A 144,179-nucleotide genomic window follows, 5' to 3' on the forward strand; every position below is an offset into this window, starting at 1 on the left:
TATTTATCTTCCCCCACATGGGTGCCACTACAGATGGCAGCAGATGTCCAGCACATTGAGATTTTGGACATTCCAGATCTTGGCTGCAGTCATCAAAACTTAAAAAGCTCGCAATTAGTCCAGTTGAACAATTTTCAAAATGAGTGTTGCAGTGAATGTTTTGAAGATCTTTTCCCAACATTTTTCTTAGGATAATTACAGTAACTAAATGACAAATTTACTTAGCCAATCAGTAAACAAAATTGTATACTTGCTAATACATCTTTATTTTTGCTTTCAATATATTTAATACTTCTTCCCTAAAAACAAACCTTTTACTCAATCTCTGTTTCATCAATTTTCTTTGTTCTTCAATCATACCTACAATCCATTCCTCAGTGTCACTTCAAGTAGGTAAAGGTTTAAAACATATATATATGTTTTCACAAAAATATGTTAAGACATCATTAGCCAAGAGGATAATGTAAATAATATCACAATAAGAAAACACACAAAAACCTATCAGAATGACTAAAAGTACAAAATAGCGTCAACACCAAATTCTGGCAAAGATACAGTGAAACTGGATCACTCATACATTGCTGATGAGAATGTAAAATGGTACAGCTCCTCTGGAAAACAATCTGGTCGTTTCTTATAAAACTATATACACGATTCCCATATAACCCAGCAACTGCACTCTTGGATATATATCTAAGTGAAATGAAAACTTACATTCACATTAAAACCTGTACACTAATGTTCAGAGTATTTTTTTTAACTCCAACCTGGAATCAGCAATAAAAAAAAGGAGCACACTTTTGATCCACACAGCAACTTGATGAATCTCCGGGAAGAATGTTTAATGAAAAAAGGTGATCCCAAAATGTTACTTACTATATGATTCTATTTACATACATTTCGGAAAGGACAACATTTCAGAAATGGAGAACAAATTAGTGCTTGCCAGTGGTTCAATATGAGGCAGATGGTGAAGTGGGAGGGAGGTGGGCTTGATTATAAAAGGGTAACATATGGTATGCTTGTGGTGATGGAATTATTCTGTATCATTTCTGTGATGGTTTCATAAAGTTATAAATTTGCACAAATTTACATATATGATAAGAATATATATGATAGAACTAAATACAACACATAATGGTAGATTTTATCAATGTCAATATCATGGTTGTGACATTATACTATAATTTTGCAGGATGTTATCATTGGGGTATTTGTAGTCTTTGTGAAGAATCCATGGGTCTCTGAGAATTATTTGTTAGACTGAATTTGAACCTACTTTCACTTCAATAAAAATTTCAGTTTAAAATTGGTTTATTCAAGAAACTAATGGAACAATAAGTGCCTAGATAGTAGTAAAAAGTATAATGTAAGTAAAATGAGGTCTTCTTTTATTTACTTTTTAAATTTTTATTTATTTTTTTTTATCTTTTTAAGTAGGCTCCACCCAGTGTGGAGCCCAACAGGGGGCTTGAGCTTAACCTGAGATCAAGAGCTGAGCTGAGATTAAGAGTTGGACACTTAACCAACTGAGCCACCCAGGCACTCCTAAAATGAGGTTTTTAGAAATAGGCAACGGGCCTAACATGATGGCTTCTGCTGATTGTAATAGGGACTTGAATCTTACTATAAGTTCAATGAAAGTATATTGTAGGATTTTAAGATGAAAATTTATATCACTTAATTTACACATTAATAGACCATCCATGTTTCTGAGGGAGGAGAACAGGTGGATAAGAAGACAGTGGGAGGGGCGCCTGGGTGGCTCAGTCGTTAAGCGTCTGCCTTCAGCTCAGGTCATGATCCCAGGGTCCTGGGATCGAGCCCCACATCAGGCTCCCTGCTCCGCGGGAAGCCTGTTTCTCCCTCTCCCACTCCCCCAGCTTGTGTTCCCTCTCTCGCTGTGTCTCTCTCTGTCAAAAAATAAATAAAAATCTTTAAAAAAAAAAAAAAAAGAAGACAGTGGGAAAGTTGGGATAAGATTGTAATAGACCAGGTGAATGTAAATAGTGGCTTGGACTAAATGACTGTAGTATGTAGAGAAGGAGATGGATGTGAAATATAGTTTGGATATATAATGCTAGGGCTTAATTTATTTAGTTGTGGATAGGGAAAAAGTTAATCAAAAATGTTTCTTGTATTACTGATCAACAACTACATAGGTAATGGTGGCATTTACTGAATTAGAGAAGATTAGATTGGGGGTGGAGTAAGAGAAGAAACAGAGTAATTCATTTTCATGTAGGTGATATATTATCTGTGTATACTCCTTGCTTATAAGTGCTCAGTATTCCTATACTTATTTTTTATTGGCGTTTTAATTAGCATGGGTGACATATTAATTTATACTAAATATTGCATCATTTGCTCAAATGCAAATTCCTATTAATTAAACGTAACTAAATCCACTGACAGGTTTTTAAATTTATTTTTTATTGAAGTATAGTTGACACACAATATTACATTAGTTTCAGGTGTAAAACACAGTGATTTGACAAGTTTATATGTTATGCTATGCCCACCACAAGTGTAGCTACCATCTGTCACTACACAGTGCTATTAAATACCATTGACTGTATACTCTATGCTTTGCCTTTTATTCCCATGGCATATTCATTCCATTACTGGAAGCCTTTCTCTCCCATTGTCCTTCACCCCTTTTGCCCATCTCCCTAATTCTCCTCCCTTCTGCCAATCTGACATTGTTTTTAAATCAAATATAAAATTCTCCATTATCTTGAAATCTAATTACACATTTAAATTATATGCATATCATATGTAGCAATTAAACCATTATTAATAGAAGCAATTCTGAAAATTATCAATTATTTGTTTCACTCAGGGATTTTAAGTAAATTAGGTAGAGAACACCTGCTATAAGGCAAGCCTTATAGTAAATGTTGGAAATCTTCCCTCAAATAGCCCACAGCTTCTCCTGGACCCAATGATTTAGAACATTTGCTAGAGGGGTGCCTGGCTGGCTCAGTTGGTAGAGTATTTGACTCTTAATCTTGGACTCATGAGTTCAAGCCCATGTTGAGCATAGAATGTTTGCTAGAGCCAATTCTTCTAAATTTACATGGATAAAGCAGAAACCTGAGATACACTTTTACTTTATCTCCAATACTTTTAGCAAAAATGTTGAGAGGTCAGAAACTAAAAATCTCATCACCAAAAAGGAATACCAAAACATTAATACAGAGCAATGGCGTATTATAACAACACAACAATAAAAAGCAAACAAGTAAACAAAATCCACAATACTACTTAAAGAAATTAAAACTGGTATAGAATTTCCTGGGCCAGACCACATGTGTGAAATGTTAAAAAGTATTGGCAAGTTTTATTTATTTATTTATTTTTTATTATTATGTTCAATTAGCCAGCATATAGTACATCTCTAATTTTTGATGTAGTGTTCAACGATTCATTAGTTGCATCTAACACCCGGTGCTTATCACAAAACTTGCCCTCCTTAATACCCATCACCTGGTTACCCCATCCTCCCACCCCCCTCCCTTTTGTAACCCTGTTTGGTTCCCGGAGTCCAGAGTCTCTCGTGGTTTGGCAAGTTCTAAAGCATGGATATTTTGATAATTTGGGGAAATTAGAAAATATACAAATGATTACAATTCTGGAATTTTTTAAAGTTAAAATGATTTTATTTTCCATCTAAGATTTATTAATTTTAGAACAATGTGGTATTAATTCAAAAATCAACGCTTTGAAGAAACAGTGTATAAGGTATTGCATGAGGGTCACCAGCAAAATACATGTGCGTATATGCTGAAAACTGTATGAAAATATTCATCCTCATATCATGGTGTCTAGGAAAACATGATCATTGGTTCCAAAATTTCAAATACAAGACACTTAAAGAGTAGTGAACAATATCAAGTTGTAAAATTATATACATTCTTTCAAAGGAATTTTGATAATTAAAATTTAAATGTGCCTACTCATTTTGCAGCTTCTGCACATACATAAAAATTAAGGACAGGAAGATATTTATTTCTGGTTCACAGCATTATTTTTCTATAGTACTAATTTAACTAGTTGTCATTAAAAAATTAGCGATATTTTAAAAATATTTTCCTTTTAATAACTGAAACTCTTAAACAGGCCTGCATGTACGAAACAAACCAATAAGATGTTGTTGAATCATTGGGTCTTAAGGCAAAATATATAACAGTTTTCTGCCTTAATTTTCTCATTCCAAATGTTGGAATAATAACCCATGCTACACAAATACAATTCCAGATTTAATTTCAAGCACCATAACAGCAACATGTCTTTAGGAAGGAACTTATTTTCTATGGCTGAGTCTATAAGATGCCGCTAAAGCAAAAGTGTGAAATTCAAGCTGTTAAATCAATTACTGGTTGTTTCCACATCTTCAGTGAGTTCATCTAAGGGGCTATAAGGGGAATGCTTCATGAATATAGAATTATGTTATAAGAACTTGAGAATCATAATTAATCTTTGATATTTATTCAAACAAAAGCAAAAGAAAATTACAGTAACAGGATTAAAATAAACAATTATTTGTGAATTGTATTTCTTTTGAATAAATGCCTCTGTTTGCCATATCCCAAATCCCCTTCTATCTATGTCTTTCAGATAAAGCCTGATTTATTTCTGAGCATGCTGATGTTTCATCTGTAGCATTAATCACACTATTTCTTGCAATAAGAATAAAAATAAATTTACTCCTTTAAACTATATTATTGAGAAGGAGAAAAGCAGTAGCTGACATCCAGGAGCTGGCTTGCTACTTCGGCTAGGCTTTATTGTTCTCCTCTTGAAAATAATTCACAAAACATCAACATCAGAAAAGGTCATTCTGTGACCATGATAGACCAAGACAAAAACTACAGCGTTCTATAATCACATCTGAACAAAAATAAATAATAAATATTTTCCAAGATGCAAAATATCAAACCTTCCCTCTCAGGAATAGTAAGAGTGATGCATCTTTACAAATTATAGTTTAGCTTCACTCTAGTGCACCCTCCCAGAGGTAAGATTTGTTGAGTTGCTCAGTTGGAATTGTGTCTGCATCCTACCAGCACCCTATCCAATGTAAACCCCTGCTTCATTGGACAGTCTCCAAAATCACCCAACCAAAACCCAAATCCTACCATAAATCCTTTGTAACACCCTCTTACACAGATGACATTAAAAACCAAGTCAAATTTCCATCCAAAGGTTTCAGGAAACTTAATGTCTATACATTTATTTCAGGAATAAAGAAAAATACATATATGCTATTTCTAGGACTAAATCCATCTCTACTGCAAGGACCAAAATATTTTTGCCCATATGTCGTTATGTTTTTATAATGTTCTTTTATATTAGAATTTGATACTCATTTGCCTAAATTACGAAAACATCATTGCTGATTTATTTCATTCCTTCTGTGTGCTCATTTATCTGCTTTCTGGTAATATGGAGAAATGTTTTAAGTGATCCTTTGTTAAATTATAAGTTTCTTGAGCTCAGATATTATATCTAATCTATATGTTTAGTTAGCTATGGGATTCTTTTATTGGTGTAAGTGGTAGCTAAACATTGAAGTTATTCCATAAGAAACAGGAGCTGGCTGATGCATTAAGCTATTAACAAGAAATGCATAGGAGACAAAGAACTGTATGAAAGTATATGAATAAATGCCAAATTGCATAACATATATTCATGATGCTAACAGGAGGAAAGAACTTGAGCCTAAGTTCATGCAAACCTCAGAGTGACAGGAGGACTCGAGAACTGTACAGTCATAAAGGGGTAAGAAAACTGTCAAAGAATTTGTTAGCAAAAATTAAAAAAAAGAAATACAGAATGTAATGTAATCACTTGGGAACAGTGAGGACATTGATGTAACTGGACCAGAGGACTTGTTCATTCTATCTCTTAGTAAAGTGTGATACTCATTGAAATTGCTCAACATTTAGCTTAATAACTGCAATGACTAGCTAAACAAGATACAAAAGAGAGTACTGAGTCAGAATATCAAGAAGAAAATCTTAACCTATTGGAATACTCAGTCAGATGTTTAAAGCAGATTTTTGGGCATAGCAATTATATGAGAAAAGAGGAAAGGCATTAGGTAGATGACTGGAAGCAAGTGCAATAAATATTTGTTGAGCATTTTAGTTCAATTTCTTCCTTAATGCAGAAGAATGTCAATGAATGAAGAGGACATGGAAATAAAAAGAAATTGGAACACATAATACAAATAAAAGAATAATCTATTAACACTGCTATCATGAAAACTCATTCTTATAATGGTTTGTTTGTTTCATTTAATTCTCATTTCCTAAACAGCTTATACTTTTAGAAACTGTATCATATATTTTTAAACAAATTCTTTACTGTTGAAAATCAAATTGGAATATGTGTACTCTGCCTTAGGCAAATATTTTTGCTCTGCATTTATACTGAAATAATAACAAAAGTAAACATACAGACATAAACACACATATACAGATAGATATTCATTTCTATCCATTTCATGGCTCATATGATCATGCCACCTACACCCCAGGCTTCAGTTGCAAAGCAAAATGTGAGCATTGTAAAAAATCTTTCTCATTCTTCACATTATATATGTGAAATATACAATTAATCCCCACTTGCTTTTTTTAAATTTTAGTATAAAATTGTGGTTTTCTTTTTTAAAAAAACATGATTTCTAATGTTTTTGAAATGACGTTGTTTACATTTCAATCATCACAATGCTTGCTCCTATATTTTCATTTTTCCAGTGAAATTAATGTTAATCAAGTTAATGTTATTCCTGCTGTAAAACTGACTCGCATTGGAAATGATTACATGTAATACAATGATATAATATTTCATACAGACTAATCAAGAAATCACATAATAAAAAGCAATCAATAATACTTTTCAGGGTGTTTTTATCCTTTTCCTTTTAACTTGAAATAACTGCATTTTCCTATTTTAAAATGATAACAGTGTATTTTACCATATGTCACAGAAGAGCCTAAGCTTATAAGTAAGCAGTCTACCCACACAAGTAGTACCCCCAAATTGCTGCCAATTTTTTTCTCTGATACTCAGATGACAATAAATGTTAATTACATTATTAACATTAAATGCGGAACTTTAAGACTACTTCCAAATTCATAATGCTTAAACTGAGGAAAAATTAACAATACATGTAAATACTGTTATTGTTTAGATAATTTTTCGTTTTTTCCTACTGCATAGCTGTACCTCTAATACTGCACGAAATGTCTGTACTTTCTTTTTAGGTCCAATAACATTTGCCTTGGCAAGATCTCATCTGATGGAATTAAGATCTGGAAAGTCTGGGAAAAGCTTTTGTTATCAACCACAAGCTCTGCCCTCTGCCCTCAGGAAAGTAATTAGCAGCTAAAGTCACTCCATCTTTTCAGTTCCCTATAGAGTTTCAACTTTTGGCTGAAGGCACCCCTCCTCTGTCAATTGTCCCTAAAGTGAACAAGCAATTCATAGCCTACAATTTAAGACAGATCACAAAATTCAAAAAATTCCTCAATTCAGAGACAGAGCAGAATGGAAGATGATTATTTGTTCTTTGAGATTTGCTTTTAATATGGAATAAAAGTCTCTTAACCCATTAATTGATTCTGGTCTTTGAGTGTCTTAATTTTTCTTTTTAACCTTAGGAGATATGACGAATAATAATGTAGTATGATGGGCTACTGAAGGGCATTCCATAATTTTGTGCAGAGCCTAAAGTAAACTAAGGGTGCCATATTTATTTAGGTAAATTTATCAGCCAAGACTAAAACTTTACTAGTAGGTATATCATAATAAGTCATAATAAGTCATTTTTACCAGTTCTAAGTATTTTTAAGCCATTTTAGAGTTTCTAACTTGCCAGTTTAAACTGCTGGGTATATCATTTTTCTTGTGGTCCAGAAATATCAATACTACTTCAATTTCCCAATTTATCTCATCCAACTTTAACCTTTCTACCAACCTACACTATATTTGTTTTTCATGTTTCTAAATAAGCATCATCAGAATAATCAGTAATGCCACAAATTTGTCCCTATCCATCTAGCATTCAGGGTACCCAACACAGTGAACAAAATATTTTGAGACTATGGAAACATAGATGTCTCTGTGAAGTAGAATATATTAAAGTGTGCAATTTTACACTCCTCCAAATAATTTATATCACTTATATATACACATATATACACATACACACATATATATCCATCTATACCTCAAGGATTATGAATTTACTAATTTTTTAAAGAGTCTTGATAAAATAAATGAAGCATAGTTTAGATGAAGGGTTTGAGAGTCATATCATTTAGATTCTGATCCTAAATCAATCTCTCACTAATAGCTGTACCTAATTAGGGTTTCTATATGTGCCTGAAACCTCCTATTTTCCTGCTAAATCATTATTTTACCTTTCCGAATACTCCAGACTGCTCTCAGGAAGGTGATCTTCAAAGTGGATTCTGGGATTGGTGCTTATGTATTTGAGGAGCACAGGAATGGGCTCAAAAAAAAAAAAAAGAAAAGAAAATGAAAAGAAAAAAGGCTTGTCCTCATTATGGTTGATATGGCTACTATCACAACTTGAAAAAACAAATTGGAAAGTAGCAGTGGTGTTCTGAAGCGCCTACCAGACCTCAAAAGTCAATTGTGAACATTTTTTTCTCAGTTTTATTTTTCAAAACATCAGGTTGGTAGCATGAAATCATCAATGGTGAGAATATATACACAATGGAAATCAGGAAAACCTACAAATCTCAGATCTTTTCCCATCTGAGAAAGCTGATTTACCAATGTACACAATCAGTCTCAGCAAGTTACTAGCTGGCAGATTGATTATATTGGATTCCTTCTGTCATGGAAAGAGTAGTATTCTGTGCTCATTTAGAAAGTCACATTTTGGGTCATGGATTTGTCTTCCCTGCTCATAGACCCACCAGCATCATCTCTGTGATCTTAGTGCCTTATCTATTGCTGTCATAATCCATACAGTGTTATATTTTATTATGAAGAGATGTGACAATAGACTCATGTGAATGGAATCTGGTTTTATAAGGAGCCCCACCATCCAGAAGGAGCTGGCCTAATAGAAAGGTTGAATGGCCTGATGAAGACTTACTTACTTCCCTACATTGGAGACAGCATTCTGAGGGCTGGGGTATCTACTGGCTGCAGTATCAGGACATCTTAAAATAATAGTGTATGCACATGTCCAAGAATCAAGTAATGTAGTTATATGTGGTTCATCTCATCAATACCCCCAATACCTGCTTGAAGAGTTTTGATTATTGTCTGTGCTTTTGGCCTCAGTGGATTTGGAAAGCCAAGGGTGAAATGTTCTAACCAGGGGCCCAATGAATTGGCCATTTTGGGTATCTCATGTGCCAAACCAATGCTATGGCAAAAAATAATGAAACGGTTGACAAGAATGAAAGGGCAGAAGAAAAAGTAGTGTTTTCAAACATGGCGCTCTGTTTCTCCTATCATGTTATTTAAAATGTGCATAGTAATTGAATATTTAACATGCAGGAAAATAAAAACTTAGATTGGTTTAACTTGCCTTTAATATTTGATTTTATGGTAGTTTGGACTGGAGAACAAGCCATTGGTTTGTGAACTTAGTCCCTGGGTACAACTGGAAAAAAGTAATATCTCAATAAGTTTTTGTTGAATTAAAAATACATGATTGGTCTTTTTCCAAATTGTCAAGTTTTGTTACTACACTGTGACATCAAACACATTTTAATAAAAGGAAAGAAATGATTGTTTCTCATATGCTATTAATAAATTCTACTTGTAGCCCTTCTCTTTTGTTGAGACAGTTGCACAAGTTTTGGAATAATGCTGAATTATATTAAATGGCATTTGCGGTCATCACTATGATAGAAGCAATAATATAGAACAACTATAATAAAAATGAAGGCTTCCACATTCTCACCCACCTATGTCTGTGTCATAGCATTAGGACTGATGGTGAGATATGCAATTGTGTATCACATCTTTTGTTAACCTGCATGGTATATTGCGAGCTAAGGGGGAAAAACACAAAAACCAAAAAACCTTCAACTTTCCACTAGTGGCAAATGTATAATGAAGTAGAAAATAAAATGAAGCTCTTCTCAGAGACCTCTTCACCTATTCCTTTCTAGGCCAGTTCAAGTTTTTTTTCTTGCCATGCATGCTTTAATAACCTGATCCTGTAATTATTGTTTATCATAATTATGGGAGTAGCATGTTATTCTGTGAGCTATTTCATTGAGATATAAAAATGAGGTCCTGACCATCTCATTATTAGAGACCTCATGTTACAACATGTCACATAAGAGTGTTGCTCTTTTGAACCAGGCCTGAAGTTGATTTGATAATTGAAAATCTGCTCCATGAAACGTCCCTCCTCCTTTCCACAGGTATGAATGGTATAGGATGCAGATATTTGTTTAAAGATCTCTGGCTTTTTTAGCTGAAGAATGGTTTGCAGGAAGAGTTTGCAGTAGTGGGGAAATGAGCTAGATTTGAAATAGTCTACCTATTTGCTTGTTTTTTAAATAAATTATTTGGTGCCCGAGGAATAATATGAATTGACCTAATTCAAGTTTTCTCTCCTACTTTGATAGGTTAGAATTATATTAATTATATGTAGTACTTTAATGCAAAGAATTGTCAATGTGGCTAAGACAAAGCTTTTGTCTAATAGACCACAAAAGCAGAAAAAAAAAACTGTGGAAATTAGATTCTTTTCTCTGCCCTAGTACTTCCCCAAATAATATTTGTTTAATTTTAAAATTAGGCTGGCAAAGGATGATAAACACCTTTTTATAAAGTGTCCTGTTTCTGAGTGACCTTAATAAAGTTCGAAGAAGTCTATAGTCAAAACAGAAAGATTTAATAGAAAAGTAATTGAACAGAAAGGAACCATTTGGAAGGATGTTGATGAATCTGTAACTAACTGAAAACTTACACAAGGTCAGGCACTCTAATAAATTATTTGGATAAGTCATCTCATTTAACCCAGTGCCAACACTGTTATATCAGTCGCATTACCCCTTTCACAATAGGAGATGGCTTTAGAAAGATCAAGTTACTTACATGAAGTCAAAAAAAGTATCAAAAACAGGACTTGAACTCAAGTCTTCTTTAGTCTCCAGGCAAAACTGAGGGGAAAGAAAAGATAAAAAGCCACTAGATAGACAGTGGTGCTTTGACTTACTGATTTGTTCTTAGTTTTAGTAAACATTTACATGGAGAGACGTATTAAAGTGTTAACAGGTCTTTGGCCTTTTCTTGCGCATACATTTGAGAGTAATAGCTCGAGAAATAAAATCCTCAGGAATTCAATAAAAGTGGCAACAAATCTCCCTGAACACGCTGACTCAGGAGATGTTTTACTTTGTGATAAACATTTCTCTTGCCTGAAGCCTTAGAAGTTGTTCCTTGTGGCGAAGAGCTTCATAAGAACCGAGGTTATGAAATTTCCACCGATTTATCCCCAAGGTAGGGGTAAGCTTTTATAACTGTTGCATTATAAGTTAGGGAAAGGAAAGAGAAAACTGTCCAGAGTGTATTCGGCAGTACATTCACAGATTTTTTTATTAATCACGTATCATTTGTATTGACAAAAATATAAATCTTCAAGTAATATTATGCAAAAGTTGAATAAAGTCTTATATAATTTGGCTTTTTAAAAATAAAGATGAAATTATAATATGGATATGCTCTTATTCAAATACATAACATTAAGGTTAAACTAAATGAGGAAGTACCCTTTAAAAATGCATATGCATGTGTGTATAGGTGTAGGACCCATATGACGCCTGCAGTCACTCCAGAATTTGTCCAGTGATGTTGTTCAGGGAAGTTGGAAAGGGAAAATTGACAAACCAAATAGAAGCCATATTATTGAGATTGATACATATATAAAAATGATAATCAGAGTTTTGTTTTATGAGTTATCCAAATTTCAAATCATGACTTTTATAATTTTGAGAGTATTTATTCCATATACTCTGGAATGCTGTGTACTTAAAACTGAGCAGAAGGCTTCATCTAAGGCCAAAGAGTATTTTGTAATTTGAGATTTCCCTGTCAAATTAAGAATGATAACTAAGATTTAAAGAGCACTGACTTGTATATACCACATATTAAGCTATGTCTTCCATCAAACTTCTGATGTAAGTGACTTCGGAGCTCACTTAGCGTTACAGGCAGAAAAATGCTACTGCCCTACTCACAAAAATGCATGTCCTAATCCCTGAAACCTATGAATATTTCACCTTACATGCAAAAGGAAAATTAAGGTTGAAGATGGAAATAAGCTCACTAATTAACTGACACTGTGATAAGGAAATTGTCCTGGATTATCCATCTGGGGCCAACGGAATTACAGGGGTCTTTAAAAATAAGAGGCAAGCCAAAATGATTCAGATGCTGTTCTGAGTCACAGCCCACAGGAACGTGTTCATCTCCAAGTGATAGAAGCAGAGAGCCTATTGCATTTGTTACAAATGGTCTCCTCGGTGTCTTTTTTTTTACATTTAATTTTTTTTATTAATTTTTTATTTGAATTCCAGTGTAGTTAACATACAGTATTATATTATTTCAGGTGCACGATATAGTGATTTAACAATTCCATACATCACCCGGTGCTCTTCATGAGAAGAGCCTTCCTTGATCCCCACCCTCCTCTGTGACTTTTAAATAAAAGCTACTGTAGGAAGGGAAGAATGAAGGGGGAGAAATCGGAGGGAGAGAGGAACCATGAGAGACTATGGACTCTGAAAAACAAACTGAGGGCTCTAGAGGGGAGGGGAGTGGGGGGATGGGTTAGCCTGGTGATGGGTATTAAGGAGGGCACATTCTGCATGGAGCACTGGGTGTTATACGCAAACAATGAATCATGGAACACTACATCAAAAACTAATGATGTAATGTATGGTGATTAACATAACATAATAAAAAAATGACTACTTAAAAGAAAAAAAATAAATAAAAGCTACTGATTCTAACTGCTCTTCCTATATGTCTGCATGTCGCACTTTTTTTCATTAATTATCTTGTTACATTGTTTATTTATTTATATACCTCATATTTTTAAAGAGTTTTGAGTTTAAATTTTTTTTTTTTTAAAGATTTTATTTATTTATTTGACAGAGAGAGACACAGCGAGAGAGGGAACACAAGCAGGGGGAGTGGGAGAAGGAGAAGCAGGCTTCCCGCGGAGCAGAGAGCCCGATGTGGGGCTCGATCCCAGGACGCTGGGATCATGACCTGAGCCGAAGGCAGACGCTTAACGACTGAGCCACCCAGGCGCCCCGAGTTTAAATTTTGAATTACTGATTAAGCGTCCATATTTTGAATGTATATGACTGTGGCTCATTACACATTTATGTATCACACATTTAAGGTTATCAGATTGTGTGACCAGTTATTAAAATATATATGTGTATGACACTAATATATTCTCAAGTTCTCTCAAAATAATAAAACCAAATCACATATTAATATACTAACCTATTGGCCAAGTTTAATCAGACTAGTTAAGTCGGAAGAATCTGAACCTAATAGAGTAGATCAAGTACCTTCACATTTCTAACAAAAGAAGAAAAATAAAACAAATAACATATAGCAAATTGCAAGAAACAGTGTAAGTAAATGAAAAATTTACAGGTTAAAAAAAGAGTCTGGGCAATCTGGTAATTTATGTTGACATTATATGATGATGGAAAAGGCCACATTTAGAAATCATGGTATAAGGTAATTGACTGATGGTCTATGTCCTAACAGAAGCTTCACCAAAACAACTTAAATCTGGGCTCGGGAGAGGCTTTGGCTCCATTTGGCTCCATTCACTTTATTTCTGTTACTAACCATGTTGAAAACTACAATTATATATTGCACATTATATATAATTACATATTATAATTATAGTTTGTGGAAATAATTTTTTTAAATTATCTGGAACAATTATTTGTCTGGAAATTACCATTTCTGAAATATTTTTATCTTTCCAATATTCACTATGAAAGTGTTTAAAATAATTAATACAATAATGAGTCCTATTCAAAAGTCAGAATCCAGTAAAGCACTCATTTTAATCTGGAAATAGGCCTATTTGATATATTATCCAGTAGTTGTATTTTATAGCATGTATGTAGCTTTTTTGTTTTTATTTTTGAAAGACAGAGAGAGAGGGAGCATGTGAGAGCTGGGGGGAGGGAGAGAGAGAGATAATCTTAAATAGGCTCTATGCCCAGTACAGAGCCCCATGCTGGGCTCCATCCCACAACCCCGAGATCATGACCTGAACTGAAATCAAGAGGCCAATACTTAACCAACAGAGCCAACCAGGTGCCCTTGAACGTATGTAGCTTTGAATAACACACTATATTTCAAAAAAAGATTATCACTCCCAGTATAAAATCTGCCATATTAATGATTAAATCAATTGATGATACAGTAATCATATATATTTCAATTGATGTATCAGTTAATTTTATTTTTATCATATTGAAATTCATACATGCTCAATAATGTGTTTTTGGCTAGATCTATAAAATTTAGAGAAATCAAACATGCATATGTTTTACAAGTCTACAAAGCATGTATCCAGAAACTTCTATCATTGGGCTGTAAAATATTAAAATATTACCTCAACATCCTATATTAAAAGGAAAAAAAGGCACAAGGGTCTAAATTTCACAAACAGAATTTTAGAGGAAAAATAATAAAATATAGGATATTTCAAAACCAGGAACTAACACTCTTTTTCTTCATATATTTCTATAATAGAAGAAAGTTAATATTCACATTAGGTATCAAATGACTCAACACACTTTTCTATCTACATTCTCAGGTTTGTTCATTTTTAAGTCAGTTCACTTATATAGTTTAAATGATTATGCATTCAAAGTAGAAAATTAATCTGGAAGATATTATAATATATCTAAATGTGACATCATATTACTTTGCACATAGTAAGTATATTATTAATTAATGCTTATAAAATACAAATAATACAAATAGACATTGACCTTTGGAAACCAACACTGGTAACTGAACTAAATCAAAATGTTTGAATAAGGCTTCTTATTACATACTTTATGTCAAAACATCTTTCTTCTTCTAAATTATGAAGCTATATTTTTATACAAACTATAGAAGTATCTAAAATTGAGAATGAATTTGTAGGTAGCCTTGCCCTCTAATGAAACTTCATTTATTCTTAATAATTTTCTATCTAATGGTTTAAAATGGGATTATATTACAATTTTATTTTTTATTAACACTTTTTTCTCCTTAAGAATTAGGATGCTTTCATTTACCCTTTAAATGTTTGGAATGTGTATAGAGAAGATGGAAGAAGACAAAGTAAAGGATGAAGCATTAAGGAATCCTCTGTTGGTCTTCACTGTAGGCCAATAATTATCCCTTATCCCTCCCCCAACAAAAAAAAATGTCTGACAGTTCTTTTCACTCTGTGACTTTCAGAATAAAATCCTAGAAACTTCTGACAATATGGTTATGCACAGCCCTAAGATAATCTACGCATTTCAGCAATATTCATTTCTTCCAGAATGTAATGAATGGTGTTGAATAAATAATGATCATTAGCAATACGCTACCGTTTCATCTACATATTTTTAAGTCTTTCCCTGAAACAGTGAGCATTAATTCATACCCAGTTGCAATTATGTAACTAAAGGTCAGACCTCCACTAATTTAAATTGAATCCACATGCACAAAGCTGAATGGATCTGGGAAGAGTTCCAACCATAACAATTTGTCAAAAGAATCAAAGCTGTCTGTCTACATGACAATGTCTCTGATACTGCTGGTATTTATAGATTTCTGCAAAGATGTCATGATCCCTAAATTTAGTCTTGGAATATGATTCTTTGGGAGTTCTTAAATATTCTATTTTATGGGTTTATTCCTATTTTATGTTAATTTTTATTGGTTCATAATTAATCACTCTAAATAAGTGTTATTTATAAAATTAAACGTAAAGTATTACAGTATTCTACATATAGCCATATTATTTATTCAGAAAGATTTTATCAAGTCTATTATTTACATCACAATTAAGTCAATAAATGGCAAAATCTAAAATAAAGCTCAAGGGGGTGGGAGGGATGGGGTGGCTGTGTGATAGACATTGGGGAGGGTATGTGCTATGGTGAGCACAGTGAATTGTGTAAGACTGTTGAATCACAGACCTGTACCTCTGAAACAAATAATACATTATATGTTAAAAAAAAAAAAAGAAGAAGATAGCAGGAAGCGAAAAATGAAGGGGGGGAAATCGGAGGGGGAGACAAACCATGAGAGACTATGGACTCTGAGAAACAAACTGAGGGTTATAGAGGGGAGGGGTGTAGGGGGATGGGTTAGCCTGGTGATGGGTATTAAAGAGGGCATGTATTGAATGGAACACTGGGTGTTATACGCAAACAATGAATCATGGAACACTACATCAAAAACTAATGATGTAATGTATGGTGATTAACATAACATAATAAAAAAAACAAACATAGAAATCTAAATGTGAAACTGAATTCAATAATGTTCTTATGTTTAATTTAAAATAAAAGGAATCATGTTTGAAAAAATAAAAAATAAAATAAAATAAAGCTTAGAAACAATATGCACAAACATGTTGATCATACTATTTTTCACTATTCTTCACTATTTTCTTGATCTCAGTCTCCTCCTTTCTCTGATTAAATTCCATGCTCAGCCTTTATACTCATGCTCTTGCCTATAGCTTCCACACTTCGCTTACTTCTCCTTTCATTCTATTCCCTTACCTAAATGACCACCTTAGCAGAGTCATGTGCTCTACCTGCACTCTAACTGCCCACCACAGTGGGTAATGGCTGGAAAAAAATAGACAAATATGATCATTAGCTGGAAAAACACTTGATGTAGATGGAAGTCTTACAGTATTTCTCTAATCCATTCACTGCCTTTTGCTCCAAGATTAAGGACTTCATTCTGTTTCTTCTCAAATCCTCAGTACCTCACATGTATTCCCTGACCTTACCCTAAACTGATGACCTTGTATCCTATTTTACTGAGGAAATCTACCCATCACATGGATTGATTATGCTACCTGGATCTGTGTTCACATATTTTGCTCTCATTATCACTGTGGAAAACAATCAGGGAATATTGAAATGGTCTCTTGTCTCTTCAGCATAACAATACATTCCCTTTTTCCTACTAAAGAATGTTTTTGGCAATTTCTCCCTCTTCTGTATCATTACTTGTTCATTCTCCTGGATTTTATCAGCTTAAAAACATGGTATGACCATTCTAAAGTCCACCAAAACTGTTCTGATTTATCATGGTCCTGGTAAATATAATGCTAATTTCTTAATCCTCATCTCACTCAATTTATCAGCAGCATTTGGCACAGTTGATCTATCTTTTTCTTGAAACATCAATTCACTTGCTTTCAGTCACACCACTCTGTCCTTGTCACTCACCATACTTTCTAATCTCACTTGGTCTTAGATGGTATTTCTCTTTCTGATCTCTGCATATGGGATTGCTCCATCTGTTAATTCTTTATCTCTTCTATTTCTGTCTGCACTTCCACTCCTTCAGTAGTTACATTTGGTCTCATGGCTTACTAAGCATCTCAAAAATTAAATAGCTCAAATTGACCACCTGCCCTAAAACAAAACGATAACAAAACACTTTTTTCTCCTGCTTTTTTTCTCCCCCAATGATAGAAATAAATAATTGCTCAGGTCCCAGATTCTAAAGTCATACCTGTGACAACTTTCTAACACCCCATGTGTCATCAGTTGGTATTTCCTGTTTGCACTAACCATGTATCCAGGATTCAGGTCAATCTAATTATCTTTACTCTTGCTACCATCTTCCACACTGATTTCTTTTATATGAACTTTTACAATAGCCTTCCCAAAGCTCTCCCTGATTGTATCATTGTCCCACCATCACCTAATAGAAATTAGTCTGTTACTTTTGTTTTCATTCTTAAAACGTTTAATTTAAAAATACCAATATTAAAAAACCACTTTGACCCAAATATAACTTAGGAAATTATTACAAATCGAATACTCTTACAATCCACACCCTAGTAAAGACATAAAATTTTTTCAGCCACCCCAAGATGCCTCAATTTTTATCTCTTTCTAACTCAGTGAGATGGCCATGTAACAACAGGGTGATATTCTTTCTTAAGGATGGGATGACAATTCACAAGTATCGATGTGATAATAGCCAGGGGGTCCAGGGGACAACCAAGTCAAAATCACAGTTTAAATTAAAATTGATTATAGTTAGCCACAGCAAAACCAGTAAATCAATTCATTCATTTGGTAAGACAATCCGTCTTGGCTGTCACTCGGAACAGCAACAGAAGACTAGAGGTAGCCAAAACATGGCATCATGACTTTCAAGTACAAAGTAAGAGAACAAGAAAATAAGACAAACAGGTCAACCAAAAGTAAGGAAAGAATCACAGGGACACAAGTTGAGAATCTGCAGTCTGGTTTCTCAACAGAGCTCTGCAAAAATTCTGAAAATAAGCAACAGCAACAACAGCAAAACAACACCATCATCAAATAAGAGGAAAAACACAAATATTTCAGGAAACTCCTGCATGGGCTTGTGTCAAGGAATGTCAGTGCGCACAAGTAAAATTCAGAATTTTGGGGATTTTATGAAAATACAGGTGCCTAGAACTCACTGCTTAAGTGTTAATTTCAATGAGTCTTGGTCATGACCCGTGTGTGTTTTAAAGTTCCATTTGAAATTCTGGTACATAATTCATTTTGAGAATCATTCATTTGAAGGCATAGATGTTTAGGCCAGAAGAATCGTGAGTCTCTGAATATATTTCTCAATTTCCTTTTCTACAAAATGGAATAATATTAGTAGGACTCTCAATGATGTAGTGACTTTTATAGGGAAGGCATTGCTAAAGCATAACAAATTGCAGCACATAGTAGGAGTGTAATAAATATTGTCATTATGTTATATAATTCTGAGTACTTCTCATAAGTTGGTTATATTTGCTATTTCCTTTGCAAGAAAATTTCAAACTATAATCTAACTGTTGCAATATTTTTATTTAAAGAAATTCATGACAAATTGCACAGTTAAATTTTTTTACATTTATTTTGGCTTATTGGCTTTGTACAAATTTCACTGACGTTCAGTAAACTGTCCGAATGAGTACATTTTAAATAAATGAAAAGATGGTTAAATTTAACTCTGGCATTCTGGTTATCTGACATACCATTAAATCATTTTGTACTTGCATTTTATCATAAGAATATTATCAACTCATTGCAGTAAGTGCAATGCATGCAAATCTTTGAAAACATTTATCTTTTGCTATGATCATCATTAAATATATTATTCATTTACCATTAACTGAAGATAATCCTTTAGCAACTTTCTATGAATAGTTTAATGATTAGTTCCTAATATAATACATAATCATTATGCTTTGTTAATTTTTCAGGTAGATTTTGCTAATGCTTAATCTTTTAATTACTATGATAAATAATGGAACTTTTGAAATTTGTAGTAGAATAAGTATTAAAAGTTATTTAAGCCCACATTATCATCTTACATTTAAGTAAACAGCGCTGCTTCTCTCTTTCTCTTTCTCATTAACTTCTTACTAAAGTAAAACGTACATACAGAAAAACGTTTGTGTAATAGATTAACAGCTTACGAATTTTCACAAGTTACATATACCCAAACAATCAACATTCAAATCATAAAATGCCAGAAATACCTCTTTGGCTCCTTTTTTAAACACTAACCTCCAAAACCTCCCACGATCTCAACTTCTTACAGCAAAGTTCAGCTTCTCCTTGGACTTTATATAAACAGGGTTGTAGATGGTCGGCTTCTTTTTCTTAATATTATATATTTTTTCATTTGCATGTATTTGTGTATTATTCATTTCCATTACTGAGAAATGTTCCATTGTGTGAATACTGATTCATATTTGGTTTGTTCCCTCTTTGGGAATATGATAAACAGTGCTATTTTAAATAATTTAGTACACATCTATTTTAATTCTACATGTAACTTAATCTTGCAATCATAACATTTTTAAAAACAGTATCTATTTAAAGTTATTATATGTCTCTCTTCTGATGTTCCTTACTCCTATAAGTATTTCCACATTTCTTTCTGGTATCATTTTATTGTTTCTAAAGAGCTACTTAAACGTTTTTTTTACTGCAGTCCTACAGACAACAAATCCACTCATCTTGGCCTAAAATCTATTTCAATTATATTTCAATTTTAAAATAAATAAATAAATGAATAAAATATGTCTTCACTCTACTTTTATATAGAGAGTATATTTTGTTGAGCATATGATTTATTTTATTTCATCATTTTAAAGGTATCATTCCAGGGTGAATGGGATGTGTTAAATAGGTGATGGGGGTTGAGGAGGGCACCTGTGACAGGTACTGCATGGTGTAAGGAAGTGTTGAATCACTATACTGTACACCTGAAACTAATATTTCCAGTATGCTCACTGGAATTTAAATAAAAACTCAAGAAAGGTATCATTCCATTGATTTCTATTTGCCGTCATTTCTGTTACTAAGTTAACAATTCGTTATAATTTTCTTCCTTTGGAAGCATTGTGCTTTTTTCTAGACCAAGTTCTGAATCTCAGTGTCTTAGCCTACAATTTATTAAGCCTAAAAGTACAATTTATAAATACCTGAAGGGGAGAAAGACAGCTGCAATAACTTATATCACTTCACTATTTCTAGTCCCTTTAGTGTTTCTTGATTCTATAGCACTCTTACTTTTATAATTGGAATTTTGTGATATATTTTGCTTTCCTAGTTGTTCTCACTGACAACATTTGCCTATTGTAAACTGTTCCCTTCTATGAATATGCAGATTTTACACATACTTATGTGTAAGGAATCTGTGTATGTGCATATATGTGCTATCTTCGAATAAAGATGAACTAGAATGAACATCTATTCTTTCTGCTACTACTCCCCTATTCACCTCCTTCTGGTAATCCTATAATAACTTTCTTCTGAGGAAATTTCTGTTCACCTAGGATTTCAGTAAAGTTTAATACAATAGTTACTTTCACTCCAGGAGAAGAACAGACAACTTAGACCTAAACTGGATAGTGTATCTGAAGATACAAGATTTTTAATGGAGTTTTGGGGAAGAGATTCAAACTTAACTACTGGATCTAAGTTTGAGGGGATAAGATTTCTGAAGCAGTAGTATCCTTTTACCACATGGTGGTGGAAAGTGAACTCAGCATAGCAATGAGACAAGAAAAGGAGAGGAAGTAACAAGATCTTGATAACTCCATTTGAGTCCTAGATCCTTAGAAATATATTCTTATTGGACTCAGTATATTCTAATATATTCTGTTTTTTTCCTCCATAGTTTGACTTAGATGTTCTATCACTTTCAACAGAAAAAGTCTAATTAATCAATGCAGTTACTAGGCAACTTTTTAAAAAATTTTTTATTGTTATTTTAATCACCATACATTACATCATTAGTTTTTGATGTATTTAAGGCACTATTATTGGGGTCTCTTTTTAAAATTTTCTACCTTGAAACTAAATACTAACTTCAGATTGGATTTTCTAGATTCACTGTATTTGCTAATAGTGATTAAATTAGGATTCTATAAATGTTGAAATAAATTTTTCACCAGAATTAAAAAATAATATGCAGTTAAGATAAATAAGAAAACATTATCCATTTCATAATTTGTTTCTCCTGTGATAATCCCCTACAGGTAAGTATAAAAGTCAGGGAATATTTCCTTGTAAACTTATATAACATAATGCAATTTATCATTCCATAGTATATTTTTGTAGGAACAATGTGCTTGTTCTGAGATTAATATGTATTCACATTGACTGTCAGTAACCATATGTTATGGATGTGTTCTTTGTAGTGATTAGAAAATAATTTGAAGAGGCTATAAATAATGAGAGTAATCCCTAGATACTTTAAGTGACATAATTTTTTGACAATAAAAGCACTGAAAATACAAAGATATTGTGAATGCAAAGATTGAGGACAATGTACATCTGTAAACTTTGACTACCCAAAGACATCAAAAATTTTAAGTCGGAAAACAAGATAAATTAAGGTCTCTGAAAAACCACACTAAATATATTTGAATAAGAATATATTATAAGGATCTGACAACCATATTAAATTCCATTGAGTCCACATAGTAAGGTACAAATATTTTATTTAATAGAAACCTACTTCAAAGTAAATGTAATTTTACTTTTCACAATATTCATAGATTTTAGAACATATTTTTCCAAGAGGAAAATGATGAATTATTTGCAACTTTGTTCCACTTCTGTGTTATATTGGAAGGCTAGGATAAAAGTCTTTAAAAGAGTCAGTCTTATCATAAGCATTGATCAGATTTACCTAAAGATATTTTTAAATGTGTAAACATGGGTATCTCTATACATTTTTAAAATTCAAAAGAGAATTCATAAGTACATGGTTGGTGGCATACCACTGATTAAGCTATTGATTAAGACTGAGTTTCCAAACAGTAGGCTGTACTCTCTTTAGCTATGAAAAAAAAAGGAGGGGGGGATTTGGAATACTAACTCTGGCAAACCGTATCTTCACTTTGCTCACAATTCCCCCGGCCATGAGCCCTGACCTCTGCAGGAGGAAAGTGTCTGGTGTCCTCTGGTTAAGACTGCAGACAGTAGAACCAGATGGCCTAGTTCTTATCTCAGTTTTATGGCTCAAAAACTACAGACTTACCTGTGTTAACGAGAACTCTTTGTGCCTCAGTTTCTTCCCCTGTAACTCAGGTTAGTAAAGAGCACCTACCTAATAGTAAGCAGATTACTACAGAAATTCAGAGCAAAAACCAATCAAGAATGTGGTATCTTGGCTGCTTTTGTCATCTCTGGAAAAAATGAAATTAACTTAGAGCCAAAGGCTCCCATATCTACAAAATTACACCAACAATCCTATCAGTAAAGATTATAGGAATGGTAGGGACAGCTCATTAAGACAAAATCAAAATAAGGATATATTCAATCAAAGCTACTTTCAGTTAAGTCAATTTGTAAATGATCTGAGCTACTTCTTGATGAGCCTCTATTGAAATAGATTTTCACATTGGTGAGAAGAGTGTTATTTCCCTTTCATTCAATACCACTAAATAAGAAGTTATATTTGACTCCTTCAGCATCCTCAATTAGCAACACAAATGTGAATAAGTGGACAAACTGCCAATCTATTGAGCTGGATAAAGTAGGGAAGCATAAAATGTACCTTGGCAAGGTTACTTATCCAAGTGCATCCGTGGCTACCAAATTGAGTATTTCTTTCAGGATTTTTTTGTGTGTATTTGTTGCAGCACATATTAGGTCAGAAATAGGAGAGAGAAAGAGTAAGAGCTAGAACAAGAGAGATGTATATCACTATAATGCATCTAAAAACCAAAATTGGGGTGCCTTGGTGGCTCAGTCAGTTAAGCATCTGACTCTTGATTTCAGCTCAAGTCTTGATCTCAGGGTTGTGAGTTCAAACACTGCATTGGGCTCTATGGGTGCAGACCCTACTTAAAACAAAAAATAGGGACACCTGGGTGGCTCAGTCAGTTTAGCGTCTGCCTTTGGCTCAGGTCATGATCCCAGGGTCCTGGGATCGAGTCTGGCATCGGGCTCCTTGCTCAACAGGGAGCCTGCTTCTTCCTCTGCCTGCCGCTCCCCCTGTTTGTGCTCTCTCTCTCTCTCTCTGACAAATAAATAAATAAAATCTTAAAAAAAAATAAATAGTAAAAATAAATAAATAATTTGAAAAACAAAATACTCTATAGGGTGCCTGGGTGGTTCAGTCGGTTGAGCGTCGGACTCTTGATTTTAGCTCACGTCATGATCTCAGGGTCCTGGATCAAGCCCTCCATTGAGCTCCAAGCTCAGCAGGGAGTCGGCTTGAGGATTCTTTCTCCCTCTCCCTCTGCCCCTACCCCTGAGGTTTCCCTCTCTCTCTCTCTCTCAAATAAATAAAGAAATCTAAAAATCAAAGTGGCTTATGATATCTTAGGTTTTAGATATTTCAAGCATTCCATCTAACTTAGGAAATAGTATGAGTGATGGCAGAGAAAGGATGAAATAAGCTGAGATTTTAAAAGTAAATATAAATGCATATAATACCATAAAAAACTTTTTACATTATGCCAATGAGTTTGGAATTTAGTAAAAGTACAGAGTGAAGATATTAAAGGACTTTTAGTAATGTAGCAATAAAATATTACAAAAAGTATTTGCCCTTTAAAATAAATGGTTATAAGATTGATGCTTAATTAAAAAGCAAAGAAAGATTGACAGGAAGGGCATTGGTTATCAAACTATTGTAATATTTCAAACCAAAACAGGAGACAGAAATCATATAATTAAGATAGTAGCCATCTGCATGGAAAGTTTAGACAGGTACTGGGAGTGTACAACCAATGGGGATTGGCATTGAGGGATATGGTAGGCAAGAAAGAAATTGCAGACAAGTCCCACATGCCCAGTTTGAATAACAGAAAATTTACTAAACAGACAGCAGATCTGAGAGGGTTATAATACATTTTTAATTAAGCAACTAAAGTTTAAAAGTTTAAATTATCTGTGTAATGCAACATTTAGTAAGGTATAGTAATAATGTAGTTGAGCTTAACTACAAATTCTATGTTTATCCCAATGTGCCAGGATGGACAGAGCTGTAAAAAGAAGAAACAGCTAAACTTTAGAGGGATCCTTTTCTCAAAACATCTCTGCTCATATTATTTAAAATTTGTGATCTCTGAATTTTTTTCATTTTTTCAGATAAATAGCTATATTTGACTTTATGAGAATCTTGAAGTACTATAAAAATATTCCCGTAAAGATTAAGTAGTTACCATTTAGTTACGTGTAATCTGACTTAGTTTATTCAAATAGCTTTATTCAGGTCATTTAGGCGAGATGAGATTTTCTGTGAAAATTGGAATTGGAATGACCTATAATGGTAAGAAAGTAACTTGTAAAATAGACAAATACAAAGGAATGGAGGATGTAATGGTACAGCCCAGACTTAAGGACTTTCCATATTTTCCTCTCCCACGATCCACGCTTGTTTTCACCTTAAAATCTTTATATTGTAATTCTTTCTGTCTAAAAAATTTCATCACCAGATTTTCACATGAGCTAGATAAACGTGGGGCTATATTATATGTTTATGTTTTTCAAGTCTCAGCTCAACTATTGGTTTCTGATTACTCAAAGCAAACCCATCTTATATCGTTGTAACAGCAGCACCTACAAAGATACTGGGCTCACACACAGAAAATCTTAGTAACTCTGCTGAATAACTGAAAAGGAAAATTATATCTTTTTTTATAAAAAAAAAAAATTGGTTCATTGATACCAAGAACTCAGTGGATTTTGGGTGTTGTGTTATTTGCTATTTTAATATACTAACATGTACTTTGCAGCCTGGAAAAAATTTAAAGAAGCCAGGCTTTAGAAATTTACATATTAATTGGTTATAAAACATGAAGTGATTAAATAATTTTTTGTGACTCATTTTCCCTGTCTGTACAAAGGGAGTATTTGATTGAAGGGTTGTGATAATTAAATGAAATATCTTGCAGGGTGAATATAAAGGCCAAAATACAACTAACCCTAACTTTAACCCTTTCCATCTCTGACCCAAGATTGGACAACTATCTATAATTTACAATAATGTAGCTGCAGGAAAATTAACTCTTAATTTAAATTAGCCAGCCTTAAAATAGATTTGTTTTTTTCTTGTTTTGTTTTTGAAAAGATTTTATTTATTTATTTGACAGAGAGAGACACAGCGAGAGAGGGAACACAAGCAGGGGGAGTGGGAGAGGGAGAAGCAGGCTTCCCGCGGAGCAGGGAGCCTGATGCTGAGCTCGATCCCAGGACCCTGGGATCATGACCTGAGCCGAAGGCGGACACTTAATGACTGAGCCACCCAGGCATCCCTTAAAATAGATTTTGTAACAATTATTTTGAAATGGTATTTTTCTTAAATTTCACTTTCTCTGCCTTTTTATAATACTCTTCTTCAAAACTAAAATAATCTTTTCCCTTTACAATTCTTCCCTTTGAAAATTTTATAAATCCATTTATTTCTCTCCTGTGATAAAATGTATTTAATATGTAAGCACAATGGCATATTTATGCTGTCAGTTTAATGAAACAATCATTTGTTAAGTTTAGCAAGTGTATTAAAGTTTCTTAGTTAATTGGATATTGTCTACACTTTTGATTTGGACTTGGAAGGCGAAAGAGTAAACTGCTCCTCAGACAAGTGTTATTAATTGTGGGAGCTGGGTTTTCAGCTGGAAATCAGCACATGAATTCTATAGTCAATCTGTAATACTTTCAGGCAAAATATTCAATTTTCTCTGAATCATTTATAAACTAAAACACCGTCTTCTGATTGTTCATATACAATGAGGATTTGTGAAATTACTTATTTTTTTAAAGATTTTATTTATTTATTTGAGAGAGAGAACTAGCAGGGGGAGGGGCAGAATGAGAGGGAGAAGCAGACTCTCCCCTGAGCAAGGAGCCCGACAAGGGGCAGGGAGCTTGATCCTAGGACCCTGGAATATGACCTGAGCTGAAGCCAGATGCTTAAGGGACAGAGCCACTCAGGTGCCTCAATTTGTGAAATTATTTAAACAATTATTACTGGAGTAGCTTGAAATGCACCATGATTTGAGAGAAACACTTTTAAAAAATACTAATTAACTGGAAAACTGCCTTTTCCAGTTTCGGACTCTAGCATTAACTCAATAAGAAATAGTGTGTTTTGCATTTGTAGCAGCTTTATGTCCTATAAGTCTAAACTAAACAATTTAATTTAGGTCTACAATATTTATAAATACACTTTTTAGACCCTCTAAGAAGAGAGTAAGACAAATCAAATTTTAAATGCACCACTAAGAATCACTGTCAGAGTGAACCTGTAATGGATGAATTGTATTGACCTTTTCAGGTACACAGAGGGTGTTTAATATTTTCCCATTGTTAAGCAGTAATAACAATATTACAATATTGTTACAATATAGCTTTTTTATTTTCATTACAGGTACTACTATCATTTCTAATTTGTACAAAAATTACAGAATTTGCTTAAGTGTCTTAACCACATCAGGTATCTCTTGTCCTACTTACAGAGTTAATTGAATTTAATTTCTAAAAGAATTATCAAAGATCTTTTAACAGACACCACATAAATAGAAAAAAAAATAGTTACATAAAGAGTTGTCTAAGAAACATGATTTTTCTTTTAACAATAAAAATGAAATCACAATACATGTGTAGAAGAAGCATTTACATTTAAAAATAAGTAATAATGAACAAAACTGAGGTTCTTTATGAATAAAATGTTGTATTTACACAATACCCGTCTTTCAATTTTAAATTTGCCTCCCATGATCTCACAACACCATCATCTTCAGAATTCTCTGTGAAAATGATAGCTTCAACTCCACAGGGGCAGAAAGAGCAATAACTCACTAAAATTCCCACATTTGATTGATAATTTTATATTTTCTGGTTTTTAATACATTAAAGCATGACTAAATAAAATATTAAACTTGGATCATACCACGAACTATACAAAGATCAAATAACTATTTTTTCTTATCAAGAGTTGTATGCTAAAGTAATTCATGTTTATTCCAAATGTTTGCATCTCTGATGGATATCAATGGCTTTATTTTTAGTGAACACACATACCAAACGCAAATTAAACAACTCAACAACTTGGGATACATCTGATATCTTAGATACAACATTTCTTCAAGGAAATATATAATTCCAGGGAATAAAAGAAAAAAAAAAAACAAAACCATGAAAACATCAAAAGGTAGTTTACCATGTCCTGAGTGCATTTCCAGCAACCATTTTCTCTTTTGCTTTACTTTCCTACCAGCTTTTTAAAAGGAGTTCATTTACTTCTAGTAAACACAAAAGATTAAACAAGTATTTATGCGCTCTGCTTCTCATAAAGCCCGCACTAAGATTATAAAGGAATATTTAATGAATACATGCATAAACACAATTGAAATGGAAGAGTGAATGGCAGCAACAAAATTCGAAAGACAGAGAGAAAATGGGCAAGGTGTCGTTGATGAACACACCATTTTCTCTGGTAGTGGGTTTGGCTGAAGCAGGCAAATCCATGATGCAGAGTTCCCGCACAGCTCAGTTCTGAAGGCACCAACTACCTCCGGAAGTAGGAGCTGCATAGAGGTCTACAGACCAAAATCATATTTGAAAATATGTTTCAATGCTCTTAGATTTTCATATTTCTTCCCTTACAGCACAAATGAAAGGCACAAAGTCTCAATTTACCCTCTGGAAGTGTTGCACCAGGGAGGCAGGGAACTCTCACAATAACACAGCAGGGAGATCACACTGAAAAAGGAACGTAAGTTAAATGAAACGTTCTATCCTGGACTGAGAACAATCCTTCCCATCTCCAATGGGTCTGAGAAAAATGACAACACGACTTGAACCAGGACACTGGAGAATTCCTTCATGGGAAGACTGAGTACCAGAAATGAAAATCTAACAGATCCTCTCAGGTAATGGTCCCTCAAAAACATAGATCAGACACATTGCTCTAGAAGCTCATTAGTTGGCCTGTTTTAAATAGAACCAAGGAATAGTCATTCAGTGTTTTGTTCCTCACAGCTAAGTATGATTGGAGAGCTAAGATACATCTGATATTTGAGGAGAAAAAATTCATGGAAACCAGAAGAAACATGGGAGGACAAGAAGGAGTAAATACCCACTTATCTGTGAGTAACAGCTTCAGAAAGGATCTTTTACACATAGAAAAAGAAAAAAGAATCTATAATAAGGAACAACAAGTAAGGATACTTTGGAAATATAGCTATAGCCACAGATAGAGTTAAGGGTACATAAAGGTCTCAGAAATGAAAACTCCAATGGGATGGCAGAAATCAAGTTAAAGATAATTTGCAGATGCCATAATAGGCAAAAAGACTGAGAAAAGGAGAGATTGGATATGAAAAAAAAAGGAATAATTTCAGGAAATTCCAATATCTGAACTTTTATTCAGACATAGATAAAAGATGAAATGGAGAAGTAAATTATCAAATATCTCATCCAGAATATTTCACAGAACTAATAGCCTTGAAACACAAAATTGAGAGACTTACACAATGCCTAAAGCAATGAATGAAAAGAAATTCTCGCCAAGCACAGTACATTAAAATTCAAAATGCTGGGACAGCGATACGTTACCACAGCATCTGGAAAGAAAGAAACAAGTCTCATAAACAAGTGTTCAGAAATCCAAATGCCGTTTGACTCTTAAAAGAAACAAACCTGTAAGTCAGTAATGTTATTAATGTTCTCCTTTTTTCTTTTTTTTACTTTTTAAAGATTTTATTTTTTTATTTGGAGGGGAGAGTGTGAGTGTTGGTGGGGGGACAGAGTGAGAAGGAGAGAGATAATCTCAAGCAGATTCCCTGCTGAGTGCAGAGCCTGTGGCGGGGCTTGATCTCAGGACCCTGAGATCACAACCTGAACCAAAATCAAGAGTTGGAATCTTAACTGACTGAGCCACCCAGGAGCCCCAGTAATGTTTTCCAAGAGGGAAAAAAAAAAAAGTATTACAATTTTAATTTCTATACACAAACAAATTATAAATCAAGTATAGGTACAAATAGATGGCATTAGAGATACTCAAGATCTTGTTTTACTTGCCATAATCCATTCTGAGGAGGCTATGGGAGTATGTGTTCTATTAAAAGACAGTTAATCCTGGGCGCCTGGGTGGCTCAGTTGGTTAAGCGACTGCCTTCGGCTCAGGTCATGATCCTGGAGTCCCTGGATCGAGTCCTGCATCGGGCTCCCTGCTCGGCAGGGAGCCTGCTTCTCCCTCTGACCCTCCCCCCTCTCATGTGCTCTCTCTCTCATTCTCTCTGTCTCAAATAAATAAATAAAATCTTTAAAAAATAAATAAATAAATAAAAGACAGTTAATCTAAAAAGAAGAAAAAATATGGTTTAAGCAAAAAGGCATTCATCACAGGACAACTGGTGTTTAACTTTGTACCAGGTATAATTTATGGACTGGGACATGGTACATGGGAGCCTTTGGGAGGGCAGGACATGTTCTGTATCTTGATCTAGGTAGTAGTTACACAGGATTCATAGGAAAAAAAAAACCTGACTGTACATTAAAATCTAAGCATTTTACTGTATTTTTAGTTATATCAATATGTAGTAAGGAAAAAGAAAACAAAAACTAAAGTATAAAAAATGACTCTAAGATGGAGGATCCAAAGGGTCTTCCTAATATGGTGGTGTCTCAGCACAGTAGATGAGATGCTTGAGACTTCATTTTCTCCTTTCTCCATGTGACCTCTCCACCCACAGTGTAGTCAGGCAGCTGGCTATTAAAATTGTGAAATGGAAGCAGTGAGACCTAGACGTACGGTCACACATTGGCAGTTCCAATGCATGTTTTTGATAAATTGCATCATGGCGCCAGCCCAGGTTCAGAGGAAGGGGGAACAAACTCCAACTCTTACTAGTTGCAACATAGACCATACAGCCCAGAGAGCTTAAAAAATTTACTCTCTGGCCCTTCCAGAAAAGTTTCCAGATCCCTAAAACAGAACATTATTATCATTCAAAAATATATCCTCATGCCCCTTCCCAGTCAGTACCCAGTCAAAACATAATCACCTCTGTTCTGATATTAAGCATAGATTATTTCCCTTATTCAAAAATTTTATACAAATGGAATCATAGAGAATATATGTTTTTGTGTGCAAAATTTCTCACTAAGCAAAATCATTTCTTGGCTGTATCAATAATTTATTTCTTTATGTTGTTAAGTAAGATTATGTTTTAGGAATATACTGCAACTTGTTTATCTGGTCCTTTGAGATTCAGTTCAGGCTACTATTTGCAAACTGCTATAAACATACATGTCCTTATGTAGTGGTAAGTTTACATTTCTATTGTACATATCCATGCTGTAGAATAGCTAATTCAAAGAATAAGTTACTCTTTATAAAGAAAATGCCAAATCATTTTTCAAAGTAGTTTCTCTTATTTAGCATCCCATGGACAGTATATAGGAGAACCCAAAATATAATAATGCTTTGGATGGAAAAAATAAAAGTTTGCTGGATGTCACTGGGACCAGATGGAACTCATTAGAGAAAATCATGTAAAAGTCAATGAACACCTGAACAAAACCAATGGAAGGAGGGTAGATTTGGAAGACAATAAAACTGGAGTTGTTTTGAAGGATTGTTCATGAAAGGTAAGACTCAGAAAGGAAGCAGAAATACAAGTAATTTTTAATGTTCTATCTGATAACATAAAATGCCGATGATTCTGTTTTCAAACAACCAGGAGACAAAAACATATCTGTGGCAAATCAGGTTGAGTTGTGTTTGGAATATGGAGTCGGAGGAATCTGCAAAGCGTACACCTGGATACATAGTTGAGGAAATTTGAACTCACAAGCCAATAACCACTGAGATTTCAAAACTAAAAACTCAGTTTGTACATGTCCCTTAAATTTATATTTGACACATAAAATTTGAGTATAAATTAGGAGTTAGTTGGAAAGAATGCTACTTTTAATATTGGAAAAGAAAGAAAAGTGAAGGGAGATACTCCTGGATAGAGTACTGTGAGTTAGTATAATTAAAATCAGGGATTCTAATCCTTTATACCTGTACCTTTGGTTATGATATAAAGTTACTGAATAGTACCTACAAAACAGAAATACGTGGTGTTTTTAGGCCTCTGACCACATGGAAGACATTGAGGCAGATTATTACAATTATTATTGTATTAATTGATACAAGAATTAATTCCTCCCTTCTTCCACAATGCATAGGAGTGTGCTCTTACGATGACACCATTTTTCCAACAGACACATGAACCCTTGATGTTCTTTGTTCAGTTGTATTAAATCCCAACAAAGACTCTAATGAAAAAGCAATATTACTGTTACTCTGCCATCAATATTTCTCTGTGTTCTTTCTAAATGTCTGGGTTTTCATTTCCAATTATTTTGCATACAGTTTTACAAATGAGCGTGTGCCACTAAGGAAATTAAAAGGAGACCTAAATTAATGGGAGACATAATATGTTCCTGAAAAGAAATACAATATTTGAGAGATAAAATTTTCCACTCAATTAATTTATAAATTAAACACAATTTCAATTGACATACTGTGTTTTAATTGCTAAAAATTCTTAAATCATGTGAAAGAATAAAGGAGTAAGAATAGTCAAGAAAAATTAAATGCTAAAGCAAATTTTCCCTAACAAATATTAAAGACTATTAAATATGCATGATGCTAAATATAGTGTGCATCTGACACAGAAACTTCAGATAAATAGAATATATAAAAATGTAATGAAATAGACCCTGTTTTGAAAGAAAATTTATTATGTGGAAAGGTGATATTTTAAAATAGGGGCTAGATGAATCATCCAATAATTGTAATGTGACAAGTGTCTAATTGTTTGGAAAAATGATAACCTCATTATTACTTAAGTGGATGGATAAATCATTCAATAAATGGTATTGAAAACAATGATTAATTGTTTGGAAAAATATAATGATAACCTCATTTTTAATTAATTCATTATTAACTTTGCTAACTGCCATAATAAACATACAATAAAAGTATAATGACCTATATTATAGCCCATATAATTGTTCCTCATCAGAGAGCAGCTTTCTTCCTGGCTCTATCTATACTAACCTCTGCCATACACAAGAACTTTGAAGTACTTCTCACCAGCAAACCAATAGAGAGAAGGCAAATCCCCCGGTACTGTGACTTGTAAGATACAGTATTTTGACTCAGCTTCCATTTTGGTGAGGAGTAGTCATATAATTCAACCTGGATACAAATCATAGTTATAAAACATAATCCTTGGCAGAAAATAGAGGATGAGAGACATGGACTTTGATAAATAGCTAGCCCGATATGTCTCATATGGAGCACCAAAATAAATAACATAGACATTACATATTTAAATATGAAGTTAACTTACTAGAATAAAATGTTATATGTATATCATATATATATAATGATTTAGCCATTCATCTATCAATGGACATTTGGGCTACTTCCCTATCTTGGCTATTGTAAATAGTGCTGTAATAAACATAGGGGTGCATATATCTTTTTGAATTAATGTTTTTGATTTCTTTGGGCAAATACCTAGTAATGGAATTATTGGATCAAATGTTATTTCTATTTTTAATTTTTTGAGGAGCCTCCATACTGTTTTCCACAGTGGCTGTACCAATTTACATTCCCACCCACAGTTCACAAGTGTTTCTTTTTCTCCATATCCTTGCCAGTACTTGTTATTTCATTGCACCTACATGTGAAGTCTAAAAATAAAGTAAGTGAATAAACAAACAAATGAAAGGCAGAAACAGACCCATAAATACAGAAAACAAATTGATGGTTGCCAGAAGGAAGGAAGGTGGGGTGGGTAAAATGGGTGAAGGGGAGGGGGAGATACAGGTTTCCTGTTATGGAATGAATAAGTCATGGGGATAAAAGGTACAGCATAGGAAATACAGTCAATGGTATTGTAATAGTGTTGTATGGTGACAGATGGGAGCTACACTGGTGGTGAGCATAGCATAACATATAGAGTTGTTGAATCACTATGAGGTAGACCTGAAACTATTGCAACATCATGTGTCAACCATACTCAAATAAAAAATAATAAAAGAAAATAAAAGAAAAATAAAAATTAAAAGATTACCTTAAAAATATTTAAAGTAGCCTTTAAAAAAATAATTCAGAAGATAAACCATAAAGGAAAAAACTCATGAATTTCACTAAGGAAAAAATTTTAAGGTCTGCTTATGAAACAAATCAAAATTCCATGAACAAATTGAAAGCAAATTACAAAGCAATTAAAAAATTATCCATATATGAAAAAAAATATGTATGCCAAAATGCATATAAATCAATACGAAAAATCAATGCAAATACTATTAACAGACAATATGCTAAAGAAGTAATTTAAATGATAAATACATATAGAGAGAAGAATACTGTTATCCATTAAATTTGTAAAAACTTAACAATTTATAATACCTGGAGTTCCACTTTCAAATATGATGAAGTAACAAAAACTGGACTTCACTACCAACAATAAAAACTGAAAACCTTGATGAAAGATATGAAAAATTATTTTCAAACATTTAACGACCAGCCAGCAGAGGAATGAGGTCTCCAAGAGAAGGGAAACAAATTAGGAGAGCAGTGCCATTGTCCCTGTCTTCTATCTCGAGGTAATTTCCAGATAGTCAGGGGAACAACAGAGGGTTTGGTCTTCTGGATGTAAAGAGATGGAAATCAGAATAAGAAGCTGAGATGCCTGGAAGTGGCGGAGCAGAGTTATGGAAAGAAGGACGATATGATACCTAGAGAAAGAGCTCCAGACATCTGCTTAGACATTCACTCAAGTGTTAGCTGATTATTAAGCTGTATATGCATAGAGTGAAATTCCATAAATCCAGGCAAAAACCCCAAATTGGGTGGTGAGGTGGAGGGATAAGCTTAATAATTTTCAGAGTTCAGGGCGCCTGGGTGGCTCAGATGGTTAAGCGTCTGCCTTCAGCTCAGGTCATGATCCAAGGGTCCTGGGATCGAGTCCCGCATCAGGCTCCCTGCTAGGCGGGGAGCCTGCTTCTCCCTCTGCCTCTGCCTCTCTGTCTCTCTGACTCTCATGAAAAAAAAAAAAAAAAACCATTTAAAAAAAAAAATAATAATAATTTTCAGAGTTCAAATGAGGAGACATATGTCAGCTATAATCAGCCAGTCAATAGTGCTCAATGAGCAGCAGGTGGATTTAGTGAAGACCTTAGAGATGAACTTTATACATGGTGAAAGTCACTCTAGAATCAAAATAGCAAAGCTTAAGAAGAGACCTATAAAAGATTAAAATGATCAAGAAGAAATGTTAATTCTTCCCCAAACAAAACTTTCTACCTTCTAAAGGAACACACACAAAAAATCCATAAATATAACAGTGCAATACCACAATGTTGAAAAACTAATAAATGTTACATTATGCTAAGTGAAAACAGCCAGACACAGAAAGATAAATACTACCTAATTCCACTAGGAATCTAAAATAGCAACTCGCAGAAGCAAAGAGTTGAACTGTGGATGCTAGGGCCTGGGGGAGGGGGAAATGAAGTATTAGTTGAGGGTACGTTTAGTTTTGCAAGATGAATAAGTTCTAGAGATCTGTTGTACAGCATAACACCTATATTTAATAATACTGTATTGTATACTTAAAATTTTGCTAAGAGGATAGATCTTATGCTGTGTTCTTATCAAAATAATAATAATAAATAGAGAGGGAGGAAATTTGGAGGTCATGGATATGATTGTGGTGATAGTGTTACAAGTTTATACTTATCTCCAAATTCATCGAGTTGAATATGTTAAATATGCACAGCTTTTTGTATGCTAATCATACCACAATAAAGTGGTTAAAAAATAGTATGCATAGAAATTTAAAGGAAGACATGGTCGGAATGTGGAAGAAAGGACATTATTAAAAAGATCAAATGGAACCTCTATAAACGAAATACTATTTAAAAGGAAAAATATGTTAGATGGAAATTAATAGCATATGAGACAATGTAGAAATTAAGACCATGGTAAATATCACAGTAGAGTCTATTAAAAATGAAGGATACAGAGAAAAAAACTGAAAAACTTAAACTGAGCTTCATTGATTGCTGAGATGTTACCTTGTAGTGGGCGTGAAATATAGGCAGTTTGAGTCCCCAAAGGAGATAGTGGAAGAGTAAATATTTGGCAAAATAACGGCTAATGCTTTTCTAAATTTGACAAAAACTATAAAGCCATCCATCGAAGAAGCTCAATGACCTCCAAGCTTAATAATAATCACAACCCGAATCATAAATCATCAAAACTTAAACATAAAGATGTAATTATCTCCAAAACATATCATTATCAAATTATTGACCATCACTGATAAAGAGAATCTAAAAATAGCCAGAATAAGCCTTTGACAAAACTCAACACCTCGTATGATTAACAAAGCCTTAGAACCGGGGAATGGAACGGAACTTCCTCAACCTGATAAAGACACCTGTGAAGTACCTGTAGCTAACTGTACTCAATGATTTCAGTTTTAATTTTTCCCCCTAATATTAGGAATAAGACAAGAATGTTGTTTTATAACCACATCAATTCAACATAATACTTTAGGTTCTAGCTAGTTCCATAAAGAAAGATAGAAAAAGAAAAGATACCACCTTACACAAGTTAGAATGGCAAAAATTGACAAGGCAAGAAACAACAAATGTTGGAGAGGTTGTGGAAAAAGGGGAACCCTCTTACACTGTTGGTGGGAATGCAAGTTGGTACAGTTACTTTGGAAAACAGTGTGAAGGTTCCTCAAAAAATTAAAAATAGAGCTACCCATGACCCAGCAATTGCACTACTGGGTATTTACCCCAAAGATACAGATGTAGTAATAAGAAGGGCCATATGCACCCCAACGTTCATAGCAGCAATGTCCGCAATAGCCAAACTGTGGAAAGAGCCGAGATGCCCTTCAACAGATGAATGGATAAAGAAGATGTGGTCCATATATACAATGGAATATTACTCACCCATCAGAAAGGATGAATACTCAAATTTTGCATGAACATGGATGGGACTGGAGGAGATTATGCTAAGTGAAATAAGTGAAGCAGAGAAAGTCAATTATCGTATGGTTTCACTTATTTGTGGAACATAAGGAATAGCATGGAGGACATTAAGAGAAGGAAGGGAAAAATAAATGGGGGGAATTCGGAGGGAGAGATGAACCATGAGAGACTATGGACTCTGAGAATCTGAGGGTTTTAGAGGGGAGGGGAGTGGGGGGGATGGGTTAGCCTAGTGATGGGTATTAAGGAGGGCACGTATTGCATGGAGCACCGGGTGTTATACGCAAACAATGAATCATGGAACACTACATCAAAAACTAATGATGTACTGTATGGTGACTAACATAACATAATAAAAAGAAAATTAAAAAAAAAAAAAAGAAAAGGCATCCACATTGGAAAGCAGTAACACTCAAATCCTGGTGAAATGATTATGCGTGTAGAAAATCCTAAGTGAACACACCAAAATAAAACTAACTGGAACTAATCAATGAGTTGAGCAGGCCATAGGACACATGATCAATATAAAACAAAAGCTATTTCTCTATAGGAGAAATAATAATTGCAATCTGAAAATATAAAAAAATCATGTGTAATAGTGTAATATTAAATATTAATACTTAATAATATTAAGATAATTTACCTATATGCATAAACTAGAAAATACTGGTGAGACAAACTTTTAAAAAGCCCAAACAAATGGAAGCTAGGGTATACTCATGGATTGAAGGACTCAATATGTTAAACTGATCATCTTTTTCAAATTGATATATGAATTCAGCACAATCCAAACAAAAAGCCATGTAGGCTATATTTATTGTAAGCACTGAGATGATTCAAAATGTCTATGGATATTTAAAGGACTTGGAAGAGACAGCAAAAGAAACAGTCAACAAAACCAAAAGACAACCAACAGAATGGGAGAAGATATTTGCAAATGACATATCAGATAAAAGGCTAGTATCCAAAATCTATAAAGAACTTCTTAAACTCAACACCCAAAGAAAAATTTCTTAAGAGAAGTACAGACTAGGAGAATTGACATTCTGTGATCTTAAGACTTACTCTAAATTCACAGTGATGAAGACCAGTGATGTTAGAAGAGATCTCTAGATGACTGAAACACAAGGCAGTGCACAGATAAACTCACACATATATGATCAATTAATATTTATCAAAACTACACAGTAATTCAATGGAGAAAGGAAAATCCTTTTTGATAAATATGATTCCAAATGTTGGTGAAAGGGTGAAGCCACTGGAACTCTTTCATGTTGCTGCTGGAAATTTGAAATTATGCAACCACTTTGGAAATTAGTATGGCAGTTTTTTTTTTAAGTTAAACATACATTTACCATATGAACCAGCAATTCTATTTCTAGATATTTACCCAAAATATATAAAAACCTTTAAATAAAGATTTGTATCTAAATGTTTATAGCAGCTTTTGCATCATAGCAACAAACTGCAAAGTACCCAAATGTCTATCAATAAGTTAACGGATAGACAGATTGTGGTGTAATCAGCAATAAATATTAACAAACTATTGAAAACATTATGTTGAGTGAAATAAGCCATGTGGGAAAGAAGATGATTCTATTTATATGTAAGTCTAGAAAAGATAAACCTAGTGGGTAATGACAGAGAATCGGTGGTACCTGGGGCCAAGAGAGGAAAAGGAATAAACTGGAGAGACACGAGAAAATTTTCTGAGTTAACATGAGATTTCTGTTTCTATAGTGCTGGTTGTTTACAGGAGTGTTTTTGTGAAAGTTCATTGAAATCTGTTATTTAGATGGGTACCTTTTATTGTATGTGAATTATAATTCAATAAGGATGATTTGAAAAAATATTTTAATTAACATCTATTATTTTATTTTCCACATTTTTACCATGTTCTGGAATCAAAATGCTTCTTTTGGGATTTTTCCTTTTTCCATCTTTTACATCTTTTGGTTCTAGCAGACTCCAAGAAAGAATTCTCCAGGCCAAAGAATGGACATGTAGCCACATCTATGAATATTTATTCATTCTGTCATTAAATTTCCCTTAATTTGTCAGTTCATGACAAGGACTCTACTAAAGAGTTAGACAATTTTGGGGCACCTGGGTGGCTCAGTCAGTTAAGCAGCTGTCTTTGGCTCAGGTCATGATCGCAGGGTCCTGGGATTGAGCCCCATATCAGACTCCTTGCTCAGTGGGGAGCCTGCTCCTCCCTCTGACTGCCACTCCCCTTTCTTGTACATGCTCTCTCCCTCTTTCTCTCTGTCAAATAAATAAGTAAAATCTTAAAAGAAAGAGTTAGATAATTACATTACTTTCCTGGACATATTCAAATCTGTTCTCATAAAAACATCACTCTTCGATTTTGGGGCATAGATTATAAAATGTGAGTCTGGGTGTCATGTCTCTTTGTCATATGCAAGTTATCCTGAATTTGGATGCAATGAAGCTGACCCAGAGAGAAAATCACCCATGTCAGTTGTGAGAAATGATCCAAGAGCTCTGGATGAGGGGTTGGATAATTAGATGGAAAGGTAAGGAGGCTATTTTTTTGGCTGCGGCAAGTAATCTTATATAGATAGATAGATGATGGATGGATAGATAGATAGATAGATAGATAGATAGATAATTTACAAAGGCAACCCTGATGAAAGTGTAGACAACCTTAAATTTATTGTTAGCAAGAGGATTTGGATAATAATAGACAAACATAAACATAGACAATTTATAACGTAGATTAATTTTTGACTTGTAGAGTATTCCTGCCCTTTGGAGTGCTAGTTCATTGCTAAAAATATTTCATTGCTATTTCATTGCTAAAAATTGCCCTTTGAAATGCTATTTCATTGCTAAAGTTTATAGATTTCAAAATGAACAAAAATAATTGGAAGATACGGTTTTCAAAGTTTCTTTCCAATCAAAATATATTAAGATACCTTGTTGAAATAGGCCAACTATAGAGGAATGTTACAGTGAACATTTCTTCCCTTCTAGGGTCTTTGGCTTGCCTAATATTAAATTGACATAGACAGATTAATAGGCGAAAAACAAATTTAAGTTCATAGGAGCTCCATAAAAAAAATGAGACTCACAGAAGTGACCAAAGCAGGCAACTTTTACACCTTTTAGACAATGAAACAATAAATCTGTAAAGAATTGACAAGAAAAAGAGGCTTAGGGCTTAGGATGTTAAATTAGTAAAGAAGAAACAATGTTTGTTTATACAGTTTCTTAGCACCAAATTCCCTCTCTGGTGTTAGGAATGCCTTCTACCCTCCTGGTATAGGGAAAATACCTGTCACATGGGAGATATACTTCTTGCTTTCAGGGGGACAAGAAGGGTCAGTGTCCTTCTTGCCCTGGCTTTTTAAGTAACTTTCATTTAAAACAATCACTATGCCAAAATGCATATTTTGAGGTGGCATATTCTGCTCTCCTTCAGTGTATGTATATGAATATATGATGCATATATCATATATACATACATATGTATTTATTTATAAACAGATTTCATATACAGTACAACTAAGCAGGGCAGCAAAATCTACCTGGTATCTATTTATATTTAGAAAATAATTGTATAAGTTCATCATTTAAAATTAAAATCAGGTGTTACTGATGACAAATGTCAATCAAATACTAAATTTATAACATTTCTAATTACTTAAATTATGGCGATCAGTACTTGAGTATCTATTGATTGAAACTAAAGTTGATTTTTAAAAAGTGCCAAATATATATTTTAAATTCCAATCAACTCTTGATTCATTTTCATTTATTTTAGGACAATCAGATAAATATAAATAATCGAATTGAAAGGATTTGAGTTTAAATAAAGCATAGAATGTAATCCCAGAGAGTTTAAGCACAAGCACATTTCTAATTACAGAGTTACATGGAGGAAATTGGCTTTCTGCTGGTTTATTTTGCTCACAGTGATGAATATTAAGGAAAAATTTCTGGAGTCTCTCTGTTTTAGTAATTAAGGCTGGTTGTCTCCCTCACCTTTCATCTGAATATCTCTCATAAGCATCAAACACTGGAGTGAGGGATATAAGATGAATAGGTCACTTTGTGTCTTCAAACAGGTGACAAATTCTTTGGATTGCACTGAAATAAAAAGACAATTTACAATATGGTGTAACATGTGCAAAATATTGGTCAGCATAGCAGAAACCGAAAACAGTGCCTGGACCTAAAACTAGGCTAGAAAACTCATGGGAAAATGTAAAAAAAAAAAAAAAAAAAAAAAATTAAGAATTCTACCATGTGTCAGAGTAGGCTATACATGGGTATGAATTGTTAAGAAGCAGAGAGAGAGTACAAATGCCTGCAAACCAAAAATATAGAGTTGAGGAACTGCAAGTGATTCTATTTATTGGAAGTACATTGATAATAAAGTCAAACTAGGAGGAAATTTTGTCTAGGATTGTTCGGTGGAGAGAGAATAGAAGAGATTATTCACCATTATTCTATAACTCCTCCTCCTATTCAAAGTCATTTCATGGATCCTTCCATTTTGTCTATAAACATGTTCAATCTTCTCCAACGAATTATTTTTTAAAAAGTTAGATTTCAAAGTCATTCTATGGCACTCCAGTGGATTTTATTTTATTTTTTTTGCCTGTAATATGGACATGCAGGACCTATATTCAGCAAATAACTGAGGATATTTATTTTGAAAGTACAAAAATTCAATATAATTCGAATAATATTTGAAAATTCACTGAGGCCAGGGATTGTTTATATGTCATTTATATCAGGACTTATATATAAAAATCATTTAGATAGAACCAAAAGAGTTCTATCAACAGCTTGATCTACAAGTTATTTTAACATGGGAATATTTGAGGACAATAACTTCTTCTTTCTGATGTGGCGAAATAGTGGAAAAATTCATTACTTAATTGATTTGTTTTCAAAATATTATGGGATAAGCCATGAAAGCCTAATGCAGTGTTTAATTTGCTTCTATATGTAGACTTTTCTTTAGCTCGTTAGTGTTTTTATATAACTGAATTGAAACCAGAATGATTATCAGACTATAAAAATTGGGAAAATATCAGAAGTACATCATATACTTTGTCCAGAAACATGTAGGTGTTTCCAAATTAATTGAATTTAATTAAACAAAAAGTTTTGTGCACCAAAAATGGTTTTTGTGTGAGTGATCTAGTTGTTGCAGGCAATATAAGATAAATAGGACATCAATATTCCCATTTCTAACTTGCTTTTCTTACTTAAAAATAAATCATGAGCAATCTTCCAGATATGTAATGTAGATCTAGGTCATTCTTTTAAACTGTGTCCAAGTTTTCAATTATATGTTAAATACATAGAGTGCTTGAGAACATAGACTTCAGAAACAGATTGCTTACATTCTCATCCAATCTCCCCACTTAATTTATGTGACCTTGGACATGTTATTTAAATAACCTTTGCTTCAATTATTCCATCTATAAAACAGGGATAATAATGTTGCCTAACTCATACAATTGTAAAATGCTTAGGAAAGGGCCTGACCCATAGAAGCTGCCAAGTAATAGCTGTTACCATAATCATCAGTACTATACATAAAATGTGATTATACCACTATAACCCTACTGATGTGCTTTCAAATTTTATCTATTTTGAGCTATCAACTCTGAGCAGTATCTTGCAACTATATTCTTCTTTACAAGTATATATAATTTTTTTCTTGGTTGTTCTACAAAATGCAATGTGGCAAAACACATTCCCACCAGGAATTCATGAGAATATCCACTATTCTCCATCCTCACAATCCCTGGAAGTTCCCACTGTGTTTAATTATTCCCAGTCTAGAGAATAAAAAGCAATACTTAATTCACACAGTCTCAAGAACTAGAGATGTTTGGAATATCATTTCACAAGCTTATTTGTCAGATAGATAATCCCTTCTATGAACTGCCAGTTTTTTAAAATTCTTTAAGAAATCTTAATTATAAATCAGTAAAATTATTTATAACATTTTTCATAGTAACATTTTCTCTTTCCTATGAATTGAGAAAGAAGATCCATAATATGGGCACCTACTCAATGCCCTGTACTTCAGTGTGGGCAAAGATGATAGTTGAATGAGAGTTGATATATTTTTTTTTTTTTTTTAAAGATTTTATTTATTTATTTGATGGAGAGAGACACAGCGAGAGAGGGAATACAAGCAGGGGGAGTGGGAGAGGGAGAAGCAGGCTTCCCGCTGAGCAGGGAGCCCGATGTGGGGCTCGATCCCAGGACCTGGAATCATGACCTGAGCCGAAGGCAGACGCTTAACGACTGAGCCACCCAGGCGCCCCGAGAGTTGATATATTAAAGGCCTCAAAAATCAGTATCAAGATGCCATCCTTTTAAGATTGCTCCAATTTTCTTTTTGTTTTTCTTTTCTCTTCTTTCTTTTTTTTTATTACCCATTAAAAAGCAAAGCAGAACAAGTTGGGTGAAGTATAGACAGCTGGATCACAACACAAAATTTTGTAATCTAAATTATTTTTATCAGTCCATTATAAAAGCTAAATGTGCATTTATAATGCTTTACATTGTTAAATTCATGCATTCTTATTTCAAAATCTTTAAAAATTAATAAATCAATTGATCTATTTTCACATTTAAATCCAAATACTACATGCTATAATATTATATTTTCTCAGATTCAATGTATATTCAAATTATAAATAAATTATTTTGACTGACTAGCCTAATTGATTTTATCAGAAAATGTCAAATTAACTTGAATATGTATAATTAATTTTGATTTGATACATTGTGTATATTGCACATTTGACTGACTGGACTTGTCATGACAAAAATCTGGCATAAATGTGTGTGTGTGTGTATCTATCTATCTATCTATATGCAACTTTAGTTGATTATTCAAAGCATTTAAAATAACAGATACCTCAAATTCAAATCTAGCACACTTATTTAATTATCTTGGTATTTATTTGGTATTTTGTTTTGAAATTTAATTGAATTTATTTCCATATCTGATCATTGACTTAATGGTGATATACTCTATTATTTTCAGATAAAAGTAACACTCTGTGAGAAATGTACAGACTGACAGTTTAAATGTCAGTCAGAATTATGCTAATGCAAATTGAATTTTTAAAATAACCATACTGTGATGAGAAAGGCCATTTGGAATTATGTGGCATGTAGTTATTTTTAAATGAAGCTCAAAAGTGTAAATGGGATCCAGCTATAAATGTCATAAGGTATAGAATTTGCCTAAAAAGAGTCTTTCCTAATCTTTTGGAATTTATTTCTCTAAATACCAGTTATATCATTAACATTTAAACAAATGCCTGTTCCTTAAAAACAAAGCATTTTATTTCTTAATTGTCTCACCATTATGTCTTTTTAAAATTGAGTATGTAAGAAGATCTAGCTGGAAATTCGGGAACGAGTACCTGCATCTACTTATATGCAAGTCAAAATCCTGCTCAGATCTCAACTATCTCATTTCCTTATCTCAGTCTAGACCTATGGCCACATTAATATTATTTTTCTCAAAACAGTTTCCCTTGCTAATTCCACACTTCCGCCATTTGCCATTTTAAGTTGAAAATCTTGTTAGATTTTACACTGCTTCTTCTCTCTACTTCCCTCCAATATCCTAGTTTCATTATCCCATGATAAATTTCATGCCCCAGCTTAGTCCAGAATCTTACCATCTGCTACAGGATTATTGCCACGATCTTTAGCGGATGTATATATCATCTAGTCTATACATTCTTCAAACAATTTAAACAACACAGTCCCCTCTCACCGAGACACACCTAAATTCTGATGTTGCTCTTCTAGGACTCTTAGTTTGCACTATACGAATAGTGTACCTATCACCCACACAGTGTCAGAAACCGAGCATTCGAAAATCTCCTTTGGTCAACAGGGATATTTGCTTTAGAGACTTCATGCAAAGTTAAATTGCTAAACAAATATACAAGTAAATGATCTAAGTGTGAACTCTTTTGAGATTAATTTTAGCTGTTGACTTAAGCATTTTTAGACAATACTTTTTTTGTGTGAAAATTTGATGGAAAACCTAGAGAAGAAAGTATCTTGATTAATTAATTGATTGATTGGTCGATTGAATTTGGCCACAACCAACTGACTAACAGTTTTGTTAGGTTAATATTTTTTAATCTTTAAGGACTTCAAGATAGAAACAAATTTACAGTTGCCGTGACAAATGATCAGTTAAGTCTGCATGACAGAAATATCACTTAGACTCTCAGCAACTGCTCAGACACCTAATTTGCTTTCCAATTTGTATGAGACTGATCAAATGGAATTTTTGCCCATAATTAAAAAGCATAAGAATGCACTCATCAAGAAATGGAAACATAGAAAACCCCTCTTTTACCCCACCTCCTCATCCTTTTTTATTAAAGTCCTATTTCTCTGAGGCCACAATGATGAAGAAATAATATGTTGGAATTTATTTTTATTCTAAGAAAAGTTGTCTAAACCCTGAGCCCCCTGAAAATTACTAACCTAGGAGAGCAGGGCCAATCTTTAGCCACTGTCTTTACAACTCAAAAACCTCCACCCCCATGAACCTGCCATATAGAGGCCTAATGTTCTTAAAACAGGTCACTTTGACAAATCATTTAGAGAAAAAAACCTTCAAAATGTTCTATTCTTGAGGCACCTGGGTGGCTCAGTTGGTTAAGTGTCTACCTTCGGCTTGGGTCGTGGTCCCAGGGTCTTGGGATCAAGCCCCACATCGGGATCCCTGCTCATCAGGGAGTCTGTTTCTCCCTCGCCCCCTGCCTGCCATTCTCCCTACTTGTACTCTCTCTCTCTCTCATTCTGTCACATAAATAAATAAATACAGAAATAAAATATTTTTTAAAATGTTCTGTTCTTTTTCCAGATCAAGTAGAGAGATACACATTTTGTGTGTTTTATAAACACTCTATGACTTACTGGATAACTTCATAGTATTTTGTTTCTTATGTGTTTTCATTATGTACATATTGCCCCCAAACAGAACATCTTAACTGACAGTGTATTCTTTTGCATGGATCCATTTTATTTTTTTCTGTCTTCTTGTTGGCACAGGTACTGTATTCTAGGCATCATGTCATATGGTTGCTTAATATTTGACTAATGCTGACCGGCATGTTCATAAATAATTTATGTCTTATAAGGCAAAATATTAATATATAACAATTTATTTATTTTTTAAAATTTAGTTAAGAGAGAGAGACTGAGAGAGAGAGCAAGAGCAAGGGGAAGGGCAGAAGGAGAGGGAGAAGCAGACTCTCCACTGAGCAGGGAGCCCAATGTCGGCTCCATCCCAGGACCCTGTGATCATGACCTGAGCTGAAGGCAGACGCTTAACCAACTGAGCCACCCAGGCACCCTGATATATAACAATTTAATACAAACATATTTTAAGACTGATAAACAGCCAGGTATAAAGTAGGTCACCGAGTCACTTTTTTTTTTCCTTTTCTATTCACTAATAACTTAAAAATCTATTACAGAATATAGGGGACAAGGAGCTAAGGAAAATAAGATATTTTTCCTCCTGCTTTAGTGCTTACTTAGCATAAAAAAGATTTCTTCAGACAGTTGACAAGAGAAGTCAAATTTTTAATTAAAGATTATTTAAGTCATGATTCAGTAGAGAAAACAGAAACTGCATCATTTATTTACAAAGAGAAGTTAATATAAAGAACTCATGACCAGTAGTGAGTCAACAAATGAAAAGCAAAAAGAGGATTCTGGTGTAACACATGGGATAGTGATTCTAGAACTTCTCTGGCAAACAAAGGGAAGATTTTAGGCCATTAGAACCTAGAAGCTTGGAGAAGAGGTTCTATGGAGCTGACCGTAGGCCTTCTGAAGTAGGAATGCTGCCAGTTGGTGTCAGCCCCCCAGAAGTGAAGAGGGGGCTGCATTTTCAGGACCCTTGTTGCAGGAGTGTCATAGTGCTGGGGCTTCTATCGGTAAAGGAGCTTCTGGGAGTGGAGAAAAACTGGACATTAGACCTAAATGCTGGGGCAAAGGGCCACTGTTAAGTTCACTTTGGCAGGATCAGGACGACACTAGGAAAGGGCAAGACCGCCTCCTCCCTTCTCTCAGATTTCCAGAACACTTCTCTAGTTCCCATGAACACATCTGCTCACTGACAAAGAAATGTGGTGGGCAAAGTCTAAACCCCAACATCACAAACCAGAGCTAAGAAGGATCAGTTTGGGGTCTGACAGATAGTAATGCTAACTGGTACAGACAGCTAATTTATTAATAGTCCAAAAATATGACTTTATTTAAGATTTTTTCTCATTTTCAGCACGTGAGTGAGTATATATATATATATATATATATATATATATATATATATATATAACATCTTAGTGAAATACAAAAAGGGCCTGAGTTTCTTTAAGGAGCACTTCCTAATGAATTTTATGCACTACTAGACTACAAATGCCATGGCTCGGCAGACTAATGACTATTTAAAAGTATCATATTGAGTAGTATTTCATGATAATATATTCCTCCCTCTGTTTGATATAAGAATATAGGCGATCATATAAAATTTCCTATGGATTTATGACATTATGAAATATATTTGACTTCAGGTAAAATGTCAGTGAAGAAGTATATTTAGAATGAATTCATCTTAAAGTATCTATTTGGACTGAAAATATTATTGAAATTAATCTTTCCTACATCAGAAGTATTTATATCTTATCAATATTTTACAATTCTTTTGAGGATAAACTGTTTAGCACCACATTACTATAATACCTGGCACAAGTACCCATCTTTGTAAAACTTCTTCCAGAGTTGCCATTGGCATAAGGGGCTCAGAATAAATTTGAGTGACATAGTTTGAGAAACTGATGCCAATAAGCTAAACTCACTCTGAAAGCTCATTTGTCACAATACTCTTAAGAGAAAATGATTTAAAAGAAAAGTGGCATTTGACATTACTCAGGGAAAATACAACAGTCTAAAGTCTGTTTTCCACAGTAAGCATCCCCAACATTACAGCACTTAATGAAGAGTCTTTTGGATTTCTTGCTAAAATGATCTTCCTGTACAACATTTTCTGCAATCATGGTCTGTGCCTTGTGCCGGTTAAAGCTATCTTTTGTTTGACCAATGATAATTCTGTAGAAAACTCTTGTATGATCTATGTTATACATTTAGAATTGGCCTAGAACATAAGGAACACTCGGTAGATATATTATTGTATATGTTCTTACTGCACATTCTTCCACTTGCCACCATGTTCATCACAAATGAAATTGCATCCTACGAGGAGCCTGAGTGCAAACATGCAGGTTACTGGTTTCTATTTTGCAAATAATTCATGTTAAAGAATTCATTACCCAGAATTTATTTCCCAATAATTTAGATACCAATAATAAATTTATGACAATTCAGGTAACAGTCATAAGTATATTAATTGACATTAATGATGCATCATTATATATTTATTATAGCAAGTTATATACCTCATTGGTTTTAACTGACCTCAAACATAAACTATTTACTTCCTGTTTTCTAAACTGCAATATATAAAACGCTGATATTCGTTTAAGAACTATATATTCAGTACCTACTCTAATTGTTTGATTCTGATTATGTCTGCATATGTAGTGCATATGCAACTTTCGTAACTTGTTACTCCAGAATTCTAGTAAGTGAGGAAACCTTGGTTTCTTTTTTGCCACGTCCACCCAATTTTGACTTGCACTATTCATAGTTCTTGAGGCCAGCTCATCTTGGTTCTTGTCTTTAACCTACTTCTTCTGTCTCAAGCTTAAATGGATAATTCTCTTCTACTCTGACAAAATTCTAAAAATAATAATGACATTTAAAGATAGTCAAGTAGTTGTTATTCTCCATTCCCACACTAAACCAAAGGGAAAATGAGTTATATCTTATTTACAAAGTTTACTTCAGAGATAGAAAAACAAATTAAGATAATAATTAAGATATATGCTGTACGCCAAAGATCTGCAAGCTTTTTTTGTAAAGTAAATATTTTAGACTTTACATACCATTCCTGGTCTTATTGCTGCTTCTGCTTCTTCTTATTCTTTTTTACAACCTTTAAAAAATGTCCTGTAATTTGGCCCTTGAGCTGTGTAGTCCATGGATCCTTGCCCATATATTATTGCTTCTTTTGCTGTTTATTTTATTTTTGGCAGCTAAGTTAAAAAACACTTTTAAACTTAATAATTTATTCTCCTTAGTGTATTTAATAATAATTTTAAACCTCTGTTAACATGTATTCTGATAAATTATATTATGAGCAATAACTTCTTTGTTGCCTCATCCTCCCACCTCCAATTCATCCATTTTTCAATGTTAAGGAATGTTTCCTGGGGGACATGGGATGTCTCCATATTGACAATGAAGTCAATTTTTCTGTCTATAATACTCTATTACACAATTGTTTTTACTCATATATTTAAAGTACTTGTATAAGCATAATTGATTGATAAAAGGGATTTCTTTTTGAAAACACAGCAAATTTCTTATCTATCAAATTACTTTTCTTTGTCCTTAGGCGATGTAGTCATCAGCTTCTCATTTTCAAGCATTAGTTTTCCAGAGCTTTACTTACTCATCAGGTTAAGGCGAAAGGCAGCCTTTATATATTTCTTCCAAGATTTCATATCTCACACTTTTTAACACTTGAGAAAATATCTTCTATGGATCACAAACCTAGAGGGGCAGCTATAAATCTAAAATTTTAAAAGACAAAAAAAAAACCTGTTTCATTGGAGAAGAGGAAGAAAAGTAGACATAAGTTTTACAAGGCATAGGGAGAAAATAATCAAAAGAAACGGAGACTAAAAACAACTATAAAAAGCACAAGGTAAAAAAAAAAGACATAGAACTGTCAGATATGAGTGGCAGTATTAGTATTTTCATATGCTCAATTATTTAAAATGTATTATACCATTTAGTCATACATATAATACTATAATGAAATTTTATTCCAATTTATAGCAAAAGACAAATTCACAGATCATATGAAAGGCAATAGGAATTAAATCCAAAGTCTTCTTTAGTCCAAAGTTCACAGTGTCTGTATTACTATATTATCTCTTTTGCTGCAGTATATTTTCAAAATGTCTCATAGTTTTTCAAATTCTGATTTGCAATTTTGTAGATTCCATATGTGACCTCCTCACCTCTTTTTTAAGTGAGAGGTATACTTCATGTATAAACAACATAATGAAGGGACTTCTATTTTCTCTGAATTTGAGATAAATGGTTGTATTTTCAAGAGAGACAGAAGGCTTTTATTCTAGTGTCTTGATAAAGTTCTAAAATGGTATTGTATTTAACTTCATTTCTGAAATAAGTATTTTACAAATAAGAACTGCCTTTGCCAGTTACTTTACATATAATATCATTTAATTTTCACAACAGCTCCCGAAGCTTTTACTATCATTACTACTGTTTATTTGGGACACCTGGGTGGCTCAGTCGGTTAAGCGGCTGCCTTCAGCTCAGGTCATGATCCCAAGGTCCTGGGATCAAGCCCCGCATCAGGCTCCTTGCTCAGTGGAGAGCCTGCTTCTCCCTCTCCCTCTGTCTGCTGCTCCCCTTGCTTGTGCTCTCTCTCTGTCAAATAAATAAATAAAATCTTAAAATATATATATATACATATATATATAAATGAAAAAAAATGCACCTGGAAAGGTGATTTGATCAGATTCATGCAATTATGATTCAAGCTCAGAACTATCTGGCTTTAAAGTTCATGTTTTAGTTTATACTATTTCAGAAAACTCAGAAGTGTGGGAAAAAAATCCATGTGACTGGATCTGAGAATTTTTATACTTCATATTTGTATTATCATTTCACATGAGATTAATAGAATAAACAAATTAAAGTTGCCAGGTCAACAAGTGAAAATACAGAATTCTTAATTATATTGCATGAAATATATTTGTACTAAAAATTGATTTGTTGTTTATTTGAAATTCAGAATTAACTGTCATCCTGTATTTTATCTACCAAGCCTAAGAAGAATACCAATAAGTAGGCACACTCAGAATTTGAGGACCAGTCATTGTTGGATGTTATCCATGCATGAGAACTGGGCATTAATTTTTATATTGATAAAACTTTTTACATTGGTAAAAATGACTGAATCTTTCCAAATAAGGGTATTCCCCCACCCCAAAAAAGAAGGAATAATGAAAGGAAAAAGTAATGAAAGAAGAAAGAAAAAAAGGAAGGAAGGAAGAAAAAAAGAAGGAACAAAGGAAGGATGAAAGGAAGGAAAAAATAAAAGAGAATAAAGAGACAAAAAGAGCAATAAATAAAAGAGTATCATTGAAAATAAATATTAAAAATGTATCCAGTGTTGACACATAACAATGATACAGTTTTTTTAATTTAATTTTATTATGTTCTGTTAATCACCATATATTACATCATTAGTTTTTGACGTAGTGCTCCATGATTCATTGTTTGCATATAACACCCAGTGCTCCATTCAATATGTGCCCTCTTTAATACCCATCACCAGGCTAACCTACCCATCCACCGCCCTCCCCTCTAGAACCCTCAGTTTGTTTCTCAGAGTCCATAGTCTCTCATGGTTTGTCTCCCCCTCCAATTTCACCCCCTTCATTTTTCCCTTCCTACTATCTTTTTTTTTTTTAACATATAATGTATTATTTGTTTCAGAAGTACAAGTCTGTGATTCAACAGTCTTACACAATTCACAGTGCTCACCATAGCACATACCCTCCCCAATGTCCATCATTCAGCCACCCCATTCTTCCCACCCCCCACCACTTCAGCAACCCTCAGTTTGTTTCCTGAGATTAAGAATTCCTCATATCTGGGCGCCTGGGTGGCTCAGTCGTTAAGCGTCTGCCTTCGGCTCAGGTCATGATCCCAGGGTCCTGGGATCGAGTCCCACATCGGGCTCCCTGCTCGGCAGGAAGCCTGCTTCTCCCTCTCCCACTCCCCCTGCTTGTGTTCCTGCTCTCGCTATCTCTCTCTGTGTCAAATAAATAAATAAAATCTTAAAAAAAAAGAATTCCTCATATCAGTGAGGTTATATGATACATGTCTTTCTCTGATTGACTTATTTCGCTTAGCATAATACCCTCTAACGATACAGTTTCTTAGTCCACTAATCCCTGAAAATGTCTAATAAATTATAAACCTAAAATATTTGATCCAACCATAAATTGAAAATTAGCCAAGACTCACATTTTCCATGTTCCTTCCATATTCCTATCCCTTGTTGCTTATTATTTCAATTAATGTCTTTCCTTGTTATATCATATTACCTTTGTGTTATTATTTGGATCACATCAATTCTACTTTTTGGCAGAGATTTGGGATAGCTTTATATATATTTTTGTGTATGTGGATCTCAATGTGATGTCTTAGGTGAATTACATGGCGATTTTCTAGTTAAAACACAAGATACATGGAGCAATTTTCAATATAATCAAATCAAAATCATGTCCTTCATATCTTGTGAACCTGCTAGTAATTTTCTTGTCATTAAAATCACAACTAACAAACATACATCAAATGCTTTATACCCTGCTAATTTAGGCTGTGGAGAAAAGTTTAAAGTTAATATTTTAACTTTAGAAAATTTAACATTTCTTATTATAATCAAAGTATAGATTATCTTTTTTTCGTTCTGGAAAAAAAATGGCTTAGAGTTGTATTGGAATTATAGGTTATTATTCTTTATACTTAGATATGTAATTATCACAGAGATGCTACTAGAAAAATTTAGAAATTCAGGGCACTGAATTAAAGACTCCTGTTAGGGACATCCAGGTGGCTCAGTCGGTTAAGTGTCTGTCTGCTTTTGGCTCAGGTCATGATCCCAGGGTCCTGGGATTGAGCTCCACTTTGGGCTCTCTGCTCAGTGCGGAGTCTGCTTCTCCCTCTGCCCTGCCCCTGTTCATGTTCTCGTTCTCTTTCAAATAAATAAATAAGATCTTTAAAAAAAAAATAGAGTCCTGTTATGCCATGATATAAAGAACAACAAATTTATGTGAATATATTAAGTTTATAATTCTATAATTTCTATCAGCTGTGTGATCCTGGATCACTCGCTTCACACCCCTAGGGCTTTGTTTTTACATCTAAGAATGAAGATTTTTGAAATAATTGGTTCTACATTTCCTTCCCATCTCAATTAATTGGGGGATTTTAAAAGATGAAATTATTACACTTTTAACATTTTTTTTGTTTGATGTGCTCAATGTAGATGATTTGGAGCCTCACATATATTAATTCTGTGACTTTACTCACTGTATCACTGTAAGGCAAACTACATTTAGTAGAGAGCAAGGAGACCTTGGAGAAACTTTAAATTCCCTGACTCTCAGTTTTCTTATCTTTAAGTAACTTTGATTGTGGTTGAGTTACACATTCAAGCTCCCTTCTTGAATCATAAATAAAATAGACCAAATATGTAGTTGCCAAGTCACCACTTTACTTTCTGATGTATAGACACAGTCATTAGGTATGAAAGAAATGATCCACATGGAGGTGATGCAGCCCACCTTAAATCTGAGGAAACTGCATTTCAACAATGAAATCTAATAAGCTCGAGATTCATAAAATAACTGGAGGAAAGCCATGCATATGAGCAGACTAGCAATTTAGACGTGGCAAACTATGGATGCGGAAGTGTTTGTACACTGGCCAAACAAAGAAAATCATTAGGCAGTATCATAAAACTTCCCCAACTCATAAAATGCTACTATTTTACTCCTGCAAACAGCAATTTCACCCCTTTTTTCTGTGTATTTTATGGCATGGGACTCTTTTATGGTGTCATATACATTTAAATCTAGTTTCTTTAAAGATTTTCTACTCTTTATCTTTTGAAAATACTACAGCTCACAATGGAATAATCAATATTTCTAAAGCAAAAAAAAATCTGTTATATAATGTGAATTGTTTTAGAACAAAACAAAATGCATTTCCTATTCAATATAAAGCATCATTGTGATGTTTAGAATACAATAATGAGATTGGTATTTTACTATCTACTTATTGATTCAATAATTGTTATATTTGTCTTGTTTTCTTTCGGGTATATTTTCTTCCTTTACTACTGAGAGGGTTGGCATAAGGTCCTGTGTGTAATATAGAAATTGCTCCCCAAAAGGCTTTGGTAAATATTGGTTTCCATTCAGGTACTATGGTATACGTCTTTCCTTTTTTCATCACAACATCCTGGGATCCAATGGCAGAATAAATCACTAAATATAAGTAATTAGTTGTTACACAGTAAAACTCTTGCCATCAGTGTTTGTGATTTTTTAATCTGAGAGCAAATTTTGTGCTAAGTATCAATAGAGTTAAAAACATTTGTTTGTTAAGACAGTACTTTTTTTTGTCCTTTTAATAAATTATAAAAATTTTAATACCTTCAGTATTTCTCTTCAAAATGTTATGATCAGAAAGAGTCAGTGTAAATTTTATTAAACACTTTAAGTGTTGATCACCATCTGAGGTTATCTAGAAAATACATTTTTTTTCCCCTCTGTATCTTAATAGTCTGTCTTTTATGGTAGCTGAAGTAGTATTAAACAACCTTTGTTCTTCAACTCATCTTTTAAAGACAACAGTTTACCTGCTACTATGGTAAATACATGTATGCTGACAATATCTCCCCTTGTCTGTGATTAGCATATATTCCCTGTTTCTTTCCTAAAACTTGTCTTTCACCACCATATGAAATGATCTAGAACATACATATTCTGATGTTCTGATAAATGTACAAATCTAGAAATATGAAGTAATTAACATCTTATGGGGTAAACCTTGTAAAATAATAGTTGGGAGCTAGTGTACATATATTTTCTGTTTCTCAAAAATAAAAATCAAAACCCATTCAACATGGCTCCTCACTGAGTCCCGGGCTTGAGATCCAGTTGCTAGTAGTGATGACAAGTTTGGTCATTCTACTTTTCTTCTACCTTTTATCTTTCCATCTGTTTGTTCTTATTTCCAGAGATCACATGCCAAGATCATGTGTATGGCTCATTTCTGAGACTAAGGTTTTTGGAGGAAGCCAAGCTAATAAAGCTTCTAGAATGCATACTCTAATGATGACATTCCAGAGCTAGATCAGTCAGGGCCAGAAGAGTGATTATAGAACCATTGCTAATCATAAACTGGGCAGGTGAAATTTCTAATGTGCAGTAGCATCATAATTGTCAAGATTTTCATTGATGATAAATTGGAATGTGATGCAGGTAAAATGTTGGCTTATGTAGGGTGGTGGTATAATACAGGAATGGGAAAATGGATAAGACTGGAATTGACTAAATTTTGTTAATGGCCCTGGAAAGAATATATGTATGTATATGTGTATTATAAATACCCATAGCTAGGGGCAACCAGTGTTAACACTTCACCTTACACTTCTGTTTGTGTGTATATATTCTGTTTTACTAAATTAGAATGATAACCATTTTACAGCCTCACTTTCTATCAAATAGAAAATGGTGGAATTTCAAAACTTCAAATATACTAGAACACTAGGGAAAGTGAAAACTAGAAGCAAGGTTCAAATTATTAGAAGTATTTAAAATAATATGAAGACCAGATGTAGTGAATTATTTTAGTGACATGTGAGAATTATTGGTTTAAAGGTTATACATAGTGTAATAATTAATGAAATAGTCTAGAAAATGAAGCCTAGGAATTGGACACATACATGGAAATTCTAATAGTTTTCTTTAGTTTAGTCAATATTTTAAAAATCATGCTTCTTTTTTAATTAAGGAAATTATTGAAATTGTCCTTTGAAAAAAAATTTGTACCCACCTACCCTATACAGGTTCTATTCTAGATTTCAAAAGAGGTTTTAAAGAAATAGATGGTATACTTTTAACTCTCATTGATGCTTATACATTAGGTAGGAGATTGCATATAAGAAACAAGCATGCTGTTTTTCTCTTAAACAAGAATTGAAAATACATAGCATATAAATCAACCCCACTAAACTTGCATTTGATCAATTAACCTATGAAATAAAAAATAGGGAAGCCTGGGTGGCACAGTCATTAAGCGTCTGCCTTCGGCTCAGGTCATGATCCCAGGGTCCTGGGATCAAGCCCTGCATCGGGCTCCCTGCTCCGCAGGAAGCCTGCTTCTCCCTCTCCCTCTCCTCCTGCCTGTGTTCCCTCTCTTGCTGTATCTCTCTCTGTCAAATAAATAAATAACATCTTAAAAAAAAAATCAAAAATAGACTATGCTTTGGGATTATAATTCTGAACATTCTGAACAAGTATATCAAGTAAATGATAGGTTAGCAATGAAATAAAGAGAAAATTTAAACTAAATTTCCAATTATCAGCACATTCATTACCACTGTTAAATAACAAATCCCCACAACATTTAGCAGCTTAAAAAAATTAAACATTTTTATCGCATAGATTTTGGTGGGTCAGTAATCCAGGAAGAAATTAGCTGAATGATTCTGGCTCAGGGTCTTTTATTAGGTTGCAGTTAATCTTTCAGCTGGGGCTGGCTTATCTGAACCTTCATCAGGACTGAATATCCTCTTCCAAATTCATGCACACGGCTATTGGCAGGCCTTAGTTCCTCATCATTTAGATGTCTCCATAGGCTGGATAAGTAAACCTATAATGTGGCTTTTGGCTTCTCCCAGTGTCCTCCCAGGACACCAACATTAGTTCATAATATTTTTTGGATTAAGATAAAAAACTTAGAAGTAGTGGTGGCAGAAAAATATCTAACCGACTTGTGTAGCTCATCTTTAGTGTTTTGGGGGCTGGTCCACACATGACTTCATTGAACCTTTAACTCTGAATAAAGATCTTCTCCTATCATGTTAGTAAAAAAAACCAAAAAAACAACATCTCTACTAATACTCAAGAACTATCATGGCACACTTGTTCAACAGATTGATGATTTTCTTTATATACTTTTTCCTGGGTGAATATTTTTATCATTAGTAATTAACTGCATAATTTCTTTGATATTTATTTATTTCTACCTTACAAACAGAACTTAAACCTTTTACAAAAATTAACTCAAAATTTCTTCCATACATTTATTAAAACCCATAGAATATACAAGTTCAAAGAAGGAGTTCACATTTTAAAAACTCAACTATTTTTAAAAAATAATTTTCTCCAAATCTTTATTCTGAAGATTTTACATTGTCAACATAGAAATAATGTTCCCTCAGACAAAGACAAGTCCTCATGAATAAATAAATGATTAGAAAAATGTTCAAAGGTGGTTTTCTATTATCCATTACATTTCTTTTTAATTTAATTTTATTTATTTTATTGTATTTTAAGTAGGCTCCAAACCCATAATGGAGCCAAACATGGGGCTTGAACCCACTACCATGAGATCAAGACTTGAGCTGAGATCAAGAGTCGGATTTCCAACCAACTGAGCCACCCAGGCTCCCCTATGCATTACTTTTCTAACACTCTAGTAGTACTTTGCCTAAAAATATGTTTCTTAAAATCTTTATTTTTATCCCATTTCTACTTCATTCAGTCTTGAATTTTCAATGGAGGAAATACATTCCCATTGTACCAAAGAGTCCTTTCACAGAAAACAGCAAATTTTTCAATTTTTTGGTGATAGTTTATTATGTTCTACTTATATATAATATGTCATCACTGACAATATTGCCAAGATAATAGCAGTGAGAATTCTTCCTTCTAAGACCATCTGGCTTGTCTGGACATGTGCTTCTCTTAGAGACAACCAATGAGAAGGAAAACAGAAACAATGTCGTTTTTGACCTAGGCACAGGACTGACAAGCTGTCATTTCCATTTTACTTTATCAGCCATATCAAATCATATAACAGCCCAAAGTCAAATGGGGGAGACACTGAAAAGCACAGCAACCAGCTGAAGAAATGGGGCTATTCACGCCATCTACCACTCAACATTAGAGACATATTAAAGAAACTCACCGAACAAAACAAAATGGATTTTGATCTAACTTTTCCTAAAATTAGGTATCTTAGTTCTGTTAAGTGAAAAATAATCATCTTTAATAAATTTGGGTATGGATATTAAAAGGATACAATTTATTTTATTTTTTTTAAGTAATCTCTATACCCAACGTGGGGCTTGACCTCACACTCCCAAGATCAAGAGTTGCATGCTCTACCAACTGAGCCAGCCAGGTGGCCTGATAGAATTTTAAATAAGAAAACAAGGGGCGCCTGGGTGGCTCAGTTGGTTAAGCGACTGCCTTCGGCTCAGGTCATGATCCTGGAGTCCCGGGATCGAGTCCCACATCGGGCTCCCTGCTCAGCGGGGAGTCTGCTTCTCCCTCTGACCCTCCTCCCTCTCATGCTCTCTCTGTCTCTCATTCTCTCTCTCGCAAATAAATAAAAAAAAAAAAAAATAAATAAATAAATAAATAAATAAGAAAACAAAGCTATAATCTAAAAAATTATAAGCAATTAAACTTTCCTGGATAAAGGATGTTAAAGTATGGTTTATAGATAAATTCTTACAGACAGCCCACAGTTACGCATTTTTAGATATTTAAGAGAAAAATCTGTTAATGAATAGCCAAGAAAGGTAGAAATCTCTCGTTTATGTCTGCAGGACATAAAGAATGAATAATATTTTCTAATGAGGTTATGTTATGGACCATGAAATGTAATGCTCTGGAATTCTTCACAAAGAAATATTTCTGTTAAAGGTCAGAGAATATATTAAAATTGCTATGAGCAAAATATAGCAAAAATATATGCTATTTGAATGAATGTCAATAAATAAGAAACAATTATTCATTTATATAGATTTGCATATTAAACAAGGTATATTTTCAAGTGATTACTTTTTATAGATATATACAAGTATGAAAAAGTATTTTTATCAGTCACCAGATATTTAATAAAAAATATTTTCAGTATAATCATGAATTAGTTATTATAGCAAACACATGCAGAAAGAATTGTTTTATATATATATATATACACATATATATATAAAATAACTGTGTGTGTATATATATGTGTATGTGTATATATATATGTGTGTATATATATACATATATATATATATATATAAAATAACTGGCCAATTTCTTTAACAGCTGTTATCATAACTGTCAATGTTTAATTTAATACAAAAGCAAATTTTGCCAAATCATAGTTAACATTTTATTTCTTCAATAATCATGTAATCATTTATTTATTTATATTTATCTTATTGCTGTTTTTATTTTGATTTTTTAATATAAGAAAGTGATAAAAATTAAAAAACGTAAGTATATTCAGTGAAAAATGATCTTCTACTTGAAACTTGATGTTCTTATTTCCAAAGCAACTATTTCTGTATTACTTCACAGATTTATGCATATGCATTTTTATATATACATATTTATATATATAAATATTCATATACATAAAATGACAAAATAGTTAAAAGACAGTTCTACACCTTAGTTTTGTTTCATGAGAAAATGTATCTGGGAGACCATTTCAAAGTCAGTACACAGACATTAGCCGAGACTCCTACTAACCATGCATTATTAGTATGTCCATTTCTTTACCTATGACTTTTTAATATTCTATAAATCTTCAAAGATGAAATGCACATAAAAATAATATCATGGTACATTTAACTCAGTAATGAAGACATGGGAGAAAACTGTACATTTAAATATCAGGATGTTGAGATGGTTTGTCTTGGGGAAAGTGCAAGAGACTGATTCTAAAATATTCATGTCTCAGAATTTAGCAAGATCTGTGATCAGAGATATTCAGGAACTTCATGTAATGAGATAATGAAGCAGAATTCTGTTAGAGTCTGTAAATCTGTTAAGTCAACCCAGTGTTCCTGACATGTGTACGGTTTGTCCAACCAACGCTTTTATATTTAGAACATTTCTCATCATTTCTCTTAATCATCTGAGGATTTTAGAGTAAGAAGAAACCTCCTCCTTGAGATGGATGTTAAATTGTGGGGAAACATACCAGCTAATCGCTGAAGACCTAAGAAACCAAGCTGTTATCATCAATAATAACTCTTAGACACTCTTCACAGGGAAGAACATAGAGCCTGATGATTTATTAACTTCCAAGATAGTCATTTTTTATCACCTCTTTATTATGTTTTAAGCTACCCTTGTTGGCCAGTAGGTTGAGCTATGAGATGCTGATGGCTAAAATCCATCTAAGGGTATGACATTGGTGCACATAATCCTGTCAAAACTGCATCGTTTTTGTTGTGGTGTTACCCTGGTGTGATGGACAGCCTGTAAGGACGATGACAACGGCAAGTGACCCCTTGCCTCCTCTTATTCCACAGACCTGTGCAATGGATCTTCTTGATCGTGGGCTGGATTTGGCGACTTGCTTCTCATCAAGAGAATATGGCAAAAGTAACAAAATGTCACTTTTGAAATTAGATTTTAAAAGACTCTGGCTTTCCGTTTGCTTAACCCCCTGCCCCCATCTCCCTCCCTCTCTCCTTTTCTCTTTCTCTCTCCTCTCACTCTGGGGGAAGCAAGCTGCCATGTTGCTACCGAAGCCATGTCTTAAAGAGAAGCGGGGCAAAGAACTGATATCTTCATCAAACAGCAAGAAAGGACCTTCAGTGAAACTGAAAATGGAGCCTTCCTTAGTGGAGCTTAGCGATGACTGCAGGCCCAGCTGACCCCTAGTCTGCAGCCTTGTGAGTGGCCCTGAACCACACTCAGCTAATCCTTGCCTGAACTCCTGACCCACGGAAACAATGAGATAATAAATGTATCTTATTTGGAGCCACTAACATGTAATTTTTGTACAGCAATAGATAACTAATATACATGATACAGGTATTCTGGCATTCTTTAGAAACAATATATGAAAACCTGTAAAGTGACCACATGATCATGAGAACAACATAAAATATAAAACAAAACCACGTGTAACAAATACAAATAAAATATCCATGCTAATTTGAAAATACAGACATATATAAAAATAGTTTCCAAGTCATTGAAGTACTATAGGGTGTAGTGAAACAAATATTAAAATCAACAGAGCTAGTACATCTCACTGAAGCTAGTTCCAATTTTCCTGGTCTGCACAACACTAAATACACAATACATTGTGATTCTGAAAGGCAACACCCAAACTTTTACATTTCCGTACCTTCACCACCTCATAGCACAGATCATTTAGCAGTGTGGCTTAGCACAGTAAAGCCTCCATAAAAAGAGTATATACACTGTTTTCAGGTAGACAATATTTTTCATTTTTTTTTTAAGATTTTATTTATTCATTTGTCAGAGAGAGAGACAGAACACAAGCAGGCAGAGCAGGGCAGAAGGAGAAGCAGGCTCCCCGCTGAGCAAGGAGCCTGGTGCGGGGCTCAATCCCAGCACGCTGGGATCATGACCTGAGCCAAAGGCGGACGCTTAACCGACTGAGCCACCCAGGCGTCCCCAGAATGTTTGTTTTAGTAGTATCATTCATAAACATGCTGACGAACTTTTAGGTGGATGTGAGAAAAGTAGTACTTCTGGTTGGAAACAATTTAATATGTAATTTTCAATGATGAATTATGAGGAAATTGTTCATTACATCTATTCATTTTTTTGCATCTTCTCTTGCTGGAACACCCTCCCCCAGGTCCTAATGTGTTGCTGTGCACTCCATGAACAGTAAATGCTTGTAAACCAGTCCACCCTAAGATGCTTTATCCAAAAAATAATTGCATTTTTGCCACTATATTGATGCCATTAAATTAAAAGTGGAGAAAAAAAATGAATATGATCTTAAGGAAGGAAACATTTTATAATTATCTGATACACATGAACAAAACAGATTTTCAATTCCACTGTTTTCATCTCTAAATTAGGTTTTAGTTCCTAATCTAATTTAGCATTCTATTTCTGTAGAAATTTTCAAGATAACATTTCAACTCTCCACTTCACTTAGTCTATCAATTCCCAATCTTATCTGTATAATGAAGACCAGACCTACTCACACACATCAAAATCAGATTGGGCAGAATAATCTTTTCATTTTGCTACTTGTCTACATGACAGCACCATTCATCAGGGACTCAGCAATTCTACTCACGGGGTTCATCTGCTTGTGATATGAAGTTAAAAACCCAAATTTAGGCAATGCTTCAATAAAGCTAATCTGGCTGCAGTTGAAGAGACAGCTCCAAAATTAAAATTAACCTACAAGAATATTACAACTTTCTCCTAAATATTCACTTATTCTTTCTTTCCCTTTTAGTTGAAGAAAAATACCCCTCTTGACTAATACACGAACTCAAATTTGATATGTTTAAACCAGCACTGTCTTGAATACTTTTATACTGATACTTCTTAAAGATATTTCAGTTTTCCAAAAATCTCTGCACATTTGTAAATGTGACTGAATTTTATTCAACTGTTTGAATTTCTACTTGTGACATGTTTAGGTTGTATATCGTATATTTACCAATTTCCTTTTGGGGGGATTTCCTCTACTCTATTGTGTACAGTATTGGTGAGAAAATAACTCTGGCTTATGGGGTCAATTTTTCTTCTCTTCAGGATCCCTAATACAGGTGAGTTGCACTGACTTATGCTTGCTTGACCAAGCAGACTTTCTCTCTGGAGACTTTATAGCCTGTGCTAGGAGCATCAGGACATTAGGGAGAAATGTAGGTCATTCATTGTAGTAGAAGTGAAGTGACCAGAGTGTATCATTATAAACTGGCCTGCTCTATTTCCTGTTCCTTACACATGAAAAACTTCTGAATTCCAAAACTGAAACTCCAAAATCTCATCTAGCTTAGTTCCTTGTACGGATATAATATCCAGTTTTTCAGAGAAAATAACTATTGAATTTTACCAAGAAACATAATTGATCTAGAATGTAGTTTTGTTCAATACACTTTACCACCATAAATTTCCTATTTTTCTTCACTATGAAGTAAATTTTAAAAACCCAAAGTTTTGCGAATTTTAGGGACATAATTTTTAAATACATGACTAGAAGAAGATTTAACATGAACGTAAATTAAGGGGAATAATCTTATGATGTGAAAATGGCTGAAAGCGATATAAAGTAAAATACATTTTAAAAGCTCAAATACATGAAATATATATTTTAAATAGGCTAGGTATTATAATTGTAAGTTAAAATTAAAATATGCTTGCAATGAGATAATAAAAACAGGAAAATGGGAAGTGCACAATTCAGATAAATGTATTATTTAAGAAAATAAACTCAGCCTAATGAAGAACTTCCATCACCTCTCTTTATTTTACTTATAATTTTTGATCTCTGACCTTAACAGAACTGTATATAAATTTATATAAAATTAATTATTTAAATCAAGGTTTAGGGTTTTTTTTACAATAAATGAATAGGATGATTTGCACTATATACTCACCTATAGTCATGATCTATGCTTTTTTTTTTTTTTTTTTTTTTTTTTTTAAAGATTTTATTTATTTATTTGACAGAGAGAGACACAGTGAGAGAGGGAACACAAGCAAGGGGGAGTGGGAGAGGGAGAAGCAGGCTTCCCGCGGAGCAGGGAGCCCGATATGGGACTCGATCCCAGGACCCTGCGACCATGACCTGAGCCGAAGGCAGTTGCTTAACAACTGAGCCACCCAGGCGCCCCCATGATCTATGCTTTTTAAAATCTTAAATTTGCAAAGTAGATTTTTGTTTATAACTATGCAGTTATTCATGACTGTTTTCCTATTTCATTGTACAGAGAAAATACTTAAAAATGCTGTGTTAATGATTTAAAATTTAAATACTATTAAAAACATTACTGGGGAGACTGGGTGGCTCAGTTGGTTAAGTGTCTGCCTTCAGCTCAGGTCATCCTGAGATCCCGGAGTCCTGGGATCAACCCCGCCTGGCTTCCCTGCTCAATGGGGAGTCTGCTTCTCCTTTTCCCTCTGCTCCAGCCCCCACTCATGCTCGCTCACTCTCTCTCTCTCAAATAAATGAAATAAAATAAAATAAAATAAAATAAAAACATTATGGACTAATCTTTTTGCTATTGATATTTTTTAATTTGCTTACACCTCATATAATTCCCACATATGTAGTTCTATGCTATTGCTCTAAACAATAAGGACAATTTAAAAATATTAATTACCTGGGAACATAACTATGTCATTTCTTAGGATCGATTATGTCAAATGCAAAGAATGCTAGAGTGAGTTGGTTTTTTACAAGCTTTTCTGGTATCAGGGAGAAATTTATTAAGAAACAAGCTGCTGGTAGAATAATTTGTAAATCACTGGTATCTCACATCACTCCGTATGATTAGTCAACGCTGCAAAAAATGTGGATTTTCTTCAACTTATCACTTAACTTTTAAAGTAATCATTTAGCTTTAAATGTAAACTGTTTTAAATATCATAACCTTTTTCCTGCTTAAAAAATTAATATAAAGACTAGAATTCCCCATGCAGTAGAAAATGTGTATTGCAAATTGGATTGAGCTGGAGAACAGTGTTCAAACTGCTCCATTATATCAAAGTTGGCTTACTCAGCAGTGAACTTCTCCCACAAAAACTGATTGTACGATGGAAGCTGGTTATGAATTAGAAAAAAAAAAGAAAACAAGTGTTCCTTCATACCAATACTAATAAACTAATGGTTTATTTTATAAACATTTCTAGGAGGTTTAAAGAATTGCAGTGTTGTAAATACCCATAAGACCTTAGAATTTGTCTTTAAAATCCTACAGACTCTGTAGCACTCCACCAAAAAAAATGTTTTTCTGTTGTTCACTATGCCAAATAAAGCAAAATTGAACATGTATTTTCCGGTTGAAATAACTCTAAAGAATTAAGGTTATTAAACACCATGTATATTAGTAGGGGAAAAAAAACACATCTTTTTTCATCCTATGCTCCTCAATATAGAGGCATCTATTTAGGCTTCTATAGATTTAGGTACATTTGAAAGTCTTATGATTGTGGATTATATGTAGTTAACTATGTCCAAATACAATATAATCATTTATTAGAGTTCCTTATATATTTTGGATGTAGCTTCTTATCAGATATATAGTTTGTAAATATTTTCTCCCATTCTGTAGGTTGCATTTTCACTGTACAGATGTTTTTCTTTCCTGTGCATAGTTTTTCAGCATTTTAGCCTCTTGTCTACTTTTGCTTTTGTTGCCTGTGCTTTCGTGTCCTAACCAAAAAATTGTTGCCAAGATCAATGTCAAGAAGCTTTTTCACCTTTGTTTCCTTCTAGGAGTTTAACAGTTTCAAGTCTCACAATTATATCTTTAATACATTTTGAATTGATTTTTGTGGGTAAGATAACGATGTGAGACAAACATCCAATTTTATTCTTTTTGATGTGAATACACAGTTTTTCTAAAACCATTTATTGAAGAGACTATGCTTTTCCCAGTGTGTATTCTTGATGCCCCTGTCAAAAATTAGGAGATGGTGGGTGTATGGGTTTATTTCTGGGCTATCTATTCTATACCACTGATCCCTGTGTCTATGCCAACACCATAGTGTTCTGATTACTATAGCTTTGGAATACAGTTTGGAATAAGAAAGCGATAGCTCTAGCTTTGTTCTTCTTGCTCAAGATTGCTTAATTTGTGGGGTGCCTGGGTGGCTCAGTCAGTTAAGTGTTTGCCTTCAGCCCCGGTCATGATCCCAGGGTCCTGCATCCGGCTCCTTCTCAGTGGGGAGCCTGCTTCTCCCTCTGCTTGTGCTCGCTCTCTCTCTCTCTGACAAATAAATAAAATCTTAAAAAAAAAAACAAAGATTGCTTTAGTTATTTAGGAGTTTTTGTGATTCCACATAAATTTTAGTATTTTTTTTTTATTTTTGTGAAAAATGCCTTTGGAATTTGGTAGAGATTGCATTGAATATGTAGATCATTTTGGATAATTTAAGCATTTCTCCACCTCATGCCACATATAAAAATTAGTGTGGAATTTATTATGAGTAAGTTTAAAACTAAAACTATAGGAGAACCTGGGTGGCTCAGTCGGTTGAGCATCGGACTCTTGGTTTTGGCTCAGGTCATAATCTCAGGGTCGTGAGATTGAGCTCCACATTCTCTCTCACTCCCTCTCCTTCTGCCTCTCCCCCTCTCTCTTTCTCTCTCTCTCTAAAATAAGTCTTTAAAAAAATAAAACTAAAACTATAAAGCTGTGAGGAGAACACTTAGGAAAAATATTCACAATCTCAGGGCAGATAAAGATTTTATATGGAACACAAAGAGTAATAATCATAAAGAGATAACACTTTGGTCATCATTTAAAAAACAAACACCTGCTCTTTAAAAGGAAAAACAAGGATGCATGGATGGCTCAGTCACTAAAGCATGTGACTCTTCATCTTGGGGTTGTGAGGTTGAGCCCCACATTGGGTGTAGAGATTACTTAAAAAAAATCTCCAAAAAAAAGAAAGAAAAAACAAACCGGGAAAAATATTACATACATGTTATATAACATATATGATAAGGTACATCGAGTTTTATTGCACGTGGCTTTATTGTACTTTGTAGACATATTTTTTTTACAAATTGTGGGTTTGTGGCAGCCCTGCACTGAACAAGCCTATGGGTGCCACTTTCCCAAGAGCATTTGCTCACTTAATGTCTCTATGTCACGTTTTATTAATTCTTTTAATATTTCAAATATTTTTATTATTATTATTATATGAGTAATAGTGATATCTTTGGTGTTACTATTGCAAATGCTTTGGGGAACCACAAACCGCGCTCCTGTAAGAGAACAAAATTAATCAATAAATTCTAGGTGAGTTCTGACTGCTCCACTGACTGGCCATTTCCTTTCTCTCCCCCTCTCCTCAGGCTTCCCTATCCCCTGAGATACAATGCTGAAATTAGTCCAAGTAATTATCCTATAACAGCCTCTAAGTGTTCAAATGAAAGGAAGGGTCACATATCTTTCACTTTAAATCAAAAGGCAGAAGCTAGAAATGATTAAGCTTGGTGAGGAAGGCATGTCAAAAGCCAACACAGGCTGAAAGCTAGGCCTCCTGCACCAATTAGCCAAATGGTGAATGCCAAGGAAAAGTTCTTGAAGAAAATTAAAAGTGCTACTCCAATCAATGCACAAATGATAAGAAACAGGCTTATTGCTGATTGGAGAAAGTTCTAGTGGTCTGCATAGAAGATTAATCCAGCCACAATATTCCTGTAAACCAAATCCTAATCCAAGCAAGGCCCTAACTAACTCTCTTCAATTCTGTTAAGAGGGTGAGAGGTAAGGAAGCTGAAGAAGAAAGGTATGAAGCGAGCAGAGGTTGGTTCATGAGGTTTAAGGAAATAAGCCATCTTCATCACATGAAAGTACGAGATGAAGCAGCAAGTGCTGATATAGAAGCTGCAGCAAGTGATCCAGAAGGTCTAGCTCAGATAACTAATGAAGATACCTATACTACACCACAGATTTTCAATGTAGATGAACAGCTTTATATTGGAAAAAGATGCCATCTGGGACTTACATCGCTAGAGAGAAGTCGATGTCTGGCTTCAAAGCTTCAAAGGAGAGGCTGACTCTCTTGTTAGGGGCTCATGCAGCTGGTGACTTTCAGTTGAACCCAATGCTCATTTACCATTCCAAAAGTCCTAGGTTCCTTAAGAATTATGTTAAATATACTCTACCTGTGCTCTGTAAATGGAACAACTGAGCCCAGAGGACAGCACATCTATTTACAACATGGTTTACTATTTGCAGCCCACGGTTGGGATCTCCTAGTGAGAAAAAGGATTCATTTCAAAATATGACTGCTCATTGACAATGTACCTGGTCACCCAAGAGCTCTGATGGAGTTGTACAATGAGATTAATGTTATTTTCATGCCGCTAACACAACCTCTATTCTGCAGCCCATAGATCAAGGAGTCATTTTGACTTTCAAGTCTTATTATCTAAGAAGTACATTTTGTAAAGATTTTGCTGGCACAGATAGTGGTCTCTCTGATGGATGTGGGCAAAGTAAATTAAAAGCCTTTTGGAAACGATTCTCCCTTCTAGGTGCCATTTAGAACATTTGTGATTCATGGGAGGAAGTCAAAATATCAACATCAACAGGAATTTGGAAAAGGTTGATTCCAACCCTTATGGATAACTTGGAGGGGTCAAGACTTCAGTCGAGAAAATACCTGAAGATGTGGCAGAAATAACAAGAGAATTAGAATTAAAAGTGGAGAGAATTAAAATCTGATCATTTTAGCGGGGGCAGCATTTTTGCTGAGGGAATTAATCCCACTTCTCCATGACCTTGACTTGACATGTATTTGTAGGATCTGATTAAACTGGAAAGAGAAAGATTTCATATCAATAAAAATCATATGCAGGGGTGAAGCCAGTGGGTCAGCCTGTATTGAGAAGGAGCTATGTGAGAATTTAATGGACTTTACTTCATGATGATGCCCTGTGATTTATGAATGCTTGAAGGGATTTAACTCTGTTAATCCTTACTTCAACATACATATAAGAAGCCTTAGGAAGAAAACAAACTAGAAGTAATGGACTTCTTTTTTTAAAAGGGGAGATTGATGTTTTGTTTTTTGTTGTTATTGAAAAATAAAAAGGAGCATATTTGGAATGTTGTTTATACAGGAATTTTTAATACAAAACTTTGTTAATTAATTTCATTTTAGTTCCAACTATTTTATATGTTTTCTCTCTCTTTTTTTTTTTTTGGATGTGGTTTTATAATGTTGTAACTTATTTTCTGTTTGTTTCCCTTCAAAAGATTGTGTTTAAGTCATTAGTTTACTAAAAACAAAACAAAACAACAACACAAGTAAAATTAAATAAAACCAGAAACAGTTGAAAAACAATTTATCTTCTTTCATTTGGTATAGTTTTCAATGCCTCTATTTTCCTTTCTTATTTTTTGTTCCTAATTGCAACTGTGAGATTCATAACCAACTTCCTACTGAATAAAGAAGGTAGTTAAGAACTTTTCCTAACATTTGTTCTAGCTTCCTGCTGAGATTATTCTCTAAACAGTGATAAAACATATGTGACTAAGGCCATTGAGTTCTGCAGGATTTCCATCACTTTAGGAAAGATGGAAAGTATACAAATTTTGTCTTATCATTCTTTTTTTTTAAGATTTTATTTATTTACTTGACAGAGAGAGACATAGCGAGAGAGGAAACACAAGCAGGGGGAGTGGGAGAGGGAGAAGCAGGCTTCCTGTTGAGCACGGAGCCCTATGCAGGGCTCAATCCCAGGCCCCTGGCATCATGACCTGAGCCCAAGGCAGACGCTTGACAACTGAGCCACCCAGGCGCCCCTGTCTTATCATTCTTCAAGCAATGGATGTCTTCTAAATATCTGGTTCTCTGAAAGAACTTTTACATAGTACTGCTTAAATAAAAAGACCTATTTCAATTATGGTTGCTAATTTGCTTTAGAAAGGTAACCTTAGTAAACAAATAATGTTTTCACTTTTGAGTAGTTGTGGAAATAGTTTATGAATGTAACAATCTGTATGTTTTGTTTATAATATTGTTGTAATTCACAAATATCGATGGAAGCAAATAAGTGTCAATAATTTTTCATCTCTTATACCTACAGTTTTGTTCTAAAAATACAGAAAAAGTTGAATCTTTGGCAAATGAATTACTAAAAAGAACAACTTAAATAGTCATATATGGTATAATTATAGATTGAATTATAATAATTATTGTGGACATTTTTTAAAAAGATTTTATTTATTTGAGAGAGAGAGAGAACGAGCAGGGGAAGGAGCCAAGAGACAAGCATACTCCCCACTGAGTGGGGAGCCCAATGTGGGACTCGATCCCAAGGACCCTGAGATCGTGACCTGAGCCAAGTCAGACACTTAACTGACTGAGACACCCAGGTGCTCCTGTGGACATTTTTATTAAGCCATGTATTTCCTTAGTGAAAAATATCAACTAGATCATATTTTTAAAATACTTTGAATGATTTTTCAGGATCAAACGAATTCAATTAATGTTTTCAAATTGCAGTTATGAAAGTCCACTTATTCATGTATCTTTTATTTAAAGATTTATTTATTTATTTTAGAAAGAGAGCATGTGCGCATGGTAGGGGGGAGGGGCAGCGGGAGAGGCAGAGAGAATCCCAAGCAGACTCCCCGCTGAGCACAAAGCCCCATGCTGGGCTTGATCCCACAACGCCGAGATCATGACCTGAGCTGAAACCAACAGTTGGATGCCTAACTGATTGAGCCACCCAGGCAGCCCCATGTATCTTTTTCATTAGCATCTGGTAAGTATAATTATGAATTTGGGCCCCCAAATTTACAAAATATCCCCACAAAATTCCTTAAATTTTTAATACTAAGAATGGAGTTTTTTTATTTATAATGATTGTCATTTTTATTATTTATTTATTTATTATTTATTTATTTATTTATCCATCCAGAGAAAGCAACTGGATTTTCACCCATGTAGTCATGGCTTAATATTGAACAATTTAATTAAGGGGAGCTCTATACAGATTGTTGTTCTTTCTCTGTGTAGCACCCTAACTTCTGTTAATTTGTCCCAAATACAGCCATGTCAGCCTTCCCAAATTCCAATCCCTCTTCATTGGCTCATTCAGATGGACATGCTCTGCCTGAGTACAGTAATGAAGAAATTGTCACTGTAGGACTAGTCTTTCTTTTGCATCTTTTTTTCAAGTATCACAGTCATGTGCTGCCTATGATCCATTTCCAAAAACAGTTGTATGATATATTTAATCCAGTTTTCCAGTCACTTATTTCAGGAAAGAAGTCCAGAAACAATGTCTTTTTCATAACACAAAATAAAAGTTTCCAACGGAGATATTTGGGGAGGAAGGGGAACTCTATTAGAAATAACTCTGGAAAATATATGCAAACTGAGACTATCCAAAAACAAGCAGACCATACCTTTGTTCACGAATGACTTTATATTTAAGTGACAAGACATGTCAAAATCTCCTTATAAGAGAACTATACAACGAACCTTAATTGTAATGAGGACTTTTCATTTATAAGAACAGGCTTCCTAAAAAGATGTAGAAGGAAAAAAAAAAATCTTTCCAAAAAATTCCATGTCTGGTATACAATCTTTCTAAAAGGTCACAACCATTGTAGCTGACTAAGGTATTATGGATATTTAATTTAAGGATACATGGATACGTAATTTAAGATAAACCATCCTATGTTGTATATTGTTTCAATAAAAAGCATAATGTCTTGGTTAACAGGATTATTCCTTTTTAATTTTATAATTGGAAGATTGAGCAGAGTATTCACTTAGGGTTTTAACTGATATTTTATAAGTGAATGCTATGAAGTTTAACCGTAGACATGGCAAAAAAAAAAAAAAAAAAAAGCCAAGCTCTATATAAACTCATCTAAGAAATAATGGGAAAAAGAATTTAAAAATTGTAGAGAGCTTGGTAATAAGATGAAAATGAAGCAGGAAAAGCCAAGAGTTCATGATAAAATAAAGTATGGATGATAGGAAAAAAAGCCAATTTGGCTCCAGAGTCAACCAGTTAACATTTCAGTTTTATTTCTAGATGAAGCACATTATTGCAATAAACTCATTTTCCTTTGTGGTTACTTAGGTGCATCTTTGTTTTGTATGAATAATTGTGCCTGCTTTATATAGAAATGTTATTAGCATTGTGATGTTCTTTGTCATACTGAAATCATAGGCTGCTAATTATATCTCAAAGAAGTAAACAAATTTATTGCTTGCTAAGCAAAAGAGAAATGCAATTTAAATGTATAGATTCAAACTAAATAAGATTCCATCTAATATATATCACTGAGGGAAGAATATATTTAGGTATTGAAGCAAGACTGTTTAGGGATTGGCCGATTCGCCACAGAGGTAAATTTAATGAAATAAGGCTGTTGATTGGCTAACATTCAGAAATGAGGGGTTGCCACTGATCGGCTTATTTTCAGAGGTATGAACTAATCATTAATTCTACTGATTAATTATTTAGAGTATAAATATCTCTATCTCTCTCTCCCCCCTCTCTTATCTCTTCTATCTCTCTCTCTCTCTCCCTCTATGTCTTTGATTATATATTGAATGCCCGGAACTCTGGACAAAGAAGTTGAACTCTGGACTTAGTATTCTCCTTTATTTCAGAAAATGTTTACATATTATTCTTGAGGCCTTCACCCCAAATTTGATCATTCCTTAGCCAGTTTCAGAATAATAATCAAGGATATTCCAGAATTTAATCATTTCATTTGATTCTCATGGAAGGAAAGGTTGGGTTTGAAGAGGACTGATTTTTAGTTTCAGTGTTTATCAGACTGATTTCATCATTTTTTTTTTTTTTAATGATTTGTTGAATCATCTTTCAGAAGAGTGGCTTCCCAGACGCATTTCAGTCTCTGGATCATTGTCTTCATAAGACTACTACACAAAACTGGATAAATTTCTAGGAGAACTGACAGAAAGGTGGTCTTAAACTATGTCCCAAGATCCACAAGTGACCAAAAAGAAGGTCTCTAAGGTTACCTTAGTCTACCTTAAACAACCAAGCTTCCTTTTCTTCAGCTTAGATATAGATAATATTACTTCACTTATGGTATTGATCCAAATTAACTTTTAATAATGGTTCAGATTACCCTATTTAGCCAAATTAAATTCTGCTTGTATTCTATTACACATAGCTACTTTGCCTAAAGTTTTTAAATTGTTTTTTTATCTCAAGGACATGTGGCGTGAGCCAAGCTACTCATGCTGTTTGACAAGGTCCAAGTATGGGGGACGATCCTGAAAACAGGAGACTCCACATCTGGCTCCTGCTATTCTCTTTCATTTTGTTTATGGCAATCTTTGTAATTGTGGGAATATTTCTGGGGTTTCATGATAAAGTGACTACTCATCTTAGTTACGCCTATCTAAGCAATCATAATGAAACTGATTCCACGAGGCCCCCCAGGCGCCTCGGAAGCGGCAAGATTCTAAGAAAGGAACAGCTCAGGCTGTTCCACAGTTCACTATATTTCCTGCGCTATAGAACAAAATAGCAAGACGGTCACGCTCTGTCTAGCACCTTTCTCTTTGCCTACTGTTTTTTAGTTTTAGCGAAAGTCAATAAGCGGAAATCAATAAAGGTCATGTTAATCATTACAAAGGAAAAATAAAAGAAGGCTATGTCTGTAATCCAAAAAATGATCTAAGATTATCTCAATCAATTGTGAAAAAACATAATCACATGTTATGAAAGTATGGAAAAACAAAAAAAATCCTAACATATAAATAAAGTTCCTCCGAGACTGTCAGGAGGAGATGCTTGCAACCTGACCCTGTGTCTGTGTCTCCTCATTCGCTGACGCCGTCCTTTCCTACGAGAGACCCACCCCGGCTGGAGCTGGACTCCGGCAGACATGAGCTCTTTTTTATAATAAGTCAGCCAAAAAGAGAAACCCATTTTTGAAGAGGCCATTGATTAATCATACTCCCAGGATTGGCATCATAGTTTTTTGTTTTTAGGTGCACCTTCTGGAAGAGTTTAATATTTTGGAGTTTTCCTAAAATTATATTCCATCAACAAGATAAATAAATCTTTATTATCATATCAATTAATGCAGAGATATTTGACAAAATCAAACACCCATTCATGTTGAAAAACTCTCAGCACATTAAAAATATAATGGGGTTTCCTCAACTGATAAAGAACATTTACAGAAAAATCTTAAGCTAACATCATACTTACTAATGACTGGATGCTTCCCCTCTGATAATAGGAACATGGTAAGGTTGTGCTTTCTTACCCACGCAACATCATACTGGGAATTTTAGCTAATGCAGTAAGACAAGAAAAGGAAATAAAATAAATATGGATGGAAAGGAAGAAAAAAAACTGCTCTTCTCATAATTGTCTATGTAGAAACAAATAATCTATCCAAAGAATCTACCAAAAATATTATAACTTTTAAGTGAGTATAGCAAGTTCCCAGTGTAGAACATCAATAAACTAGTGTCAATTGCTTTCTTATATACTAGCCATAAACAATTAGAATTTGACATTTTTTAAAAAGCAATAACATTTAAAAAAAGTATAAAGGTAACAAAATATGTCCAGAATCAGGAAGAAGAAAACCACAAAACTACAGTGAAGAAAATAAAAGAAGATCTAAATAAAAAGAGAACTATCCCATGGTCATGATTGGAAGAGCCCAGGAACCCACAAAGAAAAACTATAATCAACTGCTTTTCAACAAAGGCAATTGTTGTGTCTTTTACACAAAGGCAATTCAGTGTAGAAAAATAGCCTTTCAAAAAAGGAGCTAGAGCAATTGGATGTCCATATGCAAAACAAAACAAGAACAAAAACAAAAGGTGCACTTAAACATGAACATTATACCTTAATAAAAAGTACCTCAAAATGGATCAAAGACCTAAACATAAACACAAAAGTATAAACCTTCCAGAAGAAAGTTTAGGAGAAAAATCTATATGACCTTAGGTTGAGCAGGAGTTTTAGCTTCAACAACAAAAACACTGTCTCTGAGAGAAACATTGGTAAGCTGTAACTTTATTAAAGTAAAAAACTTAGGCTTTGTGAAAGACACTGTTAAAAAAATGAACAGAAGTCACAAACTGTGAGAAAATATTTGCAAAACACTAATCTGATAAAGGAGTTGTGTCCAAAAATGCAATAAACAATAAGAAATCAAACATCCCAAATAAAACAAAAATGGGTAAAATATATCACCAGACACCTTACCAAGAAGATATACAGAGGGTAAATAAACATATGAAAAGATACTGAGCATCATTTGCATTAGAGAAATGCAAATTAAAACAATAATGAGGTACTATCACATGATGTTAGAAGGGCTAAAATCTAAACATCTGACAAAATTAATTACTTACAACTATGTGGAAGAACAGAAACTTTTAACTGCTGTTGGGAATTCATGTTGGTATAGCCACTTTAAAGACAGATTAGCAATCTTTTATAAAACTAAACATAATGTTCATATATGATCCAGGTATCATACTCTAGGTATTTACTCAACTGACTTGAACATTTATGTCCACACAAAACCTGAATGAAAATGTCTATAGCAGCATTATTCATAATTGCCCCGAACTTGAACCAACCAATATGTTCTTTAATAGGTGAATGGATAAAAATGACTGTACTACATCTATACAGTGGAATATGATTCAACAACAAAGGAAATGAGCTATCAAGCCACAAAAATACATAGATCAACATTAAATGCATATTGCTGAGTGAAAGAAGCCATCAAAAAAGACCAAACATCCACTTTTATGTCATTCTTGAAAAGGCAGAACTAAAGAGATGTCTAACAGATCCGAAGTGGAATGGAATTCAGGGTGGAGGATGGTTGAATAGGTGAAGCACAAGGCATTTATCAGGGTGGTGAATCTCTTCTCTATGATACTATAATGATGGACATCTGACATTATTCATTTGTCAAAATCCATAGAACTTTACAACACAAAGAGTGAGCTTTAATGTAGGCAAATTTTGAAAAATCATTTAAGAGGTCATGGAGTCTCAAGATAGAATGCAGACTATAACAAAAGACCAACTTACTACAAATGTTTGAAACATTCTTAATGAACAGGGTGAGGGAAAATTTGCTAACCTAAGTAACTTTGGAAATGAGAGAAATCTATAAGACTAAAGGAAAAATCTTTACATAAGTACTTTATTCTCATTGATAAAGTTGTATCCTACAGGGATATGAATTATAAATTTTTATACAGTTTTTTTTTGCATACTGGAATTGAATAATTAAGTAAATGGATGGCAGGTACTGGGAACCAATATTCTTACTGTTAGTGTGGGTTCTTACAAATTAGCATGGAGGAAAGACCAGAATGATTTAAATGATACTTAATTAGATTTGAAGCATCAGTATGGACATAGTATTTATCTTACTATGGATACAGATGTTTACCTGGAGAAGTATTTATAGTTATATGCACATACAGGGATAACTAACCTCTTACTCTGTTAGCTGAGAGGTTCTAGAAGAACTGACATCCAAGTGAACACAATGAGCACCAAGATATTGCTTTCTTATAACATTTACCAATAAAGGGAACCAAGTCTCCTTGGAGAGATGGCTGATTCTAGGTTCTAGGACTAGAGCAGAAAATACACAAGGTTAGCTTGAAGCAATTATAGTGTTAAAAAGTAATGAAGTACTAACAACAACAACAACAACAACAACAACAACAACAAACCTTGCAAGAGTGGGGGTATGTCAAAGGTAAATAGAATTCAACTGAAGAGGATCCATGTCCAAAGCTGGAATTATTTGAACAAAAAGAGAAATAAAGTGGTATTAGTTCATAACCCAATTTAAAAATTACCATGCATAGGTCCATACTGATGAACATTTTAAAAAATTAAATAAATAAATGACAGAGAATAACTAAATCTCGCATCCAATAGAATCCAATAATTTAGGTAGATACTCTACCCTCAAGGACATGATCATAATTCTCCACCCTGTAAGTGTAGGTTGCACAAAATGATTTCCTTCCAAAGTTTATGGTATGGATAGAGGAAAAATAGTAACTTTAAAGTGGAAAAACTTAACAAACACTACCTTCGCCAAGCGTTCAGCCAAGATGAATATCAACAGTGATCAATCAGGTTGATCATATGTACCTTTGATAGGATATGATGAGAATAACACTTTTTCTCTGTGATCTTATTTCTCCCAAATACATAACCCCATCTAATAATGAAATAGCCATAGACTAACCCCAACTGAGAGACATTCTACAAACACCTGACCATCACAACTCAAAATTGTCCAGGAAAGTCTGAGAAGCTGTCACAGTCAAGAGGAGCTTAAGGAGACATGACAACTTAATGTAATGTGGTTATCCTCAATGTGATCCTGAAAGGAAAAAAAAAAGTTAGGTAAAAAAAAATGGGAAATTTTTAGTAGTAATAACATGATATGCAAGATGATAGCTATGACATATACATAAACATAAAAATAGTTATGAATATATAATCTTTTTGCAGTAAATCAGTAAAGATAAAAAATATAATCAAAATGATATATAGAGAAAGTATTAAAAAGAGAAAGTAATAATCACTGCTTCCAGGTATCCAGAAAAAAAAAAATCTTTTTCTGATGTCCTTAAAGTTATCTACTTCATTAAGCTACTGTTGTTGGGTCAGCAGTCAACTTCAATGTGATAGCTGCTTCTGGAGGTTATCTAATTAACATTCTTAATGGTTATATCTTACTAATTCTTGTTATCTGAAGATGGCTGATGTCATTTCAGTTGCTAAGTGTACATCCAAAGATAAATGTTGTTTAATTTAACTGTTAATTAAGAGAGCCCCATGAGATATTTTGCAATTGAAGATCAAGAGCAATCTATCTCTGATCAAGGAGACATCATAGTCATGTAAGGGATGATTAGACAATTGGAGAGTAAAGGTAGCCTGTACCTATTAATGAATACAGGAATAATTATACTTCTTACATTTTCCACAACATTTAGATTGGAATGTAAAAGACTGGAATTAAGTTATGAATACAGATACTTCTAGTGCATGAACCTACTTGTGACTGGTTCTTACCTCTATGACTTCATCAGAGGTAATCATGCAGGGCCATGACAGCTAAGAAAATTACTTTAAAATATGAGATTTCAAGGTTGTTTGGTACTTCAGCTAATTTATATTTAACTTCATTTGTTCTTCATATGTTTTATTTCATTTGTTCTTTCCTCTTTTCCATATTATTGGGCATAATCAGTAAGTACAATCAGGTTCCTGAGTTAAGGGTCAATGCCTTGAGTCATTAACATCTAACTTTCTTAGTAAAATGTATTTCTTCATTACTGAAGAAGTAAATCAGGATATTCCAGGCATTTTTATAGTTTTTCAAGACACTGTGAGTGTCATGGCTTTTTAAATAGGCAATTCTTTAGACATACAGGAACTCAGTATATATTCACTGATGCATTTTCATAACCCATAACGGGAGACAGTAATATAAAATTCATTTAGAGATGCTCTAATCTTCCCTAGGATATGATTACTGCCCATGTGCTACTTTTCCAGCTTTTCCAGCAACATTTTGGTTACAAGTGAGTCATGAATTGTTACTACAGAATTCCAGCAGTGTTCAACTCTATTTTAAAAAGGTTGTTTAATGGAGTACTTTAGTAAGTGTCTACTTGAGGTTATCTGGTTCCAATACACAGTTACCTATCTTTGCCAGATTATTTCCTCTTTGATCTGACAACTTGATTTTTCCAAGATTTTTTTCAGACTCAGGGGCCAGAGATTGTGCATCTAAGGTGAAATCTATAAAAGTCTCCGTGGATTTGTCTTTGCAAAAAAACTTTATGTAGAACAATTTATTTAGTCTAAAGATTTGCTAAAACATTTTCTCCAACTCCTATATTACCTCTTTCATAATGGGCCAGTGCCATTATTTTGGAGTGTGCAATATTTTGTGAGTAACATCAAAACATTATGTAATTCGTATATTTATTGTCCATTTTGTAACATAGTACCTGAAGAGGTTACCTAAAAATTTGTTTCTAAAGCACGTCATGAACTGTATCAAAAGCATAATGAATATGAGGATTTATTTTTAGCTTTGCATTTTTAGCAATTTGTCATGTCCCAGGGAAGGCCACAAGTCTGAACCAGTCTTAGATTTATCCATATTAATACAACATTAAGAGAGAACTTCTATGTATTTTATCAGAGTACCCCCATAAGGGTACTGCATATCTTTAAAATTCTGGTTTTAGGTTTATGATAGGTATCACTGACTTTCAGTAAATCTTTGGAGTATGCTTGCAATATTTACATAGTTTATGTTTCATTTGTTCCCTTCCAATTCTTAGAGAAAATTTAGTAGATATTTAGTAGATATTTTATTTTTTGGGGGGGGGGAGGAGTTAAGTGTTTTATGTAAAGATTATTAGTTTATTTTTTAAACAGTAACATTTATTTTTTAGGGCTGTTTGAAAATGCTCAAGCACATAGAGACCTTCTAATTGGGTGATTTCCTTTTCCAATATACTTATTAATTTTCCTGACTAAATCCTATTTCAAGCCTGAACGTATTTCCAAAAAAGAAGACCAGAAATTCCTCTTTTATCTTATCAGTGTTTTTACTGATATCTTATCAGCAAAATATTGTGCTATGTAGTTTTCCGAAGTCTAATTTTGAAGCCTCCTATTGATTTATCTTTTTTTATTGTAATTTTGAATAGTAACCAGTCTACCCTTAGATAAAAGCTTCTGAAATGTCTTTATGCTGTGTATTTATTACTTTTCTCATGCTATGAAGATTTTTTTAATTTAGGCATGGCCGGGATATATTCTTTCTCTTCTATATCCTACCTTGTTTTATTTCAACATTTTTCCTATCTGAGTTAATAAATAATGAAGTCAACTATCTCATATAAATCTTACAGTTTAAGATCAAAAGCCCCTAGCAAAATCCTGAATTCTGAAGCAAGATTTTAAATTGTCTCTTTTTTTTCTTTAAGAAAATCTTTAAATATAAGATTGAACATAATTTCAGATTAGGGTTTAAATTCAACTCCTATAGATCTTCCTTCTGGACTCATAATTCTAAGAAGTTATTGTGCCATGATATGATTTTCTTTTTCCTAAGAAAAAAACCTCAAGATATTTTTAACTCATTTGGCTCATTTTGTTTAGGGGAAGTATCCAAAGAAATAGAATCTTTACAAGTAGATGAGTAGCTGGGCAACTTACAGCTGGAGAAAGATACATAAAGCTGGTGAAATTATATATACTATATATAATATTTATACACACATATATATGTAATATATAATAATATAATAATATATAAATATATATACATAGGGAGAGAGAAGAGGGTTAGTTTTAGAATATTTAAGGTAGAATTAAATTTTTTACTTGTTTTTTGCTTAGAAAATATGTGAGAAGGAAAATAATACTGGATCATTTCACTTTGAAGCATTAGCGTACAAATCAAAGGAATCTGATCACTGAGTGTTTGGTATTTTGCTCTTGAACTTTTCTAGAATTGTTCTTATATGTATTTTTTGACAGGTCATAAATTTACCATAAAGACCATTATAATTTTAAGTCATTTTTAGTGAAATTTTATCATTTGTAAAAAAAAAAAAGTGTAAGATCAGGATTATAGTGGAATATACATAAGGAGCAAGAAAATACTAACTGGAGTTTATTATGGCTTTGACAAAGACAAATCCATGGGAAACACGACAAGTCAATCAAAACTGTGTACTTATTAATGGTGTCTCATGTTCCCAACCAAACTGAGGATATGAAATTACTGCATGATCAATAGTTCAGTAATCATAGACCCCAGACTATGAACTAAGCAAAATAATTTTAATGATTTTCATTTGCTTTTCTTTTCATTGTGCTTATTATTTTGAGAACAATCTAGTTACATAGTGTTATGTGCTACAGTGGAAATAGCATAAACTTTGAAATCACAATGACCCAGGTTTAAATCCCAGCTAGGTTACCCTGTGAATTAAAATGAGGCTATCATGTCAGGATGATTATATTTATTCAACAAGTTAAAGAATTTACATTCTTTTACTCTACCTGGCAATTAGCAAGCGTTGTCTCATTAAATATTAGTGTCCTCATCATGCAGGTTAAGGTAGGTACTAAACATAGAGTAAAGGCTTTAATAGGAATATTAACTCTTTTTTTCTTAAGTGCAGATCCAACATTTCCTTGGAGACAATACAGGATAATTTCCATACTTTCTTGAAGTATATTGAATCCCCAAATTATTCATTTTGTTTGCAGTGTTTTCTATTTTGGCTTTGTAAGCCATTTGATATTGGTCCATTAAAGATTTAACTGAGGCCAAAATCTCTCCTAACCACTTTCTTCATGAGGATTTGGGTTGTCCTTATGTAAATGAATTTCCACTAGCCCATCACTGAGTTCCTCTTGAATAAGAACATAAATAGAAACAAGAATCTGAAAACATACATAAATAATAAAGCATTAAAATGAATTATAATAACCTGGAAATATAATATTTTCAAGAAATTAATCACAAAGAAATCTTCACTGTTATGATTCAGAAATTTTAATTTAAAAATTAATAACAATGAATTGTAGAACACAAGCTCATCTTTTAAGTTTAGCATCAGAAATATAGCAATTGGAAATGACTTTTTTCATCACAGATGGCAATTGAGCTCAATTTTATAATCAAGAAATATTTTTTAATTTTCCTTCTTTGTTTTGCATGACATTTGTCAGTGAACTAATAAATTTAGAAAATTATTTGTGGTTATGAAATTTAAAGTCACCGCAATGATACTAAAGAACTAGTTAGTAAGAATAGCAATCCCAGGAGGTGCTATCATTCTCCCCACAATCTGATGGTTTATGAAAGAAAAGGAATAGAAAAAAATGCTGCATCTTCACATTGACAAAAAGAAGCAGTCATTTTTTTACTTTTTTTTAAATCAAAGGCTTTCTTTACTTTTTTTTTTTAACAGTACTACACAAGCTCAAGCAATCTACACAATGTAGCTTTATCACCTTAAAAAAAACTAGGAGGCAATTAAGGCTTAAAATTATAGATGGAATGTACAGCAAGCACCTGTCCCAGTACCCACTGCCTAACGTGTCATACATGGTAGTTGTTACTATTGGAATAGATAGGAAAATATTAAAAAGGACATTATTCACTGGTGTCTGGGTGGCTCAGTTGGTGAACCATCTGCCTTTGACTCAGGTCATGATCCCAGGGTCCTATGAAAAACCCACAGTAAATATCATTCATTTTTTATTAACACTAAGCTAAAGATTTCTTCCTCTTTCTCTGTTTTTTTTTTTTCCTTTTTTTTTGAAATAAAGAGTTTTAGTAGTAGTGGGCTCTAATCCATCTGCCATTTTTATAAGCCTTAAAGATCCACGTCAAAATTTAAAACCACAGGCCACTAATATCACTTAACTTAGAAGTTTGCCAGCTTTCAAGAGATATTCATGTCATTTTATAAAACCAAAACCAAGGTGTGAACAAAATGTTAAATACATCATGTTAAAAATTATTTATAAAAATGTAAAGGGAATATTTATGCTCTCATTTATGGTCTCAAAGTTGCATAGAATGAATAGAATCAAATTCTGAATATTTTAATAATCTACATCTGAAAAGCTCTCATCAGATGGTAAAACTGTACCAAATTATTCATGTATTCTGTGGCATAAATTACGCTGTCTTTATATGAGTAAAATACTTTCGGAGAAAAGTTTTTCTACTTTTATTTTTTAATTTTTATATATTATTTATTTTTTTAAAAAGATTTTATTTATTTATTTGACAGAGAGAAAGAGAGAGTAAAGGAGGGGGAGCGGCAGCGAGAGGGAGAAACAGGCTCCCGCTGAGCAGAGAGCCTGACGTGCGGCTCGATTCCAAGACCCTGGGATCATGACCCGAGCCGAAGGCAGACACTTAAGTGACTGAGCCACACAGGTGCCCCTTTAATTTTTATTTTTTAAAGATTTATTTACTTATTTGAGAGAAAGAGAGAGTCCACATCATGCACGTGCATGTGCACAAGTGAGGGGAGGGGCATAGGGTGAGAATCTTTAAGCAGACTCCCTGCCCTCTACACTGAGATCATGACCTGGGCCAAAACCGAGAGTTGGTCACTTAACTGACTGAGTCACCCAGGTGCCTGAAGTTTTTCTACTTTTAAAAAGTAGTATTTGGAAATAATAATAATAGTTTAAGAATCCATATGCTGATTTCAGACTACTTAGGTATGAATCCAAGTTGTTTGTTTGACTTTAGACAAATTGCCTGATTTCTTTAATCCTCATTTCCCCCAGCTATAAAATGAGTATTGTAAGCACCCCTTCAGCTTTCTCTGGGCATTGATTTAGAAATAAAATTCACAGCAAATAGCAAGGTATCTGGCACATGATAATCATTCAGTAAATTAAGAATTTATTATTGTTACTAAAGCTGTTTTAGCAGGTTGCATTTCTCAGGAAGCAAAGTCTGAGAAGTTCAGCAATCGGCATGATTATTTTTTTTTTTTAAGATTTTATTTATTTATTTCAGAGAGAGAGAGAGATAGAGAGAGCACGAACAAGCAAGGGGAAGGGGCAAAGGGAGAGGAAAAGGCAAGGGAGCCCAGTGGGGGGAGCTCGATCCCAGGACCCCGAGATCACGACCTGAACTGAAGGCAGATGCCCAACCAACTTAGCCACCCAGGTGCCCCTCAGAATGATTATATAAGAATGCTCTTGGATTGAGGCACCTGGGTGGCTCAGTTGGTTAAGTGTCCGGCTCTGGATTTCTGCTCAGGTCATGATCTCAGGGTCCTGGGAGGGAGCCCCACAACGGGCTTTGCCCTCAGAAGGGAGTCTGCTTGAGATTCTCTATCTCCCTCTCCTCTCTGCCCCCCTCCCACCTCAAATAAATAAATAAATCTTAAAAAAAAAAAAAAAATGAATGCTCTTGGACCTAACATCTGTGGAACTGAGGGAAGGGGTAAGGAGTGGGTAGAGGATGAAGCTGAGCTGTAATTTAGATCTGGTATCAACCTCTGCAACCTCACTAGGAGTTCTGGAGCCAAATCGGCCCTTCAGAATTGCCCCAAGTCAGGCCTTTACTCATCCCCATCAAGCAGTCATGGGATGTGGCTTGCCTGGGAAAGGGAGTGGTCTTGGGCAAGGTAGCTTTGGGCAGCTGAGGCATCCCAGAGAGCTGAAGGATGACTTTTAAGAGCCCTCTCTGCAAGCGGGACAAGCCCTTTGCAGAAAGAGAATTTGAGTGGCATATTACAGTGTCCACAGTTTTTAGTGTTATGTCATTATTCTTCAGTGGATTTTCAGTAACATCAATATTGTAAAATCAAATTAATGTAATTGAATTATTATATTTTAGGTCTCTTAATATTGATATAAAACATTAAATATTGAATTAATATGTATAATATATTCAATTGAAAACCGAGTAGAATATATATATTGAAATGAAAATTGAGTATACATTATATAAAATTGAACATATATATAGATTATATAATACTGATTCCAAAACCAGTTAATCATGATGCTACATTTATAAATGCTAATATTAATTTATATCAGGTATTTTCATACTGTTGATCAGTGGTACACTTGAATAACTGACAATCCACACTTTTTCACATTTTGAAAAATAATTTGTGACTGAGTCATCAGGCTAGTTTTCTCTGCCCCTTGCAAAAAAGACAACATTGTTGAACGTTATTGAATATGCCCAATGACTTTGTGAGAACGTTGTGAATTCCTTGGATCTAGAGAGGAGTGAGGGTTAAGTGTGGGTCTCCCTTACCTCTTGGCTTTTGGTTACATGCATGCTAGATATGTTGCATTCCACACTGACCTAGCATGAGAAATCAGACTTTAAAAATAAAATAACATTTGTTGAGTGTTACACATGTGTCAGGAAATACTAAAGCACTTTACATGCATGATCTCTTATTTTAATATATAATAATTTATTCCCATTTTGCAGAGGAGGAAGCTGAGTTGTGGTTAAATAACTTTCCAAAATCATGTAAATGGAGAAAGAATTTGAGAGAACTGGGCAGTCATATTCAAATCATATTCAAATCACAGGCCCTTCAACAGACCGTTTTTGGCTATTTTACATTCCTGGATTATAAAATCAAAGAAACCCAAGCACTACACTTACTTGGCCCATTCCTGAATAAGTGTCTTTCCCCCACTTTTTCGCTGCTAGTGTTTTATTAAGGCATCATTTATATACAGGAAACTTCATGAATCTTAAGTGTATGTTGTGATGGAATTTGACAAATGTATTCAGGGTGTGCTGGTAAGCTGGCTCTCTAGAAAAACAAAACAAAACAGAACAAAAAACAAAGCCTGTTTTATAACATTTATTGATTTTCATGGTTTGAATACTGCCGCCATGACTGATTTCAAGCTAGCAGTGGTTTAACCAATGCCTCACAAAATTATTTTGATTATATAAGAACTGCCTCTCAGGGGCATGTGAGCTATGCTCAGCCCACTGCTGACAGGTAACCACCACCCAAATCAAGACGCAAATCATTTAATCACCCTGCCTTAGGCAACCACAATTGAGTGGGGCAAAATCATGGAATATCATCAGAAGCTGTTTAATTTCTCTTTTTATGGTGTGTGTGTGTCAGTCACTATGTGTTGTGAATCTCTGAGTATGGTTACAGCAAAGCCTGGCCACATGGTAGTATGCACCAGCCAAACTCAAACCTAAAACACCTGAATTTGGTGGACCAGGTGGGATTGTTTTCCATGGCAACACCTCAGACTCATCATAAAGATATTAGAAGCCAGAGGCTAGAGATGAAGGCCTGTAATGTCCAAGCAGAGGCCCCTGGGCCTGAGTGCAGGAGCTCTCCAGGTAAACTGAGGCGTCTGACGGCCATGATGCCCTTTACAGTCACTTGTAAGTGCTTTTTATAAAACGATTGTGTGCATGTGTGTAGGGAGGGCTTAATTATCTAAGCATGCATTTAAATTTTGAACTCAATATCCGCGTTATTAAAATTCTTTCTCACCATCTCAAGACAGAGCATTCCCTGAGCCTTTCATTTCACAAAGGCCTCAGATTTATACCATCTCTTTTCTTGCTTTCCTTTCTCTGCCACTATGGACTTAACTCATTTCTTTCATCAGCTTTAAATCAAAACAACAGAATACCAAACCCCATAAATTCTTCAAACTGCCTCGTAAAGCAACTTAACCACCATATCTATATCTGTAACCATATCTATATAGATATAGAAGTTGTGTGTGTGTGTGTGTGTGTTTCTGATGCTTCATTTCTTACACTCAAATACACTCATCATCCCTGAGCTACTTATTAATACATTCTTCACAGTGGTGTTCCTTATGAAGAGTGCTTTTATTCCAGTTGTTAAAAGACGTATTTTCCTCTTCCCACACTTATAAAATGTAGTGATTTTTAGGGTTTTATTTAAATGAAAAGCTCCTCATTAATTCAATTCTTCGTATCATTAGATAATTAACTAACTCTCTGATTTGGGGCAATGTTCTCAACCTTGACGGAATTTCAATATGCTGGATTTCACACATAAAAAGAAATGGGTTGAAATTAAGAAAACCTAAGTCCTGGAAACTAAAATTATATAATTTTAGAATGAAGATTACCTATTTGATAGATAAAATTAAAGTTTCCTAATTTCATGCTAGCCAATACATAATCAACAGTTATCTTATTCTTAGTTTTGTTTTCACTTACTTTTACAATAGAGTAAAATCACATTTTGAATTACTTTTAATGTGAGTAAATTTAAATTTAACTTAGAAATTTTGATTATAATAAATAATAAAGCCAAAAATGATAAAAATTATTAACTCAAAAACATGTCATCTGGATTCATTTTGAAAAATGATATCTTGATAAGACAATAAAGCAACAAATACCAAACATTAACATAGAATTATTTTAAAGAAAAATTGTTAAAGTACTTGATATTTTTTTTTAAGGATTTTATTTATTTGAGATAGAGCGAGAACGAGCATGAGCAGTGGGGGAGGGGCAGAGGGAGAGGGAGAAGCAGGTTCTCTACTGAGCAGGGAGCCCGAAGTGGGGCTCAATCCCAGGACCCTGGGATGATGACCTGAGCTGAAGACAGATGCTTAACCGACTGAGCCACCCAGGCACCCCTGTTAAAGTTACTTGAAATCAAAAAAATATCCAACTCTTTTTTAGGTTTTTACTCAAATGACCTTGTTTAAAATGTGAATGTAGGATGAAGTTTCTATGAAAAAATAAATAAATAAATAAAAATAAGATGTGAATGTATGTTTTAGTCATTTGATATGTAAAGGGATTCATATTAATCTCATGGATAGTTGTTTGTATAAGTTAACTTGATGTTAAATTAACAAACTCTTTAACCATACTTTTATTCCCTCCTTCCTGTTACCCTTGTTTCTGAAGGTGCAAAGTTCATAATTTCTATATATTAAATTTCACATAGTTAGAAGTACCAGTTTTGATAAGACGTATTCTCCCAACTATAAAAATACTAAGAGAAATTACGATTTTAAGTTAAAAAGTCTTATAGTCTTGCTCAATATGTAAAAGAAATTACAATAACTTTAGTGGGTGCATTAGAAAGAGTAAAAGAAGATGCTTTCATTCATGTACATTCTTCCCTGACTTTAAGAATAGAAATACTAAGTATAAATGAGACAAGATGTGTTTCCCTGGCTTTAATGTCAATTTCGCTTTACTTAATATGTGAGAAAAATTCAGGCTGGAACCTTAGGGGGAAGATGAAGTAGAATTGAGGTGTTCCAAAGCATAAGGAGTGAAGATCAAAAAGTATTTTACTGCAAACTCATATTTAATAAAATGTGAAAGAAAAATGCATTAGAAAGGAATTGTAATAAAAGGAAAGATATTCTTGCAAGCTTATCTTCAATGATACCTACTTTTTTTTATTTAAGTTAATGCAATTCAACCTTCAGGAAAAAAAAAAAAGAAAACTTTGCCATATCCCAGGTGCCCTTTTAAAGCATTACAGGGATAAAAGCTTAGAAAAGGATAGATCTTTTTAGAAGGATTTTTTTAAAAGACATCTGACCGATTCTACCTCTCAAAGCTCTTCTGTGCTACCAGTTGAGACTTTATTAGGCACTCCAGAGTTAGTCCATCCCTTAGGCTCTGGAAGACTGTCTTGACTCAGGGTTGACTTAAGTCAGAAGGAATTAAGAAGTCCTAGGTTATCACCTCAGATGAAATAGTCATTCTTGCTGATCTTCAGGAACCATCCTTATACCCTGATTCTAGTAATTGGTCTTAGGCCTTGTTTTGTTATTAGTGCTTTAATTGTACAAGAGAAGACCTCATTTAAGTTCTTATTCTTAAAATTTGTTCAGGGACCTGTTCTACCTAAAGTGTTCCTGTCTATCTCTGAAAACTCTGAAGTCTGAACTAATGACATGTGACTTAAGTCCTCCCACCTACTGATATATATCCATAATGTTAAGCCTGAATGTATTTGTCTGACTCTTCTGGTACTGTCTAGTATGTTACAGCAAATAGCATCCCACCTGTCTCCACTGACAACCATGTATTTAACTTTTTGGACCTTCCTGATGCTATCTATTTAGAAAAAAACCAAAAACAAAAAACAAAAAAAACACAAAAACCAAAAAACAACAACCTTTCTTCTATGACCAGGCAATCTTGAAACCATGATTTACTCTCAGGCAAAGGAATATCTATGCCTGCCTCAATTTTCTATTTGCCATATCTGCTCCTTTCTTGGTCTGAAATCTGTAAATAGGGCTAAGCTCCCAAGGGCACCTTTTATAGTTACTGATGCAAGGGAACTTATTATGTTTCATGCATGTATGTTAAAAAGGGGGAAATATTATGATGGTGACAAGAATGTGAATGATGAAAAACAAATTTAGAGTAATATATTAAGTGTTGCAAAAGAGATACAAATTTAATGGCTATTCAGAGGAAGAAGTCACATCCAACTAAGGGAAGGCAGGGTGACAAAAGTCCTGAGATAGAAATTTTATAACCAGTTCATATAAAACTATACCTCTACTAATTATAGCATACCTATATTTTACCTATAGTAATTGTTACTGTCAGCATCATTATTTTTATTATCACCATCATTTTATTAAACAAAATAGTGAAATAAGACTCACAGTAACAATTACTATAGGTAAAATATAGGTATGAGAGATAAGAATGATTTTGCTTATAAAACAAGAGTTAAGGGCGCCTGGGTGGCTCAGTTGGTTAAGCGACTGCCTTCGGCTCAGGTCATGATCCTGGAGTCCCTGGATCGAGTCCCGCATCGGGCTCCCTGCTCGGCAGAGAGCCTGCTTCTCCCTCTGACCCTCCCCCCTCTCATGTGCTCTCTCTCTCTCTCTCATTCTGTCTCAAATAAATAAATAAAATCTTTAAAAAAAAAGTTAAATTAAGTTAGGAAAGAAATATAGAAGATAAAATAGGTGGTAGAACATAGTATATTAAAAATAATCTTCAGGGGCACCTAAGTGGCTCAGTCAGTTAAATGTCCAACTCTTGATCTCAGCTCAGGTCTTGATCTCAGGGTTGTGAGTTCAAGCCCAGAGTTGGGCTCCAGCTTACTTAAAAAAAATTATAATCTTCAGTAAAATAATAGAGTTGACACAGAATTACCTGTGCTTAATACATAATTTTTCTTACCCAGTTGGTAGAAATGAAGAAGCACATATATGTGTGAGGGGAATGAAGACAGTTCATAGTGTCCTATTGAGTGCTGCCATGATTAGCCTGGAAATTCCTTCAGAGGAGTCAAACTTTAAATATTGAGTTTTGTGGATGGAGTAAAATATGTCTCCAAGATATTAAACTGTTCTAATTTAAATTGTGATAAGCATATTAATAATTTTATTCAAAGGTTTCCCTAGGAGTGAACTAAGAGGTAGGAAGCAAACAATTTAGACAAAAATTAAATGTGGAGAGGCTTGAATATTATGGAATTTATGTAAAAATATTATTTATATCTTTGATGAAGGTCCTAAATTGCCATTTATGAAGTTTACATTGACTTAAGCCAATTTAGTAGTCTCAGACGATTAAGGATAAGTGAAATTTTAGATCTTCTTAGTGACATATTATAGTGAATATAAGAATCAGACCAAAATTTGTCACAAAAAGTCGTACAGACTGTTTCTTAAGTTCTGCCAAGATTCTTGTCTCTCTCTTCTTCGCCTCCTCCCTCTCCTCCCCTTCCTCCTCCACCTCCTTATTTTCCACTTCTTTTTCTTCTTCATTGTCTTCTTTGTTATTTTTCAAGATTTTACCTGAAGGTTTCATTTTAAGACGAATGCAACACATTCTGACAGCAGAATTAACCACCTTTCTAGGCAGATCAGGTGACACAAAATCCTTAAAAGGCTGAAAGGAAGATCAAACATAAAATGCATATCTAAAGATTGTACCCTCCACTCATCCCAGGGTAGAAGTGTGGAAATAATCTTTAATCAGCTGTAAAACATGAGCACTGCTATTCAATCCAATGATAAATCATTTTTAAAATGCATCATGGTAAATGAAGGTCCCTATAGTCAGAATTTAAGTAATAATATTACCTTATCAAACTCTCGAACAAAGGCTTCTGAATATGTAGTTTATAATTTACAATCACAAAATACGCACGCCTGTCACTGAACATTGGGATTTTTTTTAACATAAATTCCAGACTTCACAACATTGTCTAATGTGGAAGAAAGAAACTAGAAATAGAATTATAAGATTATTGCAATTATTTAGGTTAGAGATAGTGAGCGCTCCAAATTTGGGAGTGTTGGAGAGAGTGCTGGTACAGAAGTCAGTGTAGGTAAGGGCTTATCTGATGAGGGAAGTTTTTGTCAAAGCATATTCTGATATGTGGATCTGGACTATTAGAAATAGAAGGCAAAATGAATGAATAAGCAAAGACAGTTTGGGGAGTTAATAAGCTCAGCACGGGTCTGGAAAATGAGTCTATTTAGTCCATGAGTAATTTAGTGGTATCGCTTGTTTGTATCATAATCTATTGCACAATAAATTTTTATCAAAGTGCATCCCCAGATTTTCTCACAGTTATGGCAATAGTCCTAAAATATTGTCCTGTATTGTTTGTTGGTTTTGATCCAACTTCATCATTCTTTTATTTATTTCTGGCACTTATTTATCACACAAGAATGGTAAAAGGAAATTCTCTTTTTCTGCATCTGGCCGTAACTTTCCTTCAAGTTGATTTCATGCTCTCTCTAAACTATAGACTGATTCATGTTGTCCTTGGGTAAATACTTTCTCTTTAGCTTTATCACAAGAGCAATGCTCTTGTTAGATTCAACTCAGCCTCAAATTTAAAAGTTCACCTACTTTAAAATATCTAATCTCAGCTGTATCATTAAAAGAACATACTTTAAAAATATGGGTTATTTTTCTAGATACAACTAGAACCTTCAGAAAGAAAACGCAAAACAAGGAAACCTAAATACTCATTGTGTAATTACAATTTTTCTAGGTATTGGGCTAGATATATTAACTATATCTTATTTAATCATCACAATAAGAATCATTGTCCATTTTAAAGATATAAAAGTAGGATCTTAGGATATATTGTCCAAGCTTATATATCTAGAAATTGCACTTATTTTTTTGAAAAAAAACTTTATTTAATTCAGAGAAAATAAGTAAAATGGCCTAACAATGTTTATGTTAAAAATGAAAATATTCAGGTTAGCAAGATTATACATAAGTACTGACAATCAGTGAGATGTATTCTCCTTATTGACACCAAGTAGACGTAGAAATTCTAGTATAAATAGAATTCCCCAAACCAGTAAACTTCCCTAATTTGATAAAAAACACTATGTATTATTTTTGTAGTCTAATAAAAGAGATACAAGGCCATAAAAAGATGAGAAAAATATCACATAATTTTATTATATATAAATGAATCCACATTTTAAAGAATGTCTACTAAATTTCAAACCACTCTGAAATATCAGTTTTTAAAATATTCATCTACTGACAGAGGCATTTACTTTTATTATAGTTGAATGCCATTTGGAGAATTTGGAAATAGTGAATGAAATGAAGGGAAAGTAAACTTTTAAAGATTGGGGAATTTGAAGTTTGTAATTTTCTTCAAAATTTTGCTTTATTAAATCTGATCTGGGGATGAAAGAGCAGTGAGAGTGACCACAGAGTAGAATATATCTGTAATGTTAATGTTCTCTTTTGGGGATTCAAGCTTTTTTGTATTAAGTCTGTAAAGTCACTTTTGAGGCTATGAAAGAAAGGCATAATACCAAACTTCTTCCTCAAAAACTACTTAGAAGATTATCAGTGGTTATTTCCCTATTCTGGATTATTTGCTTCATAAAATCTAGAGCCATATAGTATTGAAACATAGCAAAATTAACTTTTTTAGCATTATTTTTTAGCATTATTGAGGTTTAATTGACTTAACATTAAATTCACCCATTATAAAAATATAATTGACCACAATCCCATTTTAGAGTATTCTCATCACTCCAAAGTGATTCCCTGTATCCCGCTGTATTTGAATCAAGACCTGTGCCCATCAACCTACTCCCTTCCCCCATCACAGTGAGACAGAAACTCCGCCTAGAATGATACAGCCAAGAAGCCAGGTCTCCCTATATGCCCAGATCCTGGTCAGAGGACTATATCTTGGGATGGGCAAGACATCAACATTTATCATCCTGCACCCAACTATCTGGTATTGATGTTATCTTCTGAATACTTCAGCCAAGAGGTGGGAGTTCCCTTCTTTTACCCAGTTTCCACTGTGGAACAGAAGCTCTACTTGGGTGTGGTGCTGCTGAGAATATGGGCCCAAATCACCCTTGCCTTGGCATGTGAAATGAAGGTTCCACACCAAGAGAGGCAAGTCAAGGAGACCTGAGGCTACTGCCCCTTATCCACCAAACTCTCAGCTTCTAAGTAGGAGTGTCACTCAAAACTGTACCATTGTACTCAATTTGACACCAAAGTAGTGGTTCAGATATGTTGCCTGAAGTGAGACACAGGTCTTAGAAGAGAGCTCCAATCCTTCCCCAAAGGGACTGAGTTCATATGCCACAGAGGAGTTCAAGCCTAATCATATTCTTACCAAGAGTAGAAGTTGTGGTGAAAGGCTATTAGGAGAAGACTGATGGAATCACAGATGATACAGGATAAACTGTAAACTAGCTAGTTTGCTAGAGAGAAATGGAGAGAAAAAAACTTGAAATAACTTTGCTTTGGTCTCAGAATAAATCTGAAACACTGATCCCAGAACCATCCTTTCCAAAAAGCCCAAAGGTAATTGAACCTCTCCGTGAATCAATTTATGACCCAGAGCATTGTAGAAAACAAGAGCAACTAGCCAGCAATTAGTGGAGCTTAACAGTTATGAAGGGCCAGGAAAAGAGTTGGTCAGAGAGACTTGCCAAAACCACTGGGTGATTATGGACATACTCAAGGTTGTTCCCACTGAGGAGTAATGGCACAGGCTTTGCGTTATAGTGGGGAAATAGATTTCACTAAAATAATTCAACTAGTTAATATATTATGTAAGCTATTTAGCTTTCAACAAAAATTACAAGATATGCAAAAGAACAGGAAAGTTTGACCCCTATGCCCCCCTTCCAAAATCAGGGAACATGAACTGCCTATGAAAGCAACCAGATATTGTATTGAGCAGAGAAGGACTTCAAGTAGCCATTATGAATATGTTCAAAGAACTGAAGGAAATCCTGATTGAAGAAGGAAAGACAGATAGGATGACCATATCTCATAAATAGATAATATCAATAAAGAGACAGACATTATAAAAAAGTATCAAATGGAAATTCTGAAGTTGAAAAGTACAATAACTGAAATGAAAATTCACTAAAGCAGCTTAACAATAATTGAAACAGAAGAAGAATTATTGAACTTAAATATAGATTGATAGAAATTATACAATCCAAAGAAGAAAGAAAAAAGAATGATGAAAATGAATAAATCTTCAGACACATGAAAATGGAGAAGAGAAAAACAGTAGAAGAACAATGTAACCAAAAGCTGGTTCTTTGAAGAAATTAAAAGTTACAAACCTCTAGCTCCATTGAGAATAAAAGAGAAAAAATTCAAATTAACAAAATCAGAAATGAAAGGACATTGCTACTAACTAGCCTTAGAGCAATAAAAAGGATTCTAAAGAAATGCTATGAAAAATTATATGACAATAAATTACACAACTAAGATGAAGTGTAAAAATTTCTAGAAAGATGCAAACAACAAAAGCTGACTGAAGAAAAAAATAGACCAGGTGAATAGACAGCAGTATAACAAGTAAAGAGTTTGAATTAGTCATTAAAAAATACAAGGAAAAGCCTAGGGCCAGACTACTTCATTAGCAAATTCTACCAAATATTTAAAGAATAATTAACACCAGTTCTTCACAGACTTCAGAAAGATAGGAGAGAATACTCTCCAACTCTTTCAATGAAGCCTGTATTACCTGGATAACAAAACCAGACAAGGCATCATGAGAAAAGAAAGCTATAGACCAATAGGACCTATTCATATGAACACAAAAATTGGCAACAGAATAGTAGGAAACTGATTCTAACAACACATAAAAAGAATTATAAACTGTGACCAAGTGGCATTTATTCTAGGAATGCAGTTAGTTTCACATCAAAAATCAATCAATGTAATAAATCATATCATAGAATAGAAAACAAAAAAAGCACATAATCATTACATTAGATGCAGAAAAAAAATATTTGAAACAAGCAAACATCCCTTCATGATAAGAAGACTCAACAAACTTGGAATAAAATGGAACTTCCTCAACCCGATTTAAAAAAAAAAAAAAGTGGGTGTTTTCTGTGTGGAAAACACATAGAAAATATTGTAGTTAATGGTAAAAAAATCAATGTTTCCCTCTAAGTTCTGGAATAGAAAGTGGATGCCTTCTCTCACCACTCTTCTTTATCATATCACTAGAGTTTCTAACCAGGATAATTAGGTAAGAAAAATAAATAACATCGATTGGTAAGTAAGAAATAAAACTGTCTATTCATAGATTATATCATAATCATCAGGAATACCAGATTAAAAAACAAAACAAAACATTAAACGTTCTGTGGTATTCTTAATACCAGTCTTCTCCCTCAATTGTCCTGTTATTTTTTCTTTCCAGAATCTTCAGATAGCTCCATGCATTCTGTGCACATTTTATTTCTGTAGTCGGTGGGAGAGAGTCTGCTTACTTTATCATATCTACAACTATAGGTTTTTAAACATTCTTTTTTCTTTTCTTTTCTTCTCTTCTTTTTTTTAAGCTTAGAGGTATGGAACTGGTTTCCATTATAGACCATTCTCCACAGGGGAACAAAAGTGATCTGGTTAAATCATTAATCAAAGAATTTCATGTCTCTGTTCAAAACTTTGCAAGGGCTTTCAGCCTCACTCAGAATAAAATCCAAAGTCATAACCATGCCTACAAGAGCCTACATGAGTTGTCTCCTACTTGCATACTTCCAGATCTAAATCCCTGCTTACCCTTCTTGCTTACCCCACTCCAGCCATGTTGGCTTCCTTGCTGATTCTCAACATGCAAAAGACATGCCAGATTTTATAACCTCTCTGTTGATAATTCAGAAACAGTATAGTTTGACTTACTCCAGAAGCCTCTTTGAACAACAATATTTCTTTTTTTTTTAAGATTTTATTTATTTATTTGACAGAAAGAGAGACAGTGAGAGAGGGAACACAAGCAGGGGGAGTGGGAGAGGGAGAAGCAGGCTTCCCACGGAGCAGGGATCAGGATGGGGGGCTCAATCACATGCCCCTGGGATCATGACCTGAGCCCAAGGCAGAAGCTTAACTGAGCCACTCAGGTACCCCTCAACTGATATTTTAAATATAAATGTTTTACCTGCTCCCATTTAAAAATCAGTCCCCTGAAGTCACAGATAATTCAACTCCTTAAAATAAAATTCTGTCTCTGTCTCCTATAGATAACTTAAAATTTTTAAATGTGCACATTATCTCTCTTCTTTCTATTACTTTTTATTTTAGATATAGGTCCTTCATTCATTTTGCATGGATGAAGTTTGTATTATTTATTTAGCACTTATATCCAGTATTTATCCTTACATTTATATTTTTTAATTTTTATTTTCTCTGTTGGTCCTTAATCCTGACTCCTCAATGATAAATTGAACATGAACTTTCACTTGGCTTAAAGTCTCTCCTGTTCTTCTGTGAGTAAAATATTCAACATTTCTGAGCATTTATTGCTGGTCCCCCCTACCAAAATATTAAGGAGTTATTGCTGTTCCTTTAAATAGGCTTGCTACAAATTACTTTTGTAGTCAAGATTCGAAGGAAAAAGATCTTTTTTTCTAGGACATAAGACTTCCACCAAAAAGCTTGAATACATACAATTTTCAGTGATTTCTTCAAAGCTCATTGTAACTCTTATGACATAATTGTCTATATAAAGGTCAGGTATGCTGTACCATTCCTGTACAGCATGTTCTGTGTCTATATATTTCATTTGATTTAGATGATGCATAATGAAATCTCCAATAACATGTATTTTAAAAATTATATTTCTCTGACTCATTATAGAGATAGCTCTACCACTGATATGGAAAAAAAAAAATTTCCCTGCAGTACTACAGATTTTCAGAACAGTTAGCAGTGTGAAATTGGTCAATTTTTGTAATTGATTCAATTCTATAGTCTGCAAAGTTTTCATATCCTGCTCTTCTCTCTTTAATTCTCAAAATCCATAAGTATTCAAAAGACTGTCTTGCCAATGTGCTGCTTCTCAACTCTGTGTCTTCAGGTTCACCCTGCAAAGAAATGTGTCCTTTGCTTTACATTTCTCCATCAATGTTTTATATCCTCAGCTTTTGAATTTCCTCTTCATTATACCAAAGGTGGCATATGGCTACCACATGTAATGGTACTTAAAAAAGAAAAAAGATTCCACAGCACAATTGGGTTTCCTCAGGAGTAAAATGACAGTTCCTCAGTTCTGAGTTATAAAATAGGGGCTAGGAATGGTTAATAGACTCTATGCTACATTCTTAGGATCATAACAGCCAATAGACAGATATATACAAACTAAAGTCCTTTCCATTTAATATAAGAAATGTGAACCTTAGGATTAAATATTTGCACAGATATTTCTACTAACTGGAGTGAAGCATTTTCTATTATCACATGCTTTCCTCCCAAAAGTTCAGCTAGTTTATCAGAAATTTTAAGCTTAGAAAACATTTTTCTCTAAATGAAAAAGCTATATTTTTTCTCCCGTGTTATTTATTCATATATCCTTGGTATATACTCACAATTTTTTTTGGTATATTAGGTAAAATTTGGTTGAGAATTAACAACCTTCATTTAAAATATGAATCTAAATTATAAAATGTATTCTACTATAGCCACAATATTCCAACTCCCAGGTTATATATAGAACAGAGAAACCCTAGTTTATATTTTTATACAAAAAAGAATGTTTCCTTAAACCTAATGTAACTCCTTTAGTGAGTTAGTTTGTACCACTGGGTAAACATCTTTGCCTGTCTCCAGGTTTCTTCCATTTGCCAAGGGAAAACTGTCGTAAAGCCAACTTATTATATAAATTTAAAAGTTCTAAATTCTTTTAAAAAGTCCCAACATACCCATTCAAAATATTTCAATTTTGGAGATCCTCAAAGAGATGTACCCTCTTCTCCTTCTTAGTACTTCACGGTTGAGAGTGTTCTAAGGACAGATTTTCAAGTGGTGGTAAGAAGTGGCATAGATAATCCTTATGTCTCCACTCCCAATGCCTTAGAGGAGGGGAAAATAAATAAGAAAAAATGAAGTTACTCTATGACAGTGTTAAAATTGCAAAATGTTTTTTAGGATAGAAAATAAAACATATCATAGTGCTTATGCCAAGTAATCTACTCCCTCTTCTTACTGAAGTACCTCGAAGTATGGGAAACTTTGTGTATGCTTGCTTAAAATTAGCTGAGATATTACACCCTTTATCAGCCTGCTGCTCTATGTTCTCCCTGAAAGGGCAGTATCCAGCAACACCTTTGCCTCTTTTAGCACGACAAGGGGAATTTAGTAGGAGAAACACCCAGAGAAGGCACTGTTCTGTGAAGTATTTTAAATTATCCAAGACTTTGATTTTTGCCCCCACTACCTCATGCCCAGAACAAATACAGAATTTGTACAAAAAGCTAGGATTGATATAAACAGAGTTTTTGTGGGGTTTTTTTGTGTGTATTTGGTTTTTTTTTTACATGGAGTGATGTAAAAATGTAATAGTCATAGTAAAGCACTCAGTCTTAGACAAACAGTAAAAAATAAATCCACTTAATTATGTTAGGTGAAACTTATTTTCAAATACAAATTGTAACTTTATGTGCCTATTCTTTTATTAAGAAATGTATTCAACAGTAGTATATTTATTTCTGAATTTGTACACCCAGAGAGAGTATGAACCTTCTGACACCTTGTTACCAGCCCAGTGATACTGATTCTAGACTTCTGGCTTCCAGAACTATCAGAAGCTGCCTTACTTTTCTGATGAACCCGTGAGTGACTTGGAGGATGCTTTCAATCTGGACTGTGTTCAGCTGGGGAGTAGTCCTTCTCAAGTACCTACTCTGGCTGGTCTTAATGGGCGCAGCCCAGCGTACATGCCCAACCTACCAGACCTCCAGGGATGAATGTATTTTTAGCTGAGCCCCTTTTGTCTTTGCTCCGTTGTTCTCCTTGTTAAACTCTGGCTCTTGTTAAACTGGGGGGAAATGGATCCCGTCTTCTTGCCCACATCCCCGTATAGTAGAAATTCTGCAACACAGACAGCTAGGTTGGAGATGAGAGCAGGTCTGGCTTAAACGCTATAAACTAAGATTTAGTAGATTTCCTTGAAAAAATGCTTTTGACTTGCTGTAGGCCTTAGACCAATTTCCAGTAACTTTTAAATGATTTTACTTTATAATTTTCACCCACTAAATGTTGTTTAGCTAGAGGATTTCAACTGAGCTCTTCACCCTGCCATTCTGTAAGTTTCACTGTCTTTTCTTTCATTCTTGATATTGACAATCATCTTCCCCACTCACCCTTTCTTGAAAACCGTCTTCTTAGGGGCTTGTCAATTTTATTAATACTTTTAAAGAACCAATTTTATTTTCTTGTTGCTTTTTCCTAGTGTTTCTTTTGTATTTTATTCATTTTCATTTTCCTTATACTTTTTAAAAATTCTATTTACAAAGATAAAATTTGTCAGTTTTTTTATTTTAGTTGTATATACTTGTATTTATATTTTTCATTTCATTTTATTTTATATTTGCTGCTGATTTTTAATTTAATATCACTTGAGTAAAAAACGTGTTCTGTGTAATTTCAGTCTGCTGAACTTTCTTGTGATATGTTTTATGATCTTGTGTATGGACTATTCAGGAGACAGTTCTGTGTTCAATTAAAAAGAATATATATTCTGTATATATTCTGAATTTGTTTCTTTTGGTGTTTTAGAAATGTCACTTAGGTCATGTATTGGTTGATACTATTCTCAAAATCTTCTGGATCCTTACAAGTTTGCCTCATCAATTAATGATGGAGGATTGCTAAAATTGCTAACTGTAATTGTGACTTTTACTTTTTCTCCCTTTGGCTATCTAAACTTTGTTTCATATATTTTGAAGATTTACTGTTTGTTTCAGGCATGCATTTAAAATTGTTTAGTCTTTTTTTTTTAAGATTTTATTTATTTATTTGGCAGAGAGAGAGAGAGAGAGAGAGGCAGGCAGAGGGAAAGAGAGAAGCAGACTCCCCCCGCTGAGCAGGAGCGCGATGCGGGGTTTGATCCCAGAACCCTGGGATGATGACCTGAGCCTAAGGCAGACGCTTAACCATTTGAGCCACCCAGGCACTCCTAAAATTGTTTAGTCTTCTTGATGTCCTTTTTTTAGCCATATAGCACATGAGTTGAGTTAGAATTGAATTATCTTTTCAATTCTTTTATTTTGCGCCTATCTGCATCTTTATATTTAAATTGGGTTTTTATAGAGCGTATGTAATTTGGCTTAATTTTTATTTATTATTTTTTTTTACCTAGTCTGATAACCCCTTCCTTTCACTGGGAGTGTATATACTTTATATATAATTTAATTATCACTACAGCTTAGTTTAGGTGAGCCATTCTATGTCTTTTCCATTTTTTCCCCAATGTTTATTTTTATTTTTTTTATTTTTATTTATTTATATATGTTTTTAAAGATTTTATTTATTTATTTGACAGAGAAAGAGAGAGCACAAGTAGGCAGAGTGGCAGGCAGAGGGAGAGGGAGAGGCAGGCTCTCTGCTGAGCAGGGAGCCAGACGTGGGGCTCGATCCCAGGACCCCAGGATCAGGACCTGAGCCGAAGGCAGCCGCTTAACCAACTGAGCCACCCAGGCGCCCCTTTTCACCAATTTTTAATCATTTATTTTTCTTTCTTGTCTACTTTTGGGTAAAGTAAATGTCTGTATATGTGTTTGTATGTGTATCTTTGTGTGTGTTTGACACCTAGGTAGAGGTTCTGACCCATTCAGTTAAATTAAAAATTGAGCTTGGAGATACAGTTAGTCACAAATTTAGTAAACTCTGGTCCCCTATGATTTGTCATTCTTCTTGGCCATGATCTCTCCACCTCCCCCCCCCGATCTTTTGACTGGGTGCTTGGCAAATTTTTCTCTCTTCTGTGCCCTCACAGCCTTGGATATAATTTTGCTCTTTGGAGATTTTTATCATAGCTCTCCTAGCCCTTTTTATGTTAGCTCCCATCCTTGTAATTTCCAAATCTAGAAAATATCTTGTAATGGAGACTAACTTTCAGAGAAGTATCTTCTTTCTGCTTAGAGGATGTTTCCATTTAGTATTATATACAGGAAAAATAAACTATAGATATATAATTTTTTTCATAATTGCTCTTAGCAAAAGTACATTCTTTTTGGTGGGTCTTTGTTTTCTGGGCACTATTAGATTATTATGGATTTCACTCTGCCTTTTTAGACTGAGCTTAGTAACACCGCATTTTGCATTAAGTCTAAGCAATTTAACAAATTGAGGGAAACTGGCAGAGTTTTGGGCTTCTCTGATTTCCAGTCTATTCATGACACTTCTTCAAGGTAACCAAGATCTTCATTGGTTTCTCTTTCTCCTCTTTGAGAACCTCTGTGTGAGCTATGCTTGATCCTCAGTCTGTGTCTTGGATCAAAAATGCCTTCAGGGGTGGGTAAAACTTCCCAAGGTCACCTTGGGATGTCCCTCTATCCTTCAGTTCTAATTCATCAAGTCCTCCCTTGTTTCCTCCCTGTTTGCTCAAAAGCCTGTTAAATTATTACTCCTTTGTACTTTTTCTTCTATTTATTGCAGTGGGAACATTGGACTACCCATGCCGTATTGTATTCTACCTAAACAGAGCTGACATCTAGAAATATGATTATTAATTGCCCACAGGGGTGTGCATAGGCTTTACATCTTATCCTGAGACCATTGCACAACCTTCAAAACATAAATTGAAGTTCAAAATGCTTCAAAATATACCTGCTTGTGAACTAGCTAGATTTACATCACAGAATTCCTTTTTTGCTTTCATTTTTAACCACTTAAATCTTATTTCACTGTTATTTCAGCAATGCCTTTTAAAATAGGTTTTAATATTTCTTTTTTTTTTTTTTAAAGATTTTATTTATTTATTTGACAGAGAGAGACACAGCGAGAGAGGGAACACAAGCAGGGGGAGTGGGAGAGGGAGAAGCAGGCTTCCCGCGGAGCAGGGAGCCCGATGTGGGGCTTGATCCCAGGACCCTGGGATCATGACCTGAGCCAAAGGCAGATGCTTAACGACTGAGCCACCCAGGCGCCCCTCTTCTTCTTTTTTTTAAGTTATTTGCAGAGAGATAGTTGGCCAAGTTATCTAATCTGTCATCCTGGTTGAAATAGAAACTTTACTTGCTTTTATATCCATTTTCTAACACCCTCTCCTTCTGGTTTACTCATAATTGAGGGATTGAGGGATGCCTGGGTGGCTCAGTCAGTTGAGCATCGACTCTTGGTTTTGGCTTAGGTGATCGGTGATGGTGAGCTCCATGCTCAGTGGGGGTCTGCTTGAGATTCTCTCCCTCTCCCTCTGTCCCTTCCCACACACATGCTCTCTCTCTCTCTCTCTAAAATAAATAAATAAATCTTTTAAAAAAATACTCATAATTGGTGAAAATGAAAGCCTAATTTAGAAGTTTCAAAACAGAAGTAGTGTATGACTAACAGCATCTGGGGTATTACCTTCTCTTCTCCTAAATCAGATTTTGCCTGTCAGATTTCCCTTCTCTGGTTATTTGGTTCATGTAACTGATAGAACAAACCATGCCAGGAAAAATAGGATCTATCCTAATAATTGCCAGAATACTGGCTATGCCCTGGGGCCAACAAAGATGAGACAAGCTTAAGTATATTGAAAAGGGGAAAATTTTTTTAAATTATATGTTACAAAAACTAAGAAAGGGAAACAGAACAAAATATCTGTAATATATTCTTAAAAATTATACCTTTTTTTTAAGTTTCTAGAAGTTTTTTAGATAATATTTCATTAGCCTATCTCTTCTAAAAATGTCTCTTTAAGGATTTTGGGATTATATTTATCATAGAAGAGTTACATAAGTAAAAGGTGAAAGATTTGTACGATCTGAAGAGAAACCGAAGGTAAAAGTGAACTATTGGGACTTCATCAAGATAAAAACTTTTGCACAGCAAAGGAAACAATCAACAAAACCAAGACAACCGACAGAATGGGAGAAGATATTTGCAAATGTCTTATCAGATAAAGGGCTAGTATCCAAAATCTATAAAGAACTTATCAAACTCAACACCCAAAGAACAAATAATCCAATCAAGAAATGGGCAGAAGACATGAACAGACATTTCTGTAAAGAAGACATACAAATGGCCAATAGACACAGGAAGAAATGCTCAACATCACTCGGCATCAGGGAAATACAAATCAAAACCTCAATGAGATACCACCTCACACCATTCCTCATGGCTAAAATTAACAAGTCAGGAAATGACAGATGTTGGCGAGGATGCGGAGAAAGGGGAGCCCTCCTACACTGTTGCTGGGAATGCAAGCTGGTGCAGCCACTCTGGAAAACAGTATGGAGGTTCCTCAAAAAGTTACAAATAGAGCTACCCTATGACCCCGCAATTGCACTACTGGGTATTTACCCCAAAGACACACATGTAGTGATCCGAAGAGGCACCTGCAACCCAATGTTCGTAGCAGCAATGTCCACAATAGCCAAAGTATGGAAAGAGCCCAGATGACCATCGACAGATGAATGGATAAAGAAGAGGTGGTCTATATATATACAATGGAATATTAGGCAGCCACTTAAAAAAAATAGAATCTTGCCATTTACAACGATGTGGACAGAACTGGAGAGTATATGTTAAGCAAACTAAGTCAGAGAAAGACAATTATCATATGATCTCAATCATATGTGGAATTCAAGAAACAAAACAGAGGATCATAGGGGAGTGGAGGGAAAAATAAAACAAGACAAAATCAGGGAGGGAGACAAACCATAAGAGACTCTTAATCATAGGAAACCAAACTGAGTGTTGCTGGAGAGGAAGGAGGTAGGGGGATGGGGTAACTGGGTGATGGACATTAAGGAGGGCATGTGATGTAATGAGCACAGGGTTATTATGTAAAACTGATGAATCACTGATCTCTACCTCTGAAACTAATAATACAGTATATGTTAATTAATTGAATTTAAATTTTAAAAAGTAATAAAAAAGAAGAGTTACATAATCTTATTACTTTAGTACTATGATTATGTATAAAACTTTTGTTCTTTATGGAGATCAAAATGTAATGGAGTCCTCTTCCATGTAAAAGTCTATGATTCTCAAAAGTGTATTAATGTGAATATATAAAAACTTAAGACATAATGTTAGTTTTCTCTTGGCAGTTATATTATTAAAAAGACTATAATCATATTGATATTTTGGCAAATATGATACATAGTGTCCTTCACAATTCTGAGATTCCATGATTCTTTATTCCACAAATATTTTTATTTAATGAGTATCATCAAATCTCTTTAAACCTCAAATTTTAAGGTTCTTGACAAGCCAAATTAGATTTGTTTCCATAAAAACATAAGCCAGTGCTATACCCTGTGCTTAAATATATATTTTCTTTATTTCTATTCCAAATATTTCAAGAAATTATTTTTAAGTGGTGTTACATTGTATGACTCTCACAAGTAAATTATGAAAAAAGGATTGTCTATCATTTAGGGATCAGGAATTGACCTTGAAAGAGATTAAAGAATTTACCAAGGTGACCCTGATACCAAATGTAGGTAGCAGGATTTAAACCACCTAGGGGGATTTTTCACATGGTTTTACATTGTGTTACATTACATTTAAATTAAAAAAAAAATTCTCGTTGCCTTTATTTTCACTGAGGTAGAGGCACTGTAAATAGAGAACCTGTTTAATGACAGTTTGTGACATAAACTATCAGTTAGTCATCCACATAAATCTAAAAAAAGGAAAGTGGAAAAGAAAAAAAAAGAGAACAACACTTCCAATCACAGCAACACTTAGTGTTATCTAATGTTAACTGCTCTTTCCACATTTCCACCTTGAAAATTACGGTATTTTGTAAGACTCTTTGTCTTTGGTTTTTTTATTTCAGGAGATTTGGGGAGAGACAAACTATTTATTTTCATCCATTTACAGTAGACAATTTATTTTAAGGATCATTGCTAGGAAGATGATTGTAATTCTAATTAAATAGCTTGTCAGAGAAGCATTTGCCTTAACAGATCTGTTGTCATCATGATACCAGCCAGATGTAAAGCTGACATACTGATATATTTGCCTTGCATTTTTACCACTGCTAAAGTTCTTTTGTTCTTTGTTTAATCTCCGGTTTGTAGTTTCAAGAGAGCACAAGGATACCAAAGAAATACCTTTATCTGGAAAAGTAATTACAACATATTTGAATTATCAAAAACCTAGAAAAATAAGTAATGATATTGAAAGATGATTACAAGTTAAACCAAGATCTGATTAAAAGGCCAAGCTTTTTATAGATGATAATCAACAGTTTGGGTGTTAGTATTTTTAATTAAAAGAAGCTAATTTATTCCACATAGCCTCATCATTATTCAAATAGGTAGCTTACAGAAGGCTTGATTCTTATCTTTAAAGAGGTTGATTTATTCTCCTAATTTTTCTCCCCTTTTATAATTAATTTTTTTGGGGGGAGGGGCACAGGAAGAGGGAGATTGAGAATCTCAAGCAGGCCCCACACCCAGCAAGGAGGCTGACACAGGGCTCGATCTCAAGACCCTGAGATCATGACCTGAGCCAAAATCAAGAGTCTGACGCTTAACCGACTGAGCCACCCAGGCGCCCCAATTTTTCTTCCTTTTTTAGTAAGATTTGAAGGAACCAATGAATATTATGGAGGTCCAATATAAAACACTCTTGTTTTCCACCTCAACCCTGAAACACTGGCAGGTAGTACAAAACTACAACAAAAGTCATGTGCACAACAGAAATCTCAAATTTAATATTGATATAGCCAAACTGGAAAACATGGCTAATGGTTTTCCTATAGTTAAAACCTCAGAATATTCAATATCAAAGTGTCTAGACTACCAGATCATGTCAGAAAATGGAGCCTACTTCTTGTGTGAAGGAGCCAAGTAGTAGAATGTGTGTTTACTGCAAGCAGCATGATTCCCCAAGAGAAAGAGGAAGGAGCTAAAATGAAAATATCCCAAATTTATGGTCCTCAAATGTATCAGCAGAATATTCAGTCCTTTATTATGAAATTTCCTCTAAACAGAAGGAAACATCAGGAATGGGGTGGTAGTAATATCCCCAACAAATATCTAAATGCAGTTTTTTGTAACACCAAATTCTAAATGGCATTCTTTCCCTTTCTCATTCTCTCCATCGATCTTCAGTGACACCTGCTATCAGGTTTTTTATTCAGAAAGTTGTTAGTTCTTATAGGCGAGGGAGAATTTTTCAGACATACCCTTTATATTGCCCATATTGTCCTAGATGGTCTTTACTCTGTCTCCACCATAGAGGAGAATATAAGTAGCCTGCCCTGCACTGACTCATGTGGTCCCTAGGATCAGTAGCATAATCTTTGCTGTATTATTTATTTTTTTTCTTTGATGTATTCTTAAGTGAATGAAGACTGAGAGTGGGGAAGAAGATATGGAAGCTTACTCATAACCAGTGAGTGTTTTAATCTATTTGAGCTGCATAGCACAAGGGCAAAGTGATTACAAGGTAAGGATAATGTTTTTTAAAAATATCATATTTTGTGAGGGTAACACCTTTACTCTGCCTTGAGGATGTCTCTTAACCTTCCATAATTCTACTTCTTTAGCTCTTCTAGAAAGCCCAGCTGTGTACAAAACCAACTACTCCTCTTTTGACAGCTTGAGAAGCAATTTATGATTGTAACTTTGCAATACACAGGAAAAAATATTGAAAACAAGATGAAGTAGATGAAATAAACAAAAATAATTATTTTCAATGTATCATATAACATTAGAAAAAGTGACCATGAATTAGTTACAGACTAAACTTCAGTAAATTGCTAAAGAAGCTCAGACCATGACTTCTGATCATGTCATTCTGTCATTACAATAATTTGAAAACCAATAACAGAAGATAATTATAAACATTGATTATGTCCAAAAATCAGCACCTGACATGGGCATCCTTGTGCATGACTATGTTCCTTCATGAAGGCTTTCAGGGAGAATCGATTTCCTTGCCCTTTCCAGTTTCTAGGGGTTGACTACATGCCTTGGCTTTAGCTCCCTTTCTCTGTCTTCAAAGTCAACAACAACCTATCAACTCCTCAAGTCACACCCTTTATTCCATTCTTCTGACTCTCTTCCACTTTTAATGATTCATGTGATTACTATAGCCACCTGGGTAATCCAGAATAATCTCTCTATCTCAAAATCTTTAACTTCAATTATGTCTACAGGCTCCTTTGCCATGTAAAGCAACATTTCACTGGGAATACTGGGGATAAGATGAGGATTTGGACATATTTGGGGGATTATTCTGCCTACTACAACCAGTAAACATGAAAAATGAAATGACTTGATGAAGAACCACAACCTAGAGAAGAGCAAAGAAATGCAAATAACAGCTTGAAAATGTAAGTGCAAAAATAAGTAAAATGAAAATAGTGGAGATTAAAAAATCTGACTTTAAGTGATATGATATATAATTATATTATAAAAATAGAGAAGATACAAATAAACTAAAATGTAGAATGATACAGAAAATAGCTGACAGAATAGTTTAAAGAAACTATTATTTTAAAAATGGATCAATAAATCTTAAGGCATGAGACAAAATGGACATATTTCCAGAAAATGACCAAATACAAAATTAGTACCAGGTGAATTTAAAAACGAATCTGAGACGCACCTAGGTGGCTCAGTCAATTAAGCATCCAACTCTTGATTTCAGCTCAGGTCATAATCTCAGGGTAGTGAGATCGAGCCCCACGTCAGGCTCTGCACTGCATATGTGGCCTGCTTAAGATTTTCTCTCTTCCTCTCCCCCTGCCCCTCTCACCTCCCTCTCTAAAAAATAAATAAATAAATAAAAATTTGTTAGAAATATATTTTGAATCAAAACCATTGCACATCCTTAAACCCCAAGCACTGATGGCCTTATAGCATAGTTTGCCATATTTCTTGAGACAAACAGCCTTAACTGTATATGAGTTTTCCCAAAATGGAAAAATGAAAAGCTAATGTGCTCAGTATATTAGGTTACTACTATACCACTAATAAAATATAACACAGAGCTTACTGCAGGAACAACAAAAGTAGGATTGTCACTGTCACCACCATCAACACCATGACCATAATGTTCCAGCACAGTAGGAGGTTCCCTGATCAATGTAATATGACAAGGAAATTACTTAAATTGATCATTTAAATAAATAAATAGATAACATTTATTATTTGCAGATATTATATTCTTACAAGATAGGGAAACCAATAGATTTACTAGACAAATCCTAGCTTTAGTCTTCAAAGAAAGAATCAGGAGAGAACCTGGGAGGTATAGGAAAATGGAAAAATAAGCAATTTTCCTGAGAAGACAGAAAGATAATATAACTTGTAGGAGGTAGACTTTTATTTATTTATTTATTTTTTTAAAGATTTTATTTTTTTAAGTAAGCTCTACTCCCAAAATGGGGCTCGAACTCATGACCCTGAGATCAAGAGTTGAATACTCCTCTGACTGAGCCAACCAGACACCTCTAGAAGTAGATTTTATTTTTTTAAATATTTTATTTACTTATTTGATAGAAAAAGAGAGAGAAGGAGAGCACAAGCAGGGGGAGCGGCAGGCAGAGGGAGAAGCAAGCTCCCCTCGGAGTAGGGAGCTCGATGCAGGACTCCATCCCACGACCCTGGGATCGTGACCTGAGCCAAAGGCAGATAGTTAACCGAATGAGCCACCCAGGTGCCCTAGAAGGGCTTTTAGAAGAGAAGTATTATCTATACGCACCCACTTTTACAAGAGAGAACAACAAATGCTTGGTATACACATGGGAGTAGGGAGTTAAGGACATAATTGTATAATTCCAAGTTTGTTTGGTTTTTTTCCTGAGGAGAAAAATACTAATACTTATAGATGAGGGCCAAATGTAGGAAGCTAGTAAGAGTAGATTCAAATGGTTTTTGTAGAGTGAGAATGAGTCAATGAGAAAAAGTAAGATTGCAATGTTGAAGTTTAGATTGGTGTTGGTGTCTGTAGATATATTTGTGAAATTAATATTTTAGTTGTGTGATTATTTCTAACTGCTAATGCTAAGCAGCATGTAACAGATACCTGTGTTTGACAATTTGATAAAGAAACATAAGGAAAGGCTAAAGGACAAATTAGTTTGGTGGTTTGAGAAAGGGCTATTTTAAAAAGTGACTCAAGGGTGCTCAACATTGCTTGGCATCAGGAAAATCCAAATCAAAACCTCAATGAAATACCACCTCACACCAGTCAGAATGGCTAAAATTAACAAATCAGGAAACGACAGATGTTGGCGGGGATGCGGAGAAAGGGGAACCCTCCTACACTGTTGGTGGGAATGCAAGCTGGTGCAGCCACTCTGGAAAACAGTATGGAGGTTCCTCAAAAAGTTGAAAATAGAGCTACCCTACGATCCAGCAATTGCACTACTGGGTATTTACCCCAAAGATACAAATGTAGGGATCCGAAGGGGTACGTGCACACTGATGTTTATAGCAGCAATGTCCACAATAGCCAAACTGTGGAAAGAGCCAAGATGTCCATCGACAGATGAATGGATAAAGAAGAGGTGGTATATATATACAATGGAATATTATGCAGCCATCAAAAGGAATGAAATCTTGCCATTTGCAATGACGTGGATGGAACTGGAGGGTATTATGCTGAGCGAAATAAGTCAATCAGAGAAAGACATGTATCATATGCTCTCACTGACATGAGGAATTCTTAATCTCAGGAAACAAACTGAGGGTTGCTGGAGTGGTGGGGGGTGGGAGGGATGGGGTGGCTGGGTGATAGACATTGGGGAAGGTATGTGCTATGGTGAGTGCTGTGAATTGTATAAGACTGTTGAATCACAGACCTGTACCTCTGAAACAAATAATACATTATATGTTAAAAAAAAAAGAAGTGACTCAAGGAATCTAAGCTGGATATAGATGAAAAAGACAGCAGGGTAAATGGTGGGGAAAACCCACTATACCTAGGCATATTACTTCCAACTATACAAAATCAAAGATAAAGAAAAATATCTCGAAAGAAGTCAGAGAAAAAAAAACCTCATATAAAGGGGAAAAAAGGTAAGAATTACATCCAATGTCTCCTCAAAAACCACGCGAGCAAGAACAGAGTGTAGTGAAATATTTAAAGTGTTGAGAGAAAAAAACCCAACAGCCTTAGAATTCTGTACCCTGCAAAATTATCCAAAAGTGAAAGATATATAGGTTTTCTCAGATAAACAAAAATTGAGGGAATTTGTTGCCAGTAGACCTGCCTTGCAAGAAATGTTAAAAGAAGTTCTATGAAGAGAAGAAAAATATAGGTCAGAAACTTTAATCTACATAAAGGAGGAATATCAAAGAAAAATTAAGTGAAGGTAAAATAAAAACTTATTTTTCTTATTTTTAATTGATCTAATAGATAACAGTTGGCTCAAAATAATAGCGACAGTGTAGTAGATTATGCTTATGTATATATGATATCTATATTTATGCATACATATATTTATGTATATTTATTTACTTATTTATTTTTCTTAGAGAGGGGGTGGGGGGGCGAGGGTAAGAGAGAGAGAATCCTAAGCAGGCTCCATCAAGATCCACATAAAGCTCGATCTCACAACACTGAGATCATGACCTGAGCCAAAATTAAGAATTGGATGCATAATCGACTGAGCCATTCAGGAGCCCCTGTTTATGTACATTTAGTATTTGCTTACATGCATATATATGTGTATACATATAGACACACACATGTCTATGTATGTTTATGTACAAGTGAAATGAATGAAAGCAATGATATAAGGTATGGAATGAAGGAATCAGGATTACCTTGTTGTAAGGAATTAGGATTACATTCTTATTGGGGCACCTGGGTGGCTCAGTCATTTGAGCATCTGCCTTCAGCTCAGGTTGTGATCCTGGGGTTCTGGGATCAAGCCCTGTGTCTCTGCACTCAGTGGGGAGTCTGCTTGTCTCTCTCTCCCTCTGCCCTTCCCCCTGCTCATGCTTGCTCTCTCTCGTGATCTCTCTCTCTCTCAGATAAATGGATAAAATCTTTAAAAAAAGGATTATTTTGTTATTATAAAGTTTCATAGGGAAAACGGAAATAAGTTAATGGCCTGGGAGTTCTGATAATAGTCATTAAAAAGATTAAGTGGGAAAAATTTAGTAGGAAACTGAAAGAAGTAGGAAGTTGTATTTAGAACATGAGTGGTAAAAACTTAATAATCTAGGGACACGTGGGTGGCTCAGTCGGTTAAGCCTCTGCCTTCGGCTCAGGTCATGATCCCAGGATCCTGGGATCGAGTCCTGAATTGGGCTCCTTGCTTGGCAGGGAGCCTGCTTCTCCCTCTGCCTGCCACTCCCCCTCCTTGTGCTCTCTTTCTCTCTCTGACAAAGAAATAAATAAAATTTTTTAAAAAAATTAAAAATTTAAACTCAGTAATATCCTGAAAAAATATAAATCTCAAACAAGAACTTCAAGTATATGCCAGCTATTAGAATAGTTGTTAGCCTACAGAAGTTGTCATGGCCTGCTGTATACAACATAGATCAAATGGGAACATGAAGCAGCTGTGCTTAATGACTATTAATAAGATAATAAGGCTTTATCCTTTAAAAGACCCATGAACAGGAAAACCTAATGACAAGGTGAGATAATTTCAAATCAGGTGTGAAGAATGAAAAAGATCAAATATATTTTGATGAAGGTGAATTGCTTCAGTTCTGACTTTATAGGTCTTGATACTTGCTAAATTGAAAGTCCTCTGGCCATATTAAATGCTATTTCCAAGCAAAAAAAAAAATACTACATTTAAGATATGTATATGTTCTTCATACAACTTTACAGAAATAATAATTGTAATATGGTCATTTCATATTCCTACAGGATATGGTTCCCAAAAGACCTCTATTTTGTATGTCATATCCATAACCTTTTACATTAAAATGTGCTTTTGCTAAGTGATTAGATGTGATCTGATGTGATCTGAGACGTTGTATCAGAGCCAATGAAAGCTATCATAATTTTAAGGTAGAAGCTCACATTATATTATAGCCCCTATAAAACGCATTTCTATTCCTATTCTTTTCGTTAAAGCACAATTTCTGAAAAACTGTAAAACTATTAAAAGACTTTCAGCATAACTCTTCAAAGGACATACCTTGCCTGGTACAACAACATGCTACTAACATTTTATGTTAATTATCATAATAAACTGAATCAAGGTATTCACTTACTTTTCAAAGGATGCAAAATTTCCCCATAAGTTTAATTTCTTTTTTTTTTTTTTTGAAGCTACTATAATCAAATCATTTTTTTCTGGCTTTCCCCCTGTTCCATTTATACATTATCACACAAACACAGTCATATGATTTTTTGTGTACATAACTTTCTTCTGTATAAGCAACTTCCCTCATGGTGCACATTTCAATTACCTGCTGGAAAATATCTTGTGTATTTTTTATTCAAATAAAAAAGAAATACCTTCAAGCAGGCCTTATGACAAAGTCTTTAGAGGGCTTGATGATCCTTGTTTCAACAGCCAATATTTAATTCACGTTCACATTTAAGTAATACTTAAAATGTGTTTACTTTTTCATGTTATGTGTTACAAAATTTCATGTACAAAATGGATAACTTTCTTTTCCAGTTAGCCTCTGAAATAACTAGTGGAATTAAGGGAGAGATTTTCTAAAATAGGTTTCTTGGTATGAGTATCTTAACTGATCAAATTGATCATTGCTATTACTAGATTTCTAACAAAGGGTAAATTGACTCATTTATTTTGTCTGTGGAACAAAAACAAGGTGACAGATCAATGTCTTGTCCACCCTCGCCTAGATCTCTAATGTTTCCACCAAGCAGGATATTCCCATAATTCATGTGTTCTCCCTTAAGATGAATATGGATACTAATCGATGAAAGGGTAAAAATTACCACTGTTCCATCATGGCTTGAATGCAGATGGGAAATTGAAAATGGTGTTTCCCTTCACAGAGGATAGTCATTGAGTTAAATTTTCACTACACCCTTGAAACTACCAGGACAAATACATGAACAGGAAATAGTTCTTTTTTGATTTTTCTTTGCGTTTTCATTAGGAGAGTGGATTACTCCACATTGAATTCCATGCATACATTGTTCATGCCCTGCATCTTTCCCTTTTGTGTAGTAACACAACCTATGTCTTTGGGGGGGGTAGCAATGAACTAGGTTAAAATGAAACAAAACAAAATAACAAAGAAATAAAAACATATGTAATTTATTTTATTCTTGGGATGCCTGGGTGGTTCAGTCCATTAAGCACCTGCCTTCAGCTCAGGTCATGATCCCAGGGTCCTGGGATCGAGTCCCGCATCGGGCTCCTTGCTCAGCAGAATTATTTTATTCTTACTTTTAATGGTTTTATGGATGGACAATGAGACTTGAGTTGCATTTCAGTGGAAATTTCTCACTAGAGTAAGGAAAATAGGAAAGATACCAAAGAAGGGAATTGAAAGCTGATTTGAAGGAGAAAGAACTGCGGGATTCCTCCATTTCTTCCTTAGTGGAGTTTTGGAACCAGACTTCTCTGTGAGTTGCCTTGTCGTAGCAAAACATTATCCAGGATTCGCAAAAATAATAATAGTAATAATAATAATAACAACAGTTATTATTGTTATTATTTCCTCTCTTTGGAATCTGGATTTTTTGTTCCTGGAATAATGTTTGACAGCCTGAAGCTGTTGGAAGGAAGCGAAGAGCTGCCCAGGGTCTGAAAGAAGCAGAATAAAAGGGAGTCTGGGATGTATTCTGAAATGGGATTGTATAGATGAATTATGTTCATGATGTATTTTAAAAAAACAATGTCCATACTTGGACAAAAAAATATGGAGAAAAACTGTCCATTTATCATGAAACTAGAGATGGGTTAAAATTAACATAGCATTAAAAGCAGTAATAAAATAAAAGTGACCTAAACAAACTGTTGTAACAAAAATACCAACAATTTTTTGCTTTTTCTTGGCCATGATGATAGTAGCTTCAGTGTCAAGACATGTCCAGCCTCTGTGGCTGCCAGGACCTGGCAGTGGGCATGATGTCCTTTAGCTTTCTAAGAACAAATTTGGGCCAAATGATGGCCAGAAAGAACATTCACAAATATTCTAGTGGACATAAGGATTCATGATATATTAGAGTAGAGGAAAAGAAGAACAGAACCCCTGCTAACCTGGACCAGTGGGATTTGGAATGGTCATATTGCAGACTGTTCATGCAGAATGAAATTGAGCAAAGTTCAAAGCTACGTATATACATTAAATTTTTTCCAATCAGTGCTGCAATTAAGCGACCTGCCATGAAATGGGAAGGGAAAATAAATAATTAAGAAAAACCTCTCCTTAGAAATGGAGAGAAAAGACTGCTGTCACCCAGTAGACTTCATCTCATCTCTTAAGAGCATGTATAGAGCAAAAAGGTGGAGGAAGAGTAAGTTTTTCCTCTCTGCTTCAGGGGGAACATTCATCTTTTTCTTCTGCCCTCTGACATCAGTGGTCCTTGTTCTTGGACCTCAGGACTTAGACCCAGACCCACACCATCAGCCCTCAGTTCTTAGGTTTTATGACTCAGAATGGGACTTAACACTATGGGTTCCCATGGTTCTCAGGCTTTTGGGTTTTGACTGCACCTCCAGTTTGCAAAGTGAAGATGTTGAGATCTCTCAGCCTCCATAATTGTGTGAGCTAATCTTTCATAATAAATCTCTATCTATCTATCATCTATCTATCTATCTATCTATCTATCTATCTATCCATCATCTATCTATCTATCATCTATTATCTATCCTAGATTATCTTACTGGATCTGTTTCTCTGGGGAATCCTGGCTAATACAGTGTATGAAGTAAATCTACATTAAATATTATTAACTGGGATGTTGGTTAAACAACACACCCAATTCCATGAAGATGCAAGCCAATAATATTATTTAAAACCTAACTTTAAAATATGGAAGGGAGAAAAAAAAAGAAAAAAATATGGAAGGGAGACCTTTCAAGTAAGAGAATCATTCAAGTGTTATTGAGAAAGCCAGTAGCTACTAATCAATTCTTCAGTCTTACTTTCCAAAAGAAACTCACAAATTTAAGCCTTGCACATAGGGATGCCACTTAAATTTACATTCACCAGCCTTTTTTCTAAACCACTGGAAGACTTGTGCTTCCTACTTTCCCTTCCCTTCTCTTTGGGACAATGCAGAAAGTTGGTTGGACTCCAGAGAGAAGACCCATGTTGAGGATGGCAGAATAACTGACAATTAGAGCCCATATCCCAAGACTGTGGAGCCCCAATATCAGGCTTGCTTTGCTTTAATTTAAAATTTTATGTGATAGAGAAATAATTATTTTTTAAGTAGCTGTTTTTTTTAAAGAGTATTTATTAAAGCAGTAAAACATGTGTCCTAAGCAATACACCAACCATAAATAAAAATTAAATAACTGCCAAGTTAAAAACACAAAAAAATGTAAACTGTTTATCCATGTAGGTTTGTGAAATCGAGTTATGCATATCTAAAATTCACAGCCATCTTGAGAATTTCTTTTAAAATTCTTTTAGATATTTAATTAATAAGAAAGTAGCTGTCACATTACTTCTTCTTCTTAAATGTCTTTCTTATTATAATCAGCCTATAGGAAATCTCTTGATAATTAGTTCAATGTTTTGTTTGTTCAGTTTTGGTTACTCACTACACAGTCTTAATAAATTTAGTAGTGAACTTGGGAAATCAGGAGCTGGCTGTAATAATGAAATAAGATTTTTAATGTTCATAGAATTGCTACTCATTTGGAGATAAAAATACAGACTTTGAATGGTAAAACTATTTCTAATACTCTTTAGTTTTCCAAGTAAATTAGAGTATTGAGAAACAAAAACAAACAACTCTAAAACAAGATTGACAATTAAGCCTGAGTTTTAGGTCAGAATTTCAACTGAAAATATATTTTAACTATTCAATTGTTGCAATCTATTTTAAATAATTATGTTGATGCTTATGATTCAAGGATTAGTGATTCAATTACATAAACCCTTAATCTGTAGCTGGACAGTATGAAAAATTTGGCTATTTCTAAATTTAAGAGCATATGTTTAGACAAATATGTCTATTGGTCTTTCTCTCCTGACCAGAATATAGTAAACTGCCACAGTCCAATACAATACTAATATACCAAGAATTAGGTAAGGCTGGAAAGTCACATTAATAACATATTAAAAGATATTGGAAAGATGTGGAAAATTTGACCTTCAGTTCCAGAATGGAGCCAATCTGAGGTGAGATGACCATCTCTGACTCTGATTCCTTGGGCATGTTTGCCACTTCTCCGTGTGGACGTTGGATTGTGTTTAGTCCATAAAGAAGATCCTTCTGGGAAGAGAGAAACTAGAAAAGTCTTCTGGCTGCTTCAGAGGATTGGCCTGGCAGCACGAAGAATTAAGGAACTGAAAACACTTTTTAACATAAGACATTTTCTGAGATCTGGGCAGCTTGTGAGAGACTGAGAACTATGCTAAGAACTGAAAAAAATGATATAATATAGTGTTTAGGAAACACATTTCTGATAGTTAATTTAATTTAATGTAAATTAAAACCACAATGTGTTATCATAACACCTATACCAAAAAAGCTAAATTTAAAAGAACATACAATAACAAAATGTTGGCCAATATGTAGGGCAAATGAAAAATTTCTGTATTGATAGTTAGAACATGAATTGTTTGCTAAAAAAGCTAAATACACACTCATATACATACACACACACACACACACACACACACGCATCTCATGGTCAAGCAATTATAATCACTGGTATATAAAAAATGAGTGCTCAAAAAAAAAAAAAAATAAAAATAAAAATAAAAATGAGTGCTCTGTCCATCAAAAGACATGGCCAAGGACAATATGGATGACCCTCATAGACATAAGCCCAATAAAAAGGGCACATGATGCATGAAATTTAAAAACTAGAAAAACTATAACGATAGAAGACAGAACAGCATTAACCTAATGATATTATCAACTAAAAGGGAACTTGAGTACTTCTGGGTTTTAGAAATATATTACACCCTTGTCTGTGTTGCTACAAAAGTGTAAAGTATGAAAAACTCATCAAGCTCTACATTCAATTCTTATGTACTTTTATGTTTATTTTTTATACTTCAATGATATATTCACATTAACTACTGAAAAATTCTGGTTTCCTACTTAGAAGAATGAAGGCAACTAGTCAAATTTGTCTTTTATTACTCTAATTATTGTCTCTAGTAGAAAAATGGGCACACCAGCACTCCCGGGATAACTGTAGCTATGTAAAATATTTAAAATATCTAACAGCCATTAGGATATAGATATTAACCCATCAAACCAGATTCAGTAAAAACTCAGGATGGATGCCAGTTAAAAAAAAAATAAGACAGTATTTTCACTGGTTTGTACTACTTGAATATTAGCCCTGACCATTATACAATGTTTAAGGGTATGGCTTCTACAATCAAAATAAATATTTTGATATCTTTCTTCACTACATAGCATTTGTCTGACCTTGACAATGTTACATACTAAGGCTCATTTTTTTTTTTTTTTCATGTTTAAAGTGAGTATATCAGTACCTACCTTGCAAGGTCATAAACGATGCTCAGTAATGATTACTCTTCATATTTAGTGAGTTATATAAACTTTCATTTTCAGTGATTTAATTAATTTAGATTATATGCAGACTTCCAAATGCTTCCTTTTCTTATTTTTCTTCTACTTCTGCAAAAATTTTCAAGCAATGAAATTTTCAAGCAACGAAATTTTCTATTACATTAAATAATTTAGATCTTTCAATATTACCCACCATCATATAATACAATGCTTCTATTGTGATAAAAATTACAAGTACATTTAAAATGCTGGAAAATATTTCTCAATTATATTTAACAAGTTTCACAAAGATATAAGTATCAGAAAGAGGCTAAGAGATGAAGGTGGTAGCAAAATCCCAAACATACATAATGCAAAACAATTTATTTTGGGTTTCTTTGGAGTATAAAATAGATTTGAATTTCCCTTAAATATATCTCATCAAAAAAGTGTGTATATTAAATTGTTCACTATCTCATAAAATATATTTTCAGTAAGTGGTAAGCAGTATTTTATTTCAAAGACTAATAAAATGTTTTTCCTTTTCAACATGCAATTTAGTGTATCAATGTTAATTATGACTGTATTGTATGGGTTTGACGTTTGCTTCTGCAGGACTATTGTTCAAACTATATGAACAGATTATAACAAATACCTACTGTTCTAGACAACTGGCTGGTTGCAAATGTGAATTCTGTGGAAACATTTTGAGAAGTCTAGGAATGAAGAAAAGAAAGGACAAGGAAAAGAAGGGGAAGATGGGCAAGATAAAGTAGGGGAGGGGAAAGAGAGGAGAACAGAGAGAAGGAAAGTAAGTAGGGGAGAGAGAGAACTTGTATTTCCACACTCTACAAACTACTGAGAGTCTTTAATACATGATATAATTCCTAAATATTTAAACACAAATTTCTTAATAGAAGATAGTATACATAGCTTTTTACAAGGGGAAACAATATTTTACAAATATATTGGGTTATAGAAAATATAATGAGCATTGATATATGCATATGAGCTATTTAGGATATGTAAATGTTTTTCTTCTGGTCCTAAAGGAAAGGTCATCATGGGCTTTTAGGAAAAAAACAAAAAACAAAACAAAAGTTTTTTTCAATGCTCAAAAACTATTTTATAAAGAAAAGAATAGATACTTATTTTCATAAAATTTTCCAATTTCTTTATTTCACTAATTGATAAAGACAGGGTTATCTTATAAAAGTTCTTAAAGTCTTCAGCTCTTTATTTCTTCCTTATCCTGTCATTTAACTGGTTCTTACTTTCCCTTTGGTAGATGGAAGTTAGTTCTAGAAACTTGATTAGGTTAAGCTGATATTAGATGTTCAGTATTACATTGTATCAGTGACACATAATGTCTGGTTATTACATATTTAATTAAGATTGATCTGTGGTTCAGATGGTGATATCATATTCCCTCCATTAGAAAGACCTCCTGAAGTACTTATTGGTTTTATACATTGATGGCCCTTCCCTGAATCAAAGACTTCATTAAAGGATTACTCTTGTCACGACTGTCAGCTAGAACTCCATTTATATAAATATTACTACCTTGGCTTTCTTTTCACATCCATTTGCTTGATAAATATTTCTTCATCCCCTCACTTTCAATCTTCATGTGTCTTTAGGTCTGAAATGAGTCTCTTGTAGGCAGCATTCAGATGGGTCTTGTTTTTTATCCATTCTGTCACCCTGTCTTTTGATTGTAGCAGTTAGTCCATTTACATTCAAAGTAATAGTTGGTAGATATGTATTTGTTGCCATTTTTTATTTGTTTTGTGGTTATTTTTATAGTTCTTCTCTGTTTCCTTCTTCCCTTGCTCTCTTCCCTCATGATAACTTGGCTCTCTTTAGTGATACATTTGGATTCCTTTCTCCTTATTTTCTGCATATCTGTTACTGGTTTTTGATTTGTGGTTACCATTAGGTTTATAAATAACATTGTCTGCATTTAGAAGTCTATATTAAGTTGATGGTCAATTAAATTTGAATCCATTTCTTTACTCCTCTCCTCCCCACATTTTAAAGGTATATGGTGTCATCCTTTTATTTTGTGAGTCCCTTGACTGATTTTTATAGATATACTTATTTTTACTGTTTATGTGCCTACTACTTATCTTACTCTTACTTATGGTCTTTCCTTTCCACTCAGAGTCCTCTTTAAAATTTCTTTTAGGGCTGTTTTAGTAGTCATAAATTCCTTTAACTTTTGTTTGTCTGGGAAACTATTTCCCCTTCTATTCTGAATGATAGCCTTACTGGATAGAGTATTCTTGGCTACAGATTTTTTCCTTTCAGCACTTTGAATGTATCATGCCACTGCCTTCTGGCCTGTAAAGTTTCTTCTAAAAAATCCACTGATTGCTTTATGGGGTTTCCCTTGTATGTAACTATCTTCTCTTCTCTTCCTACTTTTAAAATTCTCTATCATTACTTTTTTGCCATTTTAACTATATGTGTCTTGGTGTGGATCTCCTTGGGTTGATTTTGTTGGGGGAATCTCTCTGCCTCCTGAATCTGGATATCTGTTTCCTTCCCTAGATTAGGGAAGTTTTCAGCTATTATTTCCTCAAATAAATTTACTTCCCCCTTTGCTCTCTCTTCTGGAATCCCTATAATCCAAATGTTATTATGCTTGATGGAGTTACTGAGTTTCCTAAGTCTATTCTCATTTTGCATATTTTTTTCTCTCACCTGCTCAACTTGATTACTTTTCATTACTCTGTGCTAATTTGTTCTTCTGCTATTTATTACAATCTGGTGTATTTTAAATTTGACTTTTGTGTTCTTCATCTCTGATTGGTTCATTTTTATCTCTTTGTTAAGGGACTTACTGATGTCCTCCACTCATTTCTCTAGTCCAGTGAGGATGTTTATGATCATTACTTTAAATTCTCTACCAGGCATATTAGTTATCTCCATTTCATTTAGGTTTTTTGCTGTGGTTATAAAACTCCATTTATTTTATTTATTTTTTTATTTAAATTCAATTAGCCAACATATAGTACATCATTAGTTTCAAGTATAATGTTCAATAAATTATCAGTTGTGTATAACACCCGGTGCTCATCACATCACATGCCCTCCTTAATGCCCATCACCCAATTACTCCAACCCCCTACTCATCCCCCCTCCAGCAGCCCTCAGTTTGTTTCCTATAGTTAATAGTCTTTCATGGTTTTTCTCCCACTCTGATGACTTCCCATTCTGTTTTCCCTCCCTTCCCCTACAGTCCTCTGCTCTGTTTCTTATATTCCACATATGAATGAAGCCATATGATAATTCTCTTTCTCTGACTGACTTATTTTGCTCAGCATAATACCTTCCAGTTCCATCCATATCAATGTAAATGGCAAGTATTCATCCCTTCTGATGGCTGAGTAATATTCCATTGTATATTAAAACTTCATTTATAAAGAAAAATAATTATCAATTATGGCAATTGCCCTAGAATGAATAAATTATTAATTCTTTTCTTTTACTTGACAATTACCCAGGGCAAGGAGTTTGTGCCTCAAATATTTTTAATAGTGTCCAGTATTACTGATTTTGAGGTGGATGAGTATTAGCAGATATTTTCATTGTTCTTGATTAATTTCTTCTCCTAAAGAAAAGTGTACAGGTACACCATTGCCTAAGTGATTTACAGTGTCTCCAATATACAACATACATTTTCCCCTTCTTGTCAGACTTGTCCTTGTGACTTATTTTGGCCAATGAATGTACGAGGACTTCACCATCCAAACAAAAACTTCAAACATAATTGCATGAATTAGCTGAATCTCTTGTGTTTCTATCTTCTATAACGAGATAAGCATGTCTTATATAGGGGTTACACATTTATCCTTGGCCTGAAGCATGAAGACATGTGAAGCAGAGTCTAGCAAAGTCCACCCGGGCTGAACTGAGCTGGACAGATTCTTTCCCAACAAATCCATAAGCACACAGCCAGACAGATCAACCACTAATTTGGGAGTGTGACCCACTCATGAAGGATTAGCGTGATCTAGTTTATAGCACACTCAGCTGCATTGGAAAACCTGCATATCTCTATTACTTTGATAGTACCTATTATGAATTGACTTTGAGAAGCTAACTTTATTGGCAACACAATTCTGATTTTTCCAAGTTTACACTATTGTCTTAGGTCTGGGTCACATTATTGGGTCTTACTTTCTGCTTGCCAATTGATTTGACTCTATTTATCCTTAGCTATTATTGGATTTCTGAACCACGAGAATTTAAATGGATCCTCATTATAGTAATAAAATCCAATAGTGTTTATTAATGACTGTTTGATGTGCCTTATTATTTAGGACTCTTGTGTTTGGTGAATAATATTAAAAAATATATATTACATCATTTTAGACTAGGTTCTTAAGGATAATTGATTTGCATTTTGCCAATTATAAAATTTAATAAATTTTAACTTTGAAGTATGCCACAATGCTCAAGTCATTCTCACTTTGCCCTTAGCAGAGATCTCTAAGATGGATGCTCAGCTATGATGCCAGTATTTAGAAGTTCACAAGATAAGAATGATAGCATAGGAGTGAAACAGGGCAACAGTGAGAGCATCCATTATTTTAACTGCATACTGTAATTACTAAGAAGTTAATGGACTCTGCCTGAATGACAAATAATAAAGTACTACTAGAATTTTTAAAATATTATTATTTTTTAAAGATTTTATTTATTCATTTGAGACACAGAGATATATATAGAGAGAGAGCATGAGCAGTGGGAGAAGCAGAGGGAGAGGGAGAAGCAGACTCCCCACTGAGCCAGGAGCCCGATGTGGGACTCGATCCCAGGACCCTGGGATCACGACCTGAGCCAAAGGCAGACGCTTAACCATCTGAGCCACCCAGGCGCCCCTTTAAAATATTATTTTAATGGACTTGTTCGTGTTGGCAATTTAAAATCTTTAATTGTTTAAAATTAACACTTTTTAAGGTTTTTTTTATTTTTGCATCTCTAAAGATATTAGTTAATATATTAAATATGTTTTAAGCTGCTTAACTACTGTCTTTGAGCAAAACTTTCTTTTCTTAACTGAAATTCAAATTGATTTCAAGACAGAATGGTTATATCAAGTATAGAACTGATTTAATTACTGAATAATTTTGTGGATAGATTATACTTCTTCTGCCTTAGAACATATATCATAATATTATCACATCCTTCCTTCTTAAAATATTCAATCACCGACAAAATTGCACACAATCTAAATTTGTAGTAGCATTTATACTACTTAACATTCTTTGAATTATGTAATAATATATTTTAAATAAAAATGAGGAATTAATAGAAGTACAAAGGATAATTTCTGGCATAAGAGAATAGTTCTTCCAACTACCCATGAAGCCACTGAAAATCACTTATTTTATTTTATGTTATTTTATTTTATTTTATTTGCTTCAAGGATGGATTTGTTTAATGAGTGGGGAATGCAAATCTGGTTAAACAATTTGAGAGTGATTGCTGTTGCTGGCTGAATAAGACAATATAATATGAAAAGTCAAGACTAAGAGGAGACAAGAAGAGTATAGGAAATAGGATTATAAATTTTTTTTTCATTATGAAAAGCACATACAATGGAGGAAATGACAGAATAAAATTGGCTCAAAATATGAGGGAAGTTTATCACAAGTAAATGTTATTTAGCAGTGTAGTAGGACATATTAAAGCAAAAGGTATGAACACCAATAATGAGACATTAATTTACTGTAAGTGGAATGGTATATGCTGTAGAAGTACAAGAATAAATTTTACATTATTTCTAATGAATTTGCCTCCGCATTGACAACAAAAATCTCTAAAATAGAAAATAACAAATAATCAATGAAGAATCTAATTGTTTTTAACCTTTTATTATGTTAATCACTATACATTACATCATTAGTTTTGATGTAGTGTTCCATGATTCATTGTTTGCATATAACACCCAGTGCTCCATGCAAGAATCTAATTGTTTGTAAAGATTGCGTAATAGGAGAATATATGCATTTGGAGTTTGTAATCTTGACATCTGAATTAAAGTTTATCTCAGCTGGGAAATAAATAAAATATTTTATACATTTTTCACTCTTATTTTCAATATTTGTAAGTTATTAGAATAACTTATAAGGATAAATATATTTCATATAAGTAGAACTAATAATAGGAAACTACTTTTTGCACAAACTGTGAGGATTTATATATTTTTTATCTACTCTAAGCTTATGACATTATGACAACTATGCAGTTTGTGATTAATTATTTTACAAAAATAAGATGATCACTCCATACTATATGTTGAACTTGCTAGAATATACTGTACTAAAATCACATTTCAGGAAGAAATAGGCCTAGAAACAGAGTTTAAATTATGGATTGTTAAGGTTATGTTAAGCATTGCAATGTGGTGCTAACCTTTTACACAGATGGAATAAAGTCTCCGTCTGCCATTTCAGTACCTGCCCTTCAGGGTGTTTATAGCTGATATTTAAGCAGACAGTAAATGCAGAAAGGAAATTTCATACAGCATAACCAATAAATATGTGTAAAAACTCAACTCTGTAACTAAAATCCCATTACATATCTATTTAATCTTATTTTGAAGGAAATGCTATTTTTTTTCTTTCTATAGCAAATAAATGCTACATTTAAAATCAATTTGTGCATAACTCACTGACATGGATTAAAACTCTAGCTTGTGTGGCGTTTTTAGCAGACTGTACAAAATGGAAATGTCACCTTTTCTTTTGGGTGAAAGTCTTTTGGCTTTCCCTAGAATAAAATATATAAAATTTAACATTAGCTTTAAAAGAAAAATTCTTTGTTAACCTAAAAGTTCACCAAAATGTTAAGTCTGCAAAACTATTACGAAATAACTGAACTGCAAAAGTATTACTAAATAACAAAATTTCTAAAAAGGTATCCTTAATCAAAGGCAATAAATCTTTTTTTTTTTTGAGGAATATTTTGAAATCCAAATAAACCAAAAATAATCTCCTAAGACTATGTATGAAAATCTTCATAAGCTATACTATGTATCCTTTCATCAATTTCCTTTGGAGTGCCATTTGAAAGTTAAAGATACAGGATTACTGAGTATTACAAATCTACTGATATGATCAAAATAAACTAAAATGATGAATGCTACTAGGATTCTGATATCTTGACACTTCTTTTCAGAATTCTCATATGCTGATGAAATGACTTCTTTTGGTCTTTCCGAAGCTTTGAACTGTTTTTATTGATACTTTGGTCAGAAGAGTATTTTGTTACATGATATATGACATTTGTCTATCATGGGATAAACAGAAGAATTATTTTAAGTAGTGAACTCAATAACTAGGTCATTCTGATAAGAGTCTATGTTGTTTTTTTTGTTTGTTTTTTAAAGGAGTATATATCAAGTGCCATAGTTAGAGGTAATAATTTGGTAGTTTCTATTTTTATTTTTTACATTTTGGTAGGTTTTTTTTTACATTTTGGTAGTTTTTAAAATAAACATCACGATGAATATAATTTTGAGATTATTTAATAGGAGTATCATTTTTAGGACAAGGGGAAATACTGTCCAGAATCTAGGACTTAAACTAAATAGCTGACATGAAAAAATCATGAAGACAGAGGAATGACACATGTTCTACAACAATGCATTCTCTAAAATTAAAGGGAAAAAAATAGTCCAATTGTGACAGGTTAAAATAATGCCTTCTTTCTAGGGGTAATTAGAAATGGATATTCAGAGTATTTCCATCAATGTAAATACAGCTGAGATTGATCATTATTTAAAATGGCTTTTACCCTTTTATTCTTCATCCAAATATAAAAATATTAGCAATAGCATATAGTCTTAAGAATATTACCTCTGAAATATATAATACATTATATGTTAAAAAAAAAAGAAGATATTAGGAAGGGGAAAATGAAGGGGGGGAATCGGTGGGGAAGACGAACCATGAAAGACTATGGACTCTGGGAAACAAACTGAGGGTTCTAGAGGAGAGGAGGGTGGGGGGATGGGTTAGCCTAGTGATGGGTACTAAAGAGGGCACGTATTGAATGGAGCACTGGGTGTTGTACGCAAACAATGAATCCTGGAACACTGCATCAAAGACTAATTATGTAATGTATGGTGATTAACATAATAAAATAAAATTTAAAAAAAGAAAATAAATAAATCTTTAAAAAATATTAAGAAAAGAATATTACATGTGTTAACAAAGATATTGTAACCAAAAATCAGTCTCATTTAGCTAAAATAATCACCTTAAATTTTAGTTTTCACATTCATACATAGTCAGAAAAACATTTCTCCTTTCCAGGCATTTACATACTTTGAATAATTATTAACCTAATAGTTACAAAACTTCAATAAGACAGACTTTGGGACCCAGGCAAAGTATACCTGAAAGACTTCAGTGAAGCAAAACCATAGTTGAATATTCCTCTAATCAGTGTTAATAATTCCACTTGTCATTTTAATAACATCTAAAAATAAATTTCCTGAATTAAAGTACACAACATTATAAAAAACAAAGGAGAAAAATAAAAAGAAAAAAAAAACATGTAATAAACATGAGTCAGGTTAACAGGAAAAGTTTTTGTTTTGTGACAGTGAATACTAAAGCTTATTCCATAATTATTTGGAAGTGTATGTTTGAGTACATGTATAACATTCATAACACAGTTCTTAATAATATAAAGAAAATTTTATATCTATGCCAAAATATCTTAGCAAAAATATGCAACAAAATTTAAAATATAGGGAAAGACATAAGTCAAAAAAAAAGAATGTTATACATATACACACAAAATAATTGTTGTAAGATTGTGAAAGGTCTATATGACAGACAGCTTCTAAAATAACTCCCAAAGACTTTTGTCTCCTGGGTGTGTGTGTGTGTGTGTCTAAAACCCTTTTCTCAAGAATGTGTGCTGTGCTTTGTATTGCTTCTAAGCAGAGTAATGAACAAAAGTGATGAGATATCAGTAGGTTACAAAATACTGTGACTTTTGCCTCACTTGCCATCTGTCAGCCACTCTTGTCTCACTTGTTTGCTCTGATGGACGTCAGCTGACATGTTGTGAGCTGTCCTATCAGAGGGCTCCAGCCAGTGAGGAACTGAGACCCTCAGTCCAACAACATGTGAGGAACTGCTAACAGTCATTTGAATGATCTTGAAAGAAGATCTTCTTCCGGTTGAACCTTGAGATGATTGCAGTCCTGGGTGATTTAATTGCAGATGTGTGAGACTCAGAGACAAAGGACCCAACTAAGCCATATCCAAATCCCTGACTATAGAAAGTATGAGATAATGTTGGCTTGTTTTTTTTTTTTAATTTTCCTAGAAGAAAAGTTTCCATGTTTTGTCTTTTTTTTTCCCATTTTAAAAAATTTAAATAAATTAACATATAATGTATCATTGGTTTCTGAGGTAGAGGTCAGTGATTCATCAGTCTTATATAATACTCAGTGCTCATTACATCACGTGCTCTCCTTAATGTCTATCTCCCAGTTACCCCATCCCCCCACCTCCCTCCCCTCCAGGAACCCTCAGATAATGTTTTTTTTTTAATAAGACACCACATTATGGGATAATTTGTTATGGAGGCATAGATAACTAATACAATCTTTCTAAACACAAAGCCAAAATAATAAATAAATAAATCTCAGTTATTAAACATTAAATTATGTATGTATTAAGAATGACATAAAATCAGTAAAACACATAGGAAAATATACTCTTCATAACCATGTAAAATATTAATATTCTTGTGTTACAATCTCTTAAAATCATAAAAATACAAAATATTGATATTATGATAATGGGAAAAATGCATGAATAGATTCCTACTGCACATACAAATATAGCTGTCCAATAAATATACAAAAGAATTCATATCATTAATAATAAAATCAATTAACAAATTTTATAACTTCTTTTAAGACTACTCTCTTAGAGCAGTTTTAGTTTCATAACAAAATTAAGAAAAAGGTACAAATATTTCCCAGATACCCCCTGCCCCCACACATCCCAAGCTGCCCCCATTATCAACATCCTCCACCAGAGTGGTACATTTATTACACTGGATGAACCTACACTGACATATCATAATCACCCAAAGTCCATTGTTTACATCAGGGTTCATACTCAATTCATACTGAATAAGTACTCCATTGCGTGCATGTACCACAGTTTGTCTACCCACTCACCTACTGAAGGACATCTTGGTTTCTTCAAGTTTGGGCAGTTATGGCACCGGTTTAACTATGAAGGGGTGAGACTACTGAATTGTATTGTAAGAGTATGTTTGGTTTATTAAGAAACCTCTAACTCGAAGCGTCTGTACCATTTTATACTCCCACCAGCAATGAATGAGAGTTCCTGTTTCTCCACAACCTTGCCATCATTTGATGTTAGTGTTCCAGATTTTGGCCATTTTAATAAGGTTCACATGAGCTAATGATCACAAAACTATCACTATAATGTCATGAAGAGGAGGCCACAGCACAAGGTCCCAAGGATCCTACTTGTAAGCACCTATTAGGTAGCAGCCCATCGACTTTTCAGAAAATTCTCAGGGACTTATTTAAGTCCCTTAAGAATTTAAGTCCCTTAAGAACTTATTTGCTTATTTAAGCAAAGCAGTGTGGTGTCCTCATTTTAGGGTGGGCAAGGGTAGAGAATGAAATTGAAGGGACTGAAGAAAGAATATACAAATACATAGATAATGGCTACTTCTGAATAGTGAAATTATGGGTTTGTTTGTTATATGTATCTTTTTCCCCACCATATACACGATGAGAAGAAACAGAAGTTAATTCAATTTGTTAAAAACCACCAACATATGATAATTTGAAGTTCAAATATATTATTAAAACATAACACTAGAGATTTCTTATTAACGGTTTACATTTTCTAAAAACATTGTTCACACAATAATGTAAAGTAAATTAAATTGAAGAACTTACATGATTTTAATTTGATTAATTCTGATAAGCTGGGTATTTAATTCAAAAGTTCATTTTCAGCCCGGGGGGATATGAGCTCTTTTCTTTTCTCTTATAAAGAGAGCACAGAAAGAGTTTTTTATTCATTGGCAAAGTCTATGAATATGAGTATTAGTACTAAGTCCAAGGCATGTGATTGACAACAGTTCAGCAAGTTCAGCAAATTTCTTTGGCTCTACATTCAAAATGTATCACCTGTAGCATAATTTAGTTTTAAACCTTTGAGTTTTTGTCCTTCTCCTTTAATAAGTGGCAATTGTAATATTTATGTGTTGGCTTGTCTATATGGACTATGACAGTCAAGGCACACTCTTTGAATAACTGTCTCAATTCAGGCTTAGCACTCAATTCTGTTTATCACTTTTGGGATCTTTAAATGAGGATGAAAGAGAATGGAAGAAATTAGTGGTTGAAATAAAGTAACTTCATAAACAAAATGAAAATGTTAGGCATTATATTTACTGAAATTTCTAACTGCTTATTTAAGAATACAATAACTAACACTACACTAAGAACATATGATTTTATCTTAATCACTCTGAAAAAGCTATTAAGACATCTAATATTATACTCACAGCATTGTATTGAAATTTTTAAATTATCTTATTGTATCTCTATAATATGAGCTCAGTGAATGCAGGTAGTAGGCCATATTTATATCTTTACTGTCAGTATATTTATGGCACATATAATATTTTAAATGTTTTGTTGTCCAAATAATTTAAATAATGTGAGAAAATTATAAAGATGACAAAGAACAAAAAAAAGAAAAAAACAATTTTTTATATTTTAAGATACAGTGAAAGTTATTAGATCACTTATAAGCTTTAGTCTAAATTGATCATTTCAGACCTGAGTGCTAAAAGTTAATTTTAATTCTCTTTCACTACTGTTTACATCTATCTTAAGCAAATGATAATGTACTTTCAGTAAAGAGAAAATATACTATATCCAAAGGCTTAATCATTAATATTTCATTTGGACAATTTCAGGGTAAAAAAATGAACTTAATGTTTTTACATTAATACATCTTATTTTCAGCCCATCTATATTGACAAGGCTAGGCCAAGCCTCAAAAAGTCTGTCATAATTGACTATTATGGGCTGCTCTCTCTGGGTTAATGTCAAAGTAGATCCCCAAAGTGAAATTTTCTTCTCTTTCATAATAGCTATTTTATATTGAAAATGAATCATTGTGTAACTAAGACAGAGATTGATCACAGTCAGAAGGAACGTCTGGGTGAGGACAGGTACCATGATGTTTTCTTGGCAGTACAGGAAAATTCACATTAACATGCCCAAAAAATGTCACTAATTAAAGTGTTCTCTTCATTTATCCATATTTGTCTGTTGTGTAATTTCATGTGGTTGATGAATGATCGGTCAATGGCAACAGTGAAGAAAGATTATTAGCATTATATATGAATTGAGCCAAAGCTAATTATGTTGGAATGAAAAACTCAGATATTTTAATATCAGGATTTTCAGAGTAGAGTATAAAATGAAGAAAAATCTCCAGATAAACTGAAATAATTACACACATATCTATTCCTGCTCTTTTCCTTAAAGTTGATTTTTTTTTTTTTTTTTTTTTGAGAGAGAGGTAAGTGTGTGAGTAGGAGAAGGGGCAGAGGGAGAGAAAGAATCTCAAGCAGACTCCATGCTGAGTGCAGAGCATGATGTGGGACTGGATCTCACAACCGTGAGATCATGACCTGAGCTGAAATCAAGAGTTGGCCATTCAACAGTTTGAGCCACCCAGATGTCCCCCCTAAGTTGATTTAAAAAGGAAAGTCAGAGATAATTCAGTCTTCAGTAAAAGGACAGTCACAACTATGCAAGCTATGAAAAAAATTGCTGCAGTAAACTGGGGCAAAGTTTTGTAGGTAACTAGAGAAGACACACATCTCTACAGACAGTGATTACAAGTATGTATGTGATGCTACCTAAGACCCCAACTATCAAGGTCTTCTATGAAACAAAAAGATCCCGAACCCAGGTCCATGTGGAGTATCTTCATCACCTTCCACACTGCAGAATGGCAAATGAGGAACAGTTTGCAGCAGACAATGTGGGTTGCTTCCTCAAAGACCATTTTCAACTTTCATCTCTTTTTGAAAAACGTGTAAGGATTCTGAAAGATAGCTAGATGTATGTACACATTCCTAATGGACAATTGTGAAATCCAGTCAGCTAAGGTTCAATAAATTCCAAATCCCACTAACACTTTCTAACATTTTGAAATTCATTTTGAGTTAGAGATACTTAAGAGTCAATGGCAAACATGGTAAGAATGTGTTCTCAGGCAACCGGCTTTACTGTCTAAGCTCTAGTAAAGAAAATATACACATATCAACAAATGAGAAACATAAATTAGTAAGTGAATAAAAGAAACAAATAAATGATTAAAATAAAAACAAAATAGCCTGCAAGCAAAGATTGATTTAAATTCCTAAAGAGACAACTGTCAATTCCAAAAACTAGCTCTGAATTGTCAAAGCAGGGGGCATTCCAGCTCCTGTTTTCTACAGTTGATTTCTTCCTTATTCACACACTCTTGGCAGTTTTCTAGGATTCTGAGGATTCCATATTACACACTCAGGGATGTGGGGCTTATGATCTGTTCTTCTAACACATATTGAGTTTTTACCTTTGGCTCTAAGCTATTTCTATCACGTTAAAGGTAATCTCTAATTCTTTCCTTCAATATCATATGGTTCTCACTCTCATTTCATTCAGGTTTATGCTCATTCCTCACATCATTAAAAAGAACTTACCTTATCATATTATGTAAATGAATAATCATCACACTTTTACCCTATTTTATATTTTTTCATAGAATATTTGTGACAATAATTGTTTTATAACATATATTTAAGACTTTTACTAATCTGTAATAAATTTTAAAGATTTTATTTTATCCAGTATATTTTTGAAACATTTTTATATAGAGAGAGAAAATTCTCTATATAGAGAGAAAATTCTCAATCTTCAGTCTTCCTCTTTTAGACATGGATAATCAGAAGTTGATTCATGGATATTCTAATGCCTACATTTTAATTCATACAAAAATAATTGAATACTATTCTGTGCCAGGCATAATCATTGGTGAGGAGATGGTCTATACCTTTCACTGGCATTAAAGTCTAGTAAGTGAAAGAAGCAGTTAGGCAATCACTCAAATAATTGTTAGGGTCATTCTAAGATGCTAACCACCAATGCCTATCCCAATATATTTCTCCTTGAAATTGAAAAAGAGATACATTCATTTCAACAAGTATTTTAAAATCTGTTTTCTACATGTATTATTTAAATTTTGAACACATCCAGAGCAACTAATATTCAATAAGGCCATTCTAGGTGAAATGATTATATTAGAGAACAAGATGAAAGAAACAAAAAGTCAAAGTTATCTCAAGAAAAGTTAATGAATTAATTTTATAAAGAGAGAAAAAACTGCATTACATTATATGTGTTTTTTTCTAACTTATTTATGGAAGTGGTGGTAGACACAGTATTTCTATTCTCTTTCTGTTAGATATTAATGTGGGCCTTTTGTGAAACGCTTTTGATTGCTTTTTATTTTTATTTTTAAGCACAGCCAGTTTCTAAAGAGAGCTCTGAGGTTGTATTTCAATGAATAGTTTATTAAAAAATGAGGAATCAAAAAGAGTTTTGACTATACCTAAGACATGAAGGTAAAAACTAAGAATAATCATACCATCAAATAAAATAAAGGGGATAAATCAAGAGAGAGGAAATTTATAAATTTTATTTGTGTTCATAAAAAAGAATTAAGGATAATGTCTGAATTTACAGAGACTATTTTTACATAGTATAGTTAAAATTTAAATATTAGAAATATATGAGCCTTCTAAATTTTAAATTTATAATAAAATCACAAAATTAAGAAAAAAACTGCAATGGGAAATATTTAAAGAAGATAAAGAACTTGAACACATAACATAATAAAATAATAATAGAAAATAGAAAATTAATATGAGACATATCTATCATATTTATGTACGGATGTGGTTATGGTCTAAACTCATGTATTTAATGACAAATGACTATCTGATTTTTTTTTTTTAAAGATTTTATTTATTTATTTGACAGAGAGAGACACAGTGAGAGAGGAAACCCAAGCAGGGGGAGTGGGAGAGGGAGAAGCGGGCCTCCCACCGAGCAGGGAGCCCGATGCGGGGCTCGATTCCGGGACTCTGGGATCATGACCTGAGCTGAAGGCAGACGCTTAACGACTGAGCCACCCAGGCGCCCCTGACTATCTGATTTAATAACAAAATAAAATGTGACATTAAGATATATAAGAGATAATCTAAAATAAAGAGATTTAGAAATACTGGAGAAAAGAAGAAGTGGAAAAGATACATCATGCAAAAGTTAACAAAAATCAGTTATCAGGAATCATAATCTTATCAAAGAAATTTAAATGCAGCTAGAAATTATTCAACAATGTATATTCATATAATTTTTAAATGCTGACAGATCAAATTCGTAATAAAGATATACCAAATAAGAAGTTATGCTCTAAATAATTTATTAACAACATTTACAATAAAAACATACAGAAAATATGAAGAAAATTGAAATAAATGACATAGCCACCTATTGAATTGACTGCTAAAAAAATAAGGGTTTCAGAAGTGAAAGACCCTAATTCTTGGCGTTACAGCATGGGGGTACTTGTACTATGTTGGCACAGGCGTCCTTTTTATGGCATGACCAGACTACCGGCTTGCTAAAAATTTTTTGCTGGAATTTACCTCTTTAAGTTATCAAACTTATCTCACTGGCTTCTCCCACCACAAGCCCCTTCCCCACCCCCACCAAAAAAAGGTCTCCAAAAATCCTCTTGCTTTCTCCTAAATAATAATTGCCATGGTAATTCAGACAAAAATCTGCATTTAAGAAGACAATATTCTAATTGGCAAGAATAAATGTAGGCTACAAAGTAGAAAATATATGCAACATGACATATGGGACATAAAATCAATAGTGGACTTTTATTTCCTTTTTTGGGGGGTCTAAGAAACATGACTAAGGCAGTATTATTTTAAATGAACCTTGAAAAAACACACTGTAGCAGGGTGGTACACCTATCACAAAGTAATCATGGAAAACAAAATTCATATCAAATAATGCAAAAAATTATGTGGTTCATAATAGATACATGAGTGCTGGATAAACCACGAAATTAAAACATAATTACACCTCTATATCTGACCAATAATGAATATCTTACCAAACTATACAATGTAAATAAAAGGTTATATTTAGGGCCAATAAATTCCATTACAAACATCTCTCAAAAGTTATACAGCCAAAAGTCATTCAACATTTACATAAAAATTTGCAATTCGGAAGACAATAGGCAGCTTAATCCATTATTGTTTTGTTCCACCTTACTTATAATTTAAATTTTCTTAGCTTTGCTATTTGAAACAACATAGGGTTAATCTACTCTATCTCATAGGTTATGTGTATCTCCATGCTTCCAGTTAGTGCAATAACCAATGACTATCTGTGCAAGGAAGGAAGAAATAGCAGCTTAGTGCTTAAATAGTTTTCACATGTCACCTTGAACTTTGTCATGTTGAACATGTAGTTATTTTGAATGATATCTGTGTGACATGGATTTCCCGCTTCTTACCATTTGCATTATTAACTGCTGAATGCTATTTAGGACTGAAATTCACAATTTTTATGGAGTATTTACTATAAACTCTGGACTATGTTAAGTTCAATGCTTTAAAGATAAATAGCATGTATCCAATTAATGAGCAAAATCCTCCTGGGGTTGTCTTATTCAACATGGATTGCTGCTAGGTGATTATTTTCTCTGATGCTGTTTACACTACATTAATGCAAACAAGATTATGTCTGCTATTTTAGAATCTACGTTAAATGACTCATTAAACTTTCCCAAAACTGACATCAGCATATCCTGACATCATTTTCCACTGTTTCACCGTTAATTGTATCTCTCATTTATTACTCAGGTAATCTCTTGTTTTAAAACATATATTTAAGACTTTTACTAATCTGTAGTAAATTTTAAAGATTTTATTTTGTCCAGTGTATTTTTGAAACATTTTTATATCCAACTCTGTAAGCCTAATAACTTAGTAATATTATTTACCCTTTCTTGTTTTCTGTTCCAAAAAAAAAAGATTACATATGCATTAAATACCTCCATCCAAAGCATTAGTAAAAGTTTCAGAATTAGCAAAAATATAAACCTTTGATATTCCACTCAATATCCACATCTATTTTAATAAATAATATTAATGAATGAACAATATGCAGTGTTTGTAACAATAATTTATAAGCATTAATTTCACTATACTTACAAAACTAGACTTGTTAAAAACATTCAAAGACTTTGCCCAGCTTATGAGCTTTGTGACCATTATAATATTTGCAATTTGAATAGTTGTCATATTTATTTATTTTCCTTTTTAAAGATTTTATTTATTTATTTGACAGAGAGAGAGACAGCGAGAGAGGGAACACAAGCCGGGGGAGTGGGAGAGGGAGAAGCAGGCTTCCCGTGGAGCAGGGAGCTCGATGTGGGGCTCGATCCCAGTCATGACCTGAGCTGAAGGCAGACGCTTAATGACTGAGCCACCCAGGCACCCCTGGTTGTCACTTTTAACCAGAGGTTTTTGTTGTTTGTTTTATTTTCAAGGCCAGTGATTTTTCTTTTCTTTGTTAGTAGTATTTTTCGACAAATTTCCTGAATTTTCCTAAGAATTAATAAATTTTCCCACTTTTTTGAAAAATAAAGTTTCTTTCATAATTCTAGCTTTTTAGAGTTACTTCCCTTGCTAAAATTGTTTCAAGATATTCAGAAATGACACTGCCACCAGATCTTCATTTCCTTAATAGCATTTTATCCACTTTTTCTCTGTCTGGAGACATTTATAGATTAAAAGATTTAAGTGCTAAACTGCATCTTATAATTTGATTACATGATAAGTTTAAAGCCTTTAGAGTGGGAGAAAATGTTCATAATTATGATAACAAGAAAATATAAAGGTTGAGGACTGTGTCAGCTTACCTTTGAGAGTAGGCTGACTAGGAGTATCAAACAATTGATTATAGATTTCTCTGAAAGTCTGGATAATTTGACCGTGGAATGCACAGTACTAGTTATCTCACTGTGATGTTAACCACTGTCCTTCCATTAGCAACTCCACCTTATTTGAATTAGTTCTGCACCAAATTTCTTATCAGAATGTATCATTATCATTTGGATTTCCTATTTGTAATGTGCTGCTTCAACTTTTTTATACATTTTTGTGTTGGGTTGTCTCTTTTTATCATTTTTGAGAAGCTGTTTATATATTCTATTTTCAAGTATTTTATTAATTGTAAATTTCTGGTATTGGGGTTCACAGATTTTCTATGAAAATGATGTATTTCACCTTTACTTTGAAGGATATTTTTACTGCTTATAGTATCCTATGTGTCAATTTTCTTTTAGAGATTTGAAGATGGCACTTTATTCTCCTCTGTTGTCTTTTTTGTTCTTGATAGGTCAACTCTTGGGTTTTTTTAAAATTATCTCTTTTGCATAGGCTCTTGTTCAGACTTTGTTCTATTTTTCATTATTTTTTTCTCATCTCTCCTCCAGTTTGTAAGTTCCCCCTTTGTCTTTGTCCAATATGCTCTTTTTTAATTAAGGTATAATTGACATAAAATGATATTAATTTCAGGTATACAGTGTAATGATGTGATAGTTGTATGAGCTGCAAAATGATCATCTTGTCAAATGTGTTTTTAATGCCGTCCCTTGAGTTATTCCATTGTAATTACATTTGTCAGTTTCAGAATGTTTATTTGCTTTTCTTGTAAAGATCCCAGTTATTTACAAAATCTATATAGTCTTTTTTGGCTCTTGAATATACTAAATACAGTGATTTTCAAATCTGTAAATATCTCCATTATCTGATCCTCTATTGGTTTGTTATTAGTGTCTATTTCTTTTCTTGGATTTATTTCACATTGTCTGTGTTCACATATGCTTTGCTTACTTTTATGTTTGTTTTTCTATTTGATCTATGACATTATGTATGGGAAAAAAATCTTGAGATGAATTGAAACTAGTAGGACTATGTTACATTTATTCAGAGATAATATTAGACTGTTCTCTAAATGTCTTTGGTCCAATTAGAGACTTAGATATTTTGATTTTATGTCTCAGTCCATGTGAAATCTGGTCCCTTCATTTGCTTAATATGATTTTTTCTACCATTTTAAGAATACTTGAATCTAATAAAACTTTTAGAAATTAAATTTTTTATAAAGATGAAAACATTATATATGTTGTCCAATATAGTCCTATAATATGGGGGCTTGTGTCTGTTGAACACTTAAAATATGGCTAGTGAAACTAAGATTAATTTAATTTTTTTGATTATAGTTAATTTAAATATACATTTAAATAGCCATATTGTATAGAGCAGGCCCCACTATTATTGGCATGTAAAAAGTGACACATTAAATTTTATGAGCAGTTTACAAATCTTTTTTTAAAACAAAATGAAAAAAGTATATATTTTTTATTAACTCAAACTAATATAGCACTACTTGGATATATTAAGTTGATATCTTTGGATAATGGGAATTACAGTGATTTTATGTATGAAATCAGAATATATTATTTACATATGTTATAGACATGCTTAGGGAAGAATGATTAGTAGTTTCTTTAAGTGGAATGAAAAGTATGGGAATATTAGGAAAGGTGAACCATCGAGACTTGCTGACTGCATAGATATATGGTTCAAATGAGTATGATAATTCAAGTTATAATTTCAAAAGTTTAATCATGGATATGTATCAATGATAGAAATCTCAAGTCTACAGGATGAGCTGGCAGAATAATAACTTGTATATGGATGTTTTGAATTTGTAAAACTTAGCTACCAACAGAGGCAAGGTGTTTATCATTGTTTATCATTCCAGATTGATAGACCACAGCCATGGGTACACCACAAATTCTGAGTAACAATTGCTAATATATATTGACCATCTACCATTTGTTAGATACTGGTCAAATTCTTTACCTATTTTGTCTCCAAGGCAGGCATCTTACTGCCCTTCTTCTATAGATGAAAATCCAAGGGGTTAATAAAGTTGCCTCATGAAAACAGTGAGGTAAGCATGATAACACTGGGATTTAAAGGCAGGGAGTCCAGCCAGCTTTAAGAGCCCACTCTTCTAACCACATTGCCATAACCTCCCATGTATAGGTTGTATATGATACACACAATATGTTATAAATGAGAATAAGGAAGTCTGAAAATAGGAGCTGTTAAGATTATAAGGCTACATGTTGAACTGATACATCTCAGCATGTTAATAGATTTGTGGAAAAAAGACTGTTATATTCATAGGATTAACTAGGACTAGTGTAGCAGTTAAGAAAAATGAGATAGCATACCCAAATGTTTGTCTAAATAGATGAAATTAAATGCAAAAATAATCAGTAAAAATGGCATCTATGCATTGAATACACACTCAAGGACTTGTGTTAAGCTACATGAAAAAGACAAAACAAAACAAAACAAAACAAAACAAAACAAAACAAAAAACCCAACAAGGCATTTCCATAACATAGGCATCACAGAAGCATTCATTTAATCTATTATGTATTAGTAAATTTTTACAGGAGAGGCATCAATAGTCATATAATTTTCTTTTAATTTGTCCTCATTAAATTAATTCTTTGTCTGAAAACAGAAAATAAAATATGACATTTAGATTTTTTGTGCAGTCCTAAATTTTAGACCACAATATTACAGAAATCATATAAATTTAATTTTTTGTTTTTAGTTATTTAACAATCAAAATATAACTTTATAATATTCAGTGTTTTAGGCAAACAAATAAGGATTTCAACATATTTTAGTTTTTAAGTAATTAAATAAATATATACAAGAAATTTGAAATTTCTCATTGATATTTTATACAGTATGTTAGTTTTCTAAAATCTATTATAAAACTCAGCACTGCTTTAAGAATCCTTGTCAAAAAATGTTAACATCTGATTCATCACGATGTTGGTGTCAAATGATCATTTTTTTCTTATTCAAGTTAGGGTTTTTTTTGTTTGTTTCTTTTTATGGATGATGAGCTTTTTTTATTGTCTTAAACATCTGATGTTATTATGCTCGGGCACCTTGAGTTCTATTTAAACATTTTAGATTAGTAGGCAGTCCCCTTGTTCAGGTTTAGTATATTAGTCTTGGCCTACTTTTTGGGCTGTGGTTGCAATGGCAGTTTAAGTTTCAGAACCTCTGTAGTGTTACTTTGGTCTACTTAGCTTATCTAGTGCCACTGGAGTCCCCATTAGTCCTTGCTGATGTCTTCTGAGAGGACAGAAGAGGTTTTCTCTGGTTGAGTGTCTCTAAGTGGGGGATGGGAGTGGTGGGATCTCCTTCCAGGTGTCCGCCCCACCTTCCCCGAAGCAGTGTAATGGTGAGTCTTGAGCATCAGAGGAGTGAGTCCGAATGGCTGGAACAAAGAGGTCTCCTAGACCAGGCCGTTCACGGTAGCAGGGTCTTTCCTGACTTCTGTACGCCTGCTTCTGCATCTTTCAAGAGAAAAGAGGAGTCTCAGACACAGAAGGGAAAGCGAGTGCTTCCTTGGCTGCTTATTGTTGGTGGGGCTCCCAACTGATTCCGCTTGTTAAGGTATCAGGCAGGCTAGGCTCACCCAGTGTTTTCAGGGAAGGGAAGGAATGGAAATGGAATAATTTCCATTATCTAAGTTGCCTTCTGTCAGGAGTCAGAAAACACTGGATCTGGGTGGCCTTCCTGTTTTGAGGATGGGGGTGAGCACAACATGCTCTGCTGTGGTTCTGTTCCTCTGGTTCCAGTGTCTCAAACCGGTTTGCATTCTATCTAACTTTTCAGATTTCTCCTTTAGTTGCTATTATACATTCAGGATTTATGGATTTGCTTAATGCGGAGGTGTAGGGAAAAATAAATCTGTACCATTTTGTACAGACTAGGAGTCCTTGGTAATACATATCATAATTTTACACAACCTTGTAGTAAGTGACATTTTCTTTAACAAGGTTCAACAAAGAACCAAACTTCAACAAAGAACAAAATTTCGCTTCGTTGATTAACTAAACTGAATTAAAATGAAGACTCTCTGTTGTTCAAAAACACCATGTAGAGGATAAACAAGGAAAATCACAGAAAGGGAGAGAAAATGTTCATGATATTTGATATTGAGTATGTTTCTGACATAAAATTTTCATCCAGAATATATAATAAACTTTATAAATAAATGAAGAAAGATCAAAGGAAAAACTAATTGGGAAAAAAAACTGGCAAAAATCAGCAGGCACTTGCAAAAAAAGTCTATTTTGTCTAACCAAATAGACAAAAAGGACAATAATATTTGCTCTTTATCATCAGATATCTTAGATATGCAGATTGAAATCACAATGAGTAATCTCAAGGAACCTAGAGGAATAGAGAAATTAAAAAACTAAAAATTCTCAGTCTTGTTGAAAATGGATGTACTTTAAACATTGTCAATGAGATTTAATAATGGTAAAATCACTTTGGAGTTTTGTCTGTATAAAAGAGTTTTTAATATTAATAAAACAACACACACTTCTACTCTACAACCCAGCAATTCTATTTCTAGGTGTGTGTATGTGTGTGTGTGTGTGTATAGCAAAAAGTGTGTATATGCAAAGAAAATAAAAAAATAAAAACAAATAAAATAGGACCAAAGAAAACAAACTAAATATTCACAGTTGACAAAAGCTAGAACTAACCAAAATGTTCATGAGCAGTAGAAAGGATAAATTAATTGTAGTATATTAAAATAATGAAATACTTTACAGAAATTTAAAAAATATATTGATACATGCATTCAGATCGATGACTTTCACGGACATAGAAATGACCAAGGGAAGCCATGTACAAAAGAATATGCGATTCAACTTATGTGAAATACAAGAAAAAATAACTATAATCTATGCTGAGAGAAGATGGAAGAATAGTTAATTCTGGGTGGTAGATATCTGCTATAAAGTACAACAATGGAATCTTCTAGTATCCTGGAAACATTCAACATTCTGTATCTTTATCCTCTAGTCTTTATTCAGATTATAATTATATTAAACTAATTAAATCATTGGAATTAATTAAAACATTTCATTTCTTTTTAAGCAATTTAAATTAACTAGATTAAAATTCATTATATGATCAAATACTTAATAGAAATAGCATTTCTGTTTATAGTCATAATTAATAGCCAAACTTTTATTTTTGATAAGCCAGAGGTAACCTCAGGATGGATGACTAACAGACATTATTATAATTATTACTGCAAAGTAGTAGAAAAAACATTTTGAACTCTTAATCAGGTAAGATTTGGAATAGGATTTTTTAAAAAAGATTTTATTTATTTATTTGTCAGAGAGAGAGTTAGAGCTAGAGCAACACAAGCAGGGGGAGTGGCAGGCAGAGGGAGATGCAGGCTCCCTGATGAACAAGGAGCCCAATGTGGGGCTTGATCCCAGGACTCTGGGATCATGACCTGAGCTGAAGGTAGATGCTCAACTGACCGAATCACCCAGGCATCCCAGGAACAGAATTTTTAAAAATTATTCATTTTCCAAAATAGTTGCTTTACATACATTTGTTATAATTATTAAAATTCAACCTGTCTATAGTTAATATTTTCAGAGATTTCAAACAAGGAAACCCTAGTAATTTGAATTTAATTAAATAAATACTATTGAGTGCTCAAATGTTGTTTAACTGCAGAACACGTGATTCCCATTTACTTTTCTGTACTTTGCTGCTCATGCCTTTCTTTCAGTCATAAAATGTTTCCCAAACCCTCCTGCACATTAATACATGAAAAGCTTTATGGTAATTAATTTTTTTCTTTGACAGGCTAGCTCAATGATGCATTTCCAATATATTAATTACTGTCATGATGAGGTTTGCAATGAAGGTTGAATACAGTTATTCTCCATTGGCTAAATCAAATCAACTGAGAAATAAACGATCAATCTCATCTATTACTATTAAAATAAAAAATATGATTACTAAACCTAAGAAACTTTGATATTATCTAACCATATTCTAGATATAAGAAATTTGTTATAAATGTTGGAAGTATATTCCAATACATTTTTCTTGTTTAAAATTTATCTTTCTATTTATGTGGTATAAGAAACTATATAATATAATCACATTATTTTTCTTTGGGTCTTGGCTTTTTTCCATGTATAAAAATGAGTTTCCTTTATACATTTATATAAATATTTATTCCTGTTGTAATTTTGTAGTTTAATTACCTTTAAATATTCTACATGGATGGAGCCAGAGAGTATTACGCTAAGCGAAATAAGTCAGTCAGAGAAAGACAAATACCATATGATTTCACTCATTTGTGGAATTTAAGAAACAAAACAAAGGAGCAAAGGGAAAAAGAGAGAGAGAGAAAGAAAGACAAACCAAGAAACAAACTCTTAACTATAGAGAACAAACCGATGGTTGCCAGAGGAGAGGTCGGTGGGGGGTTGGGTTAAGTAGGTGTGATGGGGATTAAGGAGGGCACTTGTGATGAGCACCAGGTGATGGATGGAATTGCTGAATCGTCATACTGTAAACCTGAAACTAATATAACACAGTGTGTTGACTAACTGGAATTAAAATAAAAACTTTAAAAAATAAATAAATATTAGGTCCAGATTGAATGTTTTTTAGTGCAAGAATAAGGCTGGATATTGCTTTTCTTTTACTCGCACTAAATACACTGGGTAATCCATACCTTTGTAGGTTTGAAATTACACTTTATTATGTACTAAGTTCCTATGTATTCCTGAGTCTGGTTTGAATTTCTTTTTATTTTGATTTGTCACTTTATTTCTGCAAATGTACAGCATGCTGGATATTATGTGTAAATATCCGGTAAGAAAATGTCACTCTGTCACATTGAAGTATTTGTCCAATCTTCTCTTACTTTTTCATTAACTAGATGAATTGTAGCCATATTTTCCTCAACTTTCAAAGATCCCATAATAGATTTAATTAAAGTCTTTTTGAATTTATAGGTTGATTTAGACAGCTGAAATCTTTACAACATTGAGTTTTCTAATCCTAAGCAATATTGCTTTCCTTCTATTTAAGTATTTTTAAATCCTGAAGTAGGGTTTTATAATTGTTAAAACACAGGTCCTGAACATTTAGTTATTTTATATTTATTCCTAGGTTATTCTCTTTTATTGCCTTCCAAATCTTACTTTCTGACATGTTAGATTTTTCTATTAAGACCTGTAATTAGAAAGCCTTGAAAAAAGAAGAAGAAGAATGTAGCAGGAGGGGAAGAATGAAGGGGGGGAAATTGGAGGGGGAGAAGAACCATGAGAGACGATGGACTCTGAAAAACAAACTGAGGGTTCTAGAGGGGAGGGGGTTGGGAGGATGGGTTAGCCTGGTGATGGGTATTGAGGAGGGCACGTTCTGCATGGAGCACTGGGTGTTATGCACAAACAATGAATCATGGAACACTATATCTAAAACTAATGATGTAATGTATGGGGATTAACATAACAATAAAAAATTAAAAAAAAAAAAAAAAAAGAAAGCCTTGAAAATGGAGTTAAATTGAGTGTAGATTTGTGAGTGAAATCATTAAATCTTAAAAGCTGATTGTAACTTTCTTTCCTTACATTTCTCCACTGACACTGATATTAACAACTTCCTCAGGCCTCAGCATTTTCTCTAAGTCCCCAAAATGCTTTCCAAATGGAATTATGACTTTAAATGCTTAAATAATGGGCTTATGGATGCTACTTTTACAATCACTATTTAATGAGACTGAATAACACCAATTTTATAACCCATTTGTAGCCAAATCCTTCATTCTCTTTGCTATCATTTGTGTGTGCGCTTCTTTTTTTTAAATTATTTTTTTATTTTTTATATTTTCTGTTTATTTCTAGACAGTTTTGAGAAAGGAGCAGATAATCTATGAGCTAGCACCACTGAAGGGGGATTATGTTAAAAAACAGTATTTGTCCTTACAAAATTATTCCTGTGTTCATACACAAGCTTTAATGACATTTGCAGAAATTTCAGTAATCCTTTGCAATCAAGATGCTGAAACTTACTGATATTAAGACTAATGTTGGACCAAAACCCAGCATACACATATAAAATAGTTCCTAGTTTTTCATTTGCAATTTGCAGACCCACAATAGTCAGACCGATTGCTTGTGTGGTAGGCTGAATAATGCTCCCCCTTCCCCTATCCCGGTATCCACAAATATGCACATGTCCTAGTCCCAACATCCTGTGAATGTTACCTTATATGGCAAAAAAGGACTTCTTATATGTGATTATAGTTTTTTAGATGGGTTATCTAGAATTATTCTGGATTATCAGAGTGACCAATATAATCACGACAATCTTTATAAAGGGCACATAAGAGGAGTCAAAACCAAAAGAGATGGTGATGTGATAACGAAAGCAGAGATTAGACTCAGATACTGTGAAGATGAAGGGGCCACAAGTCAAGGGATGCATGTAGCCTGTAGGAGATGGAAAAAGCAAGGAAGCATATTTTCCCTTTAAAATTCCAGAAGGAATAATCCTAACACCTTGACTTTAGCTCAGTGAAACTGATTTTAGGCATCTGGCCTCTGAAATTGTAAAAGAATAAGTTTGTGTCATTTTAAGTCATGAATTATGTAGCTATTTGATAACAGCAAAGTGAATGTAGTCACTGATCAAGTAAAGAGGGCATAAACAGTGTTGAAGTCATAAAGTATTTTAGTTCCAGAAATTACAGAACCACAATCTGAATCACCAATATTTATTGTGACCAACCACCCTATATATATTTTCTGCCTTGGCCACTAAACTCTCCCTTTTTTAGATGCAAAGAACATTACTATTATGCAGTACATTTTCTTTTACAATAAAATTTATTTTTTAGGCTTGTTGAAATTCCCTTGCAATTTCCTGTTCTACTAGATCGTTCCACCAAACTCTACACACTCTCATTTAATAACTGCCCCAAATAAGTATATATTAGTAAGAGATTATCAAGAAAACTACTCATATACATTAAAGCAAAGTAAAACAAATTGTATTTGTAATGATTAGTCAAATATTTATAAAGTAGAATAATTATCAACTAAAATTTATTTTAAAATGTACATACCTAAAGGTCATAAAATATT

Source organism: Halichoerus grypus, chromosome 7 (assembly GCF_964656455.1).
Source record: "Halichoerus grypus chromosome 7, mHalGry1.hap1.1, whole genome shotgun sequence".
Classification (NCBI taxonomy): domain Eukaryota; kingdom Metazoa; phylum Chordata; class Mammalia; order Carnivora; family Phocidae; genus Halichoerus; species Halichoerus grypus.